The sequence below is a fragment of the Vitis vinifera genome, chromosome 3, assembly GCF_030704535.1.
Source record: "Vitis vinifera cultivar Pinot Noir 40024 chromosome 3, ASM3070453v1".
Classification (NCBI taxonomy): Eukaryota; Viridiplantae; Streptophyta; class Magnoliopsida; order Vitales; family Vitaceae; genus Vitis; species Vitis vinifera.
In genome coordinates, this window is record NC_081807.1 from 9,595,781 (window position 1) to 9,729,318 (window position 133,538).

The 133,538-nt window shown below is 35.2% G+C and overlaps 5 protein-coding genes and 1 long non-coding RNA gene across 7 annotated transcripts; 4 read left to right on the forward strand and 2 right to left on the reverse strand.

Annotated features, from left to right (window-relative positions):
- The first annotated feature begins 44,270 nt into the window (after positions 1–44,270).
- LOC132253534 (uncharacterized) lies at positions 44,271–46,182 on the forward strand. The gene has a single exon (XM_059735728.1). It carries the CDS (start codon positions 44,272–44,274, stop codon positions 45,832–45,834), a length of 1,563 nt encoding a protein of 520 aa, XP_059591711.1. The 5' UTR covers position 44,271; the 3' UTR covers positions 45,835–46,182.
- Positions 46,183–55,397: 9,215 nt separating this feature from the next.
- On the reverse strand, positions 55,398–56,026 carry LOC104878835 (uncharacterized). Its single transcript, XR_009465364.1, has 3 exons — positions 55,921–56,026; positions 55,568–55,803; positions 55,398–55,474 (listed from the first exon to the last, which is right to left on the reverse strand). It is a non-coding gene; the product is annotated as an uncharacterized LOC104878835 (long non-coding RNA).
- Positions 56,027–56,128: 102 nt separating this feature from the next.
- On the reverse strand, positions 56,129–57,164 carry LOC132253535 (uncharacterized). Its single transcript, XM_059735729.1, has 3 exons — positions 57,151–57,164; positions 56,474–57,054; positions 56,129–56,360 (listed from the first exon to the last, which is right to left on the reverse strand). Exons 2-3 carry the CDS (start codon positions 57,037–57,039, stop codon positions 56,228–56,230), a joined length of 699 nt encoding a protein of 232 aa, XP_059591712.1. The 5' UTR covers positions 57,040–57,054; positions 57,151–57,164; the 3' UTR covers positions 56,129–56,227.
- Positions 57,165–83,476: 26,312 nt separating this feature from the next.
- On the forward strand, positions 83,477–91,585 carry LOC100253976 (soluble inorganic pyrophosphatase 6, chloroplastic). The gene is made up of 6 exons (XM_059735972.1): positions 83,477–83,905; positions 86,077–86,237; positions 87,818–87,918; positions 88,036–88,217; positions 90,988–91,086; positions 91,275–91,585. The coding sequence occupies exons 1-6, from the start codon at positions 83,684–83,686 to the stop codon at positions 91,365–91,367; spliced, it is 858 nt and encodes a 285-aa protein (XP_059591955.1). The 5' UTR covers positions 83,477–83,683; the 3' UTR covers positions 91,368–91,585.
- A 1,937-nt stretch (positions 91,586–93,522) lies between these two features.
- LOC132253565 (pentatricopeptide repeat-containing protein At2g27800, mitochondrial-like) lies at positions 93,523–95,633 on the forward strand. The gene has a single exon (XM_059735973.1). The coding sequence runs from the start codon at positions 94,037–94,039 to the stop codon at positions 95,387–95,389; it is 1,353 nt and encodes a 450-aa protein (XP_059591956.1). The 5' UTR covers positions 93,523–94,036; the 3' UTR covers positions 95,390–95,633.
- Positions 95,634–116,029: 20,396 nt separating this feature from the next.
- On the forward strand, positions 116,030–117,179 carry LOC132253536 (separase-like). Of its 2 annotated transcripts, none has more exons than XM_059735731.1 (3): positions 116,030–116,143; positions 116,260–116,503; positions 116,835–117,179. In XM_059735731.1, exons 1-3 carry the CDS (start codon positions 116,092–116,094, stop codon positions 116,863–116,865), a joined length of 327 nt encoding a protein of 108 aa, XP_059591714.1. In that variant the 5' UTR covers positions 116,030–116,091; the 3' UTR covers positions 116,866–117,179. The 2 variants fall into 2 exon arrangements, with proteins under 2 accessions (XP_059591714.1, XP_059591713.1); XM_059735730.1 differs by having other exon boundaries at positions 116,257–116,503; positions 116,835–117,177.
- Positions 117,180–133,538: the final 16,359 nt, after the last annotated feature.

Sequence of the window (133,538 nt, forward strand, 5' to 3'; positions counted from 1 at the left end):
GAGTGACAGTCATTTTTCTCCTGGTTGTACTTCCTATTTTGTTTTTACATCGAAAAAGGAGAAAGAAAGCAATTGAGAGAACGAGATAACGAAGAATAAAAATATTGTAGTTGCATTTAACTTTTAAAGCAAGGGTTTTTCTAGGTGATATATATATATATGTTATTAAATTTTGTAATAACTTTATATTTTGATTTGTCATTTTGATTCTTTGAGATTTGAATAATGTCATAGTTATGTGATTTGTGCAATTTTGTGATTTAAACTTGATTACATTGCATATTTCTACATGTTCAATGTCCATTAATATTGTATCTAAATTTATATTTTAATTTATTTAGGGTTTATTTGAAATGAAATATGGCTTAAATTTTGATAAATGATGGGAAAATGAGATGGTGGTAAGCTATATTGATTTTGTTTTATTTCTGAATTGTTGTGTTTGTGTTGTATGTGGTTGTTGGGAAGAATACGGAAAAGAGAAGAAAAATATGAGTATTGCATGTGAAGGGAATACAATTTTTAGGAATGTTCAAACAATTTGTTGTTTAATGTTGTTTATGTGGAATTCGAGATGTTTTGTTGTTTAATGTTGTTTATCTGGGATTCCAAAATGAGTAATTTGAGTGATCTTTTATAGTTGTTAATTGGTGAATCTAATGCATGGGAAAAGAATTCATGTTTAGTCATGAGTAGATGAGTATAAATTTTAAAAATGATTGGGATTAAAGTTTGAATAAATTTCTTAATAAAAGTTTTGAATTTGTAATGAATAAGGATTGAATTGAAGAAGAAAATAAAACAAATTTAGTAAAGCGGGCATGAATTTATGTGGGAATTAGGAAAAATAGTATTGGAGCCTTAGGTTCAAAATTGATGGTCACAACCACAAATATGAAATTTGTTTTGTTTATGTGTGTAGTGGTCATAGTAAGGGTCTACCCTTAGATGAAGGGGTTGGCTGTAATTCAGTTAATGACATTTGAATGAAATTATTGTTTTCGTAAGAGGTTGCAGTAAGTGAATTAAAGGTTGACCCATTTGTTTGGAGGTAGGGCCTTAGTTGTAAATATTGTTGTGGTTTAATTTGGATAGTATGCAAAATAAAGGCTGACCCATTTGTTTGGAGGTCGGCCCTTGGTTGTAAACATTGTTGTGGTTTAATTTGGGTAGTGGGCAAAATAAAGGTTGACCCATTTTTTTGGAGGTCGGCCCTTGGTTGTAAACATTATTGTGGTTTAAGTTGGGCAGTAGGCAAAATAAGGGTTGGCCCAATTGTTTGGAGGTCGGCCCTTGGTTGTAACATTGTTATGGTTAAATTTGGGCAGTGGGTAAAATAAAGGTCGACCCATTGTTTGAGGGGGTGGCCCGAAGAGAGTGAAATTAGCACAATTTGGCTTGAAGAGTTACCAAAACAATGGTTAGCCCATGAATTGAGAGGTTCACTCCCTAACTTATATAACATAACAAATTACTACGAAGTAAAATAGAATAATTGCATTGCTTAATGTTAAGTATACACTATGCATGTCTATATTTACACCATTAATTGTAAACTATGAAATGTAAATGAAGCTCGTTTGTAAAGTTTCAAAGATAAATGATGTATTAATATATGATGGTCATAGGCATGATAATCAGTTTTGTTATAAGTAAGTTGGTTTATGCAGTGTTATTAAGAAATTAGTTAATTGTTTCAGCTTGACTAAAGGTTCATGCTTCTAAACAGGGGTTGCACATGATCGAGTAGCATTTAAATGGATCCAAATAATACAATTTATTGTTATCTGCACATTGGAGGAGAGCTAGTAAGGGATGAACATGGCAATGTAGAATATATGGGTGGGAGACGAGAGGGTCTAAGTTTAGAACGATCAATGACATATAATGATTTTGTTTCAAGGATTTGTGGGAAAATGAACATCAATATAGTGGGACCAACATTTTCATATACTCTCCTGTTTGATTTATATGCACTTCATCCATTGAAAAATGATGAAGACTTGACAAACATGTTTCAATTTAGTGACCGATGTGCACGTGTATATATATGTTTAGCATCAACAGTTGAAGTTGATGAAACGATTGAGAATGGAGGACAAGGGTAAGTTATATCAAAAATATATATAATCTTAAATGATTCCATGTATTTATTTATTTTGTAATATTTATGTTTATTCATTAGATGTTATAATGCAGCTTGAACGAAACAATCGTAGGGTCTAACTCACCGGTCCCATATTCAACAAGAGATGTTGATATTAGAATGCAATCACGAGGATTTCATCAAAGATGTGCTGAATCACATGTTGGTCCACTAGAGTCAAGCCGTTTTGAGAGTGCAATATTGGGTAGTGGGCATACCTTCTCAACTGCAAATGAATTTCGGGATGCAATATATCTCATGTCAGTAGGAGGGCGTTTTAGATATAAGTTTAAGAGGAATTGTCTTAAGCATATGACTGTAATATGTGTTGTTGAAGGATGCCCTTGGAAAGTAACTGCTCGTGCTGTTGGGAGAACAAAAATAGTTCAAGTGTATACATTTAGAAATGAACATAACCACTCTTTAGAAGATGTGTCAATTTCTGAACCAGTAGTTCGTTGTAATCGAGCCACAGCTATGATTGATGATGTTATTCGTTCAAATCCAGATTACTTACCCCGTCAAATATGTAAAGACTTTCGTCGACAATACGAAATGCAATTGAATTATTGTCAAGCATGGAACTTGAAAGAGAAGGCTAAAGAACGAATTCATGGTGTGCCGCAATGTTCATATAAGTTGTTACCTTGGTTATGTACAAGGCTTATTGAAACAAATCCAGGGACGATTGCTGAATATAGATGTTTGGATGATGGTCATTTTATGCAATTGTTTGTTGCCCTTTCAGTGTCAATACATGGGTTTCAACTGGGATGTCGGCCTATTATATCAATAGATTCATCCCACATGAGTGGGCCATACAAGGGTGCTTTATTTTCAGCTTCTTCCTATGATGCTGACGATGGCATGTTTCCACTTGCTTATGGCTTATTTAGCTCTGAGAATTATGAGGATTGGCTTTGGTTTTTAGAGAAATTGAAGATGGTCATAGGTGAAAGAGATGTTATAATAATATCTGATAGGCACCAAGGGATTATCCGTAGTGTTTCAGAGGTATTTGGTAGTGAAAACCATGCACATTGCTATCGTCACATTAAAGAAAACTTCAATAGCTTTCTAACAAAGCTAAACACTAAAGGGAGGAAATGAAAGGAAAATGCTTTGCAAATGCTTGATTCTATCGCCTATGCTAGGTTAGATTGTGATTATGAGGTTGCAATGGATACTTTAAGGACATTTAATCATGATTTGGCGAAGTGGGTTGAAGAAAATAACCCTCAACATTGGGCAATCTCTAAATTTAAGAAGATGCGTTGGGATAAGATGACAAGTAATTTGGCCGAGTCTTTCAATTCTTGGTTAAGACATGAACGACACCATAACATTTGTGTTTTCTTCATCGAGCATATGGATAAGTTAGGATCTCTTTTAGTCGAGCATAAAAATGGACTTGTAAAATGGAATGGGTGTATTGGTCCTAAAATAGAAGAAAAGATTGCATTGAACATTGGAAAAGGTGAAAATTATATCACTTATTTACACTTGGGTAGTTCGATGAAAGTATCCAATGGAAAAACATTCCTGGAAGTGGACTTAATGGAGCAAACTTGCACATGTAAAGCATGGCAAATGTCTGGAATCCCATGTGATCATGCTTGTGAAGCTATACGGCGAATGGGGTTTGATGTATCTGATTATGTTGATGACTGGTATAAGTACAATTTGCAAGAGAAGATATACTCTGGAAGCATGCGTACTTTGGTAACGCATGACATGCCAATGATTGATGAAGATGGGGACCGTTCGTGATGCCTTGGGTCATACTTATCCCTTTCTTAATCCTCCAACCACAAAGCGACCTCCTGGAAGACCTAGGAAACGTCGAATCGAGTCTCAATTCAAGTAAAAAAAAAAAAGTTCATTGTTCTCGTTGTAATCAGCCTGGGCATAATCATGCGACATGTAACAACCCATTGCTGTAAGTTTTTTTTTTTATTAAACTTCCTAATGTAAGATCGACTTTATATTAGTATGAAATAGTTTGGTAATCTTCGTTATTGTTTCCTTGATTATAAGCAATGAGTAATTTATTGGATTTGAAGTGTTTGGTGTACATATATTGTGATTGTATGTTGTTCTTCAATATTATGGGATATGTTACATGATAATGTAATTATAATAGCAAAATATGTACCTTGGTCATTATTGTTCAAAGATGGCATTGAAGTGACATAGATTCATATGGCGTCCTTGGCAAAAAAACGAGATTGTTAACTAGTGGGCATAATCGTGGCGAACCTTTACATGTAGGGGCTGCTGCTTTTTGGCTGATGACCCTTAAGCATATTATTTAGTTTTGTGTGAAATGGGCAATAGCCAAAATAAGGTTGTGCCTGTTAGATCATAGGCAACCCTATCGTTTTTCATCTTTAAAATTGGTTTCGTGTTATGTGAGGTGTTTGTAAAAGGGAGGTTGAACCATTAACACCATGGGAAGACATTCGAACATTAGTTTAGTATGTTATGTGCAGAAGGCAATCTAGGGGCGCACCTTCCATTTGAAAGGCATGCCTATGTGTTAATGATATTATATAACTATGCTACATGCAGAAGGCAAAGCAGGGGTGTACCCTTGGTTGCATAGGTATACCCATGGGTATGATAACTTTATTGGGAAATTCTATATGCAGTATGCAAAGTAGGGGCGCACCCTTGATTTTAGGGGCATGCCTATTGCTAAAACCATTATATTGGTAGGCTATGTGCAGTAGTCAACCTAAGAGCAAAACCTTGATGGAAGACACATAAATGTGGGTGAAAAACTTCTTTTTGTTAAGCTACTTGCAATAGGAAAAAGAAAGACATGACTCTCTGTCAAAGGCATGCCTTTAGGATGACTAGAGTTGAGGTGTGGGTTGGGCAGTAAGGCAAATGGAGGCATACTAATAGCTTAAAGGTTGGCCCTTGATGTTCATATGAAATAAACGTTGGAAATGATTCCTTGTTGATTTAAAATCATAGATTTTTTCTAAAATTTAATTGTTCAATTTTTAATTTATTTTTTATTATTTTAATTTTTTTAACTACTTTCTTTATTTAGCTCATTAATAATTTTTTTTATTTATCCGTTTACTTTTATTTAATTTCAAAATTTTGTATTTTTAAATATTACAAAAATAGTTGTGCTTAGAATATGTTACAATATAACAAAAAATATAATGAAGTCCTAATATTTTATAACTAAAAATTAATTTGATTAGATAAATGATTAATAATTTTAATTATTTAAATAAATTAATTTTAATAGAAAAATTGCCACCACATATTTGTAATAAATTTTTAGAAATCATATCTCAAATCAAATATTTGATATAAATCAATTTAGTTTTTATTTAAAATTTAATCAAATATGTTTTAATAAAAGTATTTTTTAATTTAAAAATAAATAACTTAAATATATTAAATGTAATTATGACCCAACCATGCTCAGATGGGGGTCCCAGAATCACTAGACTTGGATGTACCAAATTTAATGAAGGATGTACCAAATTTAGTTAAGGAGGTACCAAATTTTGTTAAAGATGTACCAGGGGCTCCAAAGTGTGATCCGAAGTGGGGATCGGCTCCAAATCACTCTGTTATGGGTTTCTAAATAAAATAGTGGCTCATCCATGGTCAGAAGGGGGTCCCGGAATCACTAGGCTAGGATGTACCAAATTTAATGAAGGATGTACCAAATTTTGTGAATGATGTACCAAGGGTCCAAAAATGCTTTTCGAAGTGGGGATCGACCCCCAATCACTTTGTTATGGGTTTCTAAATGAAATTATGGACCATCCATGTTGAAATAGGGGTCTCGGAATCTATCGGATCTGATGTACCAAATTTAATGAAGGATGTACCAAATTTAATGAAGGATGTACCAAATTTTGCGAAGGATGTACCAAATTTTGTTAATGATGTACCAAGGGTCAAAAAATGCTTTCCGAAGTGGGGATCGACCCCAAATCACTTTGTTTTGGGTTTTTAAATGAAATAGTGGCTCATCCACGGTCAGAAAAGGATCCCAGAATCACTAGGATCAGATGTACCAAATTTTGTGAAGTATGTAACAAGGGTCCGAAAATGCGTTCCGAAGTGGGGATCGACCCCCAATCACTTTGTTATGGGTTTCTAAATGAAATTATGGACCATCCACGTTGAAATGGGGGTCTCGAAATCTGTCGGATTGGATGTACCAAATTTAATGAAGGATGTACAAAATTTTGTGAAGGATGTACAAAATTTTGTGAATGATGTACCAAGAGTCCAAAAATGCTTTCCGAAGCGGGGATCGGCCCCAAATCACATTGTTTTGGGTTTTTAAATGAAATAGTGGCTCATCCATGGTCAGAAGAGGGTCCCGGAATCACTAGGATCGGATGTACCAAATTTTGTGAAGGATGTACCAAGGGTCCAAAAATGCGTTCCGGAGTGGGGATCGACCCCCAATCACTTTGTTATGGGTTTCCTAAAGAAATTATGGACCATCCATGTTGAAATAGGGGTCTCGGAATCTGTCGGATCGGATGTACCAAATTTAATGAAAGATGTATAAAATTTTGTGAAGGATGTACCAAATTTTGTGAATGATGTACCAAGGGTCCAAAAATGCTTTCCGAAGTGGGGATCGGCCCCAAATCACTTTGTTATGGGTTTTTAAACGAAATAGTGGCTAATCCACGGTCAGAAGAGGGTCCCGGAATCACTAGGATCGGATGTACCAAATTTTGTGAAGGATGTACCAAGGGTCCGAAAATGCGTTCCGAAGTGGGGATCAACCCCAATATCTTTGTTATGGGTTTCTTAAAGAAATTACAGACCATCCATGTTGAAATGGGGGTCTCGGAATCTGTCGGATCGGATGTACCAAATTTAATGAAGGATGTACCAAATTTTGTGAAGGATGTACCAAATTTTGTGAATGATGTACCAAGGGTCCAAAAATGTTTTTCCAAGTGGGGATCGGCCCCAAATCACTTAGTTTTGGGTTTTTAAATGAAATAGTGGCTCATCCACAGTCAGAAGAGGGTCCTGGAATCACTAGGATCAGATGTACCAAATTTTGTGAAGGATGTAACAAAGGTCCGAAAATGCGTTCGAAGTGGGGATCGACCCCCAATCACTTTGTTATGGATTTCCTAAAGAAATTATGGACCATCCATGTTGAAATGGGATCTCGGAATCTGTCGGATTGGATGTACCAAATTTAATGAAGGATGTACCAAATTTTGTGAATGATGTACCAAGGGTCCAAAAATGCTTTCTGAAGTGAGGATCGACCCCAAATCACTTTGTTATGGGTTTTTAAATGAAATAGTGGCTCATCCATGGTCAAAAGAGGGTCCCGGAATTACTAGGATCGGATGTACCAAATTTTGTGAAGGATGTACAAAGGGTCCGAAAATGCGTTCCGAAGTGGGGATCGACCCCCAATCACTCTGTTATGGGTTTCCTAAAGAAATTATGGACCATCCATGATGAAATGGGATCTCGGAATCTGTCGGATCGGATGTACCAAATTTAATGAAAGATGTACCAAATTTTGTGAAGGATGTACCAAATTTTGTAAATGATGTACCAAGGGTCCAAAAATGCTTTCCGAAGTGGGGATCGGCCCCAAATCACTTTGTTATGGGTTTTTAAATGAAATAGTGGCTCATCCATGGTCAGAAGAGGGTCCCGGAATCACTAGGATCGGATGTACCAAATTTTGTGAAGGATGTACCAAGGGTCCGAAAATGCGTTCCGAAGTGGGGATCAACCCCCAATCACTTTGTTATGGGTTTCTAAATTAAATTATGGACCATCCACGTTGAAATGGGGGTCTCGGAATCTGTCGGATCGGATGTACCAAATTTAATGAAGGATGTACCAAATTTTGTAAAGGATGTACCAAATTTTGTGAATGATGTACCAAGGGTCTAAAAATGCTTTCCGAAGTGGGGATCGGCCCCAAATCACTTTGTTTTGGGTTTTTAAATGAAATAGTGGCTCATCCATGGTCAGAAGAGGGTCCCGGAATCACTAGGATCGGATGTACCAAATTTTGTGAAGGATGTACCAAGGGTCCGAAAATACATTCCGAAGTAGGGATCGACCCCCAATCACTTTGTTATGGGTTTCCTAAAGAAATTATGGACCATCCATGTTGAAATGGGGGTCTCGGAATCTGTCGGATCGGATGTACCAAATTTAATGACGGATGTACCAAATTTTGTGAAGGATGTACCAAATTTTGTGAATGATGTACCAAGGGTCCAAAAATGCTTTCCGAAGTGGGGATCGGCCCCAAATCACTTTGTTATGGGTTTTTAAATAAAATAGTGGTTCATCCAAGGTCAGAAAAGGGTCCCGGAATCACTAGGATCAAGTGTACCAAATTTTGTGAAGGATGTAACAAGGGTCCGAAAATGCGTTCCGAAGTGGGGATCGACCCCCAATCACTTTGATATGGGTTTCTTAAAGAAATTACAGACCATCCATGTTGAAATGAGGGTCTCGGAATCTGTCGGATCAGATGTTCCAAATTTAATGAAGGATGTACCAAATTTTGTGAAGGATGTACCAAATTTTGTGAATGATGTACCAAGGGCCCAAAAATGCTTTTTGAAGTGGGGATCGACCCCCAATCACTTTGTTATGGGTTTCTAAATGAAATTATGGACCATCCATGATGAAATGGGGGTCTCGGAATCTGTCGGATCGGATGTACCAAATTTAATGAAGGATGTACCAAATTTTGTGAAGGATGTACCAAAATTTTGTGAATGATGTACCAAGGGTCCAAAAAGGCTTTCCGAAGTGGGGATCGGCCCCGAATAACTTTGTTTTCGGTTTTTCAATGAAATAGTGGATCATCCACGGTCAGAAGAGGGTCCCGAAATCACTAGGATCAGATGTACCAATTTTTGTGAAGAATGTAACAAGGGTCCGAAAATGCGTTCCGAAGTGGGGATCGACCCCCAATCACTTTGTTATGGGTTTCTAAATGAAATTATGGACCATCCACGTTGAAATGGGGGTCTCGGAATCTGTCGGATCGGATGTACCAAATTTAATGAAGGATGTACAAAATTTTGTGAAGGATGTACAAAATTTTGTGAATGATGTACCAAGGGTCCAAAAATGCTTTCCGAAGTGGGGATCGGCCCCAAATCACTTTGTTTTAGGTTTTTAAATGAAATAGTGGCTCATCCATGGTCAGAAGAGGGTCCTGGAATCACTAGGATTGGATGTACCAAATTTTGTGAAGGATGTACCAAGGATCCGAAAATACATTCCGAAGTAGGGATCGACCCCCAATCACTTTGTTATGGGTTTCCTAAAGAAATTATGGACCATCCATGTTGAAATGGGGGTCTCGGAATCTGTCGGATCGGATGTACCAAATTTAATGAAGGATGTACCAAATTTTGTGAAGGATGTACCAAATTTTGTGAATGGTGTACCAAGGGTCCAAAAATGCTTTCCGAAGTGGGGATCGACCCCAAATCACTTTGTTATGGGTTTTTAAATAAAATAGTGGCTCATCCACGGTCAGAAGAGGGTCCTGGAATCACTAAGATCGGATGTACCAAATTTTGTAAAGGATGTACCAAGGGTTTGAAAATTCGTTCCGAAGTGGGGATCGACCCCCAATCACTTTGATATGGGTTTCTTAAAGTAATTACAGACCATCCATATTGAAATGGGGGTCTTGGAATCTGTCGGATCGGATGTTCCAAATTTAATGAAGGATGTACCAAATTTTGTGAAGGATGTACCAAATTTTGTGAATGATGTACCAAGGGTCCAAAAATGCTTACCGAAGTGGGGATCGGCCCCAAATCACTTTGTTATGGGTTTTTAAATGAAATAGTGGCTCATCCACGGTCAGAAGAGGGTCCCGGAATCACTAGGATCAGATGTACCAAATTTTGTTAAGGATGTAACAAGGGTCCGAAAATGAGTTCCGAAGTGGGATCGACCCCCAATTACTTTGTTATGGGTTTCTAAATGAAGTTATGGACCATCAATGTTGAAATGGGGGTCTCCGAATCTGTCGGTTCGGATGTACCAAATTTAATGAAGAATGTACCAAATTTTGTGAAAGACGTACTAAATTTTGTGAATGATGTACAAGGGTCCAAAAATGCTTTCCGAAGTGGGGATCGGCCCCAAATCACTTTGTTTTGGGTTTTAAAACGAAATAGTGGCTAATCCACTGTCAGAAGAGGGTCCTAGAATCACTAGGATCAGGTGTACCAAATTTTGTGAAGGATGTAACAAGGGTCCGAAAATGCGTTCCGAAGTGGGGATCGACCCCCAATCACTTTGTTAAGGGTTTCTAATTGAAATTATGGACCATCCTCGTTGAAATGGGGGTCTCGAAATCTGTCGGATCGGATGTATCAAATTTAATGAATGATGTACCAAATTTTGTGAAGGATGTACCAAATTTTGTGAATGATATACCAAGGGTCCAAAAATGCTTTCCGAAGCAGGTATCGGCCCCAAATCACTTTGTTAAGGGTTTCTAATTGAAATTATGGAGCATCCACGTTGAAATGGGGGTCTCGGAATCTGTTGGATCGGATGTATCAAATTAAATGAAGGATGTACCAAATTTTGTGAAGGATGTACCAAATTTTGTGAATGATGTACCAAGGGTCCAAAAATGCTTTCCGAAGCGGGGATCGGCCCCAAATCACTTTGTTTTTGGTTTTTAAATGAAATAGTGGCTCATCCATGGTTAGAAGAGGGTCCCGGAATCACTAGGATCGGATGTACCAAATTTTGTGAAGGATGTACCAAGGGTCCGAAAATGCGTTCCGACGTGGGTTCGACCCCCAATCACTTTGTTATGGGCTTCTTAAAGAAATTACAGACTATCCATGTTTAAATGGGGGTCTCAGAATCTGTCGGATCGGATGTATCAAATTAAATGAAGGATGTACCAAATTTTGTGAAGGATGTACCAAATTTTGTGAATGATGTACCAAGGGTCCAAAAATGCTTTTCGAAGTGGGGATCGACCCCCAATCACTTTGTTATGTGTTTCTAAATTAAATTATCGACCATCCATGTTGAAATGGGGGTCTCGGAATCTGTCGGATCGGATGTACCAAATTTAATGAAGGATGTACCAAATTTTGTGAAGGATGTACCAAATTTTGTGAATGATGTACCAAGGGTCCAAAAATGCTTTCCAAAAAGGGGATCGGCCCCAAATCACTTTGTTATGGGTTTTTAAATGAAATAGTAGCTCATCCATGGTCAGAAGAGGGTCCCGGAATCACTAGGATCGGATGTACCAAATTTTGTGAAAGATGTACCAAGGGTCCGAAAATACATTCCGAAGTAGGATCGACCCCCAATCACTTTGTTATGGGTTTCCTAAAGAAATTATGGACCATCCATGTTGAAATGGGGGTCTCGGAATCTGTCGGATCGGATGTACCAAATTTAATGAAGGATGTACCAAGTTTTGTGAAGGATGTACCAAATTTTTTGAATGATGTATCAAGGGTCCAAAAATGCTTTCCGAAGTGGGGATCGGCCCCAAATCACTTTGTTATGGGTTTTTAAATAAAATAGTGGCTCATCCATGGTCGGAAGAGGGTCTTGGAATCACTAAGATTGGATGTACCAAATTTTTTAAAGGATGTACCAACGGTTCGAAAATGCGTTCCGAAGTGGGGATCGACCCCCAATCACTTTGATATTGGTTTCTTAAAGAAATTATGGACCATCCATGTTGAAATGGGGGTCTGGGAATCTGTCGGATCGGATGTTCCAAATTTAATGAAGGATGTACCAAATTTTGTGAAGGATGTACCAAATTTTGTGAATGATGTACCAAGGGTCCAAAAATGCTTTCCGAAGCGGGGATCGGCCCCAAATCACTTTGTTTTTGGTTTTTAAATGAAATAGTGGCTCATCCATGGTTAGAAGAGGGTCCCGGAATCACTAGGATCGGATGTACCAAATTTTGTGAAGGATGTACCAAGGGTCCGAAAATGCGTTCCGAAGTGGGGATCGACCCCCAATCACTTTGATATGGGTTTCTTAAAGAAATTACAGTCCATCCATGTTGAAATGGGGGTCTTGGAATCTGTCGGATTGGATGTTCCAAATTTAATGAAGGATGTACCAAATTTTGTGAAGAATGTACCAAATTTTGTGAATAATGTACCAAGGGTCCAAAAATGCTTACCGAAGTGGGGATCGGCCCCAAATCACTTTGTTATGGGTTTTTAAATGAAATAGTTGCTCATCCACGGTCAGAAGAGGGTCCCGGAATCACGAGGAACAGATGTACCAAATTTTGTTAAGGATGTAACAAGGGTCCGAAAATGAGTTCCGAAGTGGGGATCGACCCCCAATTACTTTGTTATAGGTTTCTAAATGAAGTTATGGACCATCAATGTTCAAATGGGGGTCTCGGAATCTGTCGGTTCGGATGTACCAAATTTAATGAAGAATGTACCAAATTTTCTGAAGGACGTACGGAATTTTGTGAATGATGTACAAGGGTCCAAAAATGCTTTCCGAAGTGGGGATCGGCCCCAAATCACTTTGTTTTGGGTTTTAAAATGAAATAGTGGTTAATCCACTGTCAGAAGAGGGTCCTAGAATCACTAGGATCAGGTGTACCAAATTTTGTGAAGGATGTAACAAGGGTCCGAAAATGCGTTCCGAAGTGGGGATCGACCCCCAATCACTTTGTTAAGGGTTTCTAATTGAAATTATGGACCATCCTCGTTGAAATGGGGGTCTCGAAATCTGTCGGATCGGATGTATCAAATTTAATGAAGGATGTACCAAATTTTGTGAAGGGTGTACCAAATTTTGTGAATGATGTACCAAGGGTCCAAAAATGCTTTCCGAAGCGGGTATCGGCCCCAAATCACTTTGTTTTAGGTTTTTAAATGAAATAGTGGCTCATCCATGGTTAGAAGAGGGTCCCGGAATCACTAGGATCGGATGTACCACATTTTGTGAAGGATTTACCAAGGGTCCGAAAATGCGTTCCGAAGTGGGTTCGACCCCCAATCACTTTGTTATGGGTTTCTTAAAGAAATTACAGACTATCCATGTTTAAATGGGGGTCTCAGAATCTGTCGGATCGGATGTATCAAATTAAATGAAGGATGTACCAAATTTTGTGAAGGATGTACCAAATTTTGTGAATGATGTACCAAGGGTCCAAAAATGCTTTTCGAAGTGGGGATCGACCCCCAATCACTTTGTTATGTGTTTCTAAATTAAATTATCGACCATCCATGTTGAAATGGGGGTCTCGGAATCTGTCGGATCGGATGTACAAAATTTAATGAATGATGTACCAACTTTTGTGAAGGATGTACCAAATTTTGTGAATGATATACCAAGGGTCCAAAAATGCTTTCCGAAAAGGGGATCGGCCCCAAATCACTTTGTTATGGGTTTTTAAATGAAATAGTAGCTCATCCATGGTCAGAAGAGGGTCCCGGAATCACTAGGATCGGATGTACCAAATTTTGTGAAGGATGTACCAAGGGTCCGAAAATGCGTTCCGAAGTGGGGATCGACCCCCAATCACTTTGATATGGGTTTCTTAAAGAAATTACAGACCATCCATGTTGAAATGGGGGTCTTGGAATCTGTCGGATCGGATGTTCCAAATTTAATGAAGGATGTACCAAATTTTGTGAAGAATGTACCAAATTTTGTGAATAATGTACCAAGGGTCCAAAAATGCTTACCGAAGTGGGGATCGGCCCCAAATAACTTTGTTATGGGTTTTTAAATGAAATAGTGGCTCATCCACGGTCAGAAGAGGGTCCCGGAATCACTAGGATCAGATGTACCAAATTTTGTTAAGGATGTAACAAGGGTCCGAAAATGAGTTCCGAAGTGGGGATCGACCCCCAATTACTTTGTTATGGGTTTCTAAATGAAGTTATGGACCATCAATGTTCAAATGGGGGTCTCGGAATCTGTTGGATCGGATGTATCAAATTAAATGAAGGATGTACCAAATTTTGTGAAGGATGTACCAAATTTTGTGAATGATGTACCAAGGGTCCAAAAATGCTTTCCGAAGCGGGGATCGGCCCCAAATCACTTTGTTTTGGGTTTTTAAATGAAATAGTGGCTCATCCATGGTCAGAAGAGGGTCCCGGAATCACTAGGATCGAATGTACCAAATTTTGTGAAGGATGTACCAAGGGTCCGAAAATGCGTTCCGAAGTGGGTTCGACCCCCAATCACTTTGTTATGGGTTTCTTAAAGAAATTACAGACTATCCATGTTTAAATGGGGGTCTCAGAATCTGTCGGATCGGATGTATCAAATTAAATGAAGGATGTACCAAATTTTGTGAAGGATGTACCAAACTTTGTGAATGATGTACCAAGGGTCCAAAAATGCTTTCCGAAGTGGGGATCGACCCCAAATCACTTTGTTTTGGGTTTTTAAATGAAATAGTGGCTCATCCATGGTCAGAAGAGGGTCCCGGAATCACTAGGATCGGATGTACCAAATTTTGTGAAGGATGTACAAAGGGTCCGAAAATGCGTTCTGAAGTGGGGATCGACCCCCAATCACTTTGTTATGGGTTTCCTAAAGAAATTATGGACCATCCATGTTGAAATTAGATCTCGGAATCTGTCGAATCGGATGTACCAAATTTAATGAAGGATATACCAAATTTTGTGAAGGATGTACCAAATTTTGTGAATGATGTACCAAGGGTCCAAAAATGCTTTCTAAAAAGGGGATCGGCCCCAAATCACTTTGTTATGGGTTTTTAAATGAAATAGTGGCTCATCCATGGTCAGAAGAGGGTCCCGGAATCACTAGGATCGGATGTACCAAATTTTGTGAAGGATGTACCAAGGGTCTGAAAATGCGTTCCGAAGTGGGAATCGACCCCCAATCACATTGATATGGGTTTCCTAAAGAAATTATGAACCATCCATGTTGAAATGGGATCTCGGAATCTGTCGAATCGGATGTACCAAATTTAATGAAGGATGTACCAAATTTTGTCAATGATGTACCAAATTTTGTGAATGATGTACCAAGGGTCCAAAAATGCTTTTCGAAGTGGGGATCGACGCCCAATCACTTTGTTATGTGTTTCTAAATGAAATTATCGACCATCCATGTATAAATGGGGGTCTCGGAATCTATCGGATCGGATGTACCAAATTTAATGAAGGATGTACCAAATTTTGTGAAGGATGTACCAAATTTTGTGAATGATGTACAAGGGGTCCAAAAATTCTTTCTGAAGTGGGGATCGGCCCCAAATCACTTTGTTTTGGGTTTTTAAATGAAATAGTGGTTCATCCACGGTCAGACGAGTGTCCCGGAATCACTAGGATCAAGTGTACCAAATTTTGTGAAGGATGTAACAAGGGTCCGAAAACGCGTTCCGAAGTGGGGATGGACCCCCAATCACTTTGTTATGGGTTTCTAAATGAAATTATGGACCATCCACGTTGAAATGGGGGTCTCGGAATCTGTCGGATCGGATGTACCAAATTTAATGAAGGATGTACCAAATTTTGTGAAGGATGTACCAAATTTTGTGAATGATGTACCAAATTTTGTGAATGATGTACCAAGGGTCCAAAAATGCTTTCCGAAGTGGGGATCGGCCCCGAATCACTTTGTTTTGGGTTTTTAAATGAAATAGTGGTTCATCCACGGTCAGACGAGGGTCCCGGAATCACTAGGATCAAGTGTACCAAATTTTGTGAAGGATGTAACAAAGGTCCGAAAATGCGTTCCGAAGTGGGGATTCACCCCCAATAAATTTTTTATGGGTTTCTAAATGAAATTATGGACCATCGACGTTGAAATGGGGGTCTCGGAATCTGTCGGATCGGATGTACCAAATTTAATGAAGGATATACCAAATTTTGTGAATGATGTACCAAATTTTGTGAATGATGTACCAAGGGTCCAAAAATGCTTTCCGAAGTGGGGATCGGCCCCAAATCACTTTGTTTTGGGTTTTCAAATGAAATAGTGGTTCATCCACGTTCAGACAAGGGTCCCGGAATCACTAGGATCAAGTGTACCAAATTTTGTGAAGGATGTAACAAGGGTCCGAAAATGCGTTCCGAAGTGGGGATTGGCCCCCAATCACTTTGTTATGGGTTTCTAAATGAAATTATGGACCATCCACGTTGAAATGGGGGTTTCGGAATCTGTCGGATCGGATGTACTAAATTTTGTGAAGGATGTACCAAATTTTGTGAATGATGCACCAAGGGTCCAAAAATGCTTTTCGAGGTGGGGATAGACCCCCAATCAATTTGTTATGGGTTTCTACATGAAATTATGGACCATCCATGTTGAAATGGGATCTCGGAATCTGTCGGATCGGATGTACCAAATTTAATGAAGGATGTACCAAATTTTGCGAAGGATGTACCAAATTTTGTGAATGATGTACCAAGGGTCCAAAAATGCTTTCCGAAGTGAGGATCGGCCCCAAATAACTTTGTTATGGGTTTTTAAATGAAATAGTGGCTCATCCATGGTCAGAACAGCGTCCCGGAATCACTAGGATCGGATGTACCAAATTTTGTGAAGGATGTACCAAGGGTCCGAAAATGCGTTCCGAAGTGGGGATCAACCCCCAATCACTTTGTTATGGGTTTCCTAAAGAAATTATGAACCATCCATGTTGAAATGGGATCTCGGAATCTGTCGAATCGGATGTACCAAATTTAATGAAGGATGTACCAAATTTTGTCAATAATGTACCAAATTTTATGAATGATGTACCAAGGGTCCAAAAATGCTTTCCGAAGTGGGGATCGGCCCCAAATCACTTTGTTATGGGTTTTTAAATGAAATAGTGGCTCATCCATGGTCAGATTAGGGTCCCGGAATCACTAGGATTGGATGTACCAAATTTTGTGAAGGATGTACAAAGGGTCTGAAAATGCGTTCTGAAGTGGGGATCGACCCCCAATCACTTTGTTATGGGTTTTCTAAAGAAATTATGGACCATCCACGTTTAAATTGGATCTCGGAATCTGTCGGATTGGATGTACCAAATTTAATGAAGGATGTACCAAATTTAGTCAAGGATGTACCAAATTTTTTAGAATGATGTACCAAGGGTCCAAAAATGCTTTTCGAAGTGGGGATGGACCCCCAATCACTTTGTTATGTGTTTCTAAATGAAATTATCGACCATCCATGTATAAATGGGGGTCTCGGAATCTGTCGGATCGGATGTACCAAATTTAATGAAGGATGTACCAAATTTTGTGAAGGATGTACCAAATTTTGTGAATGATGTACCAAGGGTCCAAAAATGCTTTCCGAAGTGGGATCAGCCCCAAATCACTTTGTTTTGGGTTTTTAAATGAAATAGTGGTTCATCCACGGTCAGACGAGGGTCCCGGAATCACTAGGATCAAGTGTACCAAATTTTGTGAAGGATGTAACAAGGGTCCGAAAATGCGTTCCGAAGTTGGGATTGACCCCCAATCACTTTGTTATGGGTTTCTAAATGAAATTATGGACCATCCACGTTGAAATGGGGGTCTCGGAATCTGTCGGATCGGATGTACCAAATTTAATGAAGGATGTACCAAATTTTGTGAATGATGTACCAAGGGTCCAAAAATGCTTTTCGAGGTGGGGATAGACCCCCAATCACTTTGTTATGGGTTTCTAAATGAAATTATGGACACTCCATGTTGAAATGGGGGTCTTGGAATCTGTCGGATCGGATGTACCAAATTTAATGAAGGATGTACCAAATTTTGTGAAGGATGTACCAAATTTTGTGAATGATGTACCAAGGGTCCAAAAATGCTTTTCGAAGTGGGGATCGACCCCCAATCACTTTGTTATGTGTTTTTAAATGAAATTATCGACCATCCATGTATAAATGGGGGTCTCGGAATCTGCCGGATCGCATGTACCAAATTTTGTGAAGGATGTACCAAATTTTGTGAATGATGTACCAAGGGTCCAAAAATGCTTTCCGAAGCGGGGATCTGCCCCATATCACTTTGTTTTGGGTTTTTAAATGAAATAGTGGCTCATCCATGGACAGAAGAGGGTCCCGGAATCACTAGGATCGGATGTACCAAATTTTGTGAAGGATGTAACAAGGGTCCGAAAATGCGTTCCGAAGTGGGGATCGACCCCCAATCACTTTGTTATGGGTTTTCTAAAGAAATTATGAACCATCCATGTTGAAATGGGATCTCGGAATCTGTCGAATCGGATGTACCAAATTTAATGAAGGATGTACCAAATTTTGTCAAGGATGTACCAAATTTTGTGAATGATGTACCAAGGGTCCTAAAATGCTTTCCGAAGTGGGGATCGGCCCCAAATCACATTGTTATGGGTTTTTAAATGAAATAGTGGCTCATCCATGGTCAGAATAGGGTCCCGGAATCACTAGGATCGGATGTACTAAATTTTGTGATGGATGTACAAAGGGTCCGAAAATGCGTTCTGAAGTGGGGATCGACCCCCAATCACTTTGTTATGGGTTTCCTAAAGAAATTATGGACCATCCATGTTGAAATTGGATCTTGGAATCTGTCGGATCGGATGTACCAAATTTAATGAAGGATGTACCAAATTTAGTCAAGGATGTATCAAATTTTTTAGAATGATGTACCAAGGGTCCAAAAATGCTTTTCGAAGTGGGGATCGACCCCCAATCACTTTGTTATGTGTTTCTAAATGAAATTATCAACCATCCATGTATAAATGGGGGTCTCGGAATCTGTCGGATTAGATGTACCAAATTTAATGAAGGATGTACCAAATTTTGTGAAGGATGTACCAAATTTTGTGAATGATGTACCAAGGGTCCAAAAATACTTTCCAAAGTGAGGATCGGCCCCAAATCACTTTCTTTTGGGTTTTTAAATGAAATAGTGGTTCATCCACGGTCAGACGAGGGTCCCGGAATCACTAGGATCAAGTGTACCAAATTTTGTGAAGGATGTAACAAGGGTCCGAAAATGCATTCCGAAGTGGGGATCGACCCCTAATCACTTTTTTATGGGTTTCTGAATTAAATTATGGACCATCCACGTTGAAATGGGTGTCTCGGAATGTGTCGGATCGGACGTACCAAATTTAATGAAGGATGTACCAAATTTTGTAAATGAAGTACCAAGGGTCCAAAAATGCTTTCCGAAGTGGGGATCGGCCCCAAATCACTTTGTTATGGGTTTTTAAATGAAATAGTGGCTCATCCATGGTCAGAAGAGGGTCCCGGAATCAATAGGATCGGATGTACCAAATTTTGTGAAGGATGTACCAAAGGTCCGAAAATGCGTTCCGAAGTGGGGATCGACCCCCAATCACTTTGTTATGGGTTTCCTAAAGAAATTATGGAGCATCCATGTTGAAATGGGATCTCAGAATCTGTCGGATCGGATGTACGAAATTTAATGAAGGATGTACAAAATTTTGTCAAGAATGTACCAAATTTTGTGAATGATGTACCAAGGGTCCAAAAATGCTTTCCGAAGTGGGGATCGGCCCCAAATCACTTTGTTTTTGGTTTTTAAATGAAATAGTGGCTCATCCACGGTCAGAAGAGGGTTCTAGAATCACTCGGATTAGATGTACCAAATTTTGTGAAGGATGTAACAAGGGTCCGAAAATGCGTTCCGAAGTGGGGATTGACCCCCAATTATTTTGTTATGGGTTTCTAAAAGAAATTGCTGACCATCCACGTTGAAATGCGGGTCTCGGAATCTATCGGATCGCATGTACCAAATTTAATGAAGGATGTACCAAATTTTGTGAAGGATCTACCAAATTTTGTGAATGATGTACCAAGGGTCCAAAAATGCTTTCCGAAGCGGGGATTGGCCCGAAATCACTTTTTTTTGGGTTTTTAAATGAAATAGTGGCTCATCAACGGTCAGAAGAGGGTCCCGGAATCACTAGGATCAGATGTACCAAATTTTGTGAAGGATGTAACAAGGGTCCGAAAATGCGTTCCGAAGTGGGGATCGACCCTCGATCACTTTGTTATGGGTTTCTAAATGAAATTATTGACCATCCATGTTGAAATGGGGGTCTCGGAATTTGTCAGATCGGATGTACCAAATTTAATGAAGGATGTACCAAATTTTGTGAATGATGTAGCAAGGGTCCAAAAATGTTTTCCGAAGTGGGGATCGACTCCAAATCACTTTGTTTTGGGTTTTTAAATGAAATAGGGGCTCATCCACGGTCAGAAGAGGGTCCCGGAATCACTAGGATCAGATGTACCAAATTTTGTGAAGGATGTAACAAGGGTCCGAAAATGCGTTCCGATGTGGGGATCGACCCCCAATCATTTTGTTATGGGTTTCTAAATGAAATTAGGGACCATCCACGTTCAAATGGGGGTCTCGGAATCTGTCGGCTCTGATGTACCAAATTTAATGGAGGATGTACCAAATTTTGTGAAGGAGTACCAAATTTTGTGAAGGATATACCAAATTTTGTGAAGGATGTGCCAAATTTTGTTAATGATGTACCAAGGTTCCAAAAATTCTTCCCGAAGCGGGGATCGGCCCCAAATCACTTTGTTTTTGGTTTTTAAATGAAATAGTGGCTCATCCATGGTCAGAAGAGTGTCCCGGAATCACTAGGATCAGATGTACCAAATTTTGTGAAGAATTTTACTAAGGGTCCGAAAATGCGTTCCGAAGTGGGGATCAACCCCCAATCACTTTGTTATGGGTTTCTCAATAAAATTATGAACTATCCACGTTGAAATGGGAGTCTCGGAATCTGTCGGATCGGATGTACTAAATTTAATGAAAGATTACCAAATTTTGTGAAGGATGTACTAAATTTTCTGAATGATGTACCAAGGGTCCAAAAATGATTTTTGAAGCGGGGATCGGCCCCAAATCACTTTGTTTTGGGTTTTTAAATGAAATAGTGGCTCATCCATGGTCAGAAGAGGGTCCCGGAATCACTAGGATCGGATGTACCAAATTTTGTGAAGGATGTACTAAGGGTCCGAAAATGCGTTCCGAAGTGGGGATCGACCCCAAATTACTTTGTTATGGGTTTCTAAATGAAATTATGGACCATCCATGTTGAAATGGAGCTCTCGGAATCTGTCGGATTGGATGTACCAAATTTTGTGAAGGATGTACCAAATTTTGTGAAGGATGTACCAAATTTTGTGAATGATGTACCAAGGGTCCAAAAATGCTTTCCAAAGTGGGGATCGGCCCCAAATGACTTTGTTTTTGGTTTTTAAATGAAATAGTGTCTCATCCACGGTCAAAAGAGGGTCCCGGAATCACTAGGATCAGATGTACCAAATTTTGTGAAGGATGTAACAAGGGTTCGAAAATGCGTTCCGAAGTGGGGATTGACCCCCAATAACTTTGTTATGGGTTTCTAAAAGAAATTATGGACCATGCACGTTGAAATGGGGTTTTCGGAATCTGTCGGATCGGATGTACCAAATTTAATGAAGGATGTCCCAAATTTTGTGAATGATGTACCAAGGGTCCAAAAATGCTTTCCGAAGCGGGGATCGGCCACAAATCACTTTGTTTTTAATATTTAAATGAAATTGTGGCTCATCCACGGTCAGAAGAGGGTCCCGGAATCACTAGGATCGGATGTACCAAATTTTGTGAAGGATGTAACAAGGGTCCGAAAATGCGTTCCGAAGTGGGGATCGACCCCCGATCACTTTGTTATGGGTTTCTAAATGAAATTATTGACCATCCATGTTTAAATGGGGGTCTCGGAATTTGTCGGATCGGATGTACCAAATTTAATGAAGGATGTACCAAATTTTGTGAATGATGTACCAAGGGTCCAAAAATGATTTTTGAAGCGGGGATCGGCCCCAAATAACTTTGTGTTGTGTTTTTAAATGAAATAGTGGCTCATCCACGGTCAGAAGAGGGTCCCGGAATCACTAGGATTAGATGTACCAAATTTTGTGAAAGATGTAACAAGGGTCCGAAAATGCGTTCCGATGTGGGGATCGACCCCCAATCACTTTGTTATGGGTTTCTAAATGAAATTAGGTACCAACCACGTTGAAATGGGGGTCTCAGAATCTGTCGGATCGGATGTACCAAATTTAATGGAGTATGTACCAAATTTTGTGAAGGAGTACCAAATTTTGTGAAGGATATACCAAATTTTGTTAATGATGTACCAAGGTTCCAAAAATGCTTCCCAAAGCGGGGATCGGCCCCCAATCACTTTATTTTTGGTTTTGAAATGAAATAGTGGCTCATCCATGGTCAGAAGAGGGTCCTGGAATCACTAGGATCGGATGTACCAAATTTTGTGAAAGATGTACCAAGGGTCCGAAAATGTGTTCCGAATTGGGGATCAACCCCCAATCACTTTGTTATGGGTTTCTAAATAAAATTATGGACCATCCACGTTGAAATGGGGGTCTCGGAATCTGTCGGATCGGATGTACCAAATTTAATGAAAGATGTACCAAATTTTATGATGGATGTACCAAATTTTCTGAATGATGTACCAAGGGTCCAAAAATGCTTTTCGAAGCGGGGATTGGCCCCAAATCACTTTGTTTTCGGTTTTTAAATGAAATAGTGGCTCATCCATGGTCAGAAGAGGGTCCCGGAATCACTAGGATCGGATGTACCAAATTTTGTGAAGGATGTACCAAGAGTCCGAAAATGCGTTCCGAAGTGGGGATCAACCCCCAAATTACTTTTTTATGGATTTCTAAATAAAATTATGGACCATCCACGTTGAAATGGGGGTCTCGGAATCTGTCGGATCGGATGTACCAAATTTAATGAAAGATGTACCAAATTTTGTGAAGGATGTACGAAATTTTGTGAATGATGTACCAATGGTCTAAAAATGCTTTTCGAAGCGGGGATCGGCCCCAAATCACTTTGTTTTGGGTTTTTAAATTAAATAGTGGCTCATCCATGGTCAGAAGAGGGTCCCGGAATCACTAGGATCGGATGTACCAAATTTTGTGAAGGATGTACCAAGGGTCCGAAAATGCGTTCCGAAGTGGGGATCGACCCCAAATTACTTTGTTATGGGTTTCTAAATGAAATTATGGACCATCCATGTTGAAATGGGGGTCTCGGAATTTGTCGGATCGGATGTACCAAATTTAATGGAGTATGTACCAAATTTAGTGAAGGATGTACCAAATTTTGTGAAGGATGTACCAAATTTTGTTAATGATGTACCAAGGTTCCAAAAATGCTTCCCAAAGCGGGGATCGGCCCCCAATCACTTTATTTTTGGTTTTGAAATGAAATAGTGGCTCATCCATGGTCAGAAGAGGGTCCCAGAATCACTAGGATCGGATGTACCAAATTTTGTGAAGGATGTACCAAGGGTCCGAAAATGTGTTCCGAAGTGGGGATCAACCCCCAATCACTTTGTTATGGGTTTCTAAATAAAATTATGGACCATCCACGTTGAAATGGGGGTCTCGGAATCTGTCGGATAGAATGTACCAAATTTAATGAAAGATGTACCAAATTTTGTGATGGATGTACCAAATTTTCTGAATGATGTACCAAGGGTCCAAAAATGCTTTTCGAAACGGGGATCGGCCCCAAATCACTTTCTTTTCGGTTTTTAAATGAAATAGTGGCTCATCCATGGTCAGAAGAGGGTCCCGGAATCACTAGGATCGGATGTACCAAATTTTGTGAAGGATGTACCAAGGGTCCGAAAATGCGTTCCGAAGTGGGGATCAACCCCCAAATTACTTTGTTATGGGTTTCTAAATAAAATTATGGACCATCCACGTTGAAATGGGGGTCTCGGAATCTGTCGGATCGGATGTACCAAATTTAATGAAAGATGTACCAAATTTTGTGAAGGATGTACGAAATTTTGTGAATGATGTACCAATGGTCCAAAAATGCTTTTCGAAGCGGGGATTGGCCCCAAATCACTTTATTTTGGCTTTTTAAATGAAATAGTGGCTCATCCATGGTCAGAAGAGGGTCCCAGAATCACTAGGATCGGATGTACCAAATTTTGTGAAGGATGTACCAAGGGTCCGAAAATGCGTTCCGAAGTGGGGATCGACCCCAAATTACTTTGTTATGGGTTTCTAAATGAAATTATGGACCATCCATGTTGAAATGGGGGTCTCGGAATTTGTCGGATCGGATGTACCAAATTTAATGAAGGATGTACCAAATTTTGTGAAGGATGTACCAAATTTTGTGAATGATGTACCAAGGGTCCAAAAATGCTTTTCGAAGCGGGGATCGACCCCAAATCACTTTGTTATGGGTTTTTAAATGAAATAGTGGCTCATCCACGGTCAGAAGAAGGTCCCGGAATCACTAGGATCAGATGTACCAAATTTTGTGAAGGATGTACCAAGGGTCCAAAAATGCGTTCCGAAGTGGGGATCGACCTCCAATCACTTTGTTATAGGTTTCTTAAAGAAATTACAGACCATCCATGTTAAAATGGGGGTCTCGGAATCTGTCGGATCGGATGTACCAAATTTAATGAAGGATGTACAAAATTTTGTGAAGGATGTACCAAATTTTGTGAATGATGTACCAAGGGTCCAAAAATGCTTTTCGAAGTGGGTATCGGCCCCAAATCACTTTGTTTTGGGTTTTTAAATGAAATAGTGGCTCATCCACGGTCAGAAGAGGGTCCCGGAATCACTAGGATCAGATGTACCAAATTTTGTGAAGGATGTAACAAGGGTCCGAAAATGCGTTCCGAAGTGGGGATTGACCCCCAATTACTTTGTTATGGGTTTCTAAAAGAAATTGCTGACCATCCACGTTGAAATGCGGGTCTCAGAATCTGTCGGATCGGATGTACCAAATTTAATGAAGGATGTACCAAATTTTGTGAAGGATCTACCAAATTTTGTGAATGATGTACCAAGGGTCCAAAAATGCTTTCCGAAGCAGGGATTGGCCTGAAATCACTTTTTTTTGGGTTTTTAAATGAAATAGTGGCTCATCAATGGTCAGAAGAGGGTCCCGGAATCACTAGGATCAGATGTACCAAATTTTGTGAAAGATGTAACAAGGGTCCGAAAATGCGTTCCGAAGTGGGGATCGACCCCCGATCACTTTGTTATGGGTTTCTAAATGAAATTATTGACCATCCATGTTGAAATGGGGGTCTCGGAATTTGACGGATCGGATGTACCAAATTTCATGAAGGATGTACCAAATTTCATGAAGGATGTACCAAATTTTGTGAATGATGTAGCAAGGGTCCAAAAATGTTTTCCGAAGTGGGGATCGGCTCCAAATCACTTTGTTTTGGGTTTTTAAATGAAATAGTGGCTCATCCACGGTCAGAAGAGGGTCCCGGAATCACTAGGATCAGATGTACCAAAATTTGTGAAGGATGTAACAAGGGTCCGAAAATGCGTTCCGATGTGGGGATCGACCCCCAATCACTTTGTTATGGGTTTCTAAATGAAATTAGGGACCATCCACATTGAAATGGGGGTCTCGGAATCTGTCGGATCGGTTGTACCGAATTTAATGGAGGATGTACCAAATTTTGTGAAAGATGTACCAAATTTTGTGAAGGATGTACCGAATTTTGTTAAAGATGTATCAAGGTTCCAAAAATGCTTCCCGAAGCGGGGATCGTCTCCAAATCACTTTGTTTTTGGTTTTTAAATGAAATACTGGCTCATCCATGGTCAGAAGAGGGTCCCGGAATCACTAGGATCGGATGTACCAAATTTTGTGAATGATGTACCAAGGGTCCGAAAATGCGTTCTGAAGTGGGGATCAACCCCCAATCACTTTGTTATGGGTTTCTAAATAAAATTATGGACCATCCATGTTGAAATGGGAGTCTCGGAATCTTTCGGATCGGATGTACCAAATTTAATGAAGGATTACCAAATTTTGTGAAGGATGTACCAAATTTTGTGAATGATGTACCAAGGGTCCAAAAAAACTTTTCGAAGCGGGGATCGGCCCCAAATCACTTTGTTTTGGGTTTTTAAATGAAATAGTGGCTCATCCATGGTCAGAAGAGGGTCCCGGAATCACTAGGATCGGATGTACTAAATTTTGTGAAGGATGTACCAAGGGTCCGAAAATGCGTTCCGAAGTGGGATCGACCCCCAATCACTTTGTTATGGGTTTCCTAAAGAAATTATGGACCTTTCATGTTGAATTGGGGGTCTCGGAATATGTCGGATCGGATGTACCAAATTTAATGAGGGATGTACCAAATTTTTTGAAGGATATACCAAATTTTGTGAATGATGTACCAAGGGTCCAAAAATGCTTTCCGAAGCGGGGATCGCCCCTAAATCACTTTGTTTGGGGTTGCCGAGTCGCTCCCCACTTCAGAACGCATTTTCGGACCCTTGGTACATGTTTTACAAAATTTGGTACATTCGATCCTAGTGATTCTGGGACCCTCTTCTGACCATGGATGAGCCACTATTTCATTTAAAAACCCATAACAAAGTTATTTGGGGCCGATCCCCGCTTCGGAAAGCATTTTTGGACCCTTGGTACATCATTCACAAAATTTGGTACATCCTTCACAAAATTTGGTACATACTTCATTAAATTTGGTACATCCGATCCGACAGATTCCGAGACCCCCATTTCAACATGGAAGGTCCATAATTTCTTTAGGAAACCCATAACAAACTGATTGGGGGTCGATCCCCACTTCAGAACGCATTTTCGGACCCTTGGTACATCCTTCACAAAATTTGGTACATCCGATCCTAGTGATTCCGGGACCCTCTTCTGACCGTGGATGAGCCACTATTTCATTTAAAAACCCATAACAAAGTGATTTGGGGCCAATCCCCGCTTCGGAAAGCATTTTTGGACCCTTGGTACATCATTCACAAAATTTGGTACATCCTTCACAAAATTTGGTACATCCTTCACAAAATTTGGTACATTCTTCACAAAATTTGGTACATCCTTCATTAAATTTGGTACGTCCGAACCGACAGATTCCGAGACCCCCATTTCAACGTGGATGGTCCATAATTTCATTTAAAAACCCATAACAAAATGATTGGGGGTCGATCCCCACTTCGGAACTCATTTTCGGACCCTTGGTACATTATTCACAAAATTTGGTACATCATTCACAAAATTTGGTACATTCTTCATTAAATTTGGTACATCCGATCCGACAAATTCTGAGACCCCCATTTCAACATGGAAGGTCCATAATTTCTTTAGGAAACCCATAACAAAGTGATTGGGGGTCGATCCCCACTTCGGACTGCATTTTCGGACCCTTGGTACATCCTTCACAAAATTTGGTACATCCGATCCTAGTGATTCGGGGACCCTCTTCTGAGCGTGGATGAGCCTTTATTTCATTTTAAAACCCATAACAAAGTGATTTGGGGCCGATCCCCACTTCGGAAAGCATTTTTGGACCCTTGGTACATCATTCACAAAATTTGGTACATCCTTCACAAAATTTGGTACATCCTTCATTAAATTTGGTACATCCGAACCGACAGATTCTGAGACCCCCATTTCAACATGGATGGTCCATAATTTCATTTAGAAACCCATAACAAAGTGATTGGGGGTCGATCCCCACTTTGGAACGCATTTTTGGACCCTTGGTACATCATTCACAAAATTTGGTACATCCTTCACAAAATTGGTACATCCGATCCGACAGATTCCGAGACCCCCATTTCAACATGGATGGTCCATAATTTCTTTAGAAACCCATAACAAAGTGATTGGGGGTCGATCCCCACTTCGGTACGCATTTTCGGACCATTGGTACATCCTTCACAAAATTTGGTACATCCTTCATTAAATTTGGTACATCTGACCCTTGTGATTCCGGTACCCCCTTAGTGCCATGGATGGACCATAATTTAATTTGGCAACCCATAAGTGATTTATTTCAAAATTTAAAAAACACTTTTATTAAAACATATTTTATTACATTTTAAATAAAAAGTAAATTGATTTATATCAAATATTTGATTTGAGATATGATTTCTAAAAATATATTACAAATATGTGGTGACAATTTTTCAATTAACATTCATGTATTTAAATAATTAAAATTATTAATCATTTATCTAATCAAATTAATTTGAGGTTATAAAATATTAGGACTTCATCATTTTTTTTTGTATCAAATTCTGAGTACAACTATTTTTGTAATATTTAAAAATACAAAATTTTGAAATTAAATAAAAGTAAACGGGTAAATAAAAAAAAGTAATAATGAGCTAAATAAAAAAAGTAGTTAAAAAAATAAAGATAATGTAAAATAGAATGATAATATAATTTTGAAATAAAGTATTAGGTAATGACAACGTTTTTTTTGTAGGAATGAGCTTGAAGGAAAACTATTGCCACCGCCTTCATGTCATACACATCCCCAATGGTATTATAAACTTTGGAATCTTATGTTATATGCAATACACAAAATAAGGGCCCACCCTTTATTTCATAGGCATGCCTATGTGTCGAAGATGCCATGTGCAGTAGCCAAATTAGGGGCAGACCTTTCATATGACATGCATGCAAGTGCACTATCAAAAAGATAAGCATGCCCCTTGTGCAGGTGGCATGCCTTCATAGTAACTTTATCTTACTTGTTGATTGGACAGTGTGGTCATGGGAGGCAGACCCAACACATGAAGGGTTGGCCCTACACATTCACATTGAAATAAAATGTATGGATAATTGATTCATATGTGTTAAAGCCTAAAATATAGAGTCAATACATACTAAGATTGGAAAATAGGCAAAATGTCATTCAGACATTCAAAATAACTTAAACCAACCTCATAACTAGCATCACATTTACACATAAATATTGCATAGAGTGTTGACAATTGGTGCAAGAGAGGTTAAAGTTTACTGATGATTAATGAAAGCATGCATATCGATAAGCATTGGAAAGCGTTAAAGTAAAATGAGTTAAGAAGTTGTTTGAGAACGAGATTTTATAAACTTATTACAAAATCCATGAAAATGTTGTGCGCACACATACGCATTCGGTTTTAAGACGGATAGAAAGTAAGGTTACTCCTCTCCATCAGTCGGTGCATCTTCGTCTTCTTCATCTCCACCATCATCATCACCATCTTCCTCGTCATCTGTCTGTGATGGCGTAGGAGGTAGAGCATCAAGGTGCAATGCTTTCCATGCTGCAATGGAACGATCGCATTGTTGACGCACATTCTTCAATTGATTGTTCATTGATTTGCACATTGCCTAAATATCCCCAAGCTGAGAACTTTTAGTTGACCTACGCGGCGAAGAGGATGATGTTTGTTTGTCTATCGACATTTTCATGAGCATAGGTTGCATGCGCGGGATTGACTCATAAGGCAATGTCTTAAAATCCAACCTTGCATTTTGTAAAAGCAAGCAAATAGTTGAACCATATGGTAATGCACATGTGCTCACATTACTACGCCGTGCCTCTATCATGTTATGGCAAATAAGTGCGGGCAAATTAATTTTACTGCGACGTGCCATGTGAAACAGAATATGCAGAACATATAGTGTAAGCTCATTAAGATGACCCTTCTTATTCAAGACAGTATGAAACAATATCAGACTTAGAATCCAAGTAGAGATCTACGTTCAACGCTTGTACCCAACTGAAAAGAATGGCCGCATAATTCCTTTGTTATTGTGTCTGACATTGCCTTGATATCAATCTCTGGAATACAAAAGTTAATAGCTTTCTTGGGTGTTTCCAGAGAGAAGGTGCGTCCAATAAGGGATGGGGAAACCCGCACAGCAACTCCCTTGAATGAAGTGTGAAATGAATATTTCTCCTCGTCAACATTTATGATATTGCTGTAGAATGCTCGCACAGGAGTTGGATAACATTCTTGCGTTAACTGTATAAATGGTCTCAATTTGTAAAAATCTAGTAACTCAGCAACGCCATGTTCTTCAAACCCAGCAATTAGTATGACACGCTCAACGACAATTGATCGTTTTGCTATGAGCTTATCACATTTGTGCTCATCAGGTGGGTGGCGAGGCATGAAAGGGTCATGTTGGACTTCCTCAGGTACAGTTGACGTTGAGCCATGTCTAACCTTCTTTTTAGGCAGCATGATGTTTGGTCCTTGTAATGGCACTACATATTGTTAAAAATTCAGTGATGGAAGTTAGAGATGAAAAGTTTCAATTCATTGCATCCAAGCCAACCACAAATAGCTTAAAAAGGAATTCAAGCAACTCCCAAAAGAGTGGTTGCCACAACCAAGAGAAAATATGTGCAGATAACAATGAAAAACAAACCTTATTGTTGTTGTTATTGTAGCAAATTGTTGACGATTATGCCAGTGAAAATCTTACAGTGAAATGGTAGAGTAGCTAAAATGGAGGAATGGGTGGGTGGAAGAGGGAGGTTGTGATGTGCAACGTGTATAGTAGAAAATGAGGTGTAAATAGGAATGAATATGAGTTGTTGAGGATGTGATGTCAACCAAACTGAGTAAATGGTTGAAGTTGGAATGGAGGTCCGCCTGTGCACGAGATGTGGCTAGTACATACATGCATTTAATGTTCCATAATGAGTGCATAGTTACAAGTCACTAAAATTGGATGGGATGAAACAACGTGAATGAAGTCTTCTACAAGCCTACAATTGGAGACTATCATTATGTGGAGTGAATGTGAAGTTATTATGTGGTAGGTGCATCATAAATATTGGTAATATGAAGTCTTCTACAAGCCTACAATTGAAGACTATCATTATGTGGAGTGAATGTGAAGTTATTATGTGGTAGGTGCATCATAAATATTGGTAATATGTTGACCTCTAGTTATTAAATGTCCACTGTGGTACAATCAAATCAAATGCAACAAAATTTTTTCAAGTTTTTGTTCTCGTTGACATAAAATGGCCAAATATTTATCAAATAAGTGTAATGTAGTTGATATAAGTATGAATAAATATAATATTTATTAAATTTTTATAAGAAAAGTAGCATTAATTGATTTAATATATTTAAGAGATTTATTTTAAAATTAAAAAATACGTATATTAAAACATATTTTATGACATTTTAAATACTTTAAAAAATGTATCATTAAATTATTAAAAACGCTAAAAAAAACTTTCACAATTGACAAAAAATGCGCATGGACTCCAATTTTTTCCCACAAAAACAGTAGTAGAAGTTTATTTAATTCAATTTGGAAAAAAATGACCCATATCATTAAAAATAATTATTTTTAAAAATCATCCGTAAATATAAAATTCTATGACTATTAATCTGATAGCTACACATAGAAGCTAATCACCTTGCTAAACAAAGATTTATTACCAGTATGATATTTTCCATCATGCCAAACGCTGCACGAGTATGCAATTTCGTTTTGTAAATGCTTATATCATCCACAATCATTTAAACCTCCATAAATGATCAATAACTATTTGTATTTCATGGCATTGGCAGAATTGAACATTTTTGGGAATACAAGAAATAATGTTGATGGGATAAAATTAGAACTTCTAACAAAGTACATAAATTGGAAAGGTAAGACAAATTAAGAAACCAAGAAAGAACCACCAGATTTAGCACACATTTAGGGTTCCATTATGAACTTTCATCATGAAACATTTCCTAGAATCAATAGCTAACTATAGTCCCCAATGCAAACCAATTGGCATCTTTTGCAATAGAAATACTGGTGGTTGATGAGCCCAATCACAGAACTTCATGAGCTTTCCCAGAATACCTGTTTATAAACGGTGCCTGAAAGGCATTCCAAACAACAATAATTACTATTTAAAGATTAATGAGTCATACTTATTTCCTGAAAAAAATGTAGAGAGGGCACAAATAAGATAATGCAATTAGCATTCATTAACAAGTGTCTGCTCTAATAGAAGAGGCCAAATTCATTGATATGCTACAACCAATCAACTATTTTTTGTACTTATTCACAGAATGGATGGCAAAACATACCCTCAATAAACCATGGCCAAGTGAAAACAAGGTGACTAAACAGAAAAAACTCAACTTAATTAGCTAAGTAAAAGTCAAACCATTTAGAAATAGTGTCATATTGATCCATTTGGATACCAAGGAAAAAAAATGGCCACATAATGACAAAGCTTTTGGGCGATCAGTTAGTTGATATTAAAAATAGCAGACATGTTATGTTAGCATGGAACAGATAAATAAATTAAACATATATTCCATCAAGAGATTATTTTTTGACTATTTATGTAGAGAACGACTTATAGCAATACACCATGATCTTGAATATCGCATTAAGGCCAGCTTCAAAATGCACAAGATTCATAGGCTATTGATAGTCTCATATGGAGAAACAAAAATAGTGGTGTCGAAGATATTCTGTTCTTTCAATAGAAGAAATGTTCAAAATTGTACCTTAACATTTTAGAGTTTTTGTCAATGAAGAATAATCGGAACAAACTCTAACAAATTCTATCTTATGCTCTCTCTAGCTTTTAACATGACTGTCCATATTAGATTGTGTTGATTGGTTGGGCTCTTGATGATTATAGAGAGGTGCTTTTGTTAATCTCTCAATCTAATTGCCTTTATGTCTTATTTCTAAACTTCTTGTGTACATTTGTGCACCTTCTTTTAATTAGGTGGTGTTAATAATATTAGCTTTTGCAAAAGAAAAAATAAATTGTACCTTAACATTTGATATGCCAGGATTATCATCGGTCTGGACTGAGTAGAACTTGTTAAACTTCATGTTTTCAAATATTGCTTTAGTCTATTAACTCATTTCTGCAAGGCCTTTTTCTAGGCTTCTTTAGCCTACAAGAAAAGGAATTGACAAGTACTCAACATATTTGAAATTTATGTGCAAGACCAAAACTATTGTAACAATTGGTATCTGTTATAAAATACCTGTCTATTGGCTTTTTTTTGCCTCTCGGACATTGTCTTTGACAAAATTATGAGCAACCAAAACAATTTAAGTTCATGGTATGGTTAATTACATGCAAGAGCAATCAATTACATGCATATCATCAATTACAGATCACCTTAAATGCATCCTTTTGATCTGCATCAAATTCATTCTCCTCAATCAGCTTATCAGTGACCTCTTAAAGATAAGAGAAGTATAGTTAACCACAAGATGTAAATAAAACATAATAAAAACCTATAAAGCTTATGAGTAATGAAGGAACTTATTCTTTTAGAGGGTTCCTTCCACAACACTCCCCTAGGAAATATTAAAGCAGGAACAAGTCGTCCTTTGTCTTATTAAATGTCTAACCATCAAAAATCACTATAAACTAAGTTTAGTATCAATTGATTTATAGATGCGAGACAGCTAAACCCACAATAAGATGGTAACAAGGATTCTTTCAGCTAAACAGAAAATACAGCCATTTGACCAAATTGGTTCACAGGGTTGTTGAATTATCTAATAATTAGCTCATGATTATACATAAACATAGAAAATTGGGGATAAGTTTAAGCAACCAGACCATGTCATTACAATATTATCAACTGATTTAAACAGGTTATATGGAATAGCACAAACGATTTATGGAAGCATTAAGAAATTGTCAATAATATAACCTTAAAAAATAAAAATGTCATTTACTATAGTTTTATATGTATAGGGAGGAGATAGCACCTAACCTGGTAGTCAAATGAACCATGCATGCATTGGAAGCAGTCTTGATAACTTATCCCTTCTATTGTACCATAAAAAAGACATGACATAGCCTCAAAATCTATTATTCACTATCGATGACCAAGTTGAATTTTAAATTTGAATGTATAGTTAAAAAATTGAATGAAATAAAACAAAAGAAATTAATTGTGAAGGTTACCCAATACTATTCTGCATCGTTGGTTGACCAAATATTAGCTGTAACCATTTCACCAATTTCGTTTTCGCTATCAAGAACCATATGAGTTGCAAATTTCAATCTTTCAAGGCTCATGCGTTCCTACACATTAAACTTATGTTAGACCTGTAGACCCTCTATTTTGTCTTCCTCGCACATGTCGTTTATAGCAATTCCCTGGTGGCCTGTTAATACTCGTGTAGCCTATATTTTCTAAGCCACCTTGGGGACTATGGTTGAAGGATGATTTGACCTCCTATTGTGACCTTTGGCAACTCTAATTTAGACTTAGTCACCCTAGGCCCATTTAGGTACACTTTAGGCCCATTTAGGCACCTTAGGCCCATTTAGCCACTTTAGGCTCACTTAGTCACCCTAGGCCCATTTAGGTACACTTTAGGCCCATTTAGGTATCCTAGGCCCACTTAGGTACACTTGGCCCATTAGGCATCACTTTAGGCTCACTTAGTACACCTTAGGCCCAGTAGACACACTTGGCCCATTAGGTACCGCCTTAGGCCCACTTAAACACTTTTCAAGGTTTAGTTTCACTCAGATTTGTTTTCTTGTTTTATTTATTTATTTATTTTATTGATTGCTTTTAAGATTAAGTGAGTTTTCGATATATTTATACTATTTCATCATTGTTATTATTTGTATTTTTGTTTATTTATTTTATTTTATAATTGCATGAAATGAGTTCTTATTATTATTATTATTATTATTATTATTATCATTATTTACTTAATTATTTTGTTAATTTAATTTGTTTGTTTATTTTATAATTTTCTAAAACACCTTGGGATTCATTCATTAAGTCTAATTTTCTTTATATTTTTGTAGAGAAATTCACCAAAGGAATCATCACTGGAGAGAAAAGGGAAGGTTGAAAACATGTATTGGCAAAGATATGCATGTGTTGAAGGATAGATCCAAGGTGGTTGGAAGAGGAGAGGACGTATGGAAGGAAATGAACTGAGAAAGAAAGCAAGTATGCACCCATGCATGTGCTGATTGTGCTTTTGATGGAAGGAAATGAATGAAGAAAGAAAATTACCAAAGCTATTTTGGCATGGAAAAAGGAAAGGTTCAATGGGTATTTGGACGGAATGAAGACTATGTTCAGGAGGGAGACTCCTGATGATGCTTGACTGACGTGGATGATTGAAGCTCTCCGGGCTGGTGAGTTGTCTTTCCATATTGGTAGAGTCAACGGGACCATTAAGAAGGAAAGGATTCTTTGGAGGGAAGGGGCAGCTGCACCGGAAAAGAAAGAAAATATTTTTTTGCATAGAAGAGAGAGGAAAAGGAGCAGAGGAGGGGACTTTTTTCCGGAAGGTCTTCCATCATTGTGGTTAGAGAGAGGAGTGGTGGAGATTGAAAAAGACGAAGGAGAGAGGATTGAAAAAGAGGAGAGAACAAGTGAGGCTGTGATTTTCAGAGAGAAGAGGAGTGATCAGTCGGGTTGAGGAAAGGTGAGGCTACGATTTTTAGAGGGAGGAGAAGAGCGGGCTGCTGTTTTCAAGGAGAATCAGACTGTGTTTAGGGGTGATTCGGGGCTGCTGTTTTCAAAGGAGATCAGTCCATGTTTTAGAGTGATTCGGGGCTGCTGTTTTCAAAGGAGATCAGTCCATGTTTTAGAGGGATTAGAGGCTGCTGTTTGGGCAAAGATCAGTCCGTGTTTTGAAAGGAGAGGGGCTGTTTGAAGGGATCGAGAGAGAGAGCTTTGAGAGCGTGAGGGAAGGGTGCCATTTTTTTTTATCACCGGGCTGCCATATTTTATGTCACCAGGTTGTTGATTTTTTTTATCACCAGGCTGCCATTTTTTTCAATCACCGGGCTGTCATTTTTTCAATCACCGGGCTGCCATTTTGCTATTACGGGGGCTGCTGATTTCGTTTCACCACTGGGCTGCCAGTTTTTCATCACTGGGCTGTTCATCCATCATAGCATCAATTCTACGCCTCAGCTGGTGCTTTCCCACTCATCCTTCACCGCACCAGCTGCACACCACCTTCTCTGTATCCTCACGGCTGTTAGGTAAGTCAGTTGTGTTTCATGTAACATTGAAAGTTGGAATATTTGTTTAAGTGGAAATATTATTATAATGGTAAGTGGATTGACTTTTAAAAGTTTTGGCACGTATTGATTTTGAATGTGGCAGCATGTGTTTCATGTAAAGTGCAAGTTTGAATATTTGTTTAAGTGGAAATATTATTATAATGGTAAGTGGATTGACTTTACAAGTTTTGGCACGTATTGATTTTGAATATGGTAGCATGAGTTTTAAAAGACTAGAAATGTTATTTAGGTCTATGTAACAATGCAAGTTTGGACATTTTTCTTTAGTGGAATAATTATTATAATAGGTAAGTGAATCTACTTTTATTACTAGTGCCGGCATATATTGGTTTCATTTTAATATGGTAACATGGGAATTGTGTTTAGGGATAGTTTTTGATTTATTATATTAAATTCGGAAAATATATTTTTTATATGTAGTTTTACTTTAAGAAAAAATATATATATATTTTAATCTTCAGTATTTATTTATTTGTTACCAACTTAGTGCTTTGTAATTTATTTAATTATAAATAAAATTGATTCTATAGGTTAGAGATTTGGTTTTAAAAATAATTTTTGTTAGTTTTTAATTTTACTTTAGGTTTAAACACTTTTATAAAATTTTAGTTCATTAAAATAATTTATCATATATATATTTATCCAATTATAAATAAATTATTTTTGATTTATTATTCTGGCTTGAAAATTATGTTTTGTTCACTGTGGTTACAATTTATTTTCTTAGTTTGACAAATTAGTTTCTTAGTATTGGTTTGGGCAATTTTTTTTGTAAATAATGGAAAAGTTAAGATTTTTTTAGAGTTTAGATAACTTGTTATGATAGTTAAAAATTTAGAATATTGATTAGCATTATTTTGGTTCTCAATTAGGAAATTCATAATTTCTTTTAGTTTAGTTTAATTTATCTTTTAGTTTAAATGTTATTAAAATTCAGTCTATTAGTTCAATTGCTTCCATGTCACTATTTTCATATCTAAAAGTTGTTAAATTTAATTCATGATTCATCCTTTTAGTTTATTAGTTTTAGAATTTAAGTTCGTTAATTTATTTCATTCCGCGTTGATATATTCATGTTTTAAAATAAAAAATATAAAATTAAATAAATAAATAAAATAAATAATTATTTTAGTTTTGATTGATCCTGTTTTAGTTGATATTTTTTAGATTTTTAATTAATTCGATTGGTTTCATATTGATTAGTTTATGTTAAGTTTTTCTAATTCCATTTTTCTATTAATTCTATGCTTTCAAATTGTAGGCTATTAGTTTAATCTATCCCCATGTTGTCATTTTGTGTTTAAAAATAGTTCATTTTAGTTTTGATTAATTTTATTTATCTTATGTGTTTATTATTATTATTATTATTATTATTATTATTTTATTATTCATTTGTTTAGTTAGTCGATTAAATTTATGACTTCAAATCGTCAATATTAGTTGATACGTATCGTTCGTACTATTTTAAAGGTCACATAATATTTAGTGTTTGATTAAGTTTATTTTAAGATTAAATGTTTTTAAAGTTTCAGTGCTTGTAAGATCTAAGGTTTTGGTTTATCACTTTGGTCATCCTTCATCAAAATCAATTTTTGGAGGCTATCGGAAAATAGTGAAGATTGACCTCCATTCCCACCACTTCAATTTTATCGGTTGTCAAAAATTCTGCTTTGTGATTTTGTTCTTTTTTTCTTTTGCTTGGTATTTTGATTCATACATTTTATTGTTTTCAAGTTAACTTCTTTTATCTTTAAAACATAACAATATCCTCAAAATCTCATTTCCTTATTTCAAAAATTCATTTAGAGTTCTCAGAATCAAAATCCCATTCCTTTTAAAAATTCATTTCAAAGATTCCTTTAGGATTCTTAAAATCAAAACCCCATTTTCTTAAAATAATATGCAACCATTTTTTTGATCGGTTTGCATCTTTCTCGGTTTTTAACGAAAATTTTGGTTTGAAATCAGACACGAATCAAAGCTTGTGGTCCCACATAAATGGGATAATTGTGAGCTAAATTCTTGTATATCAATTGGGGAATTGGTGAAACCCCTACAAAAAAAAATCTTTTCAAAAATTATTTTTGTTGCCACTTTTGTCACTTGTTGAAATTATGTCTATCTTTTTTTTAGGAATTGTATACAAGATGAGTGTGATAATTAGTGTTTTCATATACTTTGATAATTTCTGCTATGCTAATTAGATAACGAGCATGCTAGGATTCCTATATTTCATTATTTATTATCTAACCCCTCATGTCTTATGGAAGCGCATTGTAAGTCATCTATGTTATCCAGGTACGTATCACCTACTTTCTAAATTTTGTAAACAATCATGTCACTGTGAAATATGCATATGTTTGATAATCCTTAGGTGCTTCGATGTATGCTAGATTCGCTATGATTAAATACATGTTGTGTGCTATACTTCTATACTATCTCTCATGTTTTATGATAGCGCTTGGGAAGCCATCCAGGTACGCATCCTTAACTTTCCTTCATTGTTATTTGATCTTGTTAGGCATGCAATATTCGAAATCATCTAGTCTACTTAGGTATCCATAATTAATTGATTAATGGCCACACTTCCCTTAACTTTGTCAGTAGAGACCTCTATAGGGCTTAGAGGGGTGCTACCTCCTAGAGGTACCTTCCCAATAAGTAACCTGATCCCCGGACCAAGACTTGGGTTTTCAAAGACACGCTTTTCCAAAAATTATGGAGTCATTTTTTTTTAGGGTTTTATTTCTTGTTTTATTTTCCCTTCAAAAATAAAAATAAAAATAAGTGGCGACTCCAACTTTTTTTCAAAAATCAATTTCTCACAAATAAAAAAGCGAGTCTCGCCGATCGAATGGGGGCGCACGTGAAAAATGTGGGTCCACAAATTGGCGACTCCACTGGGGATTTTGAGGATCAAGCTTGAACACTAGTTAAGGAAAATGTGACGTTTAATTGGTCGATTAGTGGGTAACTCCTTTTTAGGCAAGGTGATTCGATTTGCTTGCTTGTTTGGTTTGCTATCTTAACATGTTTGATTGCCTTGGATGATCACTTGATTGCTTGCTCACTTCAGCATGATTCACTCTCACGTATGCTAGATAGGACTTTGATTGTATGATACTTATTTGCTTGGTATGACTGCTTGTTGCATGACAACCCTTTCTCTTGCATGATTGTATGATTGCTTGTCTTTGTTCACTATTTCACTTTAGATCTTAGGTTTTTCGGATGCACCCACACTCTTCACTGTGCACTTTAGATTATCCCTGAGTGTTGAGAGATGAGAGAGCCTTCACTATTAGGAAACCCCCTGGGAACGCGAGGAAGTGCATGTGTGGAGGTGATGACCACCTTGCATGGAAGCACCTCGTCTCTTTGGAGGCGTGCAGAGGGTTGCGTACCGCCGGAGGGTACGATCGCTTCTGCTAGGGATCCTTTAATCCACCCATTTTTTTTATCTTATAGAACCACCACAACCTTATAGGCTAGCCTAGACCCAATTAGGATTTCACTCTTACACGTGGGTGCATCTGTGGACCTTCAGAGCTGCCTTGGTTACAATTGGGTTCGATTACCCTCTCCATAGTCCCATTTTGGTATGATCAGATACGGGTATCAGTTTGAGTATACATGGGCCATATGCTTGATTACCTTTTAGTCGATTTCTACGGAGTTACCCTTGTATAGCGTCTCATCTAGTGTTTCCGTGTTTATAGGAGTATTTTTTGGTGCCCAGTCTGGATTCGCCTTCGTGGACTAGAGTTAGAGGCAGGTTGACCAGAGTATCAGATCAGCCAGACCAGAGAGTAGATCAGAGAGATATGGACTCCCAGGTAGTCACAGTTGACCAGTTTGCTACGGCCATGGCTTCGATTCAGGAGGCTATAGCCGGCCTTGGCCAGAGGATAGACGGGCAGCAGGCCCCACCTCAGGATGGTGCACAGTATGACTCTACGGCACCACCACCCCCTCCACTCAGTCAGCCAGTTCCACACCCGACACCGTATGTTTTACATAGTCAGACTGATGCTACCCCGCTTCCTGTTGTAGCACCCATTCAGGCATCAGAGGATGCACATGCTCGTATGGATAGACTCGAGCAGAGGATGAGACAGATGAGGGTTTCGGATGGAGACATCAGTTGGGATGATTTTGATGGAGCACCGGTAGTCAGTTTACCGGCTCAGTTCAGGATGCCAGAGATTGAGAGGTATACGGGCATAGGTTGCCCTAAGATTCATTTGAGGTTATACAGTAGTGTGATGAGGGCCCACGGGTTGGATGAGGCCCATTTGATTATGCTTTTTCCCATGTCCTTGAGTGGTGCAGCACAGCGTTAGTTTGCTTCTTTAGACGCTTCACGCCGTAGGACTTGGGATGACTTGGCCCAAGAGTTTTTGAGACAGTTCGCGTTTAACACTGTCATTGATGTCTCGAGGAGAGAGTTGGAGGCCTTGAGACAGGGGCCAGATGAGTCGGTTACTTCATTTATCTCCCGATGGAGGGAGAAAATCGCCCAGATTGTTGATCGTCCTTCCGAGAAGGACCAGATTAGTATGATTTTGAGGAGTTTACAACCTAGATTTGCTAGACATTTGATGGGATTTCCTCATACGGATTTTGGATCCTTGGTACAGGCCCTGTATGGCATAGAGGAGGGCATTGCTAGAGGGTTGTGGCCCGAGTCTTCTCCTTACGATTCAAAGGGGAAGAAGCCCTTAGGAGGACAGAGACCAGGAGATGTGAGTGCTATCAGTTCAATAGGATCGAGATCTCCCAGGCGCTATTAGACATTCGGGCAGACTTCACGAGCCTATTACCCGCAGCATTATGCTCAGTATAGACCACCCAGACCCATGATTCCTACATACCTACACCAGACCCCAGAGCCTGTTTTTGCTGCACAGGTCTCGGAGAGGCCTCCTACCTTATATCCTCGGCCTCGAGCTCCACAGACTACTATTCCTCTTGTACAGAGGCCGACACGACAGTTCTCCCAGCTAGGTATGCCTTTGAGTCGAGCTTTCCAAAAGCTCATGGAGGGTGGTTTGTTGACTCAGTTGGCACCTAGGCCTGTACCCCAGCCTGTGCCACCACGCTTCAGGATGGATCTACATTGTTCCTACCATCAGGGCCCAGGGCATGACACAGATCATTGCGCCGCCTTGAGACATGCTATACAGGACTTGATAGATCAGGGTCTGGTTAACTTGGGGCAGCCGAGTGTAACCACGAACCCTCTACCGGCTCACTCTACACATGCAGTGCCACCACCCCCGAGTGGTATACATCATATAGATTTTGTAGAGGATGACAGCATACACATGATGAGTTGGGATGATGGAGTGCCAGAGCCGATTGTTTTGGATGATGGTTATGAGGTTGACACAGTGGGTTCTCAGACTTTTACTCCGTTCAGTTTGATTCCAGATTGGATACCATTTGAGTTGACTCCTATTGCACCATTGATTACAGCACATCAGGGCCCGCCCGCCCCATTTATCCTACGACTAGATGATGATGATTTAGAGGGGAGAGATGTACAGATTGTGACCCGTAGTGGGAGAGTAGCTCAGCCCCCACCTCTAGTATCCAGGCCATTTGATGGCGCGGTTTCTCATGAGGAGGTCAGGAGAGAGGATGATGAGATATTGAGGCAGTTACAGAGTACACAGGCTCGCATATCTATCTGGAGTTTGTTAGCATCTTCTAGTACTCATAGAGATGCATTGATTCGGGCTTTGAGCCAAATCCGCGTAGAGACCACCACTACCCCGGAGGGGTTGATTCACATGATGACGGCCGACAGGGCCACATGTATTGTGTTTTCAGATGATGACTTACCACCAGAGGGTTCAGACCACACACACCCTTTATATATTACAGTTGGTTGTTCAGGCCGTAGAGTCCCGTCTGTCTTACTGGACAACGGCTCAGCCCTGAATGTTTGCCCTTTAGCCACTGCTATAGCCCTTGGTTTCGCACCTTCAGATTTTGGTCCTTCTACTCAGACAGTCAGGGCGTATGATAGCACCAAGAGGGAGGTTATGGGTACCTTGATGATTGATCTGCAGATTGGTCCAGCCACATTCTCCACTTTGTTCCAGGTTTTGAGGATTCCTACATCCTTTAACCTGCTACTAGGCCGACCATGGATTCATGTAGCCGGAGCTATTCCTTCTTCCCTTCATCAGAAGGTGAAGTTTATTCATGATGGGCAGGTCATCACAGTTCGCTCTACCAGGGATGTATTTGCCGCTTCTGAGCCAGTACTTCAGATCAGTCACAGTGAGGATGACCTATTTTTGACTGGGTTTACTTTTGATGAGATACAGGCTCTCGAGATTGAGGATTTTTGTAGAGACTTTGTGGCTATGTCATTTGATCAGCACAGTAGCACAGTGGTTCTTGATATGATGAGGGATATGACCTTTCTACCTGGCATGGGGTTGGGACGACGTCAGCAGGGACCGAGCGAGTTCATAGCTGCCATTGACCATGATACGACATTTGGACTTGGATTCATCCCTACTGAGGCCGACTACCGTCACATGGCGCGGCTGCGCAAGGAGAGGGTGAGAGCCCGTTTATCCCACACACCATTTGATTATCCTATTCGACCCTATAGGATGAGTTTGACTGACTACTTTGTCAGAGGATCAGAGACTCGACCTCGTCTAGAGGAGATTGATAGTGTGGTTCATACAGATAGAGAGACTGATCTTCAGCATCTATTTCACCAGCTACAGTTGAGTGATGGGGCCCCCGACTCTCCTTTCCCTTTGACGATTACTCCCACTTCTCCAGATCGAGCTAGCATGTTGTCTCTATGCTTTCCAGAGGAGATCACTGGTGATGGGGTGATGGTTGATTCTACTGAGATGATTGATGGAGTCGTTTCCCATGATGAGTACCGAGATGAGATGGACATGATGACCATGAGCCACATTACCAGCATTGTTCAGCTTCAGCCTGTTTCAGCATTTGATATGTTCGGGGTGTCTACCATTGAGGTTTTTGAGGGGACTCAGACTCTTCCTGTTCCAGAGCTTCCAGAGGATGATAATAGCCTGTTTGAGGGCATTGTTAGCCCAGTTGAGGGAGCGTCCGACCTTGTGGACCCACCTCTTTCTTTTGATGTTTTATCGGGATTTGTCTCCCGCTCTGACGATGTTTCTGTTGCTTCATTTATAGATTTGAGTATTTTTTAGTATTCGCCTGTCTTTTGTGATAGTACCTCTATATCTGCACCCCACTCACCCACTTCACATATATTTGATATAAATGATGAAGTTGCATGGCCCGATTCGGATAGGGACTCTTCTGATCATGACTCTGATCCCGTGGATGAGAGAGTTTCACCTGATACAGGGGATGTTGAGACTGTTGATTTTGGCACAGAGGATCAGCCTAGAGAGCTGAAGATTGGTTCACCCCTATCTACAGAGGAGAGAGATAGACTTATTCATTTACTCAGGTCATACTTGGATGTTTTTGCATGGTCTTATGAGGACATGCCGGGTCTGGATCCCTCTATAGTCCAGCACCATCTGCCTATTCTACCACATGTTAGACCAGTTAAGCAGAAATTGAGGCGATTACACCCACGTTGGAGTCTACAGGTGAAAGAGGAAATTCAGAAACAGCTCAGTGTTGGGTTTATATCAGTAGTTGAGTATCCAGAGTGGTTGGCTAATGTCGTCCCAGTTCCCAAAAAGGATGGCAAGGTTAGAGTTTGTGTCGATTTCAGAGACCTTAATAAAGCCAGCCCTAGGGATGATTTTCCCCTCCCACACATTGATTTGTTGGTTGATGGCACCGCAGGCCATTCGATGTTGTCTTTCATGGATGGATTCTCGGGGTATAATCAGATTTTGATGGCTCCAGAGGATATGGAGAAGACGGCCTTCATTACCGAGTGGGGTACCTACTGTTACAAAGTTATGCCATTTGGGTTGACAAACGCAGGAGCCACTTATCAGAGAGCCGCTACCACTTTGTTTCATGACATGATGCATAGGGATGTCGAGGTTTATGTGGATGATATGATTGTGAAATCCCGAGGTAGAGCAGATCACCTAGATGCTTTAGAGAGATTCTTTGAGAGGATCCGGAAGTTTAGATTGAGGTTGAATCCCAAGAAGTGCACCTTTGGAGTGACTTCTGGGAAACTGTTGGGGCATATGGTCAGTGATCGGGGCATAGAGGTCGACCCCGATAAAATCAAAGCCATACTTGACATGCCTGTGCCGAGGACTGAGAAAGAGATCAGGGGTTTTCTAGGCAGGTTACAGTATATTAGTCGTTTCATAGCCAGATTGACAGACGTATGTGAGCCCATCTTTCGTCTTTTGAGGAAGAATCAGCCAACGGTTTGGAATGACGACTGCCAGATTGCATTTGAGAAGATCAAGGAGTATTTGCTTTCTCCTCCTATTTTAGTGCCTCCTATGCCAGGACGTCCATTTCTTCTGTATTTGTCAGTTTCAGACATGGCCTTGGGATGCATGCTAGCTCAGCTTGATGACTCCGGGAAAGAGCGAGCGATTTACTATTTGAGTAAGAGGATGCTGGAGTATGAGATGAGATATGTTATGATTGAGCGCATGTGTTTAACGTTAGTTTGGGCTACTAGGAGATTGAGGCACTACATGACTGAGTATTCGGTGTGCTTGATTTCTCGGTTAGATCCTTTGAGGTATCTGTTTGATAGACCTGCATTGACTGGTAGATTGATGAGATGGCTCGTACTCCTGACAGAGTTTGATATTCAGTACGTTTCTCAGAAGTCTATTAAGGGAAGTATTGTTGCCGATCATTTGGCTTCATTGCCGATATCTGAGGGTAGACCAGTTGATGATGATTTTCCAGATGAGGAGTTCATTGCCATGACTAGCTTATCAGGTTGGCGCATGTACTTCGATGGTGCAGCCAATCAGTCAGGGTATGGGATAGGTGTTCTATTGGTATCCCCTCAGGGTGATCATATTCCAAGGTCCGTTCGTTTGGCATTCTCTGATCGACATCCTGCCACGAATAACATAGTTGAGTATGAGGCTTGTATCCTTGGTTTAGAGACTGCACTGGAGCTTGACATTAGACAGATGGAGGTATTTGGTGACTCCAATCTAGTACTCAGGCAGATTCAGGGAGATTGGAAGACCAGGGATGTGAAGCTTAGGCCATATCATGCTTATTTAGAGTTGTTGGTTATGAGATTTGATGACTTGAGATATGTTCATCTGCCTAGAGCGCAAAACCGATTTGCTGACACCTTAGCTACCTTAGCTTCCTCCGTAGACATTCCGATTGATGTAGTCATACGTCCATTGCTGATTGAGTTGAGGTCTGCACCCGCCTATTGTTGTTTGATTGGAGAGACAGAGGTCCAGGATGACCTACCTTGGTATCATGACATTTATCAGTTCCTTAGATCTGGCACATACCCTGAGGTAGCCACTACCAAGGATCGGAGAGCACTGAGGAATTTGGCCACTAGATTTGTGATTTGTGGAGATACCTTATACAGGCGATCAGCTGATGGTATGCTTCTATTATGTTTAGATCGAGCCTCTACAGATCGAGTGATGAGAGAGGTTCATGCAGGAGTTTGTGGTCCGCATATGGGAGGACACATGCTAGCTCGTAAGATTATGAGGACGGGTTACTTCTGGTTGACTATGGAGACAGATTGTTGTCAGTTTGTTCAGAAATGCCCAGAGTGTCAGATTCATGGTGATCTCATTCATGCACCGCCGTCAGAGTTACACGCTTTAACCTCGCCATGGCCATTTTCAGTATAGGGCATTGATATTATTAGGAAGGTTTCACCAAAATCGTCCAGTGGTCATGAGTTCATCCTAGTTGCCATAGATTATTTCACCAAGTGGGCGGAAGCCGCATCATATGCGAGGTTGACATCTGCTAGGGTTGCCAGTTTTATCAGATCACACATCATTTGCCGCTATGGGGTTCCTCATGAGTTGATTTCCGACAGAGGGGTGCATTTCCGAGCTGATGTAGATACTTTGTTGCGGAAGTATGCTATCCGACATCATAGATCTTCAGCATATAGGCCACAGACCAATGGGGCAGTAGAGGCTGCAAACAAGAATATTAAGAGGATTTTGAGGAAAATGGTTGAGACTTCTCGAGATTGGGCAGAGAAGCTTCCTTTTGCGTTGTGGGCATATCGTACATCTTTTCGTACTTCTACAGGAGTTACGCCTTACTCTCTAGTGTATGGTATGGAGGCTGTTTTGCCAGTCGAGACAGAAATGGGCTCATTGAGAGTAGCCCTTGAGCAGCAGATTTCTGAGACAGAGTGGGCTCAGGCTCGATTTGATCAGGTTAACCTTTTAGATGAGAGGAGATTGAGAGCGGCAGATCATGTTCAGGCCTATCAGAGAAAGATGGCTCGTGCCTTCAAGAAACGGGTTAAGCCTAGACCATTGCAAAAAGGGGACTTAGTTTTGAGGATTCTCAGAGGTTTGATTGGAGACCCTAGAGGAAAGTTTAGACCTAGTTGGAGTGGGCCTTATGTTATCCGAGAGTTGACTCCAGAAGGGGCTGCATGGTTGACAGACTTAGATGGAAACCAATTTTCAGAGCCTACCAATGTGGATCAGCTGAAGAAGTATTATGTTTGAGACCGTGGTCGCAGGATGGGTGGCCATCATTTCGGTTAGCCTCATACTTTATCACCTCTATATATTAGACCGTTGCTAGCCCATTGAGCTTCGCGTGGTATGTTTTAGCCTTATTTCTTTCTTATAGCTTTGATTACCATTTCTATACCCGGGTTGGGGCCTTTGATGTATACGCATGCTTTGCTAGGAAAGTCTCATGAGCTTTAGACTTATAGGTCTATCTTCTCATTTTGTTACCATCCTCTTATCACCCTATTTGTTCTATTTTATTATCACCACATATTCATTCTCTTTCTTGTCTCTATCGTTATTTGCTTTATCTTATCTATTCTTTTCCTTGGGTTGATGATTCTTCACGTCTTAGTGCAAAGAGGGCAGTCATATCACTCAATTCGTTCCATCATTTGACATTGATTCGAAGATCTTAGTTTGAGAGGTTGTCTCATGGGTTGGGGTTCATGTATTCATCAGTGGTCAGAGAGAGTTTGTTCATTCCTTATATTTTTCCATTGGAGTTTGATTTATTGATGATCAGAGCATGCGCAAAAAAAAAAAAAAAAAAAAAAAAAAAAAAAAAATCAAAAAAAAAAAAAACAAAAAAAAAAGCGCAATGACATGTTTGTGTATGGTATCTTGCCCCATTGGGTACTTATATCACCTTTTGAGGTCTGTTTACTGGGTATATTTGACATTGTGGGTTCTTGTGAGATGTTTATGAGTTTTCACTCCTTGAGCCACTCTTGTTACGCATTTGGAGTGTCGAGGGTTCATGTGAGAGTTCTATGAGATCCTATGCTGCTTAGATTATGATTGATATATATTAGGTATGAGAGATGAGTGATCTTTTTACTAGGGTCTCCGGATCATTGTCTTACCCACCATTCCATCATTAGTGATATGACTTTCCTTTATTGTACTAACATGGGTTAATCATCACTCATTCCACTTTCTCATTGCTTTCTTTTGTATCTCATTACCTCCTTCTAGATCTTTGTTCCACCTTTTACTCATTCCCTACATATTGATACCCATTACTGATTTGATACCTTCTTCACATCATTCACATATTTCATTGATGGTTTGACCATTCATCCTTTCTCTCATTTCGTTATCACATTCCCTTTGGTTACTTCTAAGTCCATGACTCATGAGATTTTTCTATGCATTACACCTTGTACACGAGGGTATGGGTTTGATCATTGGGTATTTGAGCCTAGTTCCCCTTCATTTCTTTCACCCTATCACCTTGGCCTACGTTATGTCCCGTGTCTTAAGACCACCCTGAGGCCACGAGATCAGACATTATCTTTGACAGTCTTCACTTGGACAGGTTTTTTTTGGTAGATTGGTTGAAGTTTGGTCGTCACTATGTTCTCTTTTATGGGAGATACTTTTGGAAGCATTTGCTTTCTCTCTTGCTTGGCATATTGATGTTTGATGGATTTTTGGGTTTGGAGACAGTTCATTGAGGATATCGGATTCATCATTTTGTCGTGCACCAGACATCCACACTGGGGCATATTTCCCCATCTCGAGATTGCCACATCTCTCATCATTTTGGCTATTCATTTGAGGTTGGATTTAGAGTGTCTCCCTTGAGGCATTGGTCGATACTTTATTCTGACTTCCTAGCAGATTATTGTTGAGCAGAGTACAGTTGATTGATGATGTTGGATTCATCCTTTGGTTGTGCATTATATATTCACACTGGGGCATATTCCCTCATTTCCTCCGAGATTCCTATCTGTTATTGTACGTGGTACGAGGATGGATGATCATTGTTAGTTGTTTATCTCACAACTTCGACATCAGATACCCACATTGGGGCATATTCCCATATCTTTGATGAGATTGTGTTTGGGCAGTGGTACGAGGATGGATGATCATTGTTAGTTGTTTGCCTCACGACTTCGACATTAGATTATCCACACTGGGGCATATTCCCCTCTCCTTGACGAGATTTATTTGGGCAGTGATATGAGGATGGATGATTGGTGTCGGTTGTTTAGCTCACGACTTTGATATCAGATCTTATACTGGGGCATATTTCCCCATTTTCTTTGAGTATCCTTGAGTTTGGGACAGTAGCCAGTTTGGTTTCAGATTGAGTATTAGCCCTGAGCTTTCGATGATTGACTGTATCAGGACCCCCCTATATGGATTTGTTGAGATAGAGATGGATCACATCAGGTTTCACCCGAGGAGCATGGATGGATCCTTTAGCTAGATGCTCATGAGATAAATTGTTTTCTTCATTGATTATCTTGTGGATCGGGTTATCTAGATGAGCAGCATTTTCGTGCACCTCGAGTTTTTCTTTTAGATGAGTCACGATATACACACTCTGAGATTTACCTCTTGAGGTTTGTCGCCAGAGCAGCTTGTGAGACATAGAGGGCTCTTTTAGTTCAGATTTTTCAGAGGTTTGTCACGATGCATCGGTTACAGACACCTTGATTTTAGCGAATGATTGATTTATTGGTTGTTTCAGCACTGCGAGCACCTTGGATACCGGGGCATATTTTCTTTCCTAAGCTTACAAGTCTAACCCTTAGCATTTCGATCACACGACTTTGATCCATTTGCTTCCTATCCACTTCTGAGTTAGTCTCCATTTCTTTTCCATTTAGAGCCCAGAGCTCTCGACCCAGAGTCGATTTTTCATTTATGACCCAGAGTCATTTCTTTTCCATTTAGAGCCCAGAGCTCTCGACCCAGAGTCGTTTTCTTCGTTTATGACCCAGAGTCATTTCTTTTCCATTTAGAGCCCAGAGCTCTCGACCCAGAGTCGATTTTCCATTTAGAGCCCAGAGCTCTCGACCCAGAGTCGTTTTTTTCGTTTATGACCCAGAGTCATTTCTTTTCCATTTAGAGCCCAGAGCTCTCGACCCAGAGTCGATTTTCCATTTAGAGCCCAGAGCTCTCGACCCATAGTTGATTTTCCATTTAGAGCCCAGAGCTCTCGACCCAGAGTCAATTTCCCATTTAGAGCCTAGAGCTCTCGACCCAGAGTCGATTTTCCATTTAGAGCCCAAAGCTCTCGACCCAGAGTCGATTTTTTCATTTATGACCCAGAGTCATTTCTTTTCCATTTAGAGCCCAGAGCTCTCGACCCAGAGTCGATTTTCCATTTAGAGCCCAGAGCTCTCGACCCAAAGTCGATTTTCCATTTAGAGCCCAGAGCTCTCGACCCAGAGTCGATTTTCCATTTAGAGCCCAGAGCTCTCGACCCAGAGTCGTTTTTTCGTTTATGACCCAGAGTCATTTCTTTTCCATTTAGAGCCCAGAGCTCTCGACCCAAAGTCGATTTTCCATTTCGAGCCCAGAGCTCTCGACCTAGAGTCGATTTTCCATTTAGAGCCCAGAGCTCTCGACCCAGAGTCGATTTTTTTCATTTATGACCCAGAGTCATTTCTTTTCCATTTAGAGCCCAGAGCTCTCGACCCAGAGTCGATTTTTCATTTATGACCCAGAGTCATTTCTATTCCATTTAGAGCCTAGAGCTCTCGACCTAGAGTCGATTTTTTTTTTTTTTTTTTTTTTTCACTTATGACCCAAAGTCATTTCTCTCGTCTTTGACCCAGAGTCATTCTTTCTAAGTAAAGCCTTGAGCTCACGACCTGAAGTTATTCCTTTTTTGTGATTGCGTCCCCGTGTTTAGAGCTTATTCTCGTCATGTGCTAGGACAAAATCTCAGGTCCTTTTCTTTTAGTTCTTCGGTATAGTTCACTTCGTTCCGCTCGTTATTCGTACTTTTACTCACATTCCCTACACTCGTGATCTCTACCGAAGAGGGGCATATTTGTAGACCCTCTATTTTGTCTTCCTCGCACATGTCGTTTATAGCAATTCCCTGGTGGCCTGTTAATACTCGTGTAGCCTATATTTTCTAAGCCACCTTGGGGACTATGGTTGAAGGATGATTTGACCTCCTATTGTGACCTTTGGCAACTCTAATTTAGACTTAGTCACCCTAGGCCCATTTAGGTACACTTTAGGCCCATTTAGGCACCTTAGGCCCATTTAGCCACTTTAGGCTCACTTAGTCACCCTAGGCCCATTTAGGTACACTTTAGGCCCATTTAGGTATCCTAGGCCCACTTAGGTACACTTGGCCCATTAGGCATCACTTTAGGCTCACTTAGTACACCTTAGGCCCAGTAGACACACTTGGCCCATTAGGTACCGCCTTAGGCCCACTTAAACACTTTTCAAGGTTTAGTTTCACTCAGATTTGTTTTCTTGTTTTATTTATTTATTTATTTTATTGATTGCTTTTAAGATTAAGTGAGTTTTCGATATATTTATACTATTTCATCATTGTTATTATTTGTATTTTTGTTTATTTATTTTATTTTATAATTGCATGAAATGAGTTCTTATTATTATTATTATTATTATTATTATTATCATTATTTACTTAATTATTTTGTTAATTTAATTTGTTTGTTTATTTTATAATTTTCTAAAACACCTTGGGATTCATTCATTAAGTCTAATTTTCTTTATATTTTTGTAGAGAAATTCACCAAAGGAATCATCACTGGAGAGAAAAGGGAAGGTTGAAAACATGTATTGGCAAAGATATGCATGTGTTGAAGGATAGATCCAAGGTGGTTGGAAGAGGAGAGGACGTATGGAAGGAAATGAACTGAGAAAGAAAGCAAGTATGCACCCATGCATGTGCTGATTGTGCTTTTGATGGAAGGAAATGAATGAAGAAAGAAAATTACCAAAGCTATTTTGGCATGGAAAAAGGAAAGGTTCAATGGGTATTTGGACGGAATGAAGACTATGTTCAGGAGGGAGACTCCTGATGATGCTTGACTGACGTGGATGATTGAAGCTCTCCGGGCTGGTGAGTTGTCTTTCCATATTGGTAGAGTCAACGGGACCATTAAGAAGGAAAGGATTCTCTGGAGGGAAGGGGCAGCTGCACCGGAAAAGAAAGAAAATATTTTTTTGCATAGAAGAGAGAGGAAAAGGAGCAGAGGAGGGGACTTTTTTCCGGAAGGTCTTCCATCATTGTGGTTAGAGAGAGGAGTGGTGGAGATTGAAAAAGACGAAGGAGAGAGGATTGAAAAAGAGGAGAGAACAAGTGAGGCTGTGATTTTCAGAGAGAAGAGGAGTGATCAGTCGGGTTGAGGAAAGGTGAGGCTACGATTTTTAGAGGGAGGAGAAGAGCGGGCTGCTGTTTTCAAGGAGAATCAGACTGTGTTTAGGGGTGATTCGGGGCTGCTGTTTTCAAAGGAGATCAGTCCATGTTTTAGAGTGATTCGGGGCTGCTGTTTTCAAAGGAGATCAGTCCATGTTTTAGAGGGATTAGAGGCTGCTGTTTGGGCAAAGATCAGTCCGTGTTTTGAAAGGAGAGGGGCTGTTTGAAGGGATCGAGAGAGAGAGCTTTGAGAGCGTGAGGGAAGGGTGCCATTTTTTTTTATCACCGGGCTGCCATATTTTATGTCACCAGGTTGTTGATTTTTTTTATCACCAGGCTGCCATTTTTTTCAATCACCGGGCTGTCATTTTTTCAATCACCGGGCTGCCATTTTGCTATTACGGGGGCTGCTGATTTCGTTTCACCACTGGGCTGCCAGTTTTTCATCACTGGGCTGTTCATCCATCATAGCATCAATTCTACGCCTCAGCTGGTGCTTTCCCACTCATCCTTCACCGCACCAGCTGCACACCACCTTCTCTGTATCCTCACGGCTGTTAGGTAAGTCAGTTGTGTTTCATGTAACATTGAAAGTTGGAATATTTGTTTAAGTGGAAATATTATTATAATGGTAAGTGGATTGACTTTTAAAAGTTTTGGCACGTATTGATTTTGAATGTGGCAGCATGTGTTTCATGTAAAGTGCAAGTTTGAATATTTGTTTAAGTGGAAATATTATTATAATGGTAAGTGGATTGACTTTACAAGTTTTGGCACGTATTGATTTTGAATATGGTAGCATGAGTTTTAAAAGACTAGAAATGTTATTTAGGTCTATGTAACAATGCAAGTTTGGACATTTTTCTTTAGTGGAATAATTATTATAATAGGTAAGTGAATCTACTTTTATTACTAGTGCCGGCATATATTGGTTTCATTTTAATATGGTAACATGGGAATTGTGTTTAGGGATAGTTTTTGATTTATTATATTAAATTCGGAAAATATATTTTTTATATGTAGTTTTACTTTAAGAAAAAATATATAAATATTTTAATCTTCAGTATTTATTTATTTGTTACCAACTTAGTGCTTTGTAATTTATTTAATTATAAATAAAATTGATTCTATAGGTTAGAGATTTGGTTTTAAAAATAATTTTTGTTAGTTTTTAATTTTACTTTAGGTTTAAACACTTTTATAAAATTTTAGTTCATTAAAATAATTTATCATATATATATTTATCCAATTATAAATAAATTATTTTTGATTTATTATTCTGGCTTGAAAATTATGTTTTGTTCACTGTGGTTACAATTTATTTTCTTAGTTTGACAAATTAGTTTCTTAGTATTGGTTTGGGCAATTTTTTTTGTAAATAATGGAAAAGTTAAGATTTTTTTAGAGTTTAGATAACTTGTTATGATAGTTAAAAATTTAGAATATTGATTAGCATTATTTTGGTTCTCAATTAGGAAATTCATAATTTCTTTTAGTTTAGTTTAATTTATCTTTTAGTTTAAATGTTATTAAAATTCAGTCTATTAGTTCAATTACTTCCATGTCACTATTTTCATATCTAAAAGTTGTTAAATTTAATTCATGATTCATCCTTTTAGTTTATTAGTTTTAGAATTTAAGTTCGTTAATTTATTTCATTCCGCGTTGATATATTCATGTTTTAAAATAAAAAATATAAAATTAAATAAATAAATAAAATAAATAATTATTTTAGTTTTGATTGATCCTGTTTTAGTTGATATTTTTTAGATTTTTAATTAATTCGATTGGTTTCATATTGATTAGTTTATGTTAAGTTTTTCTAATTCCATTTTTCTATTAATTCTATGCTTTCAAATTGTAGGCTATTAGTTTAATCTATCCCCATGTTGTCATTTTGTGTTTAAAAATAGTTCATTTTAGTTTTGATTAATTTTATTTATCTTATGTGTTTATTATTATTATTATTATTATTATTATTATTTTATTATTCATTTGTTTAGTTAGTCGATTAAATTTATGACTTCAAATCGTCAATATTAGTTGATACGTATCGTTCGTACTATTTTAAAGGTCACATAATATTTAGTGTTTGATTAAGTTTATTTTAAGATTAAATGTTTTTAAAGTTTCAGTGCTTGTAAGATCTAAGGTTTTGGTTTATCACTTTGGTCATCCTTCATCAAAATCAATTTTTGGAGGCTATCGGAAAATAGTGAAGATTGACCTCCATTCCCACCACTTCAATTTTATCGGTTGTCAAAAATTCTGCTTTGTGATTTTGTTCTTTTTTTCTTTTGCTTGGTATTTTGATTCATACATTTTATTGTTTTCAAGTTAACTTCTTTTATCTTTAAAACATAACAATATCCTCAAAATCTCATTTCCTTATTTCAAAAATTCATTTAGAGTTCTCAGAATCAAAATCCCATTCCTTTTAAAAATTCATTTCAAAGATTCCTTTAGGATTCTTAAAATCAAAACCCCATTTTCTTAAAATAATATGCAACCATTTTTTTGATCGGTTTGCATCTTTCTCGGTTTTTAACGAAAATTTTGGTTTGAAATCAGACACGAATCAAAGCTTGTGGTCCCACATAAATGGGATAATTGTGAGCTAAATTCTTGTATATCAATTGGGGAATTGGTGAAACCCCTACAAAAAAAAAATCTTTTCAAAAATTATTTTTGTTGCCACTTTTGTCACTTGTTGAAATTATGTCTATCTTTTTTTTAGGAATTGTATACAAGATGAGTGTGATAATTAGTGTTTTCATATACTTTGATAATTTCTGCTATGCTAATTAGATAACGAGCATGCTAGGATTCCTATATTTCATTATTTATTATCTAACCCCTCATGTCTTATGGAAGCGCATTGTAAGTCATCTATGTTATCCAGGTACGTATCACCTACTTTCTAAATTTTGTAAACAATCATGTCACTGTGAAATATGCATATGTTTGATAATCCTTAGGTGCTTCGATGTATGCTAGATTCGCTATGATTAAATACATGTTGTGTGCTATACTTCTATACTATCTCTCATGTTTTATGATAGCGCTTGGGAAGCCATCCAGGTACGCATCCTTAACTTTCCTTCATTGTTATTTGATCTTGTTAGGCATGCAATATTCGAAATCATCTAGTCTACTTAGGTATCCATAATTAACTGATTAATGGCCACACTTCCCTTAACTTTGTCAGTAGAGACCTCTATAGGGCTTAGAGGGGTGCTACCTCCTAGAGGTACCTTCCCAATAAGTAACCTGATCCCCGGACCAAGACTTGGGTTTTCAAAGACACGCTTTTCCAAAAATTATGGAGTCATTTTTTTTTAGGGTTTTATTTCTTGTTTTATTTTCCCTTCAAAAATAAAAATAAAAATAAGTGGCGACTCCAACTTTTTTTCAAAAATCAATTTCTCACAAATAAAAAAGCGAGTCTCGCCGATCGAATGGGGGCGCACGTGAAAAATGCGGGTCCACAAGACCCTACATCCCGGTAACATTTAACATGTACATTTGAAAATAAAACCATAACATCATATTTAACAACTTACAAAATTAATGGTTCTATTAAGACCACTTCCATCCCAATGTTGCATATAGAGAATAGCATACATCCCAGTATGACATCTGCAATAACAAGTATGATTTGTGACATGTTATTAACATAGGACCCAATTAGGATTGAAAATGAATACATGAAAAAAAAAATATGTAACTAACAATTTTGGATCGCCATCGATATCTGCATACTGTGGATGTAAATTATTTATATTCACATCATTCCGTTTGAAGGAATTTTTTAATAACTGCGACATAAATCCAACTACTTTGAAAGCTTCATTAACAAAGTGAACACGTTGAATGCTATTATATGATGAAAGTAGATCCACCCTTTTAGCCTCCAAATTGATTACCATGATGACCCATTCATTAAATTGGAATAAGGGGATATAAAACTACAAAACAGACAATCATCATAACAACAATGAAGGCTTAAATATTTGAAATATAAAGTCGAAATTATTAAAAAATTGTCATCAATCTATGTAATCAATACAATAGTCAAGCATTACCTGGTTGCAACATTCAAGATTAACACAATAGCTACCTAATCTTTTCTTGAGTGTTGATTTTGAGGTAGACTTGCTCATTGAACCACATATTTCCTGTAAAAAGTTGTTGAGAGCATAGTAACAATGTATGACTAAAGCTATACATGCATCTTATATTAGGGACAAGATTTGGTGTACTCGAGGAAAAAACCTCACCCAAAAGTATGGATTAAAAAAGTGTCTGCGATAAGGATTCTCTTCTTTTGCATTCATGTATCGGCAAAACATGGAAATCACCTACATAATGCCTCTTCATTAGTTAAAATGATCAATGGAAAGATGAAGGTATTTTTTTCTTATTTATCATAAACCTTACCGGAATATCAATGAAGTTCTCCCCTACTAAGCATTGAAATTGTTCCCGTGTCACGCCATAGCCACCATATGCACAAAGCATCTCACTATTAATCACATGAAACACAAGACGTGAGTAATTTTTTTTTGTTTTCTAGATAAATCCATAATCATAGTCTTTTAAGAACAATACTTGCTAAACGTGTGATTTGGGACTAACCTTGGATCTTTTGACTCGTCAAATACATAGTCGGCAACATGTGTCTCTTCCTCCGTCAACCTTTTATATTTTGATACACATAATTGTACAAAAGGTGACTTACACGCAGCTACTCGTTGCCTATGACGACGTACTTTCATTTTTACTCTTTGTGGTCGTATTTCTTCTAAGGCTTGTGGTGCTACATCCACATTGTTGTTCATGCATGATTGCACTAACACCAACATATTGTGTGGCCCAGGGTGAAGGGGATCCTCGTTTGAAAAGAACACACCATCTTCTACGTTGGGTCTTTCTGACACTCCTTCATTTGTACATCCAACGTCATCTTCAAAAGATCTTCTTTGACCACCAGAATGAACAGGTGAATGTTGTGGATTATTTGTATAAAATGGTGCACCACTTTCATTAACATGTTCATGAAAATTTGACGGTTGACCTTCATCTGTGCGATAGTGTGAAGAGGTGAAACGAGTCCTCAACACTTTCACGTCACGGTTGTATGATGCAATAAGACTATTAAGATGACTTTGTGCATCGGTGATTTGACGTTGTGTTGCCTCCATGCGAGCACAAATAACCTAAGTCAAACATAATGAAGGAACATTAAATGACATATATTTAAACTAAGCCTTAATATAAGTTACTATTCATAGTCATTAGTTATGAAGGATTACATCAAAGTCTTCATTCTCATCTAGGTCAACTAGGTCATCAATTGTAGGAGCCTTATTTTTTTCTGTTTCATCTTGCTTCGCCGATGTGCTAACCAACTATCATTGCAAAACATGTAAATTGTCATCCCAATAATCTAATTACAATGGTAATCAACTATCTTAATATAACTAAAAGCTAATTATACCTCAACTTTGCCAAATCCTCCAAGCATTTCTAACTCCAACTTGATGCGTTGCTTGACCAAAAAATCATTCCATGCAGCAATCCGAGGAGTGGTAAGTTCCACATACATGGCTGGAAAATTAGATATTGAAAAGTAGAATATCTGTTGCATTATATAAGACATAATTAGTGGTAACATCATGGCCAACATAGTGTATAACCATTATTGAATATCTAATACATGGACATATACTTATAAATAAGACAAAAAGTTACCTGAAGAAACATCAAACACCCTTTAATCCAAACACTTTCCTTCCTCCTATGTTCATGTATAGCTTGAATAAAAAATTCTAAGACATATTCTCCCCAATTTATGTTCCCAAGTAACTGCTCTCGGGGTGTATACCATAACGAGTGACTACCTTCCAAACGAGAAGTGGGTGCCAATAAGGTTGCACAAGCGAAAATCAAGAAGACCCGCTTAAATTCCTCCATATCATCGATGCCAACCATCATTGACTCTATATCTTGCAAACTCGGCATTTGACTAGCTTTAACACTTCCCTTCTCAACAATTAACTTTCTTCCACTATGTGGAATGCCCATCGTCATCCCAACATCATGACATGTCAAAGAAACCTTCTTACCCCCAAATAACTCGAGTTGGGAATAAGCAATGTTTGTGTTTTTTATCAACCAAAAACATAAATCTAAATTAACCTCCTTACAACCTAATTGCAATAGCCCACCAAAACCAAGTTCTCGTATTACATCCTTCTTCACTTCTGAGAGCAAATGGATTCCAGAGAGGAATCTACGGCCAGAACAACGACACCGTATGTTCATATTATCACTGCATTAAACAACCATAATTCATTAATAAATTAATCAAATGTTAAAGACATGTGAACGTGAATATAGTGTTCCTATATACATTCATCATAATTATTACACAAATATAACATATATTAACAAAGAAATGGGAAACATTTTGTTACATCATGTAAATGATAATCATTGAGATCGGTTTCCTCTAGCCTTTCAATAATATGGTTATCAATAAGGGTGAAATTGTTATATATAGGGTCACCCACTATGACACCCACTGCAAAAAAAAAAAAAAAAAAAAAACAGACAATGTGCATTTTAGTGGGTCAGCCAATAAAAACAAATGGTACGCCTCAAAGTTACATACTCATCTAACCAAATCAATATAGTTTAGGGAAAAGTGGGATTTGATTCACTAATAAGAAAATATATGGTAAAAAGAATCCCAAATATTTTAAATTAGTATTATCTTCATCTATTTAAAAATAATTTGAAATACATGCAATGAGTTATCCAATTATTCCAAAAAATGTCATTTTATTTTTTATGTTATTCAAATCAATTGACAACTACACTCCTCCATATAAATGTTTCCTTATTATTTTAGATTTTTATTATTATTATTTTATTATTTAAGATTTTTTTTCCTCTAGAAACAAACACCTTATAGGATTCTTATTTTAGTTTTCTAAAAGTTTAGGAAATATTGTCAAACAAATCATATTTAATCATAATTACGAATTCAAAAAGTAATAAGATTGTTTATTAAATAATAAAGAATAAACTCGTAATATATAATTCTTTTAATATTATAACAAATTTATTATTGAAAAACTCTAATAACAAATTTTATTCATTATTATATTAAACAATTATTAATATTATATAATAAATAGAAATTTATTATTGGTTTATTTATTATCAAGAATATGAATCTATTTTTAACTTATTAATACTATAATAAATTCTGTTTTTTTTTTCAAATTATTACTTTATAATGTTTCTAGAGAAAAAAAATTCCCAAATAATAAAATAATAAAGTAATAAAGTAATAATAATAATAATAATAATAATAATAATAATAATAATAATAATAATAATAATAATAATAATTTAAGATTATTGACAACTACACTCCTCCATATAAATGTTTCCTTATTATTTTAGATTTTTATTTTATTTTATTATTTTATTATTTAAGATTTTTTTTCCTCTAGAAACAAACACCTTATAGGATTCTTATTTAGTTTTCTAAAAGTTTAGGAAATATTGTCAAACAAATCATATTTAATCATAATTACGAATTCAAAAAGTAATAAGATTGTTTATTAAATAATAAAGAATAAACTTCGTAATATATAATTATTTTAATATTATAACAAATTTATTATTGAAAAACTCTAATAACAAATTTTATTCATTATTATATTAAACAATTATTAATATTATATAATAAATAGAAATTTATTATTGGTTTATTTATTATCAAGAATACGAATCTATTTTTAACTTATTAATACTCTAATAAATTCTGTTTTTTTTCTTCAAATTCTTACTTTATAATGTTTCTAGAGAAAAAAAATTCCCAAATAATAAAATAATAAAATAATAAAGTAATAATAATAATAAAATATCTAAAAAGAATGGAAATATTTATACAAAGGATTCTAATTGTCAATGGATTAGGATGACATGACAAGTAAATGGCTATTTTTGGGAATAATTAAATCATAAATTAAAAAGTGCATGCATTTTAAATTATTTTTAAATAAATGAAGATAATATTGGAATTTTCTTTGTCAACCAATCAGTTTTGAGAAAAAATGTTCTTGTAACGGATAAGCTCCAAGAGGTTAGTTTTTGTATATATATATATATATATATATATATATATAACAGTTCATGTAAATTTTGATTTTTTTGTAAATTAAAATATAATATTTTTTTATATTGATAAATAAAAGTCATATTGTTTTAAACTACTTTATTCAACAAACAACAAGATCGGTGGCCCCAACATTGATATGGTTACAAAAATAACTATAAAAGAAAATATGACATATCAAAATCCAATTCAATAAAAATCATAGTCCTCAAACCTCTGTTTCATTAAAAGGTACGTAATCCTACAATTCACTTCATATGACTCATGAAGTTAGCGCCATCAAGATGAATTGTCATAATTGAAACAAATCTACATAAACAAATAGAGACCATTTCACATTTTAAACTACAATATCCATCAAACAACAACAAGACCAATGTTTACAAAATTAATGAAGTTACAAAACTATTGAAAGAAAAGAGTAACCTACCATTTAAAAATTTTCTACATTTGTATTAAAAATATATGATAATAAAATTTTCTATTAACATTAATTTATTTAAATAATTAATATTATTAATAATTTATCTTATCAAATTAATTTTAATTTATAAAATATTACTGATAAAAACTGAAATTTTGATTTAACCAAAATAAAGATGGATAATTAATTATTTATAATTAATAATTAATAATTTTGATTTATAATATTGTTCTTGTGATTTGTTTCCTTTTTATTTCTATACTATATCTAAAAAACAAACATGCTCGTTGCCATTCGTTGAGGCATTATGGGAAGGTGAAGGACCCAACGGTGGAGAATTTGTTGCCGGAGGTTGATTTTGAGCACACTGTTGGGAGGAGATTGGTTTCAACCTCTGGAACTCGATCTGTGGTTCTAATGGTGGTTGATGCTTCAGATTTTGATGGGTCCGGCCACCACGTGTGAGGCATCAAGAAGCCCCTTTGTTGAATTCTTCTCCAGGCAAGCATCATGCCTTATTTTCCCCTGCCACTCTCAATCCTCGCAGGTGCTAATCTAATCATGTTATTAATATTTATTTTCAACCCCAATTTGCTTCCCAAGAAAATCCATCCCCCATTCGATTTCAGGGAAAATTCATCCTCGTTTGATTTCCGAGAGAAATCCATCAAAACTCCCAAGGAAAACCAAAAAAAAAAATGCTTTTATTTTGTTGCTCCCTGTGTTTTCTGGATCTGTTCTAAGGTTTTATTTGTTTTTGTGCCATTGGATTTAAATTCTACAAACCCTAAATCCATGATTTTTGAGCCACGCTAAAAACCACAACCTTTGCCCTCAAATTGTGGATCTGTGTGCGTGTGCGGCGGGTTGGATTTAAATTCTACAAACCCTAAATCCATGATTTTTTAGCCACGCTGAAAACCACAACCTTTGCCCTCAAATTGTGGATCTGTGTGCGTGTGTGATATTTTAAAAAAATTACCCAATTTTCTGTCAAAGATCTCAACAAGCATCAATACCAACCCAAATTAACTCATAAATCTATTACATTCGTACCTGGGAAAGCTCCTCTCAGCTCGGACCACTTCTCTCTATTTTCACTGCAAGCTCCTCTCACGAATTGTGGCTGTGAAAGAAAGTGAAAAAATATGGGTTTTTGGAGTTAGGGTTTGGTTCAGGAGAGAATAAGGGATTTGGGGGGTTTGGTTGAAAGAGAGAAGAAGGGATTTAGGGTTTTGATTCAACACAGAAGAAATGATTTCGGGTAAATCTCACTATTATATTTTAGTAAATATTTTTTTAAAAATATTGCCACATGGAGTGTCTACATGTCATATGAGCCATGTCACTAGCTTAAGTGGAACATGACTTTGCTGAGTAATTGATTATGTCAAAGTGTATGAGGGTATTTTTGGAAGGCTCCTCAATATCACTATTACAGTGTATGAAAGGTGATTTATTTTTCACAAAATCCATTGAATTTGAAAAGTAAAAAGTTAAGTTTCCAAAAGGCAAAATTTTGCCTCTTGGTGTATGGTTACATAAATTCCCCAAAAATATATCTATTTTTATTGAATATTTTATCTTAACGCGAATCCTCTACACCATAAAACTTTTTTTTTGTAATTGTTTTAAACATGAATTTTTTGTTTATCTCAAATGATTAAAATAGGGTTAAATTTTCTTTGATAGAATAATTTTTTCGTCGACTAAAAGCAATTTTATGCATTACCTCTATCATCCAAAGATATGTAAGGGTATGTTTGAAACTGATTTTAAAAACAATTTTTTTTTGTTTTTAAACAATAAGAAAATGGGAAACAATGTTTAATAATCAAAAAATAAAAATAAAAATAATTTTTTCCTCTTTAAAACTTAAAATTTGGAATTTTACGAGAATATATTATAATTATTTTAAGTTGTTTTTATTTTTTTATGGGTTTGTATACCCCTTTTGCAAACCAAGTGCTATTAGTTTTTTTTATTGCTTTCATGAATAGCATTAGAATGATATTTTCTTACCACTCAGGAGCTAGTAGCACCTTGGACAAGTGGGGGACTGGCTTCCATGAAGCTTCATGCATGAAACGCGTAGCCTTGGATGTGACCACCTCACCATGGTGGTGGTTGAAGCTTTAGAGGATGACGGTTGGAGCAGTGGAGTGGGTAGTGGCTTGTGGGAGAAGGAAGAAAAAGAGGAAGGGCGAAAAGCTTAAAATGGAGCAAGAGAGGTTGAAGAGGGGTTCGGGAGAAAAATTGGAGACAGCTTGAGGAAAAGAGGTCGAGAGCAAGAAAGAGAGAAGGGTTGTTCATGGGTAGAGAGGTTGTGAAGCAACTGGACATAAAATGAGGGAGAGTTGGTTCGAGACAGTAGGTTTTGGGGAGAAAAAAAAAAGAACGAAAATGGGAGCTTGAAGGGAAAAACGAGTGGAGACCATTTTGGCTTGAGAATGAGAACCAGCTGAGAACATAGTGAGAGGGAACGGGGTAAAAAAAAAAGGTTGAGGAACCATGAGAGAGCAGAGTTTAATCTAAAGGATACGAAAAGAGAATTGCAATGGAGCAGGAGAGATGGCACGTGGAAACAGGAAGAATGAGCAGTGAGCTGAAGCCTAAAATTCCTTGTTAGAGTAGAGATCTTCAGGTATGGCCATTATGGATTTCCCTTTTTATTTTTCATGTTTCTCCTGCTTCATTCTTTGTGATTTCCACATTGCTTGTTGGGTTTGTATGATTTGGTTATTATTGGTTTAATCTTTCATTTTCTTGTTTATTTCAATCAAGAGATACTTGAATGTGCTTCAGTTTGTTGTTTCATTTTTAAGGAGCTCGTTGCATTTTATGCTTTATTCTGAAAACCTTTTCCACAACTCAATCCACTGATTGTTAAACTTATGGATAAAATTACAAAATGGGTTCAACATATTGGTTAAGTGTTTTACGCTTTATTCTTGCTTCTACTCTCTTGCTTCTCCATTTTCCTATGAATGTGCGCCCCAAACCCTAGAATCTGTATATCCTCGAAGGTCTTCAGCAAATCAACGAAAAGCGAAAACATGAAAAAATTTTGAATTTTTTCGAAATGTTTATGTATTTTTTTTTTTTTTTTTGCAATTTAATTTTTGGGGTTGGAACGTTCTGCACAACCTTGAGGAGCCTTGGCCTAATCATGATCCTTTGACTAGGTTAGATTTTGGTGTTTCGCCAGCTGATGCTTCAAAACAGAGGGTTCGGTGCTGTCGAAAATGCAGCCAGATGAAATTGCCTCGTTGCCACCATTGTTCTATTTGTGGGAGATGTATTGAAGATGGACCATCATTGTGTTTGGGTTGTGAATTGTGTTGGGGCTTTGAACTACAAATATTTCCTTATTTTCTTGTTTTACACGTCTCTTGAAACAAGCCTTGGGACGTCATCATTACTACCACATTTTATAGCTATCATTATTACCACATTTTATAGTCATCATTACTACCACATTTTATAACATTCTTTATTGAGGGAGAAATACCTGGAACACCTTACACCCCCAGCCCCACTTTTACATGGCTAAGCATAGCCACCCCCCTGCACCACCAACAAAACCTACCCACTACCACATCTCATCCTTTTTAATTCTTCAATATCAAAGTTTATTTTTTTTTAAAAAAAAAACTCCAATTCCTAAATTTAATTTTTGAAATTTCAATTCTCAAATGATTTTCAAAATTCCAATTTTCAAATAATTTAAAAATTCCAATTACTTTCAAATTTAATTTCCGAAACTCCAATTCTTAAATTTAATTTTCAAAACTCCAATTCTCAAATGATTTTCAAATTTCAATTTCTTTCAAATTTAATTTCCGAAACTCCAATTCTTAAATTTAATTTTCAAAACTCCAATTCTCAAATGATTTTCAAAATTTCAATTTCTTTCAAATTTAATTTTCGAAACTCCAATTCTTAAATTTAATTTTCAAAACTCCAATTCTCAAATGATTTTTAAAATTTCAATTTCTTTCAAATTTAATTTCTGAAACTCCAATTCTTAAATTTAATTTTAAAATTTTCAATTCTCAAATAATTTTCAAAATTCCTACTTCTTTCAAATTTAATTTCCAAAACTTCAATTCTTAAATTTAATTTTTAAAATTTCAATTCTCAAATAATTTTCAAAATTTCAATTTCTTTCAAATTTAATTTCCGAAACTCTAATTCTTAAATTTAATTTTCAAAACTCCAATTCTCAAATGATTTTCAAAATTCCAATTTCTTTCTAATTTAATTTCCGAAACTCCAATTCTTAAATTTAATTTTCAAAATTTCAATTCTCAAATGATTTTCAAAATTCCAATTACTTTCAAATTTAATTTCCAAAATTCCAATTCTTAAATTTAATTTTCAAAACTCCAATTTTCAAATAATTTTCGAGACTTCAATTATCAAATAAATTTCAAAACTCTAATTTTCTTTCAAATTGTTTTAATCCCACTTTTTTTTTTCAAATATTTTTAATTCACAAATTTTCTTTGATTTTAGAATAATCTTTTGTTGTCCTTGTTTTTTTTAATAAGCATGAAGGCAATCTTCGTAACTCTAGAAACAATGGAATTTGCGAGACTAATTCATACAAGAGCAATTGGATTTTGGTGGGGGCCCTACATATGAGATTTCTCTTATGATTGTTAACTGCTATGCCTAATGAATATTGCTTCATTTTTGTCCTGATCTTCAACATGCATGCGATAATTTTATACTTGAGCTAACACTATTTCCATGATAGCACACTATTATTTACCGTTAAGGTACAATCTCACTCCCACTTTGTTTATTCTTATGCATTACTTGTTTTATTATTTGATCCTTTCATTGGTATCCATTACTTTCCTTATCAATTATCACACTTGTTTCACCTTATTTAGTAGAAACCTTATTATAGGGCTTAGAGGGGTGCTATGGTCTTTCACTGTACCTTCCTAGGAAGTAACCTGACCCTCGGACCCAAACTCGATGTTTCACAAACCTGTTTTTTTCCTTTAGGAGTCACACTTAGAGTTTTTCTTTTTTATTTTATTTTTCCCTTCAAAAATAAGTGGCGACTCCAAGTCTTTTTTTTTTAAATCAAATTTTCACCAAACAAATAAAAAAAGCGAGTTTCGCCATCGAGTGGGAACACATCGTGGGAAAATGCGGGGTCCATAGGGTTGTTTCAAAAAATAATTATATAAATATAAAAAATAATTTAAAATAAAAGTGTTAGAAATTAAATTTATTTTTTACAAAAAATATTAAAAACATAAAAATATATAAAAAATATTTCAAGTTTCTTAATAGATTTTTTTTTTTTATAAAATATCAAATAACAATTTTCAAAAAAAAAATTCAAAAACTATTTATCATAGTTATCATTAAAATAAAATAAAAAAAGATTTCCCAAACAAAGTTTAAGATGACGTTTATTTTTTGGCTGAATTGAAAAAATCAAAATATTTGATTTTTTTTTCTATGCAACTAAAAGTAATATGTTAATATCAACCAATATGATTAAAGTGAACTTATTATCAATAAATTCAATCTAGTTGTATTAGTTAATATTAACAAGTTACTTTTAGTTTAATAGAAAAATTAAAGTATTTTGACTTTTTTTATCCACTCAGAAACCAAAATACCACCTAAACTTCTATATGTTGATGTTAGGAATTGAAAAAAAAGAAGGTTAAAGTGTTATAATAATATCAATTCTTCTAAATGCAAGCTATGTTTTAAATGCTTTGAATAAAGAGAAATTATATTTGCATCACTTTTATACATCCATCTTATTTGTATATTCAATTTAAAATATTAATTCTATTAATACATTCATCTAAAAGTTTTTAACATACTTAAAATATCATCTTCATTATTTTGTTCTCCACTACATTCTTTTATTGCATGAAAGAATTAATAATAAAATGTTTTAATTTTTTTATTTAAAAAAAGTGTTTTAATTTTTATTAATAAAGTGAAAGTTTATAATAAAAGAGTTCAACAATAAAAATAATTATTTTATAAAAGATAAAAATGAAATAAAAAAATTATAAATGATTAGATGCGATTCTATTGCTAAATCAAATAAATGATTTTTAATTTTAAGTGGTTTAAAAATTTGTGTTATTATGTGGAACCCACAATTTTTTTTCCACTTTTAAGATGTTACTTCTTTTATGAAACATCTCTAACCCTAAAAAAAATAATCCAAATTTTATGCCCTATTTAAGTGAAAGTAGTACCCATTGAAATCAAATATAGTACTTAAGGGGTGTGAATACATGTTGGTGGGTCGTGTTCATATTATGTCAAAGTTTAAGTATTTTCTTATATAGTTCAACCCAAATCTAACATGAATAATAATAATCGTGTTAAAAACATAAACTCAAATACTACATAATTATTAAAATAGGTTACACATCGTGTAACTCATTTAATAATCAGATGATCCTATTTAAGAATTTGATTAAGTTAAAGTATGTTTATATTTATGTAATTAATGTCTCAACCAAACATGTTTATAATTCAACTAACCTATTTATTTAAAAATAAATTTAAAATAATTTAAATATGGGTTAAATAGGTTATCAGCGATATTATTAGATAGATTAATTTGAGTCAAATTTGTGTTGTACAGGTTAACAAAAAAATTATATATTTATCAAACAAGTTATACTAGTTGACACAAATTCGACCCAAACTCATTTATACTCGATCCAAATCTACTAAAAGTATGTGTGGGTTCGTGTTGTGATGGCGAATCGTATCAAACTTTGTGACCTTTAATAATACTTTTATCATTAAAGGTTACTACGTAGCTACTATATTTGATCTAAAAATGTATAAACACAAAAATTAAAAAGATGGTTCTTCTTTTATACATATTTTCAAATAACAACTTGAAAAAATTTAATTGTCCTAAAATATTAAGACAAGTTTGGAAAGTGTTTTTAAAACAAGTTTTGGTGTTTTCAAAAACAAAATTGCTTTTAGGAACTAAATTTCAAAAAACAATTTTTGTTTTTTTAAAAAAAAAAAATATTTGATTGAGTTAATAAACATAGTTTTAAAGACGAGTAAAACAAAAAAATTTAAAAAAATTATCAGGAAGTTTTTGTTTGTTTTTTTAAATTGAGTCTTTTATTCAATTAACTTGACATTGTATATAAATAAATAATTTTTAGATTCACACTTGATTAAAATTAAAAATTAAATTGTTCCATTTTGAAAATTGTTTGCATCAGTTTTAATTTTTTTTTAAACAAATGATTATTTTGTAAACATGTTTAACCATATTTGATTTCAATAATATTTTTATTCTTATATATAATAAACTCTTTAATAATTTTAAAAACTTTTTTTAATCATAAATGCATCATACTAATACATGTTTTCATTAAAAAAATATCATTAAAATATTACATGTATACTAATGCAATCAATATTAATACAAATAAATAGTATAAGTATTATGACATCAACATCATATTTTAATATAATATATTAAAGTCCTATAATTTATACATGATACATTTTTAGATAATTAAAATAAAAGGTAGAGATATGATAAATAATAAATAACACACGATGATAGTACATCCACAACAACCAATAAGAAGAAGACTTCGAAGATTTGATATAAGCATTGGATATCGTAAGTCAACAATTGGTTATTGAGGTTGTTGTAGGTCATACTCATCAATTCATATAAAACAATGTAGATGTTTCTACAATACAAAAATTGTTGAAGAAAGTGAAATATGTTATGCATATTTTGTTGGATATTTTGGTAATTATGGGCCTACATAATAACATATTATACATTAAACTATCTTATTTTTGGGCTTAATTAAATGTGATCAATTAAATTAATAATGGGCCTTCAAAGTATCACTATATATGGATTGTATGGGCTTTGCAATGTAAAGAGACCAATTTTATTTTCTTTATTAATGATAGGCCAATAAATAAAATAAAATAATAAGGTGTATAAATAGAGTTATGGTCCAACGAGAGGAAATAGAAAAATTGCTAATTATTCAGATCCTATCAATAAGTGATTTCAAGACTGCAATACTTGTTTCAGACATGGAAGACAAAACCCTAGTATATTATTTCAATGGATCCAGGTATGTATTCCAATATTATTATCCTATAGATTTAACATGAGATTCTGACATATATATTATTCAGTTGATCAAATTCTATAATCATTCTATATGATTTGTGATTTTCCAACATATTTCATTAATATCATTTTATTTTCATGAATTAGTTGAATATACTCGCATGATATGATGAATAATGGTAAAACTAATGGCCTTTTTTCTTTTGTTCATCCTACTTTTATAATTATAGATCCAATTTATAAGCAATATTTAATCATTATCAATTATAGCATGTATCCATGGATGAAAATTTCTTTTTTTTTGGTCGAAATTTCGGGTTTTGACAATCGTCGATACAAAAGAAGGGAGCGAAATGTCAATGAGACAAATTTCGATAAATTTCAATCAAAATCGGTGAAAAATCGGCTTTAAGCGAAAAATCGACGAAATCTTCAAAAAAATCATCGACCACTACAATTAATCGGTGAAATTTCTGTTTGCATTGCCAATTTTTTGAAAAATTCGGCGCCTTCATCTGCTTCCATGGTCCTCTGATCCAACGACTCCCAACTTTCCTACATTGATATGACAATCCAGATCTGGTCCAAGCTCCAACGGTCTATTTCATGTGCATCTGACAGTCCAAATTGAATTTGGATGTCATCCAACGACCAGAATTGAACCCCAACGGCTATATGATGATCCAATGGTCAAATTTCGCCTAGATTTCGATCCAATAGCCAATTTTGTTATACAACGGTAAAATGAGATTCCAACTGCTATTTTGGCCCAACTTTTTTCTATAAATAGCTCATTTGTCACCAATTTCATCCACATTTCATCTTTGATCTCTAATTGCTCCCAAGGTTACTTTTTTTTTTTTTTAAGGTATGTTTGTTTTAAATTTTAATTATTTTTTAATTGAAGTGTAATTAATTAGTATATTATTTGATTCTTCAATTTTTTTTTCTTTTCATTTGTAATCAATTAGTACATTTGAATTAATTCTTGAATGAATTAGTAGATTTTCATAGAATTAATTTAGCTTAGTTAATTAACAATATTAGTAGCTTCCCAATTTCTTCAATTCTTTTTCTTTTCAATCGTAATTAATTATTACATTTTTTAACTCTTAAATGAATTAGTAGATTTTCATATGATTAATTTAGCTTAGTTAATTTATTAAGTTAATTAACAATATTAGTAGCTTCCCAGTTTCTTCAATTTATTTTTTCTTTTCAATCATAATTAATTAGTTCATTTGAATTAATTAGTACATTTTTTAACTCTTGAATGAATTAGTAGATTTTCATAGAATTAATTAGTAGATTTTCATAGAATTAATTTAGCTTAGTTAATTAACAATATTAGTAGCTTCCCAATTTCTTCAAAAAAAAATTTCAATCATAATTAATTAGTACATTTGCAATAAGTTTGATTGACATGATTACTAGATTTGCAATAAGTTTATTTTTAATTACTTGTTTAATTTAATTTTTTATTCAATTGTAATTAAATAGTATATGTTCAATAGATTTGCAATGGCTAAATGGCTAGTGCAAGTGGAAGTGGAGGTGGAGGTAGAGGTGGAAGTGGAAGTGGTGGGAGTGGCATGTTCGACCGAGATGTAGCTTGGAAGTATTGTTCACCAATAGAGGGAAACCGAAATGGGACAATTTGTAATTTTGATGAAAAGTTGAGGCATTAGTCGATTCAAGTATCATTTAGCGCATAGAGACCTGAATAACGACTCTAAAAAGTGTCCTACAGTGCCACCTGAAGTGAAAGAAAAGATACGAGAAATGTTACATGAAAAAAATAAAGTAGAAGAAAAGAAAACTGCACATATTGAAGAGATCTGGGCCCAATTATGTGGCACTATGGGGGCCAGACATACACATGTCATAGACGAGGATGATGATGAAAATGAAGAAGTGTACATGTATCCAATAGATATGCACCCGGATGAGCGAGATGGTTATTGAGAAACGATTCGTGCATCAAAGACAACATAATGGGAGCGATAATAATATGAAATTGTTGTTGGAAGAAAGCGTAAAATAGGGGAGTCATCACACCCTAGTGGTGCACTGACAATGCGAAAATCTCAAAGTACGCGGCATTTAAACCCATCACCACCTATTACACTATCTCTCTACAAGTCTTTTACAACAAGACAAAAAAAAATATTAAAGATATATTAAAAGGTGGTTTAATTAAAGAAACAATGGGATGCTTAAATAAGCAAATTCTTCATTTATGATAACATCGTGCCCAATAAAGCAAACTCTCACCACTTCAAGAATATGATTATTGGTGCACAACAAACAAGTAATTTCTAAGTTCTCAAATTTTATATTGTTTCATACCTTGAGTAGGTGTAGTCTTTTGTGTCATGTTTCAAATATTTCTTACATACGATTTGTAGGAATGAGAATTGAACCCCCATCTCCATATGAAATAAATAATAAGTACTTGGAAATGGAGTACAAAGATATGGAAGCTTATGTGAACCAGCAAAGAGAGAAATGGAAGACATATGACTGCACCATAATGTTAAATGGATGGATAGGGCCCACGAGATTAAGTATAATTAATTTCATGGTTTATTCAAAATGGAGTTTGGTGTTTCTTGCGTTAGTCGATGCATCGAATAATATCAAAGACCACAAATACATATACAAGCTATTGAAGAATGTTATCAAAGAAGTCGTGGTAGATAATGTGGTCTAAATTGTCACAGATAACGGGTCAGTGTTCGTGAAAGCAGGGAAGGTGTTGATGAAGAAATTTAACTTATATTGGACTCCATGTGCGGCACACTGCATCGACCTAATGTTTGAAGACATTGAGAAAAGACCTAGTGTTGAAAATGTGATACATAGTGGCAATAAGATAACCAACTTCATTTACAATCATGGTTGGCTACTTGCAGAAATGAGAAAGTACCATGGTGGAGACATTGTTCGACTGGGAGCTACAAGGTTTGCTACAAATTATATTGCTCTTGAAAGTCTTCTTAAAAAAATGGTTGATTTGAATAAATTGTTTATGAGTGATGAATGGACACTACACAAGCTCAGTTGGACAAACATTGGACGAGATATGGAGAAACTAATGTTTGACCATCAGTATTGAGATAGGGCGACACATGTTGTTTCATACTTTGAGCCACTATACTTGGTGCTTCGAATCATGGATTCAAAATTTGTTCTCACAATGTCGTTTGTGTATGAGCTTATGCAAGTGATGAGAGAAAATCGTATTCATCAACAAGTTGGTGATTAGATTTTCAAAATAATTAAAGATTATTGGGAGAAAATATTAAAACATCTACTTCATGCAGCAGGTACTTAATTTTCATCAATTGTTACTTTGATTTTATTTCATTTTTTCTTACACAATACTAAATCTACATAATTTTACAGTAGCATACTTCTTGAATCCAAGGTTTCAATATAGGCTTGGAGTTGGTAGTGATCCGGATTTAATTGAAGCAGTCCATGACATATTTTCTAAATTAAATCTAAATGCTAAATCGATTGGCTAATTTGGAAATGAGATAAATAAGAAACTCTTATTTTGCTTAATCTAATCAAATAATAATTTCATTCATCATTTTATCAAACTGATGGTAGCATCATAAACACTTCTTCTTCTAGCTCACCATTCAGAAAGGCATTCTTGATATCAAATTGATGGAGTGGCTAGTCTAGGTTTGCTACCAAGGATAAGAGAACTCGTATAGTGTTCAACTTTGCCACTGGTGCAAATGTCTCAGTGTAGTCGATGTCATAGGTCTGAGTGAACCCCTTTACAACTAGACGAGCTTTGTATCGTTCTACTGTGCCATCCACCTTGTATTTCACTATGAATACCCATTTACAGCCCACTGGTTTCTTCCCTCTTGGTAAAGTCATCACTTCCCAAGTCCCATTTTTTTTCCAATGCCCTTATTTCTTCCATCACCACCTCTCTCCATTTTGGAATCTCCAAGGCTTCTTGAATGTTTTTAGGAATCTGGATTCTGTCAAGGTTAGTCGTAAAAGCACAACACTTTATAGAAAATGCATTATAAGACACAAATTTTGAGATAAGATGGAGAGCACATGAATGAGGTTGCTTCCTAAGAACAATGGGTAAGTCATCTGTTACCTAATCAAGATTGGAGCCAGACTCCTAAGGGGTTGGAACTATCACAGGTTCTGACTCTTTTAGTGCTTCGGAGGTAAGTGTCTCATTGGACTTCGATTTTGGCCTTCTTGAGTAGACGAGTGTTTTCCTATTTGTTTGTATTTCCGTATCTCCCCCTGAGTTTAAGTGTCCTTCTATATTAGGCAAAGGGGTAGATATAAGGCATGAAGTGGATTCAAACACAACAACATCAAGGTAGTCTAAGGGTAAGGGTGGTCTAGCTTCACTCATGGACTCCCCCTTAACAAGTAGTAGGGAGTATGCTCAAAGAAGGTGGCATCTAGGCTAACATATAGCTTCTGTGAAATTAGGTCATAGCATTTAAACACTCTAGGATCCAATTTGTTCCATTTGGGTGCATGAGCATAGACAAACATAATAGACCCAAAGACACGAAGTGGAAGATGTGCACCGAGTCTAGAATGGGGAAAAAACTCTTGGAATTTCTGGAGAGGTGTGATAAAATATAGGACCCGACTAGACATTCGGTTAATGAGGTATGTGGTTGTCAAAATCGAGTCACCCCAAATTTGTGAGGGCATGTGAGAGGTAAACAACAAGACATGAGCAACTTCAAGAATATGTCTATTTTTCCGTTCTGCAACCCCATTTTGCTAAGGGGTGTCAACGCAAGAACTTTGATGGATAATACCATTTTCTTGTAGATAAGTCCTCAATGAGTGATTGAAATACTCAATACCATTATCAGTATGAAGAATTTGAATTTTGGTGTGAAACTGAGTTTTTATCATAGAGTGAAAGTTCATGAAGACCAATCGAACCTCAGTTTTATCAGTAAACAAATATACCCAACACAGGCGAGTGTGATCATCAATAAAAGTAATTAACCATTTTTTATGGTCCTATTAGGGGTACGTGAGGGTCCCCATAGATCACTATGAATCAGAGTAAACGGTATGGATGGTTTATACTTAGATTTAGGAAAAGATGCACGATGGTGTTTGGCAAGTTCACACATTTCACACTGAAAATTTGATAAAGCTTTATTTGAACATAGTGAAATAAATAAATGTTGCAAGTACTGAAAATTAAAATGACCCATTCTTTTGTACCATAACAAAAGTTCGCTTTCCCTAGGACTAGATGCAGAAGTACAAGCAGTAGGAGGACACTGTCCACTCACATTAGCTTCGTCGAAGTAATAAAGCCCTTCACGTTCTTTAGCACTGACAATCGTCTTCCCCAATGATAGGTCTTGAAAGACACAATGAGATGGTAGAAATTTAGTTGAGCAATTAGATTGTTTGGTTAACTGGCTAATAGACAACAAATTGTAAAATAAATTAGGAACATGTAGGACATGGTTGAGAGTAATAGACTCAGAAATACAAATACTCCCTTTGCCAACAACTGGGGATAAAATACTATTTGTAATTTTTACTTTTAAATTACTGACACAAGGAGAGTATGAAGAAAATAAATGATGAACATCAATCATATGATTAGATGCACCAGAGTCAATAATCCAGGGAGTAATATGAGAGGTGGATCTAAGTGCTGTCAGAAAAGTACCTTTGTAGGCTAAAGGACCAGAAGACAAACTAATAGAAGACTGACCAGAGGCTTTGAAATTAGAAAGAAGCTCATATAACTTTGCAAACTGGTCAGAACTAAACCCCACACTATAAGCTGATTGATGATTTTCTATGGATGTTTTGTCTGCTTGGGTTTTGGTGGAGGCCTGATGACCATGGGTTTTATTAGGCTGTTTAGGCTTCCAATCGGCAGGCTTGCCATGTAAAGTCCAGTAAGTGTCTTTAGTGTGGCCCGTTTTCTTACAATGCTCACAGTAAGTCCTCTTAGACTGTCTTGGGCCAAATCCAACGTCTACAAGTTACAAGTGCTGAAGCCTTGGGCCCAGAAGTGATATGTTCCGCAACATCACTTTTCTTTTGCTCTCCTCACGTTGCACCTCAAAGAAGACCTCTCAGATGGAGGGCAGTGGCCGACGACTAAGAACTCTATTCCTAACGTCGTCAAGATCGCGATTCAACCCCGCTAGAAACTCGAAGACTTTCTCGTTCTCCATTTTCTTCTTGAATCGCACATTGTCACCCGTGCACTCCCATTCCTATTCGCAGCTAAGACCAAGTTCTTGCCACAAACCCAACATCTTTGTATAGTATTCCATGACTTCCCGATATCTTTGCTTCATTTTCCAGAGTTGCATCTTAAGTTTGAAGATTTGAGAAGCATTCTCGACATCAGAGTATGTTTCTCATATCGCATCCCACACATCCTTTGCCGTCGGGAGGAACATGTACATTTTGTCAATGGTTGGCTTCATGGAGTTGATTATGCATGAGGTGATGAAGGAGTTTTTGGACCGCCATTTCCAGGATGCCGCTGCATCGGTTAGAGGTGGTCGTTGAGTCTCGCCGGTAAGAAACTCAAGCTTTCCATTTATGTCAATAACAAGCTTGATTGCATGTGTCCACTCTCTATAATTATTACTATTCAATTTTTCAACGATAAGATGGAGTGAGGAGTTGTTGAATGCACTGGCTGAACCCATGGAAGAGATTATCTCTGAGTCTCTTTCTTGGGTTGTCGATTGATTGAACTCATGGTTGTCTCCTTTTTGGGCAGCCATGGATTGATTAGGGTTTTAGAGCAATCCGAGCTCTAATATCATGAAGAAACTGAGAATAATACAATTGTATATTCAATCGTATATATTTTATATAATCGGGTCCCTATTTAACATATACACAAAGAGCAAAATATGAAAATATAAAAATCAAACCAAACATTTAGCCTAAATATAAGATCTAATTGGGGCCTCAATCTTCTACCACAATATCCTCCAGATCACCCCCCAAATCATATGGGATTTCCACATAAATAAATAAAACAAAGGTGGTGATAACGTGTATGGCCATGCATGGCCTGTAGTATTTAAGATGAACATCCATCAATAGAGATCATTAGCAAACGATAATGGTGGATGCTCACTAGTAGAGGAAATCACTATATTCAAAGAATGAGAAAGAAAAAGGTTCGTCGGCGACAAGAATTCGACGTTTAAAAGCTTCCAAAGTACTGTAAAAGGATTCGTGAGTAGTGTAGCCGTAGAAGATGAATAAGAAGCAGTGCATGGGGGTTAGTGACGAGCTTGAACGCCATGACCAAATTCTAGAATGCAATGTCGATGTCTAAGAAGTCTAGTTCCAACTACTAAAACCTACAACTTAATCAGTGGAAGACCGACCACCTGAAGTCATATTCAATGCAATAGGTTAAGGTGTGCCTTAGGCAACAAATGAAAGGGCTATTACAGAAAATGGGATGATTGATGAGAATAAAGGCTTAGAAAAGTGTAGGTAGAACTATATGTTGATGTTTAAAATTGATGAGTTCATGTGTGTTATTGGACTACCAAAAGGGTAAGGCTATAGTAGGGGATGGGATAGTTGACTTGGCTAATGAAGTATATCTCGGGCAGCCAAAAAGATAGTTACAGTATGAGAGATCAAACTGCTAATGTGGGCTGAGTTGATATGGTCTTGGGCAGCTGAAAAGTGGGTTGAAGCAAAAGAGAACAGACGACTTGATGGGGGTTGATTTGACATGCCTTGGGCAGCTAGAAAAGTGGGTATGGTTATGATAGGGAAGCACAATTGACTACGTGTGTTGAGGTGGTCTTGGGTAGCCAAATGAATGGGTTACAGCAGGAAGATGAGACTACTGGTGATGGTTGGGTTAAAGTATGTTTTGGGGTAGCTAGGATATAAGTTGTAACAAGGGAAAATGGTTAATGAGTGAGAGGAATGGGGAAGCTAGGCTAACAACCTATGGAGACTATTGATGGATGGTTGATGCATGAGTTAGTTTAAGGTGTGTTTGACATGTTTTAAATTATATGAAAGCTAAGTATAAATGTTTTATAAAAGCATACAAGTTGCACATTGTTTTTTATTTGGAAAATTAATTTATTTCATGTTTTGAAGTATGAACTTTAATAGCATATAGACTTTATTTATGATTCATGATATACTAGAAATAATTATTATTTTGGCATGTTTATTATAAAAAAAATAATGCATTTAGTTTTATATTTTAAGACATGAATTAGATAGTCATAATAAACTCAAATTTTAATTTTGTTTTTAGTTCATAAAGTATTAAAAGGAGAATTGCTTTGATATATTAATAAACTCAAATCTTTATTTTGATTAATGATTCCTGAGATGTGAAAAAGGAAAATTATTTTATCATAAAAGAAATCTTAGAATATATATTTAATAACCTTAACATATTATTTCTCAATTTAATCGTTTAATAATCTTGATTAATACCTCGATTTCTATCATTTCTAAGATAAAGTTAACAAAAATACTTGAATCTTATTAAATCATTCTTAAAAAAAAATAAAAAATCATTCCAATTCATTATCAAACCCTTATTGTACTTCATATTTTTAAAGAAAATGAGACCAATTATTATTTAATTTAAATCATGAATTTACTTGTGAGAATTAAGGTTTTAGAATTCTAAACAAACCCAAATATGTCATAAATCAATAAAAAAAAAATGAAGTCTTAAACTAAGAATTAAGGATCACTGCAAACACAGTTTGAATCCACGTAATCTTTCCAAAATATCTCATTGAAAATCCAAAAAACTAGTGATCGACATAGTCTCAGTAGACCATCAATAAGAGCTTAAAAACAACTTAGTAAATTACTACAATTGCACACTAAAGCATCAAAGGATATAGAAGGGCAATCCTAGATGGAATGTGCCTAGATGACAAAATATAGGGTCTATAGGAGCTCTTATTATGGAGGAGTATATTCTCAAGATGCGAGGTTTAGCCGACAACCTTAACTCCATTGGTCAAGTCATTACTGATGAAGATTCGTTTCTTTACATTCTTGCTAGATTTGGTCCAAAGTATGAGTCTATTGTTGTCAATCTTACTTCAAGAAATGATTGTCTTACTCTTCAAGAGGTTCAATTTGCCTTACAGATCCATGAAATGAGAATTCAGCATTAGTTGGCCTCTTTGCCTATTAATTTACAAATTTCTCCTTCTGTTAATACCGCTTATCGCAAAATCCTTTCCTGATGAATATAACAATGTCAATAGTGGTGGTAACTTTCAGTTTCGTAGTCGTGGTGGTAGAGGTCGTACTTGTCCTAACAATGGTGGTTTTGGTCATGCCAACAAACCAATTTTTCAAATCTATGGAAAGATTGGTCATGTGGCTGCTAAATGTTATGGAAGGCTTGATATTAGCTTTTTAGGTATTGATTCGATCAATTCTGTTAGCTCCTCAAGGCAGACCAATGTTGTTTTCACCTCCAACTCTACATATCATGAGTGGTATGACGATAGTTGTGCAACCAACCATGTCACTATTGATATGAACAATCTGAATATCAAGGCAAATTACATGGGCAACGAAAAGCTTATGGTTGGTAATGGTTCTAAACTTACTATTTCTCATGTTAGAAATTCCTTTTTACCTTGCAAAAATTCTTCCAAACCTCTTCTCCTTAATATCATCCTACATGTTTCACACATTACAAAAAATCTCCTTAGTATTTCTCAATTTACAAAAGATAATAACGTTTTGATTGAATTCTATCATGACTATTGTCTAATCAAGGACAAGGCTTCCAAGAAAATTCTGGTGGAGGAAGCTCTTAGGAATGGTCTCTATCAACTTGATCTTCCATAGTCACAGTCTTCACAGTTCAAGTCTTTTATACAACAAGTCTTTGTTCCTGTTTAGCTATCCCATTGTGTCTCTGAAGTCAATAAATGTCCATTTGATTCTGCAACATGTAATATAGTAGTTTGTGATTCGGATGTCAATGTTTGGCATCAAAAGTTAGGACATCCTTGCAATTTTGTGTTGTCTCATGTCCTAAAATATGTATAAATTCCATTTCAGCTTAATAAAATCAGTTTTGTTTTGCTTGTAAACTTGGAAAATTACATCAAATGCATTTTTCTTCTTCTGAATCAAAGACTACACATCCATTCCAAGTTGGTCACTCAAATATTTGGGGACCTTTGCACACATTGTCAATATATGATTATCAATATTACATTCACTTTGTTGATGACTTTACTCAATATACTTGGATATATCCTATAAAGGCAAAATTTGAAGCTCATACTATCTTTGTTCGGTTTAATACCTTCATAGAGAGACAGTTTAATCAGCAAATAAAGTGTTTTCAAATAGATTGGGGATGTGAATACAAATCTCTCCTACCTATTCTCTTTTGTTTAGGCATTCAATTTACACATCCTTGTCTTCACACTCATCAACAAAATAGTAAAGCTGAAAGAAAACATATGCACGTTGTTGAGATGAGTTTGTATTTACTTGCTAATGGTTCTTTGCCATTCAAATTCTGGTGGGATGCTTTTGTGTCTTCAACGTTCACCATCAATAGATTACCAACTCCATTAATTGGTCATATTTCTCAATTTCAAAAACTGTTTGGTCATGTTCTTGATTATAGCTTCCTCAAGGTGTTTGGATGTGCATACTTCCCTTACTTATGTCTTTATAACAATCATAAGTTTCAATACAAATCAACTAAATGTCTTTTTTTTTGTTATAGTCCCTACCACAAGGGTTATAGGTGTTTTAGTCCTTCTGGTCGTTTATACATTGTTCACATGGTCAACTTTAATGAACAAGAATTTCCATATTCTGAGTTGTTTTCCCCTCAGTCTTCTTCTTTTACTTGTCCTGTCCAACAACTGGTTCTTCATGTATTTCCATTGGATGATCCTAGTCTAGATTCCACTCACGTTTAAGACAACAGTCATGCACCACACTCTTAGTCTTTTTCTCCATCATCTCCTCCAAAATCCTTAGTTCTTGCTTTTCACCCTCTCCTCCTATCTTTGTTCACTTACTAGCTTAGCCTCTTTATCCAACTCATCCTCTCAATTTCTTAACCAACACACATCCTATGGTTACAAGATCCAAAAATGGAATTTCCAAACCTAAATTGTATGCTACCATAATTCCAACATGTGATTCTATTATAGAACCTACTATTGTCTCACAAGCTTTATTCGATCCTCATTGGAAGTTTGCTATGAATAGTGAGTTCAATACTTTAATTCAGAACAACACCTATACACTAGTTCCTTTTTCTTAGGATATGCATATTGTGAGCAACAAATGGGTGTCTAGAACCAAATTTAAAGCAAATGGCACTGTAGATTGTTTTAAAGCTAGACTTGTCGCAAAAGGGTTTCAACAAACTCTCAGTGTTGATTACTTTGAAACTTTCAACCCCATCATCAAGCCTTCTACCATTAGAATTGTGTTTACCTTGGTTGTCACTCATCAATGGAGTATACAACAAATTGATGTCAATAACGCGTTTCTTAATGGAGATTTACAAGAAATAATTTATATGGCACAACCAGAAGGTTTTGTTGATCAAGAAAAGCCTATTCATGTGTGCAAGCTTGTCAAGGCTTTGTATGGTCTTAAGCAAGCCCCCAGGGCTTGGTTTGAGAAACTTAAGAGTTTCTTAGTTCAATAGGGTTTTCAAGTTTCTAACTCACATACCTCGTTATTCTTTTGCAAGAAACAGAGCAAATTACTTATGGTCCTTATTTATGTGGATGACATTTTGGTCATAGATGATGACTCTACAATGATCTCCCAAGTAATTATTGATCTTGGTAATCAGTTTACATTGAAGACACAAGGAGAGGTGAATTATTTTCTTGGCTTTGAGGCATGCACAAATTCTACAAGCCTAGTTCTTACCCAAACTAAGTACATTCATGATTTATTAATCAAAACAAACATGAACTCTTCTAAGCCTTGTTCTAATCCCATTTGTCTAAATCAAAAACCCGCATTAAATAATAGCAAGTCTTTTGATCTCCCTTCTCTTTATCGAAGTACAATTATGGCTCTACAATATGTTATGACCACCTAACATATCATTTGTAGTTAATAAACTCAATCAGTTCGTCCATGCTCCCACAAATAATCATTGGTCTACTTGCAAACGGATTCTTCGATATCTTCAAGCGATGAGTACTATTGGACTTTAGTTTCATCTTGCTTCCAAAGTGCTCCTTAAAAGGGTTTGTTGATGCAAATCTGGCCAGTAGTCTTGATGATAGATGTTTTACTAGTGGCTATTATGTTTTTCTTGGTGGTAATTTAATCAACTGGAGTTCTAAGAAACAACAAGTTGTTGCAAGAAGTAGTACTAAGTCAGAGTATTGTGCTTTAGCTTCTGCTACTACAAAATTAATTTGGATTTGGTCTTTTGTTTCATGAGTTTGGTATTTCTCTTGAAAAATCCTTAATATTATGGTGTGACAGCATTGGTACTGTTGGATTAGCCTCAAACCCTGTTTTTTCATGCCATAACTAAACATATCGAGATTGATGTTCATTTCGTGCGTGAGAAAGTGCTTTGCAAGGAAGTGGATGGTCATTATATTCCCTCTGAAGAGCAAACAACTGATATTTGTACTAAGCCTTTGTCTGTTTCTCGTTTTCTTTTTTAGTGTAACAAGCTTTCACTTAGCACCCTCGTTTAGCTTGTGGGGGGTGTATGAGTGATGTAACTAATTGATTCTTTTCTTTAAATATCTTTAATAGAATTCTTCTTGTAACAACTACATATAATAACAGACAGTTGTATATAATAACAAATCTAATAAAGAATCCTCATTTCGACCAAATCTTTTTCTTTCTCTAAGTCTAATAAGCTCTAAATAATTTTTTTTTATTTAAGTTCCAAGTGAGAGATATATTTATAATAGGCATATGTTTATAATTAAAGTCACAAGAGAAGAAAAAAAATTAAATTAAGATAAATTGATTACCATTAAAAATGTAAATTTTTTAAAAATTTCATCACTATTGACATTATCCACTTATTGGAAGATAATTTAATTTAAATAAATTTATGTACTCTCAATCACCTTCTAATTAATCAACATAATATCATAAAATAAAGTTAAGATTTTTTTTTTAGATTTAAAGGGTGAATTTATAATTTTAAAATTTTAAAAATTAGAAAAAAGTAAAACACTTAAAAAGTCTATTTATAAAAGCACAAAGCCTTAGAATTATATATCCATCAAATAATAATAAGGAATAGGCATTCGAGGGTGCAAGAAAAGAAAAGACACTTGAATAACAATAAAACCAAAATAAAGGAATAATAATAAATATAAAAACTAACCCAATTTGGTAATTATTTTTTAAAACGGTTCTAGAAAATAATTTTTAAAAATTGTTTTTCAATGTTTTGTAAAACAAAAGTCTGTTTGAGAACTTAAAATGATTTTAACTTGTTTTTAATATTTTTTAAATACGTTTTAAAAATGACTTTAATATCTAGTGCTTTATTTTTTTAATCATTTTACATGTTTGTATAATTATTTTCTAAAACAACCCTCATAAAAAAATAAAAAACAACTAAAATGTGTTATCCATAAACACTTTATTTTTTGTTCTTAAGAACAAAAAATAGGAAGTAGTTTATGGTTACCAAATGTATTTTCATGTTTTTTTTTGTTATGGAGAATAGAAAACTATTGCCAAACACACCCTTAAATTCATAATACTTTTGATTATAAGAATGCATTTGATAAGAATTCTAAAAAGTGTTTTTAACTTTTAAACATGTTATAAACACTTTTTAAAATTATTGTCAAATGCATTCTAAAAGTACATTCGACAATAATTTTAGAAAGTGTTTATAACATTTTTAATACTTAAAAAATAAAATATTTTAAGTTCTAGAAATACTATAAACAATTCATAAAACCAATACCAAAGGTACTCTAAATTTATAATTAAAATATTTTTATATTGGCTTTATTTTAAAAAATCCATAATTCTACTACAAACAAATACCATAAAATAGCATATCACCCCCACCCAAAAATTTGACAAAAACCACAAAAAGCAACTAAAGATTTTTTTTTTTCTTTTTAATGCTATGTTTGATTTATAGAAAGTTTGAAAGAAAAAATAGAAAAAAATAAATGAAATGGGAAGGTAAAAAATTATTTATATATATATATATATATATATATATATATATATATATATATATATATATATATATATATATATATATATATATTTATTTTAGTAATCTATGAAAAATAATGGAAAAAAAAGATAAATTATTGAGGAATAAAAACGAGGAGGAGATTTTTTTCTTTACTTTTTATTTTTATATTATCAACAAATAAAATATTTTTTTTCTTTTAATTTTTTCATAAACCAAATATAACTTTAAATAAAAATAAATAAAATTAAATTACAAAGACCTTTTAAAAACTGTTTTTTATTTTCTATTTTTAAAAATTGAAAATATAATATTTTTAAATAATATCTTTTAGTTATTTTCGTATGGTTATTTTAAGAAATAATTATATAAATATGTAGAATAATTAAAAATAAAATATTATGAATAAAAGTTATTTTTAAAATATATTTAAAAATAGGTTAAAAATATTTTAGGTTTCAAAACATACTTTTGCTTTGCAAAATTGAGAGAACAATTTTTTAAAGTTATTTTCAAAAACTATTTCAACTTTCATTTTATAAAAATCAAAAAATTATTTTTAAAAACCATTTTTAAAAATTGTTTTTAAAAACCATTTTTCAAAAATTGTTTTCGACCCACTGCCCATGGATATTTTCCTAAGAAAGTAGGTCTGGAAGCTTTGTCATCCACCAGCCATAAAGTTGTTATATAAAAATAAAAAATGGAATAAAATAAATAAAATAAGATGACAGCAGACTCGGACTAGAAAGGCGACCAGATTCATTTGGCTGCCCTCTTATCATAATCCCTTCTTTACTTCACCCTGTAACCACTGCCGGAGCCTATCAGGATTCAGAACTCACCATTTCTTCGCCGGTCCAGCCATGGCCGCCGCGCGACTCGCCGTCATCGCCAATCCGTTCCTCTCCTTGAACCGGATATCTCAAGTTCGCAGTCTACGCTGCAACAATGGAGTCTCACTGTCAGTCTCAAAAAGGCTATTCACTTGCAGGGCTCTCCACAACCCTCAGCTCCACGTCAAAGAGCAAGGACAGCCTGAAACTCTTGACTACAGAGTCTTCTTCCTTGATTCGTCTGGAAAAACGGTTATTCGCTTGCTTTATCCCTGTGTTTTCATCTGTTTGGTTGCCTAGAAAGTAAAATCGAGTGTTTGATTGGTTTGGTTGAATAGATGCATTGCTTCTTTTGTCTTCGATCGTTTTCCATTTTAGTGTGTTTTTAATTTTCTGACATAATGTTGTAAAGGCTCTCTCTTTTGGTTGGCTAGAAAGTGTGGTAGAAATAAACAAAAGATGAAGTATTGGATTTGTTTGGTGAAGGAGATGCAGTACTGTTTCTCCGTTGATGTTCCATTTTAATGTTTAGTTTAGTTTAGTTTTTTTTTTTTTTTTTTTTTTTAAATAATTTTTTATTTATTTAATTTTATTTTCTGAAAAATGTATGAAAATGAAAGAAATTTAAATTTTGAATCCGGAACTTTTTTATGATTTATTTTGCTTTTATCTGTTCATGCCTGGCAAGTGACAAATAACGAGATTCTGAATTTTCTTTTCCTCCATTTTATTGGCAACCAAACCGCTGTTTAAGGTCTGTGGGAAAATGAGGAAAGGAAAATTTTGATATCTAGGATTGTCATGAGAATACAAATGCCTCTAGGCCCTCCACTCAACTGAGTTGTTTAGGCTATTGGTAGGATGCGGTTGCTGGTTTTTGACTAAGCCTTGTTTCCCTTTGGTTGTATTGTATATGTCATGTGTACTTTTTTATATTGATACAAACTTCATTTGCCCATCAAAGAAAAAAAACTTTTCCTCAGTTTGGTTGTTCTCTCGTCAACAGAACCGACTGATATTTGTTACCTATTTGGTTATGTCTGTTAGTTGTTTGATGATCAGAATATGGTTCTTTGTACTTTGTCATGTCTATAGTTTGGAACTTTCATAGAGAGGTGTGGCCTGCAACAATACAATTCTAACATAAATGTAACTAGATCTATGGATGATTTGAACTGTGGTTCACAAAATGCAATCTTTTAGTGTTGGACCAAAAAATCAAATTTTGTTCTTGAAGCTAGGCCAAAATCCACTTTTATTCTCATTTATGGAATGACTTTTGATCCATCTGTTTGGGCTAAAGTGCCATCTTCTAATTTCATGAGTGCTCTCATCACTTGGTGAACAGCTAATGGACTTGGTTGAATGATAGAATAAAATATCGACATTGTGATTCCTTGCATTATCTCATAGATAGTGAATGTGTATCATCCCCATTTTGCTAAGCTCTTTGGTAGTAATTTTTTTATTTATTCTTTTGATAGGTAAGTTTTTGTCCCCATTGGGACTTATACCTGGCAGTAAGTTTTCTATATTTGCTATTGACAAAAAAAATCATCTCATGGAATGTGAAAAGCTATTCCTCCATGGAGCTATCGATCTTCCTTATTTCTTTAGATGAGTAGTTTCTTGAAAGTTTCCAACTATAATAGCAGTAAATTTGGTCCTAAGTGTTCAATCTCATGAGTTGTTTGTTTGTTTGTCAGCATCTTTCATTAGCTTTTGTCCAACTACTCTCTTCATATAATTTGTGAACTTATCCTACTCCTTCTATAGGATTAGGGTCAAGCTGACATTAAGATCACTAAATTTGCCATGTAACCTACTGAGAGACCAGTTGTCATTCACCCTGTTTATTTTCCATCTTCTAAAAAGGCTATCTCTATGTTTGACTCAAAATTAGTATCGTAATCAATTTGTTACATTCCACCAAAAAGAGTATTGATATAATTACAAGTGCTTATGAAATCCTACATTAGGAATATATATGTATGAGTAAAAAACTTGACTAATCATATCCTAGAGATCAAATGTTAGAATTGTCCTGTGTACTCTGGTTAGCTAGCTCTGTTGGTGCTTTTAATATATTCTCTTTATTTGCCTATTGAAAAAAAATGTTGGATTAGTTGCAATGGAACATAGATGATCATTTTAACAAAAAACACTATCTTCGTAACTCAAATTGTAGAAGAGGATTATTCTTCCAAATAATCTTCTACAGCTTCAAGAGATTTTTCTTAACAAAATTCAAAGATGTTAATGGACTAAAGTACACACAAAAATCCTTATTTAGCAAGTTAAACTAGAAGCTTGTTGCATTTGAACTAAGATTGATCTGTTTCATTAAACACTAAGTTTCAGTAGTCTAATCACAAAAAAGATTTTTTTCCCTCACATTGCTTAACGATTTTTTTACAATAAAGGTTTCCCCTTGGCATGATCTACCACTGCACTTGGGTGATGGCATTTTCAATTTTATTGCGGAAATACCCAAAGAATCAAGTGCAAAGATGGAGGTTGCAACTGATGAGCCGTACACTCCAATAAAGCAGGATACAAAAAAGGGAAAGCTTCGATACTATCCGTAAGATTTGCTGTTTCACTTTATATTTTTGCAGAGTTTTTATTTGTTCATATTTAGGTGTTTGTTTTAGTTACCATCATTCAAATGCAATGATATCTAAGGTTAGCTGTTTAGTGAAAATGTGCAATTGGTCTACCAAATATGGTGGTATATGTGGAAATAGGCATGTGGTGGGATTTGAAATAGCTAGTTCCTATATGGAACTTTTGGGAAGGAATTGATCCATGTTAATGACATAGCTACATCTTCTAGCAATCATCTAATCAAGTGACCATGATTTTTCTACCATATGCTGCTGATTCACAGTCTACAATAGTGTTCTCTATATTTTTTTTTTTTCCTGAAACTGAAAACTGAAAGGTATTATTAGGCGAGACAAAAAGGATGTAGAACATGAGAGATCCTTTACAAAAAATAAAACAGGAAAACAGAACAAAGCCCAAAGAGCATATGCAGAATGCATACCCTCCCAAGGATTGTTTGGAATAGAATCTCCCTAAGAAAGAGACAGGAGTTCTAGCTTCCCTCTTTGCCAACATGTCTGTCTCTTTCTTTGGTGATGTAGAGCTCCACAAGGATGAACCTCCCATATGGGCCATGTCTCTAGATATGTGAAAGATCCTGTTCATCGAATGAGCATATCGCAAGATACCTCTGACCTGCTTTTGATATGTTCATTTCCAGATTCCCTTCCATCATCAGTTCTTCTGTCCCTAAAGAAAGGGCCTCTTTTTGAGGCCTTTAAATAAGAGTAGCATTTTGGATTCAATAGTCAGGATAGTTGAGTTTTCTCTGCATTACTTTTGTTCTTTTTCTCCCTCATATGACTGTGCCCTAGATTTATTCATTTATGCAACTGGCTGAAGACAATAGGCATGATAAATATCCTGCTTGAGAAATAACTAAATATTTAACCTGTTATTTGTAGGCTGCAGCCTTTAGATCACCACTATAAATCCTAATTAACTGAGGTTGTGGAGGTTAAGGAAAAATGTTAGGCTGTGTAGACAGCATGTTTGTCAGTTAACCTGATAACTTTGAGAAGTTAGGGGAAAAACTTCCCAACGTAACAGCATGAAACACTTTAACTGGCTTTATCTGTTCTTACTTTTTCTAATAGGTAAACAAAAGTTTATTCTATAAGCACCTAAAATAGGGAGCACAACACAGGTACAGGTGTACATGAATCACCCAATAAACAAAATATTCAAGTCAAAGAAAAATAGGACTCCTCATCCCTTAAGGGTCATCCATTTCATTAATATAGTAATAATATTCTACACATTCATAATATTTACATTAATCTAAAACATGAATCCATAGTCTTGACTAAGAATTGACCACTATTCTTCTCACTCAACTAAAATTATGTCATTTATGAGAAATATATGGCATAACGATAGGGTCTCAATACCCACCCTTGATGTAGGCCTGCTCTATTGAAATTTCACTTGTTTTTGCTCCAATTTCCTCATACAATATTGTATTTCTTTATGTGTTTGTGATCAAATGATCACGAGATCTAATTGAAAATTTCATTCCTTAAAATTACTTTCTAATTCATTTTCTATCTGTCTCAGCTACAACATAAATTGGAATTATGGATTGCTTCCACAAACATGGGAAGACCCATCTTTAGCAAACTCTGAAGTTGAAGGGGCATTTGGTGATAATGATCCAGGTATACTGCTATATACTTTGTTTATAACATTTGAACTGCCCAATAGTTTTATGGACTGCTGTTTTACTTGACTAGCTGACAAATTGAATATCTATTGATATTTTCTTCAATTTGTAGTTGATGTTGTTGAGATTGGAGAAAGTCGAGCAAAGATTGGCCAGATTCTCAGGGTCAAGCCTCTGGGTGCTTTAGCTATGATTGATGAGGGGGAACTTGACTGGAAAATAGTTGCAATTTCATTGGATGATCCAAGGGCTTCCCTTGTGAATGATGTTGATGATGTTGAGAAGCATTTCCCGGTATGTCTTTTTCTTCCTATGGCTTTGTTCTTTCTTCTACAAACTATTTAATTATGTCAGAATATTGTTCAGTTTGGAGTATAATGTAATAAAGTAATAATGTGTTTTTCCAATTCCTTCAATTGATAGCAACTATGTAATTTGTAATGAAACTATGATTTTATAATCATTCTACTGGTTATGGAGTGCTTTTTGCTGGAATAGGAATTGAATTTATATTTTCTTTAGTAGGAAGGATGTGAATTAATGTGGCATTTGTGTATTTAGTCAATTTTTGATAAAACTAGGGCAAATATTGTTTTGGATAAAAGCGGAGTGATTTAAAATGGACATGGGTCATTTTGTCTTTGGAGTATCTGGGTGCCTCAGTTTGTTTAATTATAAAAATTGTGTACAAGATATCTCATGAAGATACAGCCCTAAATAGACCAAATTATGGATAAGGATTCTGGTAGTTGACCCAAAATAGTTGGAATGAGGCTTTGTTGAGTTCTCTTTCACATTTTTGCATGATGCAACTAAATTTTAGTTGTTTGATTGAACAGTATGGTAGTTGAGCTTCTATAAACCTAGATAATCTTCCTGGTAGGTCTGCTTATTGTCCATACACTGTCCACATCTCTCTCCACAAACCAATGCCAAATTTGTCAGAGAATCTGGATTGATTTGTCAACACATTAATTAGGATTTTTATCATCTGAGCAAAAGGTTGACCGGTTGAGAGAAGATCACTATTTGATTAGTATTTTCACCAACAATTCATTCCTTATTTAGTGGGCATCTGCAATCATTATATACTTATTGGATTTTTTTAGAGCAAACTATTTGTCGATTTGTTATTTCCTCAGATGATATGATATTTCTTTATCTAATTCTCTAGAATCGCATCTGAGCTTCTGTACCATAATTTTGTTATTATTCTTATCGATTGAAACAACATTACATTGACTTTATGCTTATATCATCTATTAGCCATCATGGAGTGACTACCAACCATACCGGATTTGTGACCATGTGACTGTTAAATGGCTTTTTAATCAGTCATTTAAATCGGAAAGAGGGAACTTTTTGAATCAACGGTACTTGAGTCATGGTAAAGCTGTTGGATAGTATCTTTTGATTTTAGATTCTCAATAAATTAGTAGCTAATAGTCTTCATGTGGCCTGCATAAATTGCTTTATGTACTCCTATAAACTCAAGAGTTCACTTGAAATCACCCGGTCAATTTATTTCCAGATTAGTATGCATGAAAAATTCACAGAATTTTCCTTAATTCTTTTCTTTGTTTGGGGGTTCCAATGGTTTTACCATCTAGATTAGATGGGGTGACAAGCTTTAAATAGAAATGCATGAGTTAAAGGTCAAACGATGAGATACACGTTGAGAGAATGCACACAGAATGGTCAACAGTAATAGTTACTACTTTGTGTTGCCTAGCCTATGCTTATATGTGATAATCTATGGATTTAGTAATGCCAGCCTGGCTCATTGCATGTATTACCTGAGCCTGGTTTCTTGGTACTCATGAGACCAGTGGTTTAAGTATTTTTCAGATGATTGGAGCTTACTGAAGTTATACACCCACAGTTTTAGTTCTGTTGAACATACAGATAAGGAATGCTGGCAGCACTTCTTCATTCCACTAACTTCAAAGCACAGTTCCTAAACAAATATGCTTGTTTAGCATATAGAGTGAAACATGATAGCTCAACCTGATATTATTGCTTTCCCCTAAGAGAAATTTTATGAAACTGTTTCTAGATTTATGGGCATTCGAGGCTTGCCTCTTTGGATGAGCATATCTTGAAATTTCATCTAAATATCCTTTTGAAGTATTTTTAAATGTTTCATGCAAGTGAAAGCAGGTTTAACTGATTTATACTAATAATGTGAGCAATCTTATGTTTCCAAACAGTCTTCTTAGCTCCTCTTAGTGGGTTTATTTATTGTAAAACAATTTAGTGTATTGGCTGCTCTCTTCCTTAATTTCTCACTCACATTTGCATTAACTTGTGCACTTGTACACACATACAAGCAGGTATAATATGGAAGGGGAAAACCGAAACAAGGCAAGAATTTAATTTTGTCATAACAATATTGAAGTTATCAGTTGTTGTCATTACAGTCCCATTTTGTAAAATATCAATGTTTTCAGAACTGGACCGGTTATTGAACCGGAAATGTTACCGGTTCATTGGTCAGACTGGCGGTTGAACCAGTGACATTATAAACATATATTTTATATATTATTAAGATTAAAAAATAATAATAAATTATAAAAATTAAATATTAAACATAATATCAAGATTATAATCAACCAAAAAAAAAGCATATTAAATACAAAACATAAAAAATAAAATTGAAAGGAGCTACTGCCCTTACAGCAATGCAAGCGGAGCACTGCCGGGGATGGGGTGGGGGTGTTTTGCCATCGGGGGAGCGATGTTCAACTAGTGACAGCTCTGTGCTGGTGACAGTGGGCGGCTCCAACTAAGGCAGCCGCACGAGGGGTTTGGGGGGTGGGGGGGATGAAAATGAGATTTTATACTCATCAAAACGGCATTGTTTTGATGTTGGGGAAAAATAAAATTAATTGAACCGTCCGGTTTGGAGGGAGCCGGACGGTTTGTTCGATTCGCCGGTCTGATTCCGGTTCAACCTCTTTTTGGCCTAATTGACCGGATCAGACTGGAACCGTGACCGGCTGATCTGGTCTGGTTTTTAAAACCATGTAAAATATGCTGGGACTGATCTGTCTGTTATGTTCAGGGCACTCTTACTGCAATTAGAGACTGGTTTAGAGACTATAAGATCCCTGATGGAAAACCAGCTAACAAGTTCGGTCTGGGCAACAAGGCAGCAAACAAGGTACTTTTAGATTCATATTGCTTTATTTTTGTGTTTAATTTTTCTACGCATTGAAAAGTTTTCATGGGCATCCTCTCAGTTGGATAAAAGAAAATCTGGAGTGGAAACAAATCCACCTGTCTGCTTATTATCTTCTATTCTATTATGTTTTCATTTTTGACTTGGGAATAAATTTTCTGTTTAAGCAGGATTATGCCCTCAAGGTAATTAATGAGACTAATGAGTCTTGGGCTAAACTTGTCAAGAGATCGATTCCTGCTGGAGAGCTATCACTTGTGTAAATATGATTTGAAGAGTCGACCTGCGGCTGTTACTGCTGGGTACCCTTAGTGACACACATAAAGAGGTTTTACTTCTGGTGTAGTCCTGGTATTATTATTAGTTGACATGAACTTTATTTTTTCACAATTTTGAGCTAGAACATACTCTAATTGCAGCCTGTCTTTATTCTTGCACTCATCATTATGAAATAAAGCTTTTTCTTTTTTTGGTTTTCAAATTAGAAGATTGATCTACCAATTGATTATACTGATACCCAAGCAATGTTCTTCAGGGGATCTGAAACTTTACTACAGGCCTTTTAGTTTTTGAATTGGAAATCGTACATACACCAAGCGATGGATTTGGTCCATTAATCAATTTGTAGGTGTTATGTATGGATGGAACTCAACTATCTCTATCATAGTGGTGTTAATCCTAATTAGGGGCAAAGGTAAGGGCGAGGTGGCTTCAGCTTGGGGATGCTACAAATGCATAGGGTGAGGAATACTATTTTGTGTCTTAATGATGAGTACGGGAATAGACCAGAGGAGTATGCAGCTGTTAAAGCGTCTATTACAGGTTTTTATAATAAGCTTCTGAACTCATTCTACATATCTTAATAATGCCAGACTTAGACTGCAGGGTGTTAAGATGTCTTAGACCTCCTTAGCAAATTAAGATGCTGAAGAACCCTGTAGAGGAAAAGGAAATACATCAGGCGATGTTTGGAATGAAGAATAACAAGGCCCCTAGCCTGATGGTTTCACTGCTTCATTTTACGAAATGAATTGGGATGTGGTCAGTGCTGCGGTGGTAGCTGCAGTATCTAATTTATTTAGTACTTCGGTGGGTTGCCGGATTTAATCTAACTTTTGGACAGACCAGGGCAAGTATTTGTATTTGGATTGAGCTTAGGTTGAGTATTTTTCATTTTGAACTCAATGCGGGTTGGCTTTAGGTCAAGGTTCGGAGGTTCGGACAATCGAAATCTAATTTGACCAGATTTGATATTTTTGTTATTATATTTATAATTTATATTGTCTTGTATAATAATATTTATTTTATTTATTTATTTAGATTTTTAAGGAAAAATATTAAATTGTTATTATACCTTATACTATTTCATTTTCTAGAAAGATGTATAAGTTTTCAAAAAAATTGTTGATCAGTTTTATATCATATGATTTTTTTGATTTATGTCTTTAACTTCTACATCTAGTTGATACGGAAATAAATGGTTATCTCAAATAGGTGTGACATTCCAAAATTATTTTTAAAAATGACTTTCAAAGGTTTTCATTTAAAATATTATTTTACATAAAAAAAATAAAAATAAAAATGCTTTTTAATGCCTAAAGATGATTGGACCTGTTTTGTTGGAGCAAGAAAACTATTTTCCATTTTTCCACAATAATTTTTTGTTTAAAAAAAAAACTTTTTTAATTCAAAAAGAAAAAACGAAAAACATATTTGATAACTAAAAAGTTATTTTATGTTTTTATTCTTAAAAATAAAAAATAAGATGTTTTCAGAGGATATATATTTTTAATTATTTTCACTTATTTTTAGGGTTATTTAAAAAAATAATTATATAAATATGTAAAATGATTAACAATAAAATATTAGATATAAAAATTATCTTTAAAGCATATTTAAAAATATAAAAAAATATTTTAAGTTTACAAATAGACTTTGATTTTGCAAAAATATTAGAGAATAATTTTAAAAAATTAGGGTATGTTTGATCATGTTTTCTAAAATTTATTTTTAAAAACTGATTTTAAGTTAAAAAATAAAAACCAATTTCTAAAAATAAATTTCAGAAAATATGGTCAAACGAGTCCATATTTTCATTTTAATTTTAAAAAAACTAGTGAAAACAACTTCTACTTGTTTTATAAAAAATATTCTCTATTTCACTTTGTTTTTAAAAATCGTTTCCAGAAAATAACAACCAAATATTATTAGAAAATTTTAAAAATAATTAAAAAATATATATATTTTAAATCACACGATCAAATAGGCTCTTATTATTTATAACTATTTTGAAAACAATTATCAAAATTCAAATAATCACTTTCAAAATTAGGAAAGAACGGATAAACACGACCTTGTGAAATGGGCTAGAAACCCCGTTTTCCATACAAGACGGGCAGTCTTACAGATTGAATGGGCCTCTTTTATAGCCCACACATGCTAGGGCTCAAACCACAAAACGACAGCTCTCCCGTCGTTTTGGTTTCTGCGACACTCAACAAGAAAGAGATCTTCCACTCTTCATCTTCAAATTTCCTGTTTATTTCAACTTCAACAATCTGAAACCCCCAAGTTGACTTTTCTGATTCCCGAGAGAGTGAAGAGAAAATGAGAGAAAATGGAGCTTTGAATGGTATGTTTTGCGTGGTGTTGGTTTCAGAACAATGAAAAACTCCGACTCTAAGTTTCCATGTAATGAAAATCTATTGAATTCTTTTATTTTCCTGCGTTTTCTCAGTACCCAAACAGAGTGTCATTGATTCGATTGTATTCTGCTTCTGATGATAGTCTGTCCGTTCTGTTCAATCGACGTCTTTTACAGAAACTCTTAACGAATAAAATTTCCTTGTCTTTTTCTTACATTTTCTCAGCAACCAAATTAGAGGATCTATGAATAGTGTCTTTTTTTTTTTTTTTTTGTGTGTTTGATAATATGATTTCTTTTCGTGGAGGTTGTTTGAGGTATCTTTATCATTATAGAAATTCTATGAATCAAATTTTCTCTAAAACCCTATCTCACAATTATTTTGCAAACCCGATAACTTTCACAAATCATACACCTCCCTCATTGTATTCTCCATCCAAACACACTATTCTTCCATGTCATTTCCATCACATTATTCACAAATTGAATCCTAAACAATCCATGACTCAAACCCGGATCGACACAAGTTTGTACAAATACCCCAGCCTTTTGTTCTGTTGTTCTTATTCAAATGTAGCACCATCAAGATCCTTTAGAAGGAGAGCTAGTAAAAGATTGAAAGCTAATACCAAACCTCGGCTTGATGAAGCCCAATTTCACCATGCCATATCACAGCTTCCCCCAAGATTCGGTCCCGAGGAATTATCCAGAATTTTAAGTCTTCAAAAAAATCCTGTTGTGTGTTTGGAGATATTCAATTGGGCATCACAACAGCCTAGGTTCAGGCATGATGTTTCGACTTATCACGTTACGATAAAGAACCTTGGTGCTGCAAAATTGTACCAAGAGATGGATGGTGTTGTTAACCAAGTGCTTGCTGTTCCTTATATTGGTTCTGAGGCCCTTTATAATTCGATGATATATTACTTCGTTGAAGCCCAGAAGTTGATTAGAGCTGTAAATATATTGAACCACATGAGGAGTCGCAGAACCTTGGATTGTAGGCCTTCGGTCAGGACTTACAATATCCTCTTTGCAGCATTCTTGAGGAGGGGAAACAATTCTTATATAAGCCATTTGTATATGGAGCCTGTTAGACGTCTTTTCAAGCAAATGATCGATGATGGAGTTGAACCTGATGTTTTCTCTTTGAATTCCATGATTAAGGGCTATGTGCATTCTCTTCATGTCAATGATGCCCTTAGAATATTCCATCAGATGGGGGTAGTTTTTAATAACTGCCTGCCGAACTCGTATACATATGATTATTTGATCCATGGGTTATGTGCCCAAGGCCGAACAAACAATGCTAGGGAGTTATATGATGAAATGAAGAGAAAAGGTTTTATTCCAAGCAGCAAGGTATATAATTCGCTTGTGAATGCTTTGGCTCTTGGTGGCCAGGTTGAGGAGGCAGTGAATTTTCTGCGGGAGATGTTTGAAAAGCACAGGTCAGCTGATTTCATTACATACCAGACAGTCTTGGATGAGATGTGCAGACAAGGAAGGACTGAGGATTCCATGCAGTTATTAAAGGAGCTGCAAGAGAAAGAGCTTGTTGATGGGCATACTTACAGGAAACTTCTCAATGTGCTTGAAGACGACTTTGGAAATTCGAGTTACAGAAACAGATTCAGGTAATGGGAACTAGAAGCCTTTTATGTGATTTATGTTTACTCTTGTTTTCTTGAGGAAAAGTTTGTCCTCCTGTTGATATTATCTAGGAGAGCTATGATAGTATCGGGTTTTATTGCGGGTATGAGTTAAAGTTGTTGAGGGTTGAGTTTTGTCATCTTGGATAACTTGTAACTATACTGTATATGAGTATGAGAAGTTAAGAGCATGATCTAAAGGCTTATCTTATGAGATTCCAATTTTACTATAAGACTGAAAATCTTTGAGCTTGCTAAAACTCTGATCTCTGTTTTAGTTCCAATGTGAATATCAGGAAAAACTTAATTGAATGGGCAAGTGAGAGCATTTGCAGAAGAGAAATCTAGCAAACCCAATTGTGATCTCCGTGTTTGCTAGACTTCTCATGAGAGAACATCTTCTTAGGGTTTATTCTTTCTACTGTAATCCCCCTCCCTTCAATGTGGATATTGTCAGCTTTGGATTCAATGAGCTCTAATGACTTTAAAACGTGTTTACGCATTTAAGAGGAGCTCACTATATATATAGTGTAAGGAACTTTGTCGGATGAAGGACATCACATCCATCTTTTCAGATTCTTATTATGGATGATCAATTTCAAATTGTATACTTCTTCCATGCTTGGAGTTTGTATTTGATGGGTGTAAAGCTTTGAGTTGTGAAGGGAAACTCTCCAGATATAAGAGAATCTGCATCATCCAAGTTTGCAGCATGTATTACTATGCTATTTTCATTGGGAATTGACGATCTTTTATCTTTACCTTCTACAATGGCTAGTCCAAGGTGTTGAATAGGTAGTTTTATTTTGGAAAACCCCATTGTGGAAGAAAATTCCTATCCATGAGGTCTAAGCTAGAAGTGCATATTCACGACAAGAAATGAATAGCTAGAATGATTTTCCCAACTTCAGGATGCCCTCTGAAGGGAGCTAGAGGTAGGAATGCACCTTAGTTACATCTCACAGCCAATAGGAGGTGTGAGAAGATGAAGGTTGGATGCCTAGTAATCCTAGTAATTTACACAAGGGTGCATTTGCTACGTGGGAGTAGGAATGATGAGAATGGAAGTAAATCATAATATTATGGAGATAAAAAATCTTAATAGTCACACCATCGAAACCAGCCATGTGCTAAGACCCCCATCTTAGCCAACCTTCCCAATCCACAACAAAAGCAAACGTAAGATGCAAAGGCAACCAAGCGAATTACGGGAACCTTCCCAACTTGTGTTTTTATTGAAACTACGAGATTACAAAATTGTTTTTACAAGTGTTCATAACTTAGTAATTTTTGGAGAATTTAAAACTCCCAAAGAATGACACTATTTGCTTTCTCTTTGGATTATTCACCGTCGGTCTCCTACCTTTCAAAGGCTTTTATGGATGAGCCTTCCTTATTTAAATTTTGAATTCAAATTTATTTTTATATTAATGAATTTTTTATTTCAATTTTCATTTTAAAAAACAATGTAAATATATTAATAAATAAATGAAAAAAAAATCATTCTCTATTCCAGCGTTTTAACCATAAAAGCAAAAATGAAAATCTTTTAAAACTTGTAAAAATGTTATGAAATTTAAATTTATTATTTTATATTTTTCATCATCCCTCAAGCGCAGACTGATCCTGGGATGAAACCAGGACACCAACTACCCCAATCATTGGAGATTGATGTTATGGAATTGACATTAATATCTAATTTACATATATTTCTGTGATATTTAGGGGTATAAAAAAGAAACTTATTATGGTTGGATTCGTCTTTTTAATTCACAAGCCAAACAGAAAATTTCGATTTTTCATGGACTAATAAATTTTAAAAAAATAAAATAAAAGAAAAATAGGCTTGAATAGATGGATTGAATGGGTTTTTTTACCCTATCCCGGCATTGACATTGTAACTGAATTTGCTGAGAAAACCCAAATCATGATCAAAGCCCACGTTAAGGGCATTTAGTAAGAGATTAGGCATGGTCTGATTGGTTGCTGGGAAAACTGGGGGAAAACGGAAGAGAAAATATAATGATGATGATGATATATTAACACAACTGTCATGTGTACAAGATTGATGAAGAGAGGGGGAATTAATATTTATTCATATACAAAGAAACATGCATGAGATCTTGGGGCATCATCATCTTCACCAGAGCTGGAGGAGGACATCTTCAAAACTCTTGGCCACCCAGGAAGCAGATGTGGAGGAAGAAGAAGTAGTAGAAATAGCAGTATCTGCCATGTCCAGAGACAGTTTAGGCTCTGAGCTTTCAGATGAAAACCATTTGAGAAGATAAGCCCTTGTGGGAGAAGAAGCTGGTGGTGGAGGCAGAGGTGGCTGGCAAGTTGAGGTGCCATGGTGGTGCTGAGAGAGTATGAGCATTGCTGCAGTAGGTGCCATTGATGAATGACTACAGATAGAGAGAGAGAGAGAGAGAGAGAGAGAGAGAGAACCAAATCACAGGTAAAAGGGTGTTTCTTTTAAACAAGCAAACACATCAACAATCTGTGGGCGCTTGTCTATGGGTTGTTTTCCCTTTTTAAGACTTGGGTTGTGAGGAGCCTGTGGTCAACCTCATGGCGGCTTCATCCTCCTATTAGTTGAGATCAAACCTGGCTTTGACCTTTTTCAGTTTGGATGGCTATTATTAGGCGGTGTAGTGTACGTTCCTGGAAGTTGAGAGTAGGTGATGATGAAGCATGATAGGAATGTGTAAGGATTGAGCCATTGAGGAGCCGTTGTTTTAGGGAGGGGTCTGTGGGAGGAGGGAGAGGGGAGGTGGGTGGTGGGCACGTGTTGGGATCATGTCAGACTCATCCTCTCTTCATTCGCCCTTTGGACCCCACATAAATCCACCTGGGTGTCATCAATGTCACCTTTCATTTTCTGGGAGGGGATCCAGAAAATCTTATCTGGAAAGCTTTCTTATCTTAGTTGTCAAGTACATGTAGCATGAAATATATGCTATGGTGGAGTTTTTTTTTTTTTTTCCTAGTGTATTTTTCTTCGCAAAAACACGACATGAATATTAGTCTAGTTGCCAATAGGTGTATGACCAAAACCCTCCATATATTAGTTAATCCTAGAGCCATATTAAGGTTTGGTATTTGACTATTCTACAAGTTATATGTATGGATAGTGGGATCTAAGTATTTATCCGTAGTCCAAAAAATATGAGAGACCGTGTCTTGGCTCCTTTCAAGATGACACTCAAATAAATTTGGCTTAGCTTGCTATTCTAGAGCTAGAAGCTTAGTATGTCTCATCTTAGCTCGCTCTCCATGTGCAGAAGTGATCCATACCTGTTGATAGAACTTACCATGTGTGTGCTGAGATTTGTAATGTCATAACTAAACATAGACAATGAAATAAATATATCATGAATAGTGTTATCCCCAAAGAATAAAAATCCAATGCCACGGTCAATTGGCAAATCAAAATACAAATCACAATCCATGGGTCATAAGCTTTTAACATGAGCTTGATAAACATCTTGAGCTATCGACTAAGTCAAAGTATCTACAACCATGTGACTTGTAGAAATGTGTTCCAAGACCACCTCATTTTCTACAATCATGTCTCGACTGTAATGGTATCAAATACAAATATGTTTAGTTTTTCCATGGTACTTGGGGTCCTTCATATATGCAAAAGCAACCATATTATAGCAATATATAGTAATGTGATCCAAAGCACATGTGACCAAGTCGAGTTCTTGAAGGAACCTTATCAACCAAACACCTCTTGAACAATGGTTAAGCATGCAATATACTCTAACTCCACAGTAGATACTGTTGTACAAGATTATTTTTTACTATTCTAAGATATGACACCATGAATAAGCATAAAATCATAACCAATTGTATATTTGCACTTATTGAAGTCACTACCCTAAAAGTGCCATTGTATCCAATGAAGTGGAAATTTTATCCTTAATAGCATAGTACATGGTTTGTTTTGCCTCAACTTATTGAAGGATTCATAAAGAAGTGGATCCAATTGAAATTTGCAAACTAATCTAACTGCATAAAAGATAACAGGATGTGTATATATATAGTGTACATTAAGTTGCCAACGACATTGACATATAGAACACGAGTCATCTTTTCCTTTTCTTTTAGAATCTTAGGACAAATATTTAGACTTATGGTCTTCCTTTTCTCAATACACTGTCAATGGGTTTGCAACTTTGCTTTTGAAATGACACAAAAATCTTCTTTATGTAAGTCTTTAAAGACAAACCAATAAGTCTCTTTAAGCGATCCCTCAAGATCTTAATTGCTAGCACATAATTTGTTTCATCTATATCCTTCATCTCAAATTTGGAAGGCAATCGTCATCCTTTAATTCATCAAAATACCTTATGAAAAGATACACTTGGAAGGATTATTTTGTGAGTCTGAAAAAAAACCAACAAGTTCATCAACCCTATAGAGTTGTCATTCTTGCTTTCCTCTTAGGTCTAAACCTCTTAAGAAGGAATCTCAAAATTTTTCTAACAATCTTAGATTCAAGGATCATTTCTCCTTGGTTAAAAGATGAATTTGATTACTATATCACTAAACTCATAATAGAATGCAAAGAAGGTTTGATTGTCTTGCATTCTTATGTTTTCAAATCCAGATGTAAGCATTTGGATTTTAGACAACTTCATAGTTGAAGTGTCTTCATGAGTTATTTTGAGGATGTCTCATGTCTCATTCGCACGTTTACAAGTAGCTATCCTGCAAAACTCATCAGGATTCACCCCATAAAATATGTTATACATGGCCTAAGCATTGGCCTCACTACTTTCATTGTCCAATTTATCCTAGTCTTACTTTGGTTTGAATTCCCCAATAGATAATCCAAAAACATCTAATTTCAATGCGGTTTTCCATCCAAATTCCACTGAATTCCAAAGCTTTTCACTTTGCATTTTTTGAAAAAATTTCATTTAAGCCTTTCAATAAGAATAGTTACTCTCACCAAAATATGGTGGGTTATTAGTGGAGGCACCCCACCTTTGGTTGTTCCCTATTAAATTAATAGGATAAAGAAAAAAACATATTTTTATTAAAAAGCCTACTTTGATACCAATTGAAAAACCAATATTCCAATAGGATAACACCTAGAGGGAGATGGATAGGTGATTTTTAAAGAATATAATATATGCATTGAAAATTTTAGCTCAATTAAACCTGTGAGAGAGATTTAAATCTTTTTAACTCAATTGAATCCTAGTAGATTGAAGATAATCAATGAAAATTCAATGATACACAAGAAACAAATAAATAAAGATTTTTACGTGAAAAACCTTCACACTAACTGTGGAGATAAAAAACCATGAGGTCTAAAACCTTAAATCAATCATCCATTATGTGATATCATAACACATAGATTTACATGGTTGCTTACCCTAAGACTTACTCTCTAATACCTATATCATGATCCACATCCGCAATGCAATACCTCAAATGCTTCAATGTATTCGCCTTAACTTTTAAGGGGATGTAGATCTTTCAACAACCCAAAATTCGAATATACAAATTATTGAGAGCTTTTGGGAATGATAAGGCAAGCTAGGGTTTTTCTCAATAAAAGCATCCAACCTTAAAACACATTTAGGTAAGGTATATATAAGCCTAAGAACCTAAAGAGTTGGAAATGAAATTTTGTTAAAAAATAAAATCTCAAAGTTCCAAAAATTAATGAAGACATTTTAGTTCAATTTTAAAAATTCCGATCTAACGTTACCTTATAAAAAAAAACAACTTACCATTACTCAAACCTTTTTAGATTTACTTGTGATGGTTTGGTTGATTAAACAACTATCTCAAATCTTCAATAAAGAGTAAGTCATCTTCTAAAAGAATCCTATGTCAAAATGAAAAAGAACAATATTGCCAACAAAAACAAAAAAACATAATGTCCTAACACAATAGCCATATGAATTTAAATTGGAAGTGTCTCAATCTTGACAATGTAGACCATAAGTTTTTCTTTTGTTTTAGGGCCCATGGATCCGCTTTTCAGTTTTGTGTTTCTAGAAAAGGGAATTGGTTTATCCATGTGTTCATAACATCTAGATTTGATCCAAGCATTAAATAACCTTGACATATTTGTTTTCATTATATCCCAATGTTTGTTTAGGAACTTTAACATCCCCTAATGTTTAAAACCATTTTCTTTAACTTATAGTTTGATGATTTTGAATTAAATTCCCTCAAATTCTCAATATCAACATTTTAATATGCACCAACCTAGCATATGCACTAGCATTGAACATGCTAAAAGCATTTTCCTTTCCTTTCATTTTTTCATGTTCTTCTTTGAGAGAACTCTACCAAAGTTCTCCTTAATATTTTAGGAACAATATGTATAGCTTATGGCTTGGTATTTATTTGAAATGATTACAACGTCTATATCCTTCATGGCTACCTTCACAATTTTTAAAAACTATAATCAATCATTATAATTTACTTAGTCAAAATACATCATAGACTAGAGGGAACATGTTAGAATTAGCACTATCATATATTGTTGTTAGTTGTTACAAATAATGCACATTTATATATTTTGCTTAAATGTAAAGGATTGATATAATTAGCCTACATTGTGTTGTAAAACCTTGTAAGAAATGCAAAAAATTAAAGAAATGACCATCTACTATTTGTGTTAGTTTTAAATTTGAATTCAAATTTGTTTCCATAAGACACTCATAAAACCAAGGTAACAAGTTGTAAGAGTTTGCCGAAACAGTAAGAGCATGTTTGGTTAATGTTTTCAAGAACTATTTTCTTTTCTTGAAAACAAAAAACACCAAAAACTCGTTTGGTAAGGGAAATGATTTTTATTTTTGTGTTCCTCGTGTTCTCAAAATGTTTCTTTTTAGAGAACAAAAAAAACTTGGCTTACTTGTTTTTTATACTGTTTAAAGAACAAAAAGAGCATATATGCTCTCTATGTTTTTCCTTAAGTTCTTCTCATTATTCTCATATTCTATGTTCACATATTCTTCCCACCGTTGTTGTCTTCCGGTCATAGTTATCATCAAAATATTCACTCAAAACTCTATCCCCTCTCATTTTCTTTCCCTCAATTCCACCCACCATCGAAATTTGACCCAAAATCGAAGCAAGAGGTGAAGGTGGCAAGTGGAGCGAGGTCGTTGCATAGTGGTGGTGCACGCTGCCAACACTACCCTCAAGAATGCTCTTCACTATCAATAGAAAATGGAATTTTGTATCCCTAATCAAGAGCAAATCTTGAGAACATGTTTGGAGAACATATGCATGTTGTCGTTGCGGGAGATGTTCATACCACTACCAAGGTTAGAGAGGTCAACATCTATGGTTGATTTCTTACTATTACAACCAAAGATGATAGAATATGTTTGCATATAATACTTAAAATCCTTTCCTTAGAGTTTAGCAAACCCCGCCTCCTAGTTATTGTTGTTTCCCATTAATGTCTACAACTTCAAAGCCAATGATTAAGATTTTTTTGGGATGGACCAAACAACAAATTTGGGAATGCAAGTGGGAAAGGATTGATAGATGAAGTAATAAGCATGTGAAATTGAAAATGGTGAATTGAGGATTTTAATGAATGAGAAATAAATGGGTGAAATTAAAAAAATGGTGTTATGGAGAAGAAAAACGAAAGGAGATACCATATTAGGTTCAACCCCACCACGATATCTCCATTTTATGGTCTTTATTTTTATCTTTGAGTCTCAATTTAATTTGTTGGAATTAATTAATGGTTTGGTTTTGAATTAAATTCATGGAGTCTATCAACTTAATATGTTCTAATCTATATGTGATAAACCCCAATTTAGTTCGTGAAAGTATTTAGAATGAGGTTTTATATGCTAAATAATTTAAGTACACACATAGAAGGGAAAATAGATTATTGGATTGTTTGAGTGAATTTTGGTTCTCACTTTCTTATTTGATGAGAGTCTTGGTGTCTGTGTTGTGATGGTCTCAAATTTGTATCTTTTTTTCAATTTTTCTTATTCAATTTCAAGTTTCAATTGTATCTTTTTTATTAACTCAACCAAACATGTTTTTTTTTTAGGACAAAAATTGCTTTTTAGGACAAACTGTTTTTCAAAATTTAGCTATTGAACACAATTTTGTTTTGAAAACACCAAAAACCGTTCTTAAAAATTGTTCTTAAAAACTGTTTTCTAGAACAATTTTCAAAAACACCAACTAAACATGCCCTAAATTTTTTTTTTTTTTTTTTTGTGTAATCTCAAGCTTGACTCCAACTCAATATTAACTTATGTTACCTAATGTCCTTGCATTTTTGCCTTTCAAGTGTTTGGAATTGAACATTATTATATTATCAATAATTAATGAACCCAACACACCATCATTAAACCAAAACATGCTATAAAGGTCATTATCATTTCTTAAGGGTACCAAGGGCTTAAAGGTCAAATTTTATAGTGTATCCAAATGTTGTTTCATTGACATCAATATGTAGTTGCTTATATGCCATTGACATGAATCCTCATATAAAGTTCTATACTCTGCCCATAATCTACATCTTTGTCCACCTTTGTATGATACTAATCTATAAGGAAACTTTGTTAATTGCCTTCATTTTTTAAAGGAGAATTCTACAATACCTCCTTCGGTACCATGCCTCCATTTTTTTTCATCCATTGGATGAAAATGATTAAATCTCAGCCATCCAAATAATGAAAAAGAAAAAAAAAATTGAAAAAAATTCTAAAAAATTCTACCGGGTACCTCCATAGCCCGTTCTCTCCCCCATCTCTCCTCCTTTTTCCCTTTTTCCCCCCTAATTTGCTCTCTTCCCCTCCATAGCTGGCTGTCTCACGCGTCCTCCATAGGCGACTTCTCACGCATCCTCCATAGCCGACTTCCTGAGCTCACCCATTTCCCGCTCTCATCTTTGTTTGCCGACTTCCTCCATAGCTCACCCATTTCCCGCTCTCATATTTGTTTTCTCTCCCTTTTCCCATTTTTCTCTCCACTGATTCTCCACAGCTGGGTGAAGACCACGGTTAGCTTCAACCGGGCCAACCTCTTCGAGGCCGACGTCGCAGACCTTATCAAAAACGTCTCCACAGCTAGGTGGAGACCACCTTCGCCGTCAACCGGGATCAAAGACGTCTTCACAGGTGGGTGGAGACCACCATCGCCGTGAACCGGGCCAACCTCCTCCAAGTCGAAGTCTTGACCTCATCAAAGAAGTCTCCCTCAAGGACCGCGACCTCAGGATTGTGGGCGAGGTCGGTGCCAAGATCCGAGTCTTAGACTTCATTTGTCCCGATGTCCAGGTCAGCTATTTTTTCTGCTAGATTCTTCTTCTCGTATGTAAATTTTCTGAATTTTTGCTTTCTCTCCCCCCTACCCCTGCATTTTGTCACACGAGAATTTTGGTTCTTTCACGTGGAGAATTTTAGTGGAATCTTCATAACCCTTGTGTTTTCTTCATATTTTATATTTTGTTTAAGAAGTGTAAGGGGGTGTTTTTAGGTTCTAAATTTAATGGTTTAAAAACCCGAATTGAAGACGTAGCTGGAAGAAGAAGAAGAGGACGTGTAGTACTAAGGAAAAGAAAGCTGAAAAGGACACAATTGTTTGTTACTCAAAAGGCGCTTGTATCCTAATTATTTGGCGAGTTCTATATAAAGGGAAAAAAATGTGAGTAGTAATTATGTGTTTTACAATATCGTGTCCATTATATTTCATGTTTTTTTGTTAGATTTATGGATTGATTACATTATAGAAAAAGAGTGTGGTTAGATTATTGAACATTCAAAAAAATTTATATGTTAATTTTGTCATCATTTTAAATGTAAAGATATTTAGGGAGGATGTTGTAGTTGTAATGGTATTTGTATTTTAATTGGCATTTGATTGATTGTAGTAAGATATAAAAATAAAATTTATTGAAATGTGAAAAAAAACTTATGTTGAGATAATGTGGTGGTGAAAGTATGTTTGATTTATTATATTTGAAATCATATTATAAAAATTGACTTAAATGATTTGATTTAATTTTTAGGAGCGAACGCGATGGTCTTGAAGTTGTTAGAAATCCAAAGAGGCCTATCGGCGCTTGGATACATTACTAGTAAGGGAAAATAGAAATATGTAAAATAATATGTTTTTTAATGTATTTTTTGTGGTTGTTATTGTTAAATTTGTTTGAAATTGTTTTGTAGTAACGATCAATTAGCCATGATGAAAGAGAATGATAAAGGAGTGAAGATAAATGATGATGTAAGGAGTAATATTGCTATGTCTAATATACTTACATTTTAAAATTAGAATTTAAATTATGTGACCAATTAATGTAGTTGAGAAAAAAATTGGGCAAGAAGTGGAATGCACTTTCAAAAGTAGAAAAAGAAAATTTCATGGCAAAGTCCAAAGAAAGTTCAAAACAATATTCACTTCAAAAGGGTGTGGTTCCAAAGGTAATTTTTTTTTTTTGTAATGAATATTTAATTTCTTTACTTATGTATTTGTTGGAAATTACATTAATGTAAACATGTTTGATGTTTGTGTATCTTTTCAGTTATATCTTCATACTCGATGCTCCCCCGAGCGAGTGATTAGAGTGATTGAAAAATTAGAACCAAAGCAAAAGGCAGCCATAGAAGACATAGGATTTGGTAGCCTCTTGCAACTTCGATGTAGGAAAATTGATCATGGGTTATGTCTTTGGTTGATAAATAGTTTTAATCCGAACACTTATATGTTACAGTTGTATAATACTTGTATCAAATTATCCCCCATTGATGTTGAATTTATTATGGGATTGAGGGCAAGAGGGTTCAAGATTGGCATGAACAAAGATGCTGGCCATAAGAATGATTTATGTAAAAAATATTGTGATAAAAAAGGGCGATTGCCATTAGTGATGTTAGAAAATCAAATTAGGGAGGATAAAGAGGGTGGAAACGATTTTAAAGTTCGTTTTGTATTATTTGTGTTGGGTGCATTATTGTGCCCAACAATGAAGCTTTTTGTGAATCGTTCTTTCTTACATCTTGTGGAAGACATCGATTCAATAAAGAAGATGAATTGGGCAGAATTTGTGTTGTCCTATCTTGTGCACGGGATTGAAGAGTTTAAGAAGAAACAACAAAGTGGGGTTTGCGGTTGCTTATTGTTTTTAATGGTAATTAATTTACATCATAGTGAAATACGATTTTGTTTTAATATAATTTATGAACTAACTATATATCTATGTCAAATATACTCGTAGTTATTCTACCACGAGCATATATCGTTTGAAGAGAAATTTCTACCGCTATATACTTGACTTTCTCCTCGGATTACTGCTTGGGGAGATGATGAAGTATTGGACAGGAAACGAAGATTGAAAAAACTTAGTGGATATGCAAATGAGAATGTAAGTTATAGTTTTGAAAGTCGTTTGCTATTGATTTAAGTTTTTAGTGATTTAAAATCTGATATGTATTATATTTTGATGAATATATTGTAGCTCAAAATATGGGTGATAGAAAATGAGATAAGGGATTGCGTTGATGGAAATGCAACGATAATGGCGAGTGAGAATGAGGACGATGAGAAATTTGTATCCAATCTAAACAAAGATGTTATTAAACGAATAAGTGTTTTACAATATTCATCGTGACTATCTATATTAGCATTGAACCTTTGTATTATGATGTTATTAATCACGTTCGTATATATCACTAGGTTGATGGTGGGAACTTAATGGAGATGGATAAAACCTTTCAACAATTAAAGACACATCTAATTGATATGGCGTATGGTGCAAGTAGTCGTAGTTGTGATCAAATTTTGGCTAAATTTGAGGAGAATTATACTACAGTGAAAGGTCTCTTCCTTAGGTCAAGCGGAAAACCTTTGAGAATGCACGAGGAAGGAACGAAGAATGACATGCTCTCATGCGAGAGAAGTTTGGAAGATACGAACAATATGAATGTGAATGAACATTATCTTCACACTTTGTCAAATGACAAGTTATGCACCGAGGACTTGAATGAAAAGAATGAAGATGCATGTGCTACATCAATTGAAGTGCATATCATTCCAAACGAAAATCAAAATATTTTACCACTTCCAATCAAAAGGAGTAGAAGAGATTATGGAAAGGTATGTATCATATAAAAGAAAAAATTATTTTCTTTACAACTACTTAACCATTACATAGTAAATAGATATATATTACTGACATTTTCCATATTAGGAACCATTACGAGCACTATGTGGTTATCCTAATCATGTCATGAAAACACGTTCATCAAGGGAGAGGAAACCAAGTAAATTCAAGGTCTCCCCGTTTGTACAGAAATCAAGGAAGACGGTAAAACGTGAAGCATCAGAGGTATAATACAAATAGTTTAATATCATTGTTCTTATTTTTTGATACTTAACATATATAGTTAATAATTATGTCTTGTTTTCGAATTAGTCAATCCCCATGTCCATTCGCGAAGACGTGGTGGATACTCAATCATTCAATGTACTTCAATCTCTTGTCGCTGATTATGTTTTCAATAAAGCATTGTCAAAAAGGTTTGTCGCGTCTAGAACACTCATAGATGTGTTGTTACAATTTTAGCCTTCATATGCTTCCAATTTACTGAAGTTTGTTTGAACATATTATTATTTTAGTGAGCTTCTTGTTGACTTTGGTCATGAACATGGAGTTCGTGGAGATTTTGCATGCTTACGTCCTAGACAAAATTTGATGGATGTTGTAAGTACCTACTTCATTTATATCAAATGCATCCTATATTAGTTAAATAAATTTATTGAAGTTATTGTTCAACAACAGGTAATAAATTTAGAAGCCTCAAAGCTAAATTATTTTGAAAGACAATTCATAGGCATACGAAGTATAAGATGCTATCTTCCCACGACATTTTCAGTAAGCTCATATTTCTCTTGTTGTTTACTTACATATTAAGTACAATATAGTAATGTTCGTATTATGTTTTCTTATTAGCAAATGATTTTGTGCGGGAGTCCTCATCCTTTTTTCGATAGAAAAACATCCATCGTGAGTAAGTACATTAGTGAATTGGATGATTGCGAGAAGGTTAGTAATTATTTCTAATGTTTAATTGCATATATGAAATTTAGAATAGATATTGTTTTCACCTATAATATAGCAGATTTTTTGTGCCCTAACTCATATATATTGTTTTTCTAACTTTACAGCTATTTATTCCAATGCATGACGAATGCCCTGGTCATTGGTATCTGTGCGTCATTGACTTCAAAAACTCTCATATCCAAATTTTGGACTCATTACGATCGAAGAATCGAGACAAGTTCCGGTTTCAGAGTGTCAAAACAGTGGTATGCTTTCATGTTTATATTTTTCTTCTATTCTATTTTTTCCTCTTCCATATTTATTAACACTTTCATAATAAATTAGGTTGAATTTTGTCAAACGTTCTTCAAACTGTATGACATAGGGAAAGATGTCTTCCAATTCTCCATTGATTGGGCTCCTTCGATTCCGACCCAAGAGAATGGGTTAGTATGAATACATAACTCACATTACTATTCTTTTTCTGAGGTATAATTAGACAACCATTCAATAAGTTGTTTTGCTTTTCTTTTCTCTTTCTTAGGTGGGACTGTGGAATGCATGTCATTAGACATATGCAGAGATTCAAAAATGGTGATCCGATGACGAGCTCCGACATTTGTAATTCTATGAAAATACGTAGAGAAATAGCATGTGATTTAGTTTTACACGAGGGAAATAGAGAAAAACAAACCATTGTGGCTATTGTTTGTACAAAGACGTCGACACGAGCAATGAAAAAATTATTATTATGATATTTGTTATTTTTCAATTATTTATCATTTCCATAAAAATCATTATGTTGAGGAAATAACTTGTGAAAATGCAAATGCGACACCAATACCCTAAAAAGATGGCGTTAGACAATGATCCACGTCTGACATCTATACAGAAACACACCATAATTTAAATTGTCCTTAGACAACCAAGTGAAGTAATAGTTAAGTTCAACTTCGTAGACATGGTTCTGCTGTTGAGGCTAAGGTTGTAGTGCTTTTGGAGGTCCTTGTGCAATAACAATATTTCAGATTGTCCAACTTTTTTGTGGTAGCGGATGGTGTTGTTGGTCTTGATGAGCATAAAAAAACAATCGGTACAATTGTTTGTTTCCTCGTAAACCGAATCTACTCTCTTCCCTTGCTCTAAGCTATTATAATGTGGTTGACCTACAAATTCACCGGATGCATTTTGGTGCTGTTTACAAAATTTGGCAGTGTGTACCGGTTGAGAAAATCTATCGACCGGTTCATGTTCACTGTTTTAATATGTTAACAGATTAGCTAATTGTTTCTTTTCGTTGTTCATTTCATTAAGGCCTTCATTCCTTATTAGAACGTTATAATGTTGCCCTATTTAGGCATACTATGTTAACAAAATTTCCAACGTTAATCTTAGTTGCCATCTTCAAGGAGTTTTCCAGTCACAATAATTAATACCTCTCATCCACTTTCTTTAAAAACATGGAAAATCACTTTTATATAATTCTATCTAAAAGCACGGAAGCTTTTGGGTACGCCGCCAAACTTATTCCAAACTTACCCCATATTGGGAGTCAATAATACACATTTCTTAAGATTGATTCTCTCTTTTTAAGTCATTTGAATATGTATTACCCTATAATTTTGATGATGTTGTGATTTTTACAGCCAACATGACTCACTTATATTAAATAAATTAATCTCAACTGTTCAACAGATCACTGATGCATATTACTAACAATGTGCTTTAGACAATCAAAATCCAAACTCTTTAACATCAATACATACCATTTAAAAATCACTATTAGGTTTTGGAAATATTCCCCCATCCATTTCAAAGATGAAGGCATTCAGCTTAAAAAATGTATTATGGATTTGTTTACCTATCTTTATTGAGTTAAAGATCATACCGTTAAAATGGAAGGTCCAAGTGTGATGCAGCTTGACCTAAAGATTTGTCTTCTGGATGTTTTTTGTGACCTGTTCTCCAACAAATAGCAGACCTCGTTCAGTCTCCAAGCTCCTTACAATACTAAAACTCCCCCAAATATATACTAAGATATGTATGTGGTTGGTTGATGGAGTTATTACATTTTTTAATAGGCTGCCACATGTTGAAAACCTACCACCACAATGGTACACTTAGTGGTTGATAGTTTGGATATTTGCATTAGTTTTTTAGGTGCCATTAAATATAACATTTATATCAGTTGGGAAAGTCAGCCTAATGTGGATAATTTTTACACCCATTTCAAATGGATATGTATATAACTTAACAAAATATAAAGGAGAGATATGGACTTAATTGATAATATTGACATTTGTTACTGTTGTTTAGCCTATTTATTGTAACTATGTTTTCATACCGTTTCCTACTTACTATATTTTTTCATCAATTAACGGGAATTTTTTTTTAATTCATGCTTCCTAATATATCCTATATATGAGAAAGGTTAGTTAATTAGACTTAATTACGTAAAATGAGATATGTTATGATATTCTACTTATGGAAATTTTAAATAAATTCAGATTCATTAATTTATGTCACTCACCATGGTATATCGTACTTATTCGAACAATTTGTCATACAACCATAATTAATTTTAATGCCCCTATGGTAGTATATGTTAGTTAATTACAATTTTAATCTAATAGGTATGACTATATCTTAGTGAGTTCATTACACTATATTTTTCCATGAATTAACGTACTTTATTTTTAATTAATGCTTCATAATATATCCTAGACATGAGAAAGGTAGGTTAATTACACTTAATTACGTAAAATGAGATAAGTTATGATATTCTACTTATGGAAATTTTAAATAAATTCAGATTCATTAATTTCTTTCACTCACCATGGTATATCGTACTTATTCGAACATTTTGTCATACAACCATAATTAATTTTAATGGCCCTCTTGTAGTATATGTTAGTTAATTACAATTTTAATCTAATAGGTGTGACTATATCTTAGTGAGTTCATTATACTATATCGTACCTATCAAAAAGGTTAGTTAATTTATATGATTTAATTAACTTAAGTTGTCATATTTTATTTTCCTTAATATAAATTTTGTGAAATTAACTTCATTTAATTTCTTTAAGGTACATCAAAATATTTATTCATTTAATCCATTATAGGTTTAATCAGTTCATATGGAAACTATTACATTAAAAGTGTAGCAAATATAATGTAAGATATTAAGTTAATTAAAATTTAATTACTTCATAAACTGGATGTCTTTCCACGAAGGCCGACCGATGTTCAAACCAGTTCTACCCCTCAACCCCTTTGTCTTCTACTCCATTCTTCTTCATCCTCGCGCGAGACCTGAACCCGTCCGTCTTCCACTTCAGTCTTCTTCATCCTCACGCAATACCTGAAGCCAATCGGAATATTCATGGCTCCAAAATGAGCACTGGTCGAAGCATCCTCCACCGGTAGGAAATGGAAGAGCCCGCCGGTATCAAGGATGCGCGGGACCAACAAAAAGACCTCCGACCGACAACAAGCCAGCGACAGCACCTACAACACCTCGGATGGAGCAAAACGCACCACCAACAAAGGTAAACGACCGGCCGTCGAAGCAAGTCCGGAGGTTCGTAAGAAGGCCACCTTTGATCGATCTACGTTCGCAACCCCTGACCTAGCCCAACGATTTCATCTTCACTTTGCGAATCGGACCGTAATCCCGGGTAGGAACATTGCTTTTGCAAAGCTCAGTTATTTCCATTTCGATGTGCTTTTCGCGAGAATGGGTTGGCTTCCGATTGTCTCCGTCAATGAGTTCGTTTATCCCAAGGTTGTCAAATGTTTCTACTCCAATATGACATTCGAAGACAAAGGACCCATTACTACCACGATTAACGGTGTACAGATCGTTTTTGATGTTGCTGCACTTTGTCGGATTTTAGAGATTCCAAATGAAGGGGTTTGTTTGTATGAAGCTAAGAAGTGGCCAAGGGTGGAAGGTTTCAAACCTGCAGAAGCTTTACAGAGGCTATGTGGTTACCCGAGATCTGATAGACCAACTTCCCATTTGTTGACTGTGTTGAGTCGTATCCTACATCACATGATATCGTACATTTTCATCCCTAAAGGAGGGCACCGAGATGATGTATCTTTCTTGGAGGCTTTTTTGGTTGACAACATTCTCACAGAAAGAAAGGTTAATGTTGGTTACATAATTTTCCAACATATGAAAGCATGTTCAATCAACGAAGATTCAGTTCTCCCCTATGGCATGTTTATCACAAAGATTGTCAAATACTTCAATGTCAATTTGCGCAATGAGACAGACGGGAAAAAACTCAAATCATTTGATACATATGATCGGGCTTCACTTCGGCGCATGCATTTTGTACGGAAGAAAGATGGTTCATGGGCAAGGAAGTCTTCCGTTCCCCCCTCACAGGTTGATGTCTCTTCAGACAATGGGCCCTCCGAGGATGAAGAATCTGAAGATCAGGATGTACAGGGAAGAACTCATGCAAAAGCAAATGTCACATGAATATCGTCAACAAGTGGTGTAAGAGCTCGGGCGTTAACAAATCATCCTTCACTAATTGGACCGGACGACTTTGAGGCATCAGATAACCTCAATGCCCAGATTAAGTCCCTTGGTACTCGCTTGGAGGAGATTGTATTAGCCAATGACCGACGTTTGACATCTCTGGAGAATCGCATTGATGGTTTACACGAGGAAGTGAAAGAGGGTATGCAAGTTATACGAGGCCAGCATGATGAGATGATGGTCTTCTTGCGATCCCACTTCCAGCTTCATGGACCAGACCATTAATGACCCCTTCTACATTTTGTACTAGTTTTATAGTTATTAAAATTTCATTCTATTTTTTGACATTTGGCTAATATAAATGCCCTTTTGTTATTATGACTTCTCGTATTACTTATGGATGTTGTTATCGGCCATTCACATAAATGGCGTAAATGTATTCGCTCAATGCAAATGATGGTATATGGATGATGTATTTTCCTCTACATGTATATATTATATCTATCTTATTTTGTTTATAGCTCTTGATATATAGGTTATTTTCATCTCTTTAAACCTTCTTATGTATATTTTAAATTGTTGGTAGACATCACATAATTTAGGTTCCCATTTGGGTGCCATGAATATTTTTGTGCTTTAAAATATTGAGTCTGAAATCCCTGGTTTCAGATGGCAAAAGGAAGGTTATGACTATTTCCATCAAAAGCATAGAAGAATCATGCGTTAGGAAGGTTATACTCAGTATTGGTTCCTCGTAAAACATATGTATTCTCCTCCCTTTGTCTAATCTACTATAATGTCTACGAATATGGTCAGCCTACTATATTTTTTTTTAATAAAACTTGGGTAGTTTCAACCGATTGAGGCAATGCATCAACCGGTAGCAAGTGCCGATTTTGGTTTTAGGGGAAAAAAATGGCAGTGGCAACCGGTCAAGAAATAGCATCAACCGGTCGCATGGTGGTTTGCAACCGGTAGCCACTGACCATTTTGGGACTCGCACCAAGAAATGACCAGTGTCTACCGGTCGACCGGTTACTCATTAATACAATATGGTGAGTTATGCTTGCCTGCTTGCATGAATTATCGTACTAAGTTTTGGCCCTCTGTTTTCCTTATTAAAACCATTCTTTATTTACTATTTTAAATACATTTTATTTGAGGTGCATTTTGATGTCTTATGAAAACAAATATCTCCATTGTGTTTTGCATAGATTTGAAGTTCAAATATCAATTCTAGAATGGTGCTATAAATGAAAATGATATTGCTGGTAACAGGCCGATGGCATGGGATCAATTTTGACTTCCCCATTAAGGGCACTGTTTTAACTTTTAATTTTTAATCCTCACTTGTGAGCCATTGATTTCCATTGTTGTGAGCCTTTAAATTTCCATTACACATCCAACTGCAGCTGTAGTGTTTACTTCTGACCAACAATTTTCATGCTCAACACATGTAAATGGTCAAATGGAATTTTACTAGCAATGGAAACTTATTGTTTGTCATGTGCATTATATACTACATACTTGCCTATTGTTATGTCCAGCACTAGGTATAGTAGTTAAGCGTTTCCCATCACTTCCATTCCCACAAGTGTCATGTCTCGAACGTCAATTTTTTTAAAAAGCTGATCTCAGCCTAGGAGAAATGAGGAGGGTCATATTGGGTTGACAATGAAAATTAAATCCTCAGTAGAAGTCTTAAATACTCAAGAACATTTGTCTACAAAATTTTCAAGTTAGTGCATGGCCATTTGGTGTGACAGAAGATGATTCTAGATGGGATTAAAAAAATGTGAAAAGGATAATGTATAGCTGACCAAAAATTTTTGAACTTGTTTCAAGGTTTAAGAGGACCTAATGCCCTTGAGGCATTGTTCAAGTGGTCAAGGGTTGGGGAGGGTTTGTGGGAGGTTCCAAGTTCAAGCCCCATTGGGGATTCAAGAGGACTTAGGTCTGTGTTTCAACTCAAAATTCAAATGGTCACATTGATAATTGAATCATCCCTTTGAAAGGAAAATAGTTGACTCCATAACAATTTCTGCCTAAGTATTTTAATCATGGAAGTGCAATTTTTTCCTTTTTTATTTTAAATTTATTTATTTGTGGGGGATGGGGAGTGTGGATGGTGTTCTCAATTGTTATGAGGACTTAGGCTTGTGAGAGGTTGAGTTAAGGTTTAGCTAAGGTAGTACCTAGATTGCTTTCCTACGTAGTCTTCGCAACTATGTTTTGTGGAGAATTTTGTTTTTGAATGATACCCAGATTGAGTTATCTTCAGGTTTGATTATGGGTTGAGTGTTTTCGTGTCTGTTATAGGAATTGGACGTGGGTTTCAATTTGTTTTTTGGTTGTAATCCTCATATTAAATAGTGCCTTTGTACAGAAACTTGTGTTTGACTTACACCCAGAATGTTTTTTTCTAACCTACTTTTGCGAATTCAAAGTATGTCTTCTAAGAGCTCAATTCCAGGAATTAGGTAAGGGTTTCTATTAAATTCAGCTTTACATTTCTCTCTGATTTACAAGTACTGTTCTTCTGGTGAAGTGCATTTTTTAAAACCTCCTTGAATTAAAAAAAAAATGAAAATTTGAGATTTGGATGTGAAAATATCTCTTCTTGTAAGGGCTTTGAAAATGCTTCTATAAGATTTCATACTTCTTCTACTTCAAAATGCTTTAACACAAAACCAACTACATTATAGAGCTCTTTACAGTTGCTTTTGAGCAGTTGAAAAAACCTGCACCAAACAGAGCCTGGCTTTGCAATTCTCTATTTTTATGTGAAACTTTATGTTCAGGGTTCACATTCAACTGGCCCAAATTGCATCAGAGCAGAAACATATAACTTACTCAGGTGTCAGATGTCTCTTCTTCAAAAAATGAAATGTACTGTGGTTTGAAACATGAACATAAAGGTAACCTAGTCTAGCTTCTTTATTTTCCTTCCTGCTGCAGGCTTGCCCCTGAATCATTTTAGGGCCTTGAGGAGTTTGTTAAGAAATTTCTTAAGGACCTTCCTTGCACTACAGTGATCTGTATTAGTTTGCTTGGAGGTGGTTTGGCAAGTCTATTAAGCGAATTGCTGAATTATCCTTCCTCTGTCAATGCATGGGTACTATTGTCACACTTGAATATGAAGAGTCAACCTGTTGTTATACTTCTGCCTGTGGATTCAGTTTTAGAAGGTACTTTACTTTTAAGTGAATATGGGAAATTGAACACATGCAACTGTTAGGATCCACATTACCTCCTTATTTATAACCTATGGATACTAAATAAATTGCAAAATTTTGTCCAGAAGTTTCAGATGATGATGCAAGCTCTGAGTCTGGAATACACTATGAGCACAAAGATTTGGACAAACAATGGCACTCTCCTTGGGGCTCCACTGTGGTTGATGATGTAGCTCCTGTATTTAAAACGATAGTGGAGGAGAATTATTTATCATCTTCAACATTTCCTCTAGACGATACAAAAGAGAACAGATTGCAATGGTGGATACAGAGAAAGAAGCTTGATCACCACCGTCTTGGCAAATTGCTGAGGTAGGTTTTCACTCCCTTCTTACCCTATGTTTGTATATCCATGTATGAAGTTACAAAGGTTCTTTACTTTGCATTTGGGAATAGGGGCCAAGTACCCAATTCCCATCCATCAAAATTCATTTATAGAATTTGCATCACTGATCTCTCATCTCTAATTGTTTTGGATTTTGACATGGTAGTTAAAGATCAAGAATTTCAACTGTTGCTATGTTAATGGTTGCTGAAAGTGCATAAACATTATAGCATTATGCACCACTAAATTATTTATTTTATCTTCTGGAAATTCATTTTTTTAATAGATTGTCAACATACCATGCCTTTTATATGCTAGGGACTTGGAAGATTTATGGTTGGGTCCCTAGAGATACTTGCTTTTGGGGGAATGTTTGGACTGTGAACGCCTGGATTTGATACATAAGAAGCTGGTGCATGATCTGAAATCTAAAAGTAAAATGGATGTAAATGAGAGCCTTCTTAAAATTATTCTTTAGAGTGCCAGATATTCCCATGGAAGAGAACAATGTTTTTTGCAGCTATATTTAAACAAAGGCTGCTTTATTGGTAAAGTGGGATTTTATGATGAAAAAACAATGTGTAAGGTATTCTCTAACCCTTGTGATAGAGTTGAAAAGAAATCTGCATTGGCCAACCAACTCATATCTGGAGCAGCAGAAGAGCTTAAAGAGGAAGAAAGTGTAAATAGGTAACCTATACTTCTGGTGCTAGATTGGATGGTCGTTTCCCATGCGGTCGACCGGTTCGTCGGGGATGAGAATTTAAATAGCCTCCCGCGCCTCATTTTATCACTCCTTTCTTCTGGATCTTCAAGCCTTGTGCCATTCCAACTGCCCTGAAGGGATTTTTGACACCATTACAACCTTCTGAGAGGTACGGATTGGATCTTGGAGGCTAGGGTTTTCGATTTTGGGACCGAGGGCTTCGCATTTGGGCGATTTCCTCCTCAGTAGGCGCATCAGAGCCTGCGTGAGTGTCTTCCCGCACGTTAGGGCTTTTAGGTGTGTGTGCATCCCTCTCTTCAAGCTCGTCTCCTTCATCTCAGCATTTCGGATGGCGCCTAGGAGAGAGTCAGCCGCTTCCAGGGCTCAGGGCAAGCGCCCTGCTGAGCCATCTCAGCCAGATCAGTCTGAGGCTCGCCGAAAGGCGAGGTACGACACCGCTCTTTTCGGCTCTGTCGAAGACTACCAGAGATATAAACAAAAATTCACCCAGAGGAAAGTTGTTCCCGGGAAAAGCATCAATTTCTCCCAGCTTAAGTACTTTGGATTTGAGGAGATATTTGGACGGATGAGATGGCTGCCAGTGGTGACTATTTCGGAGCCTATCTTCCCGACTCTGATTCGCATTTTCTACTCACGGGTGACCTACGGGGTTGGAGGACCGATCACTTCCACTGTCAGAGAAGTTGAGATCACCTTGAGTCCGGAGAGCATTTGCCGGATTTTCGATATACCATCAGTTGGACTTAGGGTGTATGAGTCCAAGGTGTGGCCCACGGTGCCGAAATTTGAGCCCAGAGAGGCTATTCAGAGGCTGTGTGGACTTGCCGATGCCCAGGGGATGGGCAAACCCTCTGCACATAGCCTGACAATGATCAGTCGTATCCTGCATCACATGGTCTACTCCATTCTGTTGCCACGGGGCGGACATCGAGACGAGGTATCCTACCTCGAGGCTTTCATAGTGGATTCCATTTTGACAGGGAGACGGATTCATGTCAGGTACCTGATGATGATGCTTCCTCACGAGAGTATTCAAGGATGTCAGGGTTGATTTGAGCTGTGAGACAGATTTTGAGGCCCCAACCACGTATGACACATATGACGAGTAGTCTCTGGGCCGGATGAAGTTTGAGAAGGCCCCTGATGGCTCTTGGATCAGGAGAGCTGAGCGACCACCGGCACAAGCCCAGGGGCAGGGACATATGCATTATGTAGATGAAGAGGAGGCCGAGATTCGAGAGATGGAGGGTGGGCTAGACCCTCAGAGGGACTTTGTTCAGAGCATGCCTGAGTGCGACATTCCTCCTCCTGAGCCGATGATATCTGAGCCGGCATACACAGCTGGACCATCTGAGCCTTATGACGCAGAGATACCATTTCAGGCACCTCACACACCTGATCATGCGCCTTGGATGGATTTATCCGCTCAGATCATTTCTCTCGGGACTCGTATGGAGGAGCTTGCAGTCGTCAATGATACTCGTTTCCACTCTATGGAGGATTGCATAGATGAGTATCAAACCAGCTTCACCTCTCAGTTTGAGCATCTCGATCAGAGACTTGGGCGTCTTGAGGAGCGTATGGATCAACAGCATGAGGAGATGATGGCCTACCTTCGCTCAGTGTTTCCTCCACCTCCGCCTTGATATCTTCTAGACCCCTCTCCCCCCCCCCCCCCCCCCCCCCTTCGTTTCTTTATGATGTTGCCAAAGGGGGAGAAATTATATGATCTAGGGGGCACACAGATGCATGGCATTTCCATATCATTAGTCTTGTGTTGTGTATATGCGATATTATTATATATGATATGATATTTTCAGAATTCACAATGTTTCCTATTGAAATTTTGCATGTCATTTAAAATTTTCGCTTTAATTGATCCATGTTTGGATTGAGGGGGAGATTTCTTCTCTCCTAGATAAGCAAGGTTTGTCATCATCAAATAGGGGGAGATTGTTAGCCGAATGGGTGCCCCTAATCGGGTTTTGATGATAACAAACCATGGTTAAGTGACTAATTGTTTTAAATGTTTAAGAATCTGAGGTATAAACTCGAAAATTCATCAAAGGACCAAATGGATACATGATCGAGACGCTTCGAATACTTGAGATCATAGGAAATAAATGTTGGATGATAGCACGAGTGCACTTAGGATGTTCATACCTTTTCATGCATCTTAGAAAACTCATTTTATTCTTTAAAACTTGATTTTCTTTAAAACCCGAGTTTTATCAAACATACCTTAGGCAAATTGATTATAAAATGGCATATTAATTCACCTAAAGACCTTGCCTAAGTAGTACAAAAGAAATGAATTTCAAAAGGAAGGTTCTCGGGGTCAAAATGCCCGACCGGTCGAGACTATGTGACAGTCGGTCGACCGGTTTAGCCTGTCTGGTCGATACGGTTCGAGAAGTGTCATAAACACACTCTCTCATCCAGTGGTTGAGCCTGTCAGCATCTAGTGTCAGCTCCACCATCAAGTCATCCATCCTGTCTTTCTTTCCCCTAACAAAATACATCATTACATCAAACAAAACTTGGAAGTATTCAAGAGTTGAGAGTTTACATATTTTGAGAGCCCACAAAACTTTTACTGGAAGCAAATATCATCAGACATAACAAAAACTTAAAGCATGGTGGAAACAGCAGAGGAAAAGAATACAAGAGAGAGAGAGAGAGAGAGGAAAGAGCTCCATCTACTTACAACTCAAACAAATTCACAAACCACAATATACTTCAAGTATAGAAACATAATTAGCCACATGAATTAGATGACATTTTGTATGCATGGACACACAGACATGGAGGCACATGTGCACAAATAGGCAGTGGTTGCACCACTATAGGCTTACAAAGGGCACATGCCAAGCCGGAAATCTTGTAAACATGGAAAGTTACAATAGGCCCCTCCTTCAAAAGAAAATAAAAACTGCTATATTTCCCCTCCAAAAATAAATGTAAAAAAAAAATATGTGGAACAAAAAGGGAGCTGCTCATGAGACCCAATAAATTTGGAAGTAAAAAGAAATGAATATAAATAAATTCCTCTAAAATGTTGTCTTCTAACTAAATTTTTTTAGTATTTATATAAACTCATAATTAGTAAGTCACATGTGACTACATGTAATTTGACAATTTTTTATTCTTTGAATTATTTATTAATATTTTACTAAACTTATTTAAGTTTATATATCGAATGTACACACACACACACACACACACACACATATATATATATATATATATATATATATATATATATATATTCATAAAGTATATATACATATATATTCATAAAGCACTTGACTACATTATTATAACGATATTGTCATGCAAACATTTCAAAACATAAATTTTTACAGAAGAAAATGATGATAATATTGTACAAATGTATTGTTCCTTAGTAATTAAGTTTTTGAATTCATTATTCGTTTTAAATTTTTGATTCATTTATGACGATACATTAATGTCATTCCTGACATAATTTTTCCGCCACTGCAAATAGGGACATGGATAAAAACCTATAGTTTCTATAATGAGAACGGTTCTTCTAAAAAATATACATTAAGAAAGGTGCAAAACAGTGTGCAACCTAGGTGCATGGGGGACTATAAAAGATAAATCCAAAATGGAGAGATAAAAAAACAAGCCAAAGTAAGAAATAGCAATTATCACACCACCAAAAATCTACTCCATTCTCACCTAATTCATTAGTTAAATCTAAGAGAGATCCTCAATCAAGTTAGTTAAATTGAAGGGAAGGTCATTTGGAGCAGGGTGTGACATTATGCATGCATAATAAAGAAACAATGATATAAGTTTCCAACAAAGGATATGGTAGAGTTACAACCTTCAGTAAACAACAACTAATCATAGTTTAAACCAAAAGGAAAAATCTTGTAAAAAAATTACTTTTGTAACATTGAAACATTCACATTCACAATAGATTTTATCCAACTAATCAAAGAGAGAATTTATTATGACCTTTGGGGAAGGGATAAGCAAAGCACGACTGTAATCGCATGTTGTGAAAAAATAGCAAAGTAGATCCCATTATGAACTTCTGATACTCCTAGTGGAAATGGTGTTGACCTGGTAAAACTTTCAATGATGGGGTTGTCTCTGGTATCTGAGGGGCTTCTTCCTAGAAATAGGAATAATGAGCAAATGTGGATGTCGTAAAATTGTGAATAGAAAATAACTCAACACTCTTGAACATAGATGAAATATGAGTAGCAAATGGACAAAGAAGTAAACAAAAAAAAGCAACAATCAGATTCATCTGTCAGCCTAAATATGATGATATAATGAAAAGTCAAAATGATTGACTATCTATAACACAAACTAATCCATTGGTTACGATATTCATAATTAACAACACCAAGGTTACTCCTATTTTAGAATACGTATCAAGCGATCAAGGTTCATGAACCAATTGCTCCTTTGTATATCTTAGTTTATATTTAAAAGAGGCAAGAATAGCAAGAACTGGCATATGATAAATAACAGAAAATTCCAAGTCACTCGATTTCATAAGGGATCCATTCTCTTTTATCAGATTATCCACCCATGTTATTAATTTCAACAGAACAAAGTTCCAACATCCTATTTGGAGAACAACTCTTGGCAATAAAAGAATTTTTTTTTTTATCAGACTAACAAATTTAAATTCATTGGTTACTTCCTTTCAAATTATCAATTCTAAGGCAACTATAGCATGGATATGGTTATAGATTTCAAATATTGGCTTATGAAAATGGTGTGTATCCAGACAATAAATATTTTCCCTAAGAAAATCCTTATTAATTACAGACCTGGAACAAGTTGTTTTGCTACTGGTAGCCACTGACCATTTTGGGTGGTGCATCAAGAAATGACCAGTGTCTACCGGTCGAGTGCACAGGACAACCGGTTGAAGGTAACCGGTCGACCGGTGCATCAACAGGTTGACCGGTTGGTCTTATTCACGATCGGTTGAGCTTTTTTGGCCTCGAAAAACCTATTTTCTAATTCCTTTCTTTTCTAACACTTATGCAATGTCTTTAGGTGAGCTAATATGCCAATTTTGAATCAATTTGCCTAAGGTATATTTGATAAAAATCGGGTTTTAAAGAAAATCAAGTTTTAAATAAAAAACCGAGTTTTCTAAGATGCATGAAAAGGTATGAACATCCTAAGTGCACTCATGCTATCATCTTACATTCATTTCCTATGATCTCAAGTCTTCCAAGCGTCTCGATCTTGTATCCATTTGGTCATTTGATGAATTTCGAAGTTAATACTTGAGATTCTTAAACATTAAACCAATTAGTTACTTAACCATGGTTTGTTATCATCGAAACCCGATTAGGAGAACCCTTGGGCTTACAATCTCCCCCTTTTTTATGATGACAAACCTTGGTTATCTAGGAGAGAAAGAAATCTCCCCCTCAAACCAATCATGGATCAATCAAATGATAAGCAATGTAAAACACGAAGAATCAATTGATAAAAATATCATATCATATATATTGGAAATCTCACATGTACAATAAGATAGATATGACATTGATAACAATGACATGCATGAGAGACTCGTGGATCCTATAGATCGTACGTCCTATAAATATCTCCCCCTTTGGCAACATAAAAAAGAAACGAATGGGGATCCCAAACACACTCAAGGCTGAGGAGGTGGTGGTGGAAACACAGAACGTAGGTAAGCCATCATCTCCTCGTGCTGACTCTCTTGGCGGCTCTCAAGCCGCTCAATCCTCTCTACGAGATGCTCAAACTGAGAGGTGAAGCCGGCCTCATACTGATCGATGTGATCCTCTATGGAAGAAAAACGAGTATCATGCACTATGGCTAACTCCTCCATACGGGTCCCGAGAGAGCTGATCTGTGCTGACAAATCCATCCAAGGTGGATAATCAGTAGCATGAGGAGCCTGAGATGGTAGCTCGGTAAATGATGGCTGAGATGAAGGGTCTATTGTGAAGGACGGCTCAGTCATCATAGGCTCGGAGAAGGTAGCCTCAAAATGAAAGCCCTCTGACTGATGTGGTGGCGGAATGTCAACATCGGGCCCTCTATGCTCAAAGTCCCTCTGAGGGTCCAACCCATCCTCCATCTCTCTGATCTCGGCCTCCTCCTCTACTCCATGGTGTAGCTGATCATGTCCCCGGGTCTGTCGCTTGGCTTTTCTAACCCATGAGCCATCGGGTGCCTTCTCGAACTTCATGCGACCCAGAGACTGCGCATCATACGTGTCATAAGTGGTGAGGGCCTCAATATCTGTCTCTCTACTCAAGTCGATCCCGGCATCTTTGAAAGCACGGGTAAGGAAGCGGTCGTAGGGGAGTACACGTGTCGAGCTCTCAACACAGGAGATCATGTGCATCATCATAAGGTAGCCAACATGAATCCGTCTCCTGGTGAGGATCGAGTCAACAATGAAAGCCTCGAGGTAGGAGACCTCGTCTAGATGTCCTCCACGTGGCAAGAGAATAGAACAAATCATATGGTGAAGGACTCGGCTAGTCACTGTCAAACTGTGAGCCGATGGTTTGCCCATCCCCTGAGGATCGGCAAGTCCGCACAACCTCTGAACAGCCTTTCTAGGCTCAAATCCCGGCACAGTGGGCCACGCCTTGGCCTCATAAACACGGAGTCCAACCGAAGGGATGTCGAGAATGCGGCAGATACTCTCGTAACTCAAACGGATCTCAACGCCTCTCACAGTGGATAATACATGTCCTCCAACCTCATAAGTCGCCCGAGAATAGAAAGCCCGCACCAGAGTCGGGAAGACGGGCTCAGAGATCGTCACTACGGGCAGCCATCCCATCCGTCTGAACAACCCCTCAAAGCCAAAGTGCTGAAGTTGGGAGAAATTCACATTTCTCCCTGGGATGACTTTCCTCTGAGCAAATTTTTGCTTGTAGCGCTGATAGTCCTCATTCGAACTAAAGAGTGTCGTGTCAAACCTCGCCTTTCGGCGAGCCTCCGGCTGCTCGGGCTGAGATGGCTCAACAGGGTGCTTGCCCTGAGCCCTGGAAGTCCTCGTCTCTCTCCGTGGTGCCATCAATGAAGTGAAAGAGGTGAAGAAGGAGTCCAAACAGGGAATGAAAGCAAAGAGGAAGATGCAACCACAAACCCGAAACCCTAGACGCCTGGAGATGAAGCTGAACAGCCCTCACCCACGCGGTGAAGAGAGGAGTCGCCCTGAAGAGGTGAAACCTTGGGTTTCTAACCAAAACCCTAGCCCAAATCAGTCCCAAAATGAAGTCCTCAGCCTGCAAACGGGCCGAAATCTGGCCAAAAACTCTTCGGGAAGCAAGGATATGACGGGGCGGGAAGCTCTGGAGGCGAAAATGGGATAAATGAAGCGCGCGGGGGCCGTTTTAAATTCTGACCCCCGACGAACCGGTCGACCGGTTTAGTAACCGGTCGACCGCATGAGCACTGTTATTATCTTTGTAAAAAATGGGAAAAAAATAATAATATTTTGATATTATTATTGTAACATGTACAAAATTAAATAAAATGAAGTTATTAAATAAAATAATTTAAACTATAATTATTATAAAAATATTAAATTAGATTTAGATTAGGTTTGGGTTGTTCGAATTTTTATTTGAATTTCACCTTAATTAAGTTTGGGGAAAAAAAATTGTACCCTAAGATTATAAATAATTGTTGAACCTTATCCAAATTAAGGTTGACTTAAGTCATGACAACTTGCCTAAATTGCACCTCCTAATTTCGATTATCCAAAAAATACTTGATGGCCTATTGAAGAAAAAGGATCAAATCTCAATAACCCCTTAAATGAGGATTCAACATAAGATCAACATTTTTTAAACAAGTCAATTTTGGAACGACTTTGTGGGATTGAAAGAAACTAACAAAAACCAACAAAGGTACAAAAACTGATGCATATGGTGGTAGCATAAGGTTATATAATGCATTAGTTACTTCCAATGCAATTATTTTGATCTGTGCCCAAGGTCATTTATTCTTTTATTCATGTTCTTTATGTCCATGTTGAAATGTGTTATTTAACTAAAAATTGCATCAAATGCATTGGAAGCCTATGTCTATACATGATAAGGTTGGGTTTTTTAAGGATCACAAGATCCGTTTGGTGTTTGATGTGAGCTTGTCTGTGGGTAAGCCTATGTCTTGATCTATGTTGGGAATAGTAACAAAGATAAGTCATATGTCTTGATCTAATCGCCATATCACATACCTAAATGAAAACAAAATGAATTACATTAACCGGTCGACCGGTTAGCTTCTACCGGTTTCATACTTATCTCAACCGGTAGCCACTGGCCCTTTTGGTGGCTGGATTCTCAAATGGGCAGTGGCTACTGGTTGAGATAAGTAGGAAACAGGTTGAAGAGAACCGGTCGACCGGTTAAGGTTTCCTTGTATAAGTTGTAATTTGTTTGGATTCCTCCATAGATTCGTGTATTGATAGGCCATTTGGCATTTTGCTACATGTAATTGCTCTTCCTTTGAAGGGACATCATTGTGGTAAACGAACATCCATATAAACCAACCTTTAGTTGCGTGCAAGCGGTTATATATTTTATGAGAAGGTGCGTTAATAATAAAGATCGAATTTAATATAAATAATTTAAACTATAAATATTATAAAAATATTAAATTGGATTTCGAATCCTCACATTCTTCGTACCCTCCCAATTCTCCACTTCTTTGGGCTTTTTAAAATTTTTTAGGGCATCACATGGCTTGGATGTTGTTTAAATAGGTCTGTTACACTTAGAAGGTGGTCAAATGATATCCGAAAAAATCAGAATAAAAAAATACTAAAAAATTCACAAGGGTACGAAGAATGTGAGGAATCCTCACATTCTTCGTACCCTCCCAATTCTCCACTTCTTTGGACTTTTTAAAATTTTTTGGGGCATCATATGGCTTGGATGTTGTTTAAATAGGTCCGTTACACTTAGAAGGTGGTCAAATGAAATCCGGAAAAATCGAAATCCAAAAATACTAAAAAATTCACAAGGGTACGAAGAATGTGAGGAATCCTCACATTCTTCGTACCCTCCTAATTCTCCACTTCTTTGGACTTTTTAAAGATTTTTGGGGCATCATATGGCTTGGATGTTGTTTAAATAGGTTCGTTACACTTAGAAGGTGGTCAAATGACATCCGGAAAAATAGAAATCCAAAAATACTAAAAAATTCACAAGGGTACGAAGAATGTGAGGAATCCTCACATTCTTCGTACCCTCCCAATTCTTCACTTCTTTGGACTTTTTAAAATTTTTTGGGGCATCATATGGCTTGGATGTTGTTTAAATAGGTCCGTTACACTTAGAAGGTGGTCAAATGATATCCGGAAAAATCGGAATCAAAAAATACTAAAAAATTCACAAGGGTACGAAGAATGTGAGGAATCCTCACATTCTTCGTACCCTCCTAATTCTCCACTTCTTTGGACTTTTTAAAGATTTTTAGGGCATCATATGACTTGGATGTTGTTTAGATAGGTTCGTTACACTTAGAAGGTGGTCAAATGATATCCAGAAAAATCGAAATCCAAAAATACTAAAAAATTCACAAGGGTACGAAGAATGTGAGGATTTCTCACATTCTTCGTACCTTCCCAAATCTCCACTTCTTTGAAGTTGTAAAAAAATTTTTGGACTTCATATGGCTTGGATATTGTTTAAATAGGTTGATTCCACTTAGGCGGTGTTCGAATAAGTCCCGAAAAAATTAAAAGCTAAAAATACTAAAAAATTAGAAAATGTACGAAGAATGTGAGGAATCCTCACATTCTTCGTACCCTCCCAAATCTCCACTTATTTGAAGTTTTAAAATTTTTGTTGAACTTCATATGCCTTGGATATTGTCTAAATAGGTTGATTCCACTTAGGTGGTGTTCGAATGAGTCCTGGAAAAATTAAAAGCCAAAAATATTACAAAATTAGACAAGGTACGCAGAATGTGAGGAATCCTCACATTCTTCATACTCTCCCAAATCTCCACTTCTTTGAAGTTTTAAAATTTTTTTTGGACTTCATATGGCTTGGATATTGTTTAAATAGGTTGATTCCACTTAGGCGGTGTTTGAATGAGTCTCGAAAAAATCCAAATCCAAAAATATTATAAAATTGGACAGGGTACGAAGACTGTGAGAAACCCTCACCATTCTCCGCTTGTATGAGGGTATGAAATGGATTCTTCAAAATTCAAAATGGAAATGTACGAAAAAATGTTGTGAGGCGTTTTGATTTCCATATGGTTAGTAATTATACATTTTTCGTATTTTCAATATTTCAACTAATTTTTTTGTGTAATTCAATTTAAACGCTAAGAAATAATTTGGTCATATATTATCAATTAATAATTAGTACACAACTAATTTAATATAAATTTAATATTTATATTTTATCTAATTTATTTATATTTTTTCTTTTTTTTTTTCACTTCATAAACAAATTATATTGCTTTTCACACTTCAAATATTTCTCAAATTTTGTCAACAAATTATTTGATGTTAAAATAAATTATATTTACTTTTCCTTAATTTATAAATTTTATCACCAAATTAGTTTGAATTTTTTTTTTGTTTATTTAAAATTTAATTTTTATCTTGGGTTTAATCACTTTATATTACAAAAAAAAAAACTGCTATTTATTTTTTCAAATTTCTCTTTATTTTTCTGTTGCACAAAAAAAATTTCCCAAACAAAATAATTACATTAAACAGGAATTTATAATTGGTTATTGTAATGGATGTAAAAATGTGTGTTGCATGGGATTAATTCCCATGGCAACCGGTTGGGTGACCTGAAGAATTGGTTTTGTATAGTTTTTTATTATTTTTGCATGCCATGTGTCTTCATCTTATGAGCCCAAAAAAGTGGGTATGGTACCGAAAAAAGCACTTTTCGGTACCCTAGCATAACCCTTTTTTAAATAGTAACATTTCTTATTGTTTCCTTCCATCTTGACACTCAAAGTTAATTAAATGAAAAATAATGACACTAAATCCGTTATTGAAAGATTAATATTAATTATCATGTTAATAAAAAAATAATGAATGTTATTGGTATAACATTTACTTTTTCAACTTAGTATATCTATCCATTTAAGCCAATGCTTGCATGTATTGTGGGTTGTACGTCTATGTGTCAATAGTAGTGAATTCATATGTTTAAATGGTACATTTATGAGTTGAAAGAAGTCCATCTGTGTTGAGGTCCTGAGGATAGTGAATCTATTTGTGGCAAGTAGTATATTTATGCGTTTAACATAGAGCATCTATGTATTGAGTGTAGAACATCCATGAGCTGAGGATAATATATTTAGGTGTCAAAAGTGGTGCATCTATATGTCAATGGTGGGGCATCTATGAATTGAGCAAAGATGAAAATAGATATTCGTAATGTGTCTATATATCTAGGGTAATGTATTTATGTGTTTAACATAGAGCATCTATGTATTGAGTATAGTACACCCATGAGAAAAGGATAATATATTTAGGTGTCAAGAGTTGTGCATTTATATGTTAATGGTAGTGCATTTGTATGTTAATCATAGGGCATCTATGTGTTGAGCAAAGATAAAAAAATTGCAAAATATCGAAGACATTTCGTTGAAATTTCAGGTTTCAATTGTCATTAAAGTGACAAATGGGAGAGAAACATCAATCACTTGATTTTTTTTTATTTATCATTTTTTATAATTTTCATCAGTATCTTGGTATTTATTTTTGGAAATTTCCTTTTTTTTTTTTTTCAATAGTTCAAGTCATATTAGTGTTTTAAAAATCGGATTAGACTAGCTGGTCCAATTGTCGATCGATCACCAATCCAATTTGGTTCAGCCATTTGAGTGAAACAGCCTTTGAATCATTAAAATCGACGATTGGACCGATGAACTGGCCAATTTTGGGTTTCATTTCCAAAATTTTATTATATTGTTTTATTTATTATTTATTATATTTTATATTTTTAACTTTATGATTTTAATTTAAATTAATGAAAACATTATAATTTTAAATAAATTTCTAATTTAAAAATAAGTTTTTGATTTAAAATTTAATTTTCATTTTAATTTGAAACTAATTTTTTGATTTTCAAATAAAATTTTAAAATTTAAATAATATATAAATTATTATTTTTAAAATTTTGATTATTTTTTATTTTTATAATATATAAATTATATATTTATGACATCATTGCTTCGACCGCTAGTTCAACTAGTAAACTGTGAATGATAATTTTTTCGGATCAATAATCGATTCAGTTCTAAAAACATTAGGTTAAATAACACATCACTTGCTTGATCAAAACCTTAAAAATTGGTCAAACAATCATTCATCTCTTACTTATTTGGTTGAAGTCTTAAAAATTGGCTTTTGAAGAAGGGAAGTGAACCGATGATAACCATTGGGACAAGTTTGCCCTCAATGATATATATGCACAAAATAATATATATCTTGAAATCCATCATAAAAATAAAATATTAATAAAATATTTTAATAAATAAAATAATTATAATTATTTTATTTTAAATTCATTTAATGAATTACAAAAAATATAAAAACTATTATGACAATTTTCTTAATAAATATGATATATTATTATTTATTTTATATTAATGAATACATTTGAATTTTCAAACAATAAAATCCTAACATCATATCATGCAAGAATAAGTCATACATCAAAGATTTGTAATAAGCATAAGCAAAAGGGACCTATCAAACTTTACTTTTTAATAAAAACATGGAAAAGCAAACCTCAATTTTCAAACCATCATTGGTGAAGTGACTTAACATAAGATATTGTCCATTCTTACAATTAATATCATGAGTAAGCTATCCAAAAAAAAAAAAAAAACCAAAAACAAAATCAAGCTTAAATTCTAAAAGACAAGAAAAGAAATGGAATTCAAAATAGTTGAACTTACAAATTTTGAACTCTAACCCATGTGAATGTAATATGAGATATGAGAAGAAAGATATAATATATTTTATATCATATTTAGTTAATAATAGGACAAACTTATGTTCAATTAAATATAAGATATAATAAGTGGTGAAATATATTATTATTCTTTTTTTAATATCATTTTACATAAAATATGTTAATCTTAAATTAAAATATAAGATATACATATCTTTATGTATCATAAATTTATTTATTTTATTTTTTATATTACTTATTATGAAAAATAAAAAATTTTGATTAAAAAATCAAATTTGTGGTTAAGAAAGAACTAAGATAATATTTATAAAATACATTGTAAAATAATACTAATATATGTATTATTTAATATATATAAATTATTTCCATATATTGAATGACATAATATAAAAAAATTATTTATACATAATATACCTCATTGCATGTATTATCTTAAGGCTATGTTTGGTTGATAGGGTATGATTATATAGAAAATGCATATTTTAAGATATGATTTTCAATTATATACGATATCCTAAGATAACATATTCAATAGAATATGTTATATTATACACTTATACTTATATTTAATTTATAAAATAAATAAAAATTGTAATATACATTATTTTTCAATATTTAAAATAAAAAGTATATTACATTATAATATTTTCTTTTTAAAAAAAAAACAATATGAAATTTCTTTTATGTTTAATAATATTCAATATTAAAATATTTAAACTTTATAAATATTTTTTTATATTATGTTATTCAATGTATAAAAATATTCTATACATATAAAATAATACATATATTATATATTAGATTTTATAAATATTTTTTAGCCTTTTTCTTAACCACAAATTTAATTTTTTATCATAAAAAATAATAATTATAATACATGAAATATGTATATCATATATCTTAACTTAGGAGAAAACTCAGCTTCAAAGGTCCTTAGGAAGTCTAAACTATGTGTCAAGACTTCTTTCCAAACCTTACAACCACTATCAAACCTTTGTTTGCTAGACTTACACAAAATCCAAAGCCTTAGACACAGGAACATACAAACATAGTCAAACTTATCAAAGAATAGGTTAAGAGTTTTCCTTGTTTAGGAATCCTTAACCTAGAAGTCTTCCCTATTATAGAGACAGATGCCTTTAACATAGGATACAGTGGTATACTCAAACAAGATTTTCAAAATCAAATCTTCATTGTCTGATTTCATTTCGAAATATGGAGTGGACCCCAAGATTATCATATTTAATGTAAAACGATATAAAAAAAAAAGATAATATATCTATCACTTATCTTATTTTATATTTGATTGATCACAGGATAAGTGGTAAGATAACTTAAAATTATGAAATAATGTTAAATAATGAAAATTTCAAATATGAAAAAATGGTCTTTTAATTAAAAAATTTATTAAATAAAATAAATATAATTAACATCAAATTGTTATTAACCAAAAATATAGAAATAATATAAATTAATAGAAAATAAAATTTTCCTAATTAATTCTAATTAAATTTTCCTTAAATAGATTTATCTTTATCCTATTTTTTTATTCTTAATCTTGATTTAATTACCATTTCTATAGTATTAGCCAAAATTATAAAATAATAGTAAATAAAAAAATCAAATAAAAAATTTTGCTAATTAATTTTAATTACCTTTTTCATCTTTAATTTTTGTTTAACTACCATTTTAATTACTATATATTTCCATATCATTAAATCATTTTTTTTGTCTTTTATTTATTTTTCCTAAATCAATAAGACAACAACTATTCATATTCTCTTATCTTCTTCAAAATGTAAATCTGTCTTTCTTCACATACACCAATTGAATGTCACAACCAAACTTTAACTTTCTCTATGGACACCAATAAGAAGATTTTGGTTTTGTTTGGTTCAAGAAAATAATATTAGGGAAAGGACAAAAAATATAAGGAAAAATTCATATTTTGTTTTGCAATGAAAGAGAAAGTTAAATACAATTAAAATTGTTAAAAAATTTGTATATTTTTAAGTTATTTAATTTTTATATAGAAGAATTAAATAACTGAAAAAAGTTTGAAGCTGTATACAAAAATAATTTATGAACTTTAATTTTTTTTTTCTATTTTCTTTCCTTTACATTTTCCTTCAGTTTTCTGAAAACCAAACATAATTTTAGGAATTAAAATTAAAATTTTGATAAATCTAATAATTCAAAATTCAAATTAAAGATTCTTTTATCTTTAATTTGATTAGAAGTTTCTTAAGTGAATGATTTGGAGATTGAAACACTCCTCGTTTAGTCAATAATGACAATATTTGTGGAAAATTTTGAAATAAAAAAAAAAATATAAGATTGATTTCAAAAATTAAAACAAGGGAAGAAAATTGTTGGTTAACCACTTTCAACTAACGCTTAATAGTCATCTTATCAAAGAGATGATCTTATTATAAATTTATAATAAGATTGATTCATGAGGTGTAAATATAATTTAAAAAACATAAGGGATTATAATATAATTATTAGATATTTAAGGGGTGTTTATAAGACTGATTTCAAAAATTAAAACAAGGAAAGAAGATGGTTGGTTGACTACTTTCAACCACTAATCAATAATCATCTTAGTCAAAGAGATAATTTTATTATAAAATTCAAATAGTTGTATAAAAATAATTAATATTTTATTTTATTTTATTAAAGACAATATCTTTGATCATCTACCTTTAATCCAAGGGTGTTTGAAAGTTGAATTAATTTTAAAGAACTCGTATATTGTAATTATTTTTGTATGAGTGTATGAGAATATATATTCATTTTTTTTAAAAATAATTATTCCTAGTGATTGGTTTTTTTGTTGAAAGTGTATGATTCTCGGGGTTTTTCTAATTAAATAAATACGTGTAGTTAAAAAAAAATCAAAGTAAGCCTAACCAAAACCTTAGTTAATATTTAATTTTTAAACAATTAAATAAAAATATAGACAAATTGTTATATACTATGATATTTTTTTTATAATTAGTAAAAGAAATAAAAATGAATTATCAAATTATATCAATTTAAAATGTTAATGAACCATTATTTATTTATTTATTTTTATTTTTTATAGATTCTAATAAGCTTTAAATATATTTTTTGTTTACCTCTTTTCTTTGGAATATAATTACAATAATTTTTTTTTTAAATAATGTTAAAATTTGTGCCATAAGGGGTCAATTGAAAAATAAAAAATAAAAAATAAAAAATAAAAAATAAAAAATATAAAAAGAATAAAAATTCAAAGTTTATCTATATTTTATTTCTTCTTTTGTATTTATAAATTTTTAATTTTTATCCAAAATATTTTAATTTTTT

Excerpts from the sequence above, each read along its gene's own strand:
- LOC132253534 (XM_059735728.1), top strand. The coding sequence starts at position 44,272 with ATGCCTGTGCCGAGGACTGAGAAAGAGATCAGGGGTTTTCTAGGCAGG.
- LOC132253535 (XM_059735729.1), bottom strand. The coding sequence starts at position 57,039 with ATGGAGGCAACACAACGTCAAATCACCGATGCACAAAGTCATCTTAAT. Across the intron at positions 56,361-56,473 it reads GACGAGTCAAAAGATCCAAG|TGAGATGCTTTGTGCATATG; the intron begins GTTAGTCCCAAA and ends TGTGATTAATAG.
- LOC100253976 (XM_059735972.1), top strand. The coding sequence starts at position 83,684 with ATGGCCGCCGCGCGACTCGCCGTCATCGCCAATCCGTTCCTCTCCTTG. Across the intron at positions 83,906-86,076 it reads TTGATTCGTCTGGAAAAACG|GTTTCCCCTTGGCATGATCT; the intron begins GTTATTCGCTTG and ends TTTACAATAAAG. Across the intron at positions 88,218-90,987 it reads ATGTTGAGAAGCATTTCCCG|GGCACTCTTACTGCAATTAG; the intron begins GTATGTCTTTTT and ends TGTTATGTTCAG.
- LOC132253565 (XM_059735973.1), top strand. The coding sequence starts at position 94,037 with ATGATTTCTTTTCGTGGAGGTTGTTTGAGGTATCTTTATCATTATAGA.
- LOC132253536 (XM_059735730.1), top strand. The coding sequence starts at position 116,092 with ATGAAGAGTCAACCTGTTGTTATACTTCTGCCTGTGGATTCAGTTTTA. Across the intron at positions 116,144-116,256 it reads TGTGGATTCAGTTTTAGAAG|AAGTTTCAGATGATGATGCA; the intron begins GTACTTTACTTT and ends AATTTTGTCCAG. Across the intron at positions 116,504-116,834 it reads CGTCTTGGCAAATTGCTGAG|GGACTTGGAAGATTTATGGT; the intron begins GTAGGTTTTCAC and ends TTTATATGCTAG.